General features: G+C 49.5%; 3 protein-coding genes across 7 annotated transcripts; 2 read left to right on the plus strand and 1 right to left on the minus strand.

Annotated features, from left to right (window-relative positions):
* Window positions 1–4,899: 4,899 nt before the first annotated feature.
* DNAH1 (dynein axonemal heavy chain 1) lies at window positions 4,900–86,381 on the plus strand. 3 transcript variants are annotated; one of them, XM_036030867.1, is made up of 77 exons: window positions 4,907–5,363; window positions 6,394–6,466; window positions 8,564–8,738; window positions 9,180–9,336; window positions 10,243–10,375; window positions 16,366–16,527; window positions 17,108–17,360; window positions 34,923–35,080; window positions 35,878–36,089; window positions 36,734–37,032; window positions 38,432–38,582; window positions 39,350–39,543; window positions 39,651–39,876; window positions 40,442–40,561; window positions 41,008–41,090; window positions 42,135–42,276; window positions 42,669–42,824; window positions 43,220–43,418; window positions 43,498–43,751; window positions 44,321–44,533; window positions 46,040–46,204; window positions 46,698–46,819; window positions 46,980–47,085; window positions 47,697–47,876; window positions 48,535–48,675; window positions 49,232–49,395; window positions 49,636–49,749; window positions 50,482–50,670; window positions 50,959–51,064; window positions 51,745–51,858; window positions 52,577–52,726; window positions 54,236–54,322; window positions 54,433–54,619; window positions 56,678–56,769; window positions 56,963–57,117; window positions 58,209–58,386; window positions 59,224–59,418; window positions 59,507–59,626; window positions 59,892–60,050; window positions 60,204–60,308; window positions 61,412–61,552; window positions 61,672–61,832; window positions 62,276–62,433; window positions 62,761–62,934; window positions 63,717–63,755; window positions 66,357–66,535; window positions 67,644–67,874; window positions 68,560–68,756; window positions 69,224–69,359; window positions 70,260–70,468; window positions 70,688–70,859; window positions 71,824–72,015; window positions 72,374–72,484; window positions 73,209–73,394; window positions 73,811–74,002; window positions 75,209–75,376; window positions 75,467–75,658; window positions 75,842–75,973; window positions 76,753–76,878; window positions 77,499–77,618; window positions 77,737–77,886; window positions 78,005–78,165; window positions 78,968–79,193; window positions 79,315–79,510; window positions 79,834–79,985; window positions 80,408–80,604; window positions 80,813–80,957; window positions 81,167–81,325; window positions 81,400–81,531; window positions 81,875–82,045; window positions 82,126–82,305; window positions 82,374–82,550; window positions 83,060–83,230; window positions 83,379–83,509; window positions 83,864–84,215; window positions 84,528–84,762; window positions 85,257–86,381. In XM_036030867.1, the coding sequence occupies exons 1-77, from the start codon at window positions 5,025–5,027 to the stop codon at window positions 85,403–85,405; spliced, it is 12,828 nt and encodes a 4,275-aa protein (XP_035886760.1). In that variant the 5' UTR covers window positions 4,907–5,024; the 3' UTR covers window positions 85,406–86,381. The 3 variants fall into 3 exon arrangements, with proteins under 3 accessions (XP_035886762.1, XP_035886760.1, XP_035886761.1); XM_036030868.1 differs by lacking the exon at window positions 51,745–51,858; XM_036030869.1 differs by lacking the exons at window positions 80,813–80,957; window positions 81,875–82,045; window positions 82,126–82,305; ... (4 more) ...; window positions 84,528–84,762; window positions 85,257–86,381 and having other exon boundaries at window positions 4,900–5,363.
* Window positions 85,968–94,834, minus strand: BAP1 (BRCA1 associated protein 1). 3 transcript variants are annotated; one of them, XM_028518243.2, is made up of 17 exons: window positions 94,623–94,834; window positions 94,497–94,526; window positions 94,333–94,387; window positions 93,207–93,339; window positions 92,723–92,842; window positions 92,194–92,255; window positions 91,977–92,119; window positions 91,628–91,706; window positions 91,078–91,201; window positions 90,648–90,795; window positions 89,991–90,181; window positions 89,392–89,525; window positions 88,350–88,828; window positions 88,071–88,231; window positions 87,745–87,837; window positions 87,544–87,616; window positions 85,968–87,331 (listed from the first exon to the last, which is right to left on the minus strand). In XM_028518243.2, the coding sequence occupies exons 1-17, from the start codon at window positions 94,657–94,659 to the stop codon at window positions 87,198–87,200; spliced, it is 2,196 nt and encodes a 731-aa protein (XP_028374044.1). In that variant the 5' UTR covers window positions 94,660–94,834; the 3' UTR covers window positions 85,968–87,197. The 3 variants fall into 3 exon arrangements, with proteins under 3 accessions (XP_028374044.1, XP_035886763.1, XP_035886764.1); XM_036030870.1 differs by having other exon boundaries at window positions 87,745–87,906; window positions 94,623–94,779; XM_036030871.1 differs by lacking the exons at window positions 92,194–92,255; window positions 93,207–93,339; window positions 94,333–94,387; window positions 94,497–94,526; window positions 94,623–94,834 and having other exon boundaries at window positions 87,745–87,906; window positions 92,723–92,810.
* A 91-nt stretch (window positions 94,835–94,925) lies between these two features.
* Window positions 94,926–106,984, plus strand: PHF7 (PHD finger protein 7). The gene is given in 12 exon segments (XM_028518248.2): window positions 94,926–97,232; window positions 97,946–97,998; window positions 98,402–98,493; window positions 103,222–103,323; window positions 103,693–103,817; window positions 104,287–104,446; window positions 105,009–105,115; window positions 105,542–105,658; window positions 106,064–106,181; window positions 106,399–106,443; window positions 106,445–106,583; window positions 106,586–106,984. Coding segments are annotated over 12 exon segments (1,143 nt in total). The 5' UTR covers window positions 94,926–97,188; the 3' UTR covers window positions 106,627–106,984.
* The last annotated feature ends 12,829 nt before the right edge of the window (window positions 106,985–119,813 follow it).

Below are 119,813 nucleotides of genomic sequence, written 5' to 3' on the forward strand. Positions count from 1 at the left end.
GTTGGCCAGGAGTAGGAGTTGGTGGAGAGCGACGCTCTGGAGGGAGGAAGCAGAAGCCTGTGCAAAGGCTGAATCACCATCTCCCTCTGAGTTCCTGAGGCCTGGCCTTTCTGGCTTTCCAACTGAACAGACATTTTATGGTAGGGGCAGGGTCCAGTTCAAATCTGGATACCTAGTGCCCAGCACAGGCCTGGCACCAAGCCAGCATTACTAAAATGTCAAATAAAATAGGACATTTATGTGAAGAGTGAGATCCTACTACCTCCTCTAATACCAACCTGTCTTACCAAGCCTCAGTTTCCCCACCTATAAAATGGTGGGGAAACCATTTCTGAGAATGTTCTGGGCAGGGGGTCTCAGGTTAAGGTGGGGTGATTTTTTAATTTTCTTTTGGTTTGTAACCCACCTCTTTTCCTTACAGAGAAATTGAAAGACTGGTAGGGGGGACATCTGTGAACCTTCAGATCCCCTAATTGTTAGCATTGGACCACTTTTGCTTTATCTCCTAACTATACTTTTTAAAAATTTTTATTGATTTGAGAGAGAGAGAGAGATACACTGATTTATTGTTCCACTTTATGCATTCATTGATTAATTCTTGTATGTGCCCTGACCAGGAAGGGATCAAACCCCCAACCTTGGCATATCTGGATGATGCTGTCACCAGGTGAGTTACCTGGCCAGGACCCACCTATACTTACCTATATATCAATTTTGCAGAATGAACTGCTTGAAAGGGAAGTCGCAACAGAAGACATCGTGACATTTGTCCTGAAAATTTTCAGTTCTCATCAGCTGAGACAAGGACAGTCTCCTGTATAACCACAATACCATTATCACATCTCTAAGAAAATTAAATATAATTTAATATCCAGGACAGGCAGGAGGATAAAAGCCTGAACCTATGCGAGGTCACTGGAGCAATGGGATGCCTGAAACTAGGGAGGGGGCCCAGATGCACCCACTTTGAAGAGGTGCAGGAGGAGGAGTTGCCACCGGTGGCAGTTCTGCTGAGCTCCTGGAGAGAACCAGAAGCAACCCTTTCAGCAATAACCTGACCACTGGCCCTGCAGCTGTGGCTTAAACACAAACTTCCAGTTTATAAATTTCACCCTATTATTCTCCCCAAATTATTTACATAGCTTTAAAAAAAAAAAAAAAACAGGATTCACTCAAACTTCTCTCACTGCATTTGGCTGTATTGTCTCTTATTCTAAAAGAGTCTGGGAGGGAAGAGGGACTGTGGGACCTGGATCTGGGAGCCTAGAGGGCTGACACTTTCCCACCGCTCAGTGGCGGCCCACGTCCGGGGAAGGAGGAAGTCAGGGAAGGAGGAACCAAGTCGAGGTGGGGGGGGGGGGGGGGAGACCGGTGCAGACTTGGGGAGGTTCCGACGGAAGTTCCTGCCCCACGAAGACTGATGGTCCGGCCCCTTAGCAACGGGCCCAACCTCCCTCCCTAGAGACAGGCCGCTGGACGACGCCACGTTTGGTGCAGCGGGTAGGTCTGTGGGGCAGAGGTTTGGCAGGGCGAGCACGGGCAGGGGGACCCCATAAGGCGCAGAGGGCGGATAGGCACGACAGTAAGGAGGACGTCCTCCCAGCGCAGGGTCCACATTCCTGCCCCTGAATCTGAGCACAGTTTCCTGAGCCTTGGCAAGTGAGAAAGGAGTGGGCGCATTTTTAAACAGCCTTGTAGATAAAGTACTCACCAGACCAGTTTTGGGGACCCTGCTCCTCGCCCCGCTCCTCGCCGAGATTCTGGTCCTCATTAGCCAGTCACCCGCTCCCTCTCCTGATCCTGACCACATCCAGTCTCCTTAGTCCTCGGTGTCTCCATCTCTAAATTGGCAGAGTATTATGGTACCTATCTCACAAGTTGTTACAGAGATCAACCACCTCCCTTTACTCACTTCATTCATTCAATAATTAGGCAAACACTTTCCAGGCACCTATTCTACATATATGAAGGCTGTGTCGGTTCCGTGCTAAGTACAAAGGTTCTAAAGACCAATGTTACTGGAAAATTTCTGCATTTTCAGCCCTCATGCTCAGCAGGCAGGTGAGACAGATGTTTGCATTTATAATAAGGGGAGATGTTCACCGGAGGGAGGAGCCTCAGACAGCTGTGGGAACACAGATCAGGTCACATCAGGTGAGTGCTCCAAAAAGATGGAGAGAGCCCAAGTCTGTGGGGTTATTAGTATCCACAGTATCGTGTGCCAGGTGACCCCACAAGGACAGAGACTTTCAAAAACCCTTAAGCCACAGATTCACTTGTCAAATGAAATCCTACACAGGACCCTGGTACGTGAAACATGAAGGAACAGGGTCCGTGTTGAATAAGGGATGGGTGGCTTAGAGGCCCTCCTGCTTAGGCCCTTCTCCCTACAGGTACACACTTTGCAGAACCTCAGAGTTCCTTGGTACACAGTTCAAGAACCACTGTATAGTGGTGGTAGGGACATGGACCTTTATGTCAGCCAGAGAGGGAAATTTCTGTTTCCATACTGGTTGTGTGTCCTTTGTAAGTTTTACTTCTCTAAACCTTAGTTTCCTTGCTTGTGGACTGGTGATAAAAAAAATACCTGTTGTGAGGATCAAATACCCTTGTTCATCATGTCCATCCAGTGCAGTTCCTGGCAGGTGGTTGGCAACATGGGGTTGAATGTCAGTGAATCCAACCTAAAACTTCCTCTAGCTCCAGACAATAGGCCTCCCAGTTGATCTGACTGGTGGAAAAAATAACTTGGTTTCAAATTCCAACTGTTCCTCCTGCTGGTTGTGTGACCTTGCATAAGTTACTTAACCTCTCTGAGCCTTGTTTTTCCCACCTCTGAGCAATGAAGACAGTCTCAGTTTCTACCTCAGAGGTTTAAATGAGATGATGCATGAACTACATCCAAGCCTCTTAATAACATTTACCATTCCCAACACTGGATCACCCATGGCATCTTACTGGCCAGCTCCCTCACACAAATGGTCTGGATGGGAACCCTCTTGCCAGCCACACTCATTCCCATGCAGAAGCTGCCATCACCCATGGGGCTGTGATAGAAGAGAGAGGTGTTTCTGTCTGTCTACCTGTCTGTGTGCCACAGGTCCTGTGCACACTGACAATGTACAAGTGCCCAGAGCTGGGGGAGGGAGACTAGAAGGCAGCTGTCAATCCTTGTGAAGGACTGAGGGACAGAGAGGAAACAGGACTCTGGGTTTGCAGCTGACATTTCCACCTTCCTTCTTGGGACCTGCCTGGACACTGCCCAGCTGCTCAGAGGGAAATGTTTCAAAGGGGCAGCACATCCCCCCCCCATCACAGACTCCTTTTGCCATCACTAACACTGGTTTCCTGGACATTTCTGCATTTATCTCTGTCAATCCTTGTAACATACCAGTGAAGCAGCTGAGCATATTCAAGCTTATTTGGGAGCTGGGGAAACGGAAATGGAACACTTTTCTGTGGAGCTGGGACCCTCGTCTCTCCAAGGCCTGCTCTATTTGTTAAAAAATGAGGCAGACATCTGTAGGTTTGCAGCCATGATGGGGCTGATCCCCAGGGGCTCCTCTGTTCTTCAGGGTGCCCTGGGAAGGGCTAGTGATTGTCAGACAGGTGGACCAAACTTAGCATTGTTTTCAGCACCTGCCTTAGGAAGCAGCTGGCCACCAGGGAGTGAATTAAGAGAGCAGAGTTCTGGTGGGATATGGCTGAGTGGGTAGAAGCCAGAGCCCCATCTGCCCTTCACAGTCCCTCAAGTGGTCTTGCCAACTCACCACCCCCTTCTTAGAAATGGACTCAGCAGCTGCAGGCTGCTTCAGCATTTCTGGGGAGCTTGCTCCAGACATTCCCAGCTGCCCACCCACTTTTCAGGTCAGTCCAGGCAAGACACCCCTGCCATGACCCAACAGGAGACCTACACCAGCCAGTCCTAATGATAGCTAAAATGGACGTGACAGAGCATGGAACACCAAGCCCAAAGAGCAGCCTGTACTGCAAGCTCCTGGATGCCTCCTCCTCATATGCAGGGGGTGGGAAATGGAATGGGAGAGGAGGGGGTGTTACTTGGACCAGGTCCCTATTTCTTTTTGTTAAGATGCTCCCCTTATTTAGTTGAAATTTTTATTGAGATAATTGTTGACTCACCCAATTTGGTTTTGCATCAGTATTATATGAAAACCTCTCCTCCCCCATACCCTTGTCCCATTTCTTGTAATGCTCCTCTGACCAGGGAGTTCCCCCCGTGATGCATTTTGAAGTAGCCGAAAGCAACAGAGGCTTGGCAAGGGCTTGTTCACCCCACATGAAAACTCTGCACACCTTGACCTTAGGATGGTGGATGATTATGTAACCCAGTGGTACATTTGCTACTCCTTTTGGGGAGAGAGGAGGGTATATGCTTCCTAAATGGACATGACCCTGAGCAAAGTTTCTGGCAGTGGGATCTGTGGCCCATGGAGGGTCAGGGTCCCTCTGTGGAGGCCATTTAGTACTCTAGATCCTGGGGTATGATTGGGGGGCAGGAATGGATGGGGGAGGGAGGGCATGGCCCCATCCCCATGTGGGGAGAGGCAGGGCAACCAGCAGGGCTGGGCTGAGGACACTGGGGCTGCTGTGGGTAAAAGTCATCTGGGGGAAAACTAAACAGGGCCCTTCTTTGAGTGAGTAAGCTCTGGGCTGTCCTTTTTGCCCCCCCTTGTGAGAAGCCAGGCCTTGCTCTGTAACGTGGGGGAAAGGGAGTGGGCAAGTGCAGAAGGATGCACTGGGGTAGGGACATTTGCAGAGCTTCCCAGACTCTCCTCACTCAGCCCTGACTGTGTCTCGTTTCTCACATGAAGCATGCAGGGAAGGCCTGTCTCCTGGTGGGAACTTCCCTGCACTGTGTGCCTTTCCAGATCAGGCAGAGACCACTCCCTCCATGCTCCCTCTTCTCTTTCCATGCATAAGAGGATGGGCTTGATTCAGGTGGCAAGCAAGGCATCCTGTGTTGTGATGTGCCTAGGGATTGACAAGAGGCTAGCAAAGGCCCAATGATGCCAATATGTTCTCTTAGGATCTCTGGCTGGGCCATCGTCCTGAGAAACAGCATGGAACAGCCTAACATAGGAGGCTGCAGCCCTGGAAGGACCCCTCAGGACCCAGAATGCAGCAGTATTCCTGACAGCCAAAAGTATAGTCCGAGGAGGAATGATGCAGGCCTAGAACATAACCTGGCACCAGATTCTGGGTCAGAGAAACCTTCTCCAAGCCCTTACTCCAATACCCCAGCTTTACCCTCCTCGAAAAGCACTGAAAAGAAGTATCCACTGATGAAGCAGCGTGGATTCTACTCTGATATCCTCAGCCCTGGAACCTTGGATCAACTTGGGGTGAGTGTGGCAACTGTCCCCTACCAAGCCTGAGTCCCCCCTTATGGGCTCCATTTGCTCATCCTTTCATCCATCCATCTACCCATCTATTCATCAGTTCATTTGTTCATTTATCTATCCATTCATCTATCTATCCATCTGTCAATTTGTCCATCATCTACCCACCCATCCATCCACCACCCTTTCATTCATCCTTCTGTTCACCTATCCATCTGTTCACTCATTCAACAATTCATTACTGAGCACCTACTGTGTGACAGGCCCTGAACTGAGCACTGGAGACAGTGAAGATGAGATATCCATGTCTCTATTGTCATGGGGCAATGGCTTTAGTGAGGAGTTACCTCCCTCGCCCAGCTCTGGTTTGGGAGGGGTCCTTGCAGAGGTGGCATACTGCTGATATCTAAGAGAGGGTAAGAAAGCAGCTGGGAGGTAGTGTCCAGGCAGAAGGTATAGAAGGTACAAAGGCTTGGTGTCCCTGACAGAGCCAATGGCCATGTGGGGGAGGAGGGCATGCTGTAAGGGGAGAGATAGAGGCTTGGGGCAGGGACAGAACAGAGAGGGGGTGGCTAGAGAAGAGTTCATGGAGCCCCACAGGCATCAGCGTTAGGCAGGTTTTAGGCAGGGGAGAGGGACTAAGAGAGATAGGACAAGGACCCACTGATACCAACACTGCCTGGGGTGCCAGAGTAGACCTTGAGAGGTGAGGTCCACACAGAGACCCCTGCTGGCCACACAGTACCTCTGTCCTGTGACTCAGTTCCTGAACACACACCAATAGTGTTCTCAGAGTGGGCAGTACAGGACCAGAACAAGGTAGGGCCAGGGGTGTCCCAGGTGGTGACAGCTTGTGGTCCACTGTAGCGTCTGAATGAGGAATTGTACAAACTCACCGTTTCTGCCCTACCCTCATACCCCCATGGTGCTCCCCAGTGGACTTGGGGAAGACAGCTGGCCTTGGGGTGCCTCCCAGGTCCCGCCTGTCCCCAGGATGCTCATTCCCCCTTGGGGTTCTGGGGTTTGGTTCTAGGAAGTATGCCGTGGCCCCTGCATGAACCAGAACCTCCTACGGCAGGCCGACCTTGACAAGTTCTCCCCAAGAGGTCAGTGCCCTGGAGAGCTGGGTGAGGAGGTACAGTTAGAAGCAGGGCTTCTAGCCTCAGGCTGAAAGTCTCAGTTTCCTCAAATGTAAAATGAGGATGACAAGAGATGAGGTGCTTTGCAAGGGCCCAGCTCACTGAACTGGGAGCTCAATGAGTGCTTTCCTCTTAGCAGAGCTGTGACATGGGCCCTGGGGAACTGGGGTTGCTGAGGGCCATGGCTCCAGTTCCCTCCACCCAGCTGGGGGTGGGGGTAGGGCATTTACATGTATATTTTCTACCTTCCCTGGAATGGGTCTTGGAGAAGGCCAAGACTGTGTCTGAGCTGTTCCCTGCTAGGGCCCCAGCCTCTAGAAGAGGGCCTGACACAGGAATGTGTCCTGGAGATGTTTCCTGGAGGAAAAGAGGACTCTTCTGTCCCTGTGATGAGTTTTGTAAGGACTGGGACAGGTCTGCCAGGAGTGGGGAGTGGCAGTCCCCCTTGGCAAAGGGAGGAGTAGGGTGGATCCAGGAGAGACAACAAGCAAGGTTGGGCTCTGAGTGACAGTCAGGAATTAGGTGGGGCCCTCCCACCTGGCTGGCAGACAGGATGCCTGCCCCCTTAGATCAGGCACAGATGCCCCATGGTCCCAGCTGTCTGCCAGTCCTCTCCAACCCTAGCAGAGGCCTAGCTCCTTCCTGGCACTACCCAGATTAGTGCTGTCGGGGCCCATGGGCCTCATGGGGTTTGTGACCCCCCCCCCGCCAAAGTGGCACAGGAGACGTCACATGCATGAGCATTCGTGCTGTGATCTGAGGATCCAGTCTCACAAGTGTATGTGGCCCAGAAAATTATTACAAACCACAGGTGTAAGAGCTGCAGGGTTACTGGCAATAGGGAATGTTGCTTCTACCATCCATGGCAGGGGTAAGGTGGGTGTGGTCAGCAGCTCTGCGACCCCAACCATGTAATGAAAAGGGGAATGTTGAAGAAGCCTGCCTCAGGCTCATGGATGCAGCAGGGACCAGAGGCCATGCTTCGTTCTCCTCACCCTGGATCCTTCTTGGCTCCTGAGATTCAGGGCCAGGAGCCGATGGTTCTGGGAGTGGAATGGTCTCATAGACCCACAGGCTCAAGAGCAGGTGGTTGGGGGTCTGAAAACAGCCCTCTTGACCGGGACTTTTTGGTGCTGTGAGGCAGTGAGGTTTCCCCAAGTACTTGACAGCTCTGGTGAAAAATGGACTTCAGCTGAAGGCAGGTGGCCTCTGCTGAGCCTCAGAAATGATAAGGCCCAAGGAGGGTCACGAGGGCCTCCCAGGAGAGTGGAGGGGAGTCATCACCTAGCTGTTCTGGACCCAACCAGCTCCTAGAGAAGGTGGCTTATCTCCTGAAGCATATTCCAATACCTCATTTCCCATCTCCATAGTCTCAGTTTTTCTGGAACTTTCTGCTTAACAGCCTGAATCCTGAATAACACCTCAGTCCCAGGCAAACTGGAATGCTCACCCTATTAGTAGGCCTGTGTCCACCAGCTCCCCTCCCCTGAGACCTAGAATGAAAGCCTCTGCCTATCCTGGTTGTCTAAGTAGGGGTGTCCACTTTGTGACTTGAAGGTCCTCCAGGGCCCAGGTGGAGGTGTCCCTACTCTATACTATCCAGGATGCCCGGAGTCAACAAGTGGTCCCAGGGAGTGAGTAGTGTTCAGACTCATATGCTTTGGGGGGCCTCTAGGGCAGGGGTAGCAGGAACAGGTCCCAAATATGCAGGGAGCTATCACTTAGCCTTCCTGTCTAGTTGTAATCCTCATCTGTGGTTTGATTTAGCATCTGGCTTGAGCAGTGGCAACTAGTGCTGGGGCCATGGTCAGCGTGATGGCTCTGAGCTTAGAACAGGACCTAACAGACCTTCTGGAGGCCCTTGTCCCTCAGGCTTGCACTCCCTTGGGTGCCTGGTGCTATGTCTGGCTTCTCCCACCACTGCTTGACCATAGGCTAGCTCTGAGACTTCCATGCCCCAAAGTAGTGTGTATGCCTAATCCCTGCCTAGTACTTTGTCTTAGAGCAGGGGTATTGGGCCCCAGTCTGAGTCTCTGCAGCTCATGCCCCTTCCTCTGCCTATAGTCAGAACCTTTGAGGTTCCTGAGGACTTCGAGGAGCGCCTGGAGCGGCAGCGTATCGGGCCCACCACCCAGTTGCTCACCCAGGCTGACTTCCCACTGCAGGCCTATGAGCCCAAGGTGCAGGTGCCCTTCCTGGTGCTGCCTGGCCAGTGCCCCCGCAAGACTGAGATTGAGAGGTATGGCTGGGTGGGCTGGGGGAGGGCCTGTCCTCAGGAGGCTGTGTCTGCCCAACTCAAGGCAAGGGATAGCAGGCAATTCAGTGACCATTCCCACACCAGAGGTCACTAAAATGAGCCTATGTGCAAGTGTTCAAATCAAACCCCCTAGTTCTTTGGTCTCTTGATATGAACAAATTGCTTTTCATGCTGTGGAATTGGGGAGGGTGATATTTGGGTCAATGTGGTAGAACTGCCAGGCAGGACAGAAGGGCACTTGGAGCCCAGAATACCAGTTCCAGCCATCACACCACTCCCTGATGAGTCCCAGAGTCACAAGTTGCCCTGAAGGGGTCCCTGGGCCACATCCTTACCATTTCAACCCCATGGGCTTTTGCTAACACCCACTGAGCCAGCTGCCTCACACAAGCAGTCACGAGATTCCCTGTCTTCCTCCACCAGGAGGAAGCGGCTGTACCTGAGCCTGGACATTGAGCAGCTGCTGGCCAGAGAGGGCATCGACTCCAACAAGCTCATGCCCAGGCACCCAGACCCCCACCAGCCCCAGACCATCGAGCAGGGCAATGACCCACTCTTCCCCATTTATCTCCCACTGAAGGTGAGCACAGCTTCCACAGAGGGGTGGTGGTCAGGGGGGGTACATGATCTCGGCTGAGGGGCCAAACCAGAAAGGGGACCCCATGGCAATCACAAGTGCTTACTTGCCAAATACAGCAACTGCATAATTGGAGCCCTATAGGGGTCTCAAACATCTTAGCCTGAGACAGAGAGGCCCCAGGACCCATGGGATGCTGATTCTCCACTGCTTCCCTGGGAACCTTGGTAGCCTATATGCTCCCTCCCCCACCTAATCCACAGGTATCAAGAAGCAGCCCAGTTGGACTGTGGAATATGTGCAGGGCTCCCTGACCACTGCTCTGGGCTCACCAAGATAGAGAGACCAGGAGTGGAGGAAGGCATCATTGCAGCCCCTTTTGGGTACTGACAGGCACACTGAATCCTGGGAGGAGGAAGGAGGAGGATAGCCTGCTCTGGGTTTTATGGCCCCATTTGTGGCCCTGAGTGTGTCTTGCAGGGAGGTAGAACTGAATCCAGATACACATCAGCCTGCTGAAGGTGGTCTCCTGACAACCCTGAATCTCCATCATTTCCAAGTCTGGGTAGGGTGTTTGGGAAAATCCAAGGGTCATCTCTTACCTTGGACCTGAGCTGGATGACTTGGGGCAGTGGGAAAGAGAGCCCATATCCCACTATGTGTCCCCAGGTATCCTTCTGACTGAACCTTACAGTGGCTTGGCTGGACAAGGATCCTGGGTTTCATAGATCCAGAACTCACGGGCACCTGTGAACAGCAGAGGAGGCGCTCAGCTCTCTGGTTCCCAGTCTGCAGCACCTGCACCTGGGGAGGAGCCTATGTAGGCACCTCCATACGCTAGCATGCCCAGACTACTCAGGCCCCACTGGGTTGGTCTGCCTCCCCCTGATGGCTGCTGCTTTCTTTCAGGTGTTCGACAATGAGGAGTTTGACTGCCGGACTCCCAGTGAATGGCTCAACATGGGTTTGGAGCCAGGGTCTCAGGACAGGAAACCAGTCCCAGGAAAAGCCCTTCTGCCCACCAATGACTTCCTGGGGCATGGTGAGCAGGACCAGCCTGGTTAGGGGGCCAGGATGCTCGTTTGTACCCTTCCATCCTAGCGGTAGCTCTGCCAGGGATTCCTGGGCTGCCCTGGGGCTTAGCAGCCCTGGGACATGAGGGCCCCACCTTTTAAGACATCCCAGCTAGGATCTTGGCCAAGGGGCTGATGATACAGAGGCAAGAAATGCATGGGCCAGGGATGACATTAGTGGGAGGGCTGGGGAAGGGACAGCCGGATGGTGTCTAGTGTCAAAAACAATGCAAAACAACTTTGACTTATTGGTAATAAAAAACATACACATGCCTAAGGGGCACAGTTCAAGCCCTTCCGTCTCACCACTGAGAAATCACTATTGCTCCAGCTCTAACTGGGGCCTACCACCTCTCTGTGGCAACACACACACTCGCAAACACAGAGACACACTATCACACATGTTCACAAGCATGCTCACTGTTACATACCCCATCCCACACACTCACAAACACATGCAGGCACATTCATATGCACATTTTTACCAACTCACCTACCATCATCCATTTGCATCCACTGTCAAACCCACACACACATACCCACACTGGTGCCCAGGTTTGCTCTACCTTGTATGTATTGGCCCCTCCATTGGCCCTGGGTCTGCCTTGTGGGCAGTGGTGGCTCTCTCCAGCTAGCTGCTATTGGAAGCAGTGCCAGGGTAAGCTTCCACAGCCTCTGCCCTGGCCTGTGTGGCTGGTTCTATGTAGGCATCCTAGAAAGACCTGGGTCATGGGCTTGGAAGTTGGAGGTAGTCATGCCCACGTGCAGGGCTGAGGGCTGCTCTGTTTCCTGCCAATAGGTAGACAAGCCACTATAGAGCAAAGAGTGGGCCTGGTGGCAGGTAGGAGTGTAAGAGCCATGTTGGTTTTAAGACTGCTCAGCATCCAGGAGGCCCTCAATGAGTCCATTGAGCATGCTGTTAACTTTATGTTTTGATTTAAAATCAGGTTAATGCTGGAATCAATTTCTCTGAACTAGACAAGAAGCCCAGAATGTTCCCTTTATTTTTACTTAATTACAAAAATAATTTAACTCAGTTGTACCCAGATCACCATTTCCTGGTGATAAAACCAGAATGTTTGGGGCTGCATTAACCTTAAAGCACCTAGTATGTGCTTCCCCAGAGTGCTTCTGTTTGCACCCCTTCACATGGTTCCTGGCCTTTGAAGCAAGACGAGGGGCTTGCAGGGAGCAATTCTGCAGAGAACTCTCGTTTTCTGCTGAGGGTTTCTTATGACATTTTTTCCTTTAAGCTAAGCCAAGACAAAGTCAGTATTTTCAAAAAGGAAACTTACTAGGAAGGGAAGGGAAAGCAAAAACAGAACCAAAGCCAGTGAGGTATACCACAGCAACCTCCTTTACTCATCTATCCAGCATCAACATCCAGGGAGTGTTTTCTGGGAATTCAGCCCTTCTTCCTTCCTTGGTTCACTCTGTATTGCCCACATTTACTTTTTAATTATATTTTATTGATTATGCTATTACAGTTGTCCCAATTCTTCTCCCTATGTCCTCCTCCACCCAGCACTCCCCACTCTCTCAGGCAATTCCCATACCATTGTTCATGTCCATGGGTCATGCATAGTTTCTTTGGCTACCCCATCCATTTCCTATACTGTACTTTACATCCCCATAGCTATTCTGTAACTACCTATTTGTAGCTCTTTTTTTTTTTAATTTATTTATTTTTTAAATTTTGTTAATGATGTAATTTTTTTTAATATATTTTATTGATTATGCTATTACATTTGTCCCATTTCCCCCCTTCTCTCCCCTCCACCCTGTACCCCCCTCCCACCCACATTTCCCCCTTTAGTTCATGTCCATGTGTCATACTTATGAGTTCTTTAGTTTCTACATTTCCCGTACTATTCTTGCCCTCCCCCTATCTATTTTCAACCTACATTCTATGCTACTTATTCTCTATACCTTTTCCGCCTCTCTCCTCCTCCCACCCCCCTGCTGCTAACCCTCCATGTGCCCTCCATTTCTGTGGTTCTGTTCCTGTTCTAATTGTTTACTTAGTTTCTTTTGGTTTTGCTTTAGGTGTGGTTGTTAATATTTGTGAGTTTGCTGTCCTTTTACTATACATGTCTTTTCTTTATCTTCTTTTCTTAGATAAGTCCCTTTAGCATTTCATAAAATAAGGGCTTGGTGATGATGAACTCCTTTAACTTGACCTTATCTGAGAAGCACTTTATCTGCCCTTCCATTCTAAATGAAAGCTTTGCTGGGTAGAGCAATCTGGGATATAGGTCCTTGTCTTTCATGACTTGGAATATTTCTTTCCAGCCCCTTCTTGCCTGTAAGGTCTCTTTGGAGAAATCAGCTGACAGTCTGATGGGAACTCCTTTGTAGGTGACTGTCCCCTTACCTCTTGCTGCTTCTAGGATTCTCTCCTTCGTTTTTACCTTGGCTAATGTAATTATGATGTGCCTTGGTGTGTTTCTTCTTGGGTCCAACTTCTTTGGGGCTCTCTGAGCTTCTTGGATTTCTTGGAAGACTGTTCCCTTTGCCAGCTTGGGGAAGTTCTCCTTTATTATTTGTTCAAATACGTGCTCAATCTGTTGCTTTTCCCCTTCCAATTCTGGTACCCCTATAATTCGGATATTGGAACGTTTAAAGGTGTCTTGGATGCTCTTAAGCTTTTCCTCAATTTTTTGAATTCTTATTTCATCATGCTTTCCTGCTTGGTTGATTCTATCTTCCTTCTGGTCCACTGTATTGTTTTGAGACTCATATTCCTTCCTTTCACTATTGGCTCTCCTCCGCGTGTCTTCCTGCATCTGTTTTATGGTAATCTGCATTCTTTCATCTAAATTTCGACCAAAATCAACCAGTTCCGTGAGCTTTCTGATCACCAGTGTTTTGAACTGCGCATCTGATAGACTGGCTAATTCTTGGTCGCTCAAAAGGATGAGTCCTGGGGGACTGATCTGCTCTGTTGAAAACATGGTTTTTTTTCCCCCTTGTCTCTCCTTTTTTTTTCCGGTCTGGTTGCTCTAGTTACGGTGGGGGGCGGAGCCTTAGGTGCTCACCGGGGCTGGGCACCCCAGTCGCTAGATTGTGACGTTATATGTGGGGGCGGCGCGGGGCGGGAGAAAATAATGGCGGTAGTTCCGTTCCTCTGGGCTCAGACCCTTGTCTGGGCTTCTGGGCCGCGAGCTCTGCCCTGGTCCACAATCGCTACCCTCTGGGTCTGCCAGCCGCAGCTTGCGTACTCAGGGATCACTGCTGCCTTCTTGCGCGCCGGATGGCTTTTGCGCCGATTTCGCGCCAAACCTTCCCCCGACCTCCGCGCGCCGTCGACCCGAGCCAGCCCCGCGCCTGCCAGGCTCGTCTTTTCCTACCAGTCCGGATGAACGCGTCTACTTCAACTTCTTGGCTGCCCGACTTCCATTCAGATAAATCCTCTGCCAGATCTGGGTGTTATTCTGATAGTAAATTATTGTTGTAAATTATTGGTTTTCTAATCTTGGTTGTGCGAGGAGGTACGGTGCATCCACCTATTCCTCCATCTTGCCAGAAGTCTCTATTTGTAGCTCTTAATCCCCTCACCTCTTCATCCATTCCCCTACACCCCCCTCCCATCTGGCAGCCATCAAGACACACTCCATATCCATGATTCTGCTTGTTGTTGTTTGCTAAGTTTGTTTTTTAGAGTCAATTGTTGATAGATTTGTATTTATTGCCATTTTATTGGTCATAGTTTTGATCTTCTTTTGCTTAAATAAGTCCCTTTAGCACTTCATATAATAATGGCTCGGTGATGATGAACCCCTTTAGTGTTTTCTTGTCTGGGAAGCTCTTTATATGTCCTTCGATTCTAAATGATCGCTTTGCTGGGGAGAGCAGTCTTGGCTGTAGGTCCTGCTTTTCATGGCTTTGAATATTTTTGCCAGTCCCTTCTAGCCTGCAAAGTTTCTGTTGAGAAATCAGCTAACAGTCTTATGGGAATTCCCCTGTAGGTGCTTTTCTCTTGCTGTTTTTAAGATTCTCTCTTTAACCTGTGGCATTTTAATTATGATGTGCCTTGGAGTGGGCCTCTTTGCACCCATATTGTTTGGGACTCTCTCTTCTTCCTGGACTTACATGTCTGTTTCCTTCGCCAAATCAGGGAATTACTTTTTCATTCTTTTTTCAAATAGATTTCCAATTTCTTGTTCTCTCTCTTCTCCTTCTGGCACCGCTATGATGTGAATTTTGGACCTCTTGAAGTTGTCCCAGAAGCTGCTTACACTATCCTCATTTTTTGGATTCTTCTTTCTTCTTGTTGTTCTAATTGGGGGTTTTTGTTTTTGTTTTTGTTTTTTGCTTCCTTATGTCCCATATCACAGATTTGACTCTCAGCTTCACCCACTCTATTGTTGTTTCCTGTAAATGATTCTTTATTTCAATTAGTGTATCCTTCGTTTCTGACTGGATGTTTTTGATGCTGTTGAGGTCCTCACTTAGTTCTTTGAGCATCCTTGTAACCAGTGTTTTGAGCTCTGCATCTGATAGATTGCTTATCTCCATTTTGTTTGGTTCTTTCTCTGGAGTTTTGGTCTGTTATTTCATTTGATCCAAGTTTCTTTGTCTCCTCCTGGTGGCAGCCTCCCTGTGTTTGTTTCTATGTATAAGGTAGAACTGCTATGACTCCATGTCTTGGTAGTGTGGTCTAATGTAGTAGGTGTTCTGTAGGGTCCAGTGACACAGCCTCCTCTATCACCCAAGTTAGGTAATCAAGGTGCGCTCTTCCTGTGAGTTGAGTGTGCTCTCTTTTTGTAGTTGAGCCTTGGTTGTTGTTGGCAGGTCAGTGGGAGGGGTTTACCCAGGCCAGTCAGCTGCAAGGACTGGCTGTGATCACTGACCACCAACCTCAGCCCTCTGTGGAGGATCAGCTGTGTGGGGGCCGGGTGCCCACATTTGTTTTAAGCCACTACATATTGAGGCTTCTCTGCCTGGCACTGTGCCATATGTATGTAACATCTACAAAAGTTTATTGAGCACCTACTACACATACCAGTTTGCATTCTAGGGACAGGGATGCATCTGTGGTCAAGATGGGACAAAGTCACTCTTGCCCTTGGGAAACTGACATTAGTGTGAGAAGGCTGACCAGGACCAGGAGAGGATAAATACACAATATGACTTAAGCTCTTTGAGGGACACAAGCAGGGTAATGGGTCAGAGAGTACCTGGAGCAAAGATACTACTTTAGGCAGAGGTGATTCTACATTGAGAAACCACTTGAGCAGGGAAGAAACAATTAATGAGGTGGCTTGAGTGAAGACTATTCCAGGCAGGGGGCACAGCCAAAGCAAATGCAAAAGCAAGCTCCAAAGTCTCAAGAATAGCCAGACATCCAGTGTAGCTGGAGAGAAATAGTATGGGGTGCAATGGCAGTAGGTGAGCTGAAGAAGTAGATTTTCAGTGGTGGGAGGCCCATCCAGACCAAACAGGCACTAAGGCCCCCTTGGAGGTCATTGCAGGACAGCAGTCTTCTTCCCTGCCCTAACCTGCCCTGATAAGAGGGGCCAAGGGGCTCAACTGCCACAGACAGCCTATGGGAAGGGTATAAGTCACCCTGGACTTGATCAATTTGAAGGGGTCTAGCTCAGACACGATGACCTTTACAACTCGATAGGTCTCTGCTTGCTTGGGGCTTTCCTGCCTCCTCTCCCAGTCCTGCTACCTTCTCTCCCCCCGCCCCCTCCCCATGGGGTCATGCAGAGTACAAGGGCAGAGAGGGCTACTCCTTGTGACTCCTCCTGCTACCAGGGCCTCCCCAGAGTCCAGCTCAGAGTCCTAGGAGAAAGCAGGGCCCCCACTCTGCTGTAGCCAGAGGTTGCCCTCCTGGTGGGAGTAAAGCTAGACTAGTAACCTCGGAGACCCATTCCCAGCACCTGCTGCCCACATTGAGAGGCCCCACTCACCCTATGACAGGAAATACTGGTGGGTTTCCCTTCTGTTTCAGAGGACCCCAAAAGTCGGGAGCTAAAGTATCAATGGTTCAATGTTGGTGTCCTGGACTACGACGAGGAGAAGAAGCTGTACCTGGTGCACAAGACAGACAAGAAGGGCTTGGTGCGAGATGACATGGGGAAGCCCATCCTGAATGGAGGGGTCACTGCTGAAGGTACAAGCTTTCTGCCCCCATTTCAGGCAGACCCCCAGCTCAGGCTGGACCTGGCCTGTAACTGAAGCCAACCCCTCACTTAGGGCACAGCCTGCTCATTTGGAATTTTCCCTTGTTCTGTTTGTCCTGTGGCTATCTGTCCCTAACCAGTGAGAACCAGAGGACCCACCCCAGAGACCTCAGAGTCGTTATTTGATATACCAACTCTGAGCAGCTGGTATTGGTATACCAACTCAGCATGATGGTGAGAAGGAGCCTGAGGCCCATTAATTAGGGATGTCCACTTTGGCGTGGCATCAAGGAATGGGAATGTAAACAGCCACCCCTGTATAGCTCCTTGTTTATGCAAAGCTCTTAACAGTTTTCAGAGCACTCTCACATCTATCCATGACAACCTGTGAGGTGGGCAGGGCAGGGAATACAAACATACCAATTTCACAGATGTGATGGGGGTCAGAAAAGGGAAATCCCTTGCTCAGGGCTACCATGAATCAGCAGCACAGCCAGGCTGCAACCCAGTGCTCCAACCCAGAGAGCCCGACTGACTATTCCCTTCTCTCTCACACTTGCCTGGCACCAGGAAGGCCACCCCTCCTGACCTGCCAATACTGGGTGCCACGGATCCAGCTTCTCTTCTGTGCTGAGGACCCACGTGTGTTCACACAGCGTGTGGTCCAGGCCAATGCCCTGCGCAAGAACACAGAGGCACTGCTGCTGTACAACCTCTATGTGGACTGCATGCCCTCTGAGGGCCAGCGGCTCCTCAATGAGCAAAGCCTAAGCAAAATCAAGCAGTGGGCCATGAGCACGCCCCGGATGCGCAAAGGGCCCTTGTGAGTACCTGCCAGACCTTTCCCCATGCCCAAACATTACAACTTCCAGGAAGCACTCCCATGGGGAAGTAGTGCTGCCCAGGGGTAGAGCTACCTTTATGCTTGTCTGTTTGTGGCTGTCTTGCCTATTGCACTATGGACTTCTTGGACTTCAAATAATTTCTTGTTCACCTCTAGATCTTTCATTATTGATATGGACTGATGGGTTCTTACTTTATTCAAAGGGCTATAATCTGTTGCTACCATTTTTTATTTTGGTGTTCAAATTGTCCCAGATTTGGCCAGTAGGACCCCCTTCAAGGTGGTTCCTCTGTCCTTCTGATGTGTTCCTATTGTTCTTTGAGCATGTTTTTACTTCCTGGCACAGCAAGAAATTCTGGGCTCGTCTTGTACTTTCCCAGACCTAGCCCTGAAATCAGCTATTTCTCCAAGGAGCCCTGGTTCCATTTAGTGGGCAATAGTATTTAGAAGCCAAGATCTAGGCATTAGATATGCTCATTGCTGTTGGGAAATTATTGTTTTGAGGCACTTAAACCAGAAAAATCTGGGAAATATATATGTATATTATCACATTATTACATTTCATTACATTATATATATATAGTCTCCACACACATTTCTGTCTTTATATCCGTCTATTGCTCTCTTAAAAACCATGGAATTCTTCCACAGATTGGAAGAATTAACATTATCAAAATGTCCATATTACCCAAAGCAATTTATAGATTCAATGCAATCCCTATTAAAATACCAATAACATATTTCACAGATATAGAACAAACATTTCAAAAATTTATATGGAACCATAAACAACCCCAAATAGCTGCAGGGATTCTGAGAGAGAAGAACAAAGCAGGAAGGATCACAATACCTGATATCAAAATGTATTACAAGGCCACTGTAATTAAAACAACCTGGTACTGGCATAAAAACAGGCACATAGACCAATGGAACAAAACAGAGAGCACAGAAATAAACCCAAGTCTCTATGGTCAATTAATATTTGACAAAGGGGGCAGAAGCATAAAATGGAGCAAAAATAGCCTCTTCAACAAATGGTGTTGGGAGATCTGGACAGCTACATGCAAAAAAATGAAACTCAATCACCAACTTACACCATACACAAAGATAAATTCAAGGTGGATAAAAGACTTAAATATAAGTCATAACACCATAAAAGTCCTAGAGGCAAACATTGGCAGGAAAATCTCAGACATTCCACACAGCAACATCTTCATGGATATGTCCCCTAAAGCAAGGGACATAAAGGAAAGAATAAACAAATGAGACCTCATCAAATTAAAAAGCTTCTGCATGGCTAAAGAAAACAGCATTAAAATGAAAAGAGAGCCAACCGTATGGGAAAACATTTGCCAATGACACCTCGGACCAGGGCTTGATCTCCAAAATATACAAAGAACTCACACGACTCCAATCCAGCAAAACAAAAAACTCAATTAAAAATGGGCAAAAGACTTGGACACTTCTTCAAGGAGGACATACAGAGGGCCCAGAGACACATGAAAAGATGCTCAGCCATCACTAGCCATCAGAGAGATGCAAATTAAAATCACAATCAGATACCACCTCACACAAAATCAACAAACAAGTGTTGGAGTGGATGCAGAGAAAAGGGAACCCAAGTGCACTGTTGGTGGGAATGCAGTCTGGTGCAGCCACTGTGGAAAACAGTATGAAATTTCCTCAGAAAACTAAAAATGGAACTGCTTTTTGACCTGGCAATTCTGCTGCTGGGATTATACCCAAAAGCCCTGAAACACCAATCCAAAAGAACCTATGCACTCCAGTGTTCATAGCAGCACAATTTACAATAGCCAAGTGCTGGAAGCAACCTAGATGCCCATCAGTAAATGAGTAGATTAAAAAACTATGATACGTTTACACAATGGAATTCTACGCAACAGAGAGAAAGTAGGAGTTTATACCCTTTGTGACAGTGTGGATGGAACTGGAGAGCATTATGCTAAGTGAAATAAGCCAGGCAGTAAGGGACAAATACCATATGAGCTCACCTTTAACTGGAACATAATCAACAAAAGAAAAAAACAAACAAAATATGACCAGAGTCATTGAAATTAAGAACAATCTAAAAATAGCCAGAGGGGAAGGGGGAGGGGACAGTGGGGAGAAGCTTTTTCAGGAACTACTATAAAGCACACATGGACAAAACTGAGGGAAGGGTGGAAGCAAAGGAAGGAGGTGGGTTTGGAGGGGTGGGGAGAAAATACAGACAACTGCAATTGAACAATAAAATAATTTAAATAAAAAATAAAAATAAATTTTAAAAAACCATGAGTTCATACTGATACCTTAAAATTCACCCCAGTACCACAGGGCTCATTCTCATTTGTACATATCTATTACTTATTTCTTCTGGAGAAAAATGGCTCCTTTTGTTCATAATGTATTTCCTTATTTGCGCAGTCCTAGAATACACACAAAGTATTTTCAAATTGCTAATCCTTATCCTTTAGAAGAAAACCCCTACTAAGTCGACTTTGAAGTTTATTCAGTGTTTTTCTCTTTAGCCTGGGAGCATATAGTATAAATACTGTGTTCAAAAGTTACTTGGTTTAAGCCCTGGCTGGCTTAGCTCAGTGGATGGAGTGCGGGCTGGGAACCAAAGTGTCCCAGGTTTGATTCCCAGCCAGGGTACACGCATGGGTTGCAGGCCATAACCCCCAGCAACCGCACATTGATGTTTCTCTCTCTCTATCTCTCTCCCTTCCCTCTCTAAAAATAAATTTTAAAAAATTATTTTAAAAAAATCTTTTAAAAAAAAAGTTACTTGGTTTAGTTCTCCCCATTCCCTTTAGTAGGATTTGTTCCTGTAATGAAATATAGCTTGGTCCATTGTGTGTATGTATATACACACATATACACACATATATCCAGGTACGTACACATATATAGTGGGAGAATTTTTTTTCATTTTATTTTAGTTATTGTTCAAGTACAATTTTCTGTCTTTTACTCCCATCCCAGCCCACCCACCAGCCCTCCCCTCCTCCCTCCCTATATTCTATATAATGCATATATTTTAGTATATACCTCTGTGTGTGTATATATAGATGTGTGTGTGTGTGTATGTATATAAAAGGTACACTCAGAGATTTGTCACTCTCCACCCCTATTCATTATATCCTATTCACATCTCCTTTATTTTCCACCCTGTTCCTACCACATGTTCATAGGTAATGATATCACTATTTTCTGATTTATCCTTTCTGTATTTCTTTTTGCACAAATGAGCAGACATGTATATTTTCTTATACCCCCTTTCTTCTTACATGAAGAGTAGCACACTATAGATGTTCTTTTACACCTTGCCTTTTTCACTTACAGTATATCCTAGGAATCAATCCTTATCAGTTCATTGAAATGTCTTTCATTCTTTTTTACAGTTGCTTAGTAATCTATTGTGCATATGTACCATGTGCCATGGTTTATTCATCCATGCTCTAGTATACAGGCATTTAGATAATTTCCAGTATTTTGCAATTACAAAAAATACTCCAATGAATAACCTTGTATATTTGTATGTTAATATCGATGTGATGTGTGCTGTAGGGTAAACTGTGAGAAGTGGGATTGCTAGGTCAAGGGATAAGTATCGATAAATAAGTAGTTTTGTTAGATATCGCCAAATTTCCCTCCATAATTGTTGTGCCATTTTGCATGCCAACTAACAATGTGTGAGAGTGCTTGTTTCTCCAGAGCTTTGCTGAGAGTATATTGTTATGCTATTTAATTTTTTGCCAGTCCGAAGGAAAGGTAAATAAGTCTGTAAGTATTAGAAGTGAGGTTGAACATCTTTTCCATGATTGTCATATGATTAAGGGTAATTTTTATATAGTTTTGTGACTCTTCTATTCATGTCTTTTGCCATTTCTTTTTCTCATAAATTTTTGGGCTTTTTTTCTCCCCTCTAATATTAAGACTTCTGTGTATATTATGGATATTGAACCTTTATCTGTAATATAGTTATAAATATTTTCTCCTGCTTTTTCAGTGGTATTTTGACTTTGCTTATGGTAATTTTTGCAATATGACTTTAAAATACTCATGTAAACAGTTTCATTAATAATTTCTTCTGTTGCATCAGATTTTGAGTCATAGTTAGAAAGCTTTTCCCTATATTGAGGTTTTCTCCTAATACTTACATGGTTTTATGCCTTTGCTTTTTAATTCCTTGGTTCATCCTTATGTATGGTGTGTGATATGGATCTAATATTATTTTTTTCCCAAAGGAGTAACTAGCATTCATTAAATGCTGATCAGCATTTATTGAAACCTCCATCTTTGATGCAGTGACCTGAGATGCCACCTTTATCATATGCTAATTTCCATATTTACTTGGGTCTATTTCTAGACTTTCTATTCTATTCTATTGTTCTGTTTGTCTGTTTATGCACTTTACTTAGGTTTTTTCCTTTTCTGTTAAATTTATTGAGGTGACAATGGTTGATAAAATTATATAGGTTTCAAGTGTATTACAGTTTTGCCCCCCTCCAGACAGCAACCTCCACTCCCTCAGGCAATTCCCACACCATTGTTCATGTCTGTAGATCATGTGTGTAAGTCATTTGGCTACTTCATTTCCTGTACTGTACTTTACATCCCCGTGGCTATGCTGTAACTACCTATTTGTACCTCTTAATACCCTCACCTCTGCACCCATTCCCCCATACTCCCTCTCCCAATTGGCAACCATCAAAAAGCTCTCTGTATCTATGATTCTGTCTCTGTTCTTCTTGTTTGCTTAGTTTATTTTTTAGAGTCAGTTGTTGATAGATTTGTATTTATTGCCATTTTATTGGTCATAGTTTTGATCTTCTTTTGCTTAAATAAGTCCCTTTAGTACTTCATATAATAATGGCTCGGTGATGATGAACCCCTTTAGTGTTTTCTTGTCTGGGAAGCTCTTTATATGTCCTTCGATTCTAAATGATCGCTTTGCTGGGGAGAGCAGTCTTGGCTGTAGGTCCTGCTTTTCATGGCTTTGAATATTTTTGCCAGTCCCTTCTAGCCTGCAAAGTTTCTGTTGAGAAATCAGCTAACAGTCTTATGGGAATTCCCCTGTAGGTGCTTTTCTCTTGCTGTTTTTAAGATTCTCTCTTTAACCTGTGGCATTTTAATTATGATGTGCCTTGGAGTGGGCCTCTTTGCACCCATATTGTTTGGGACTCTCTCTTCTTCCTGGACTTACATGTCTGTTTCCTTCGCCAAATCAGGGAATTACTTTTTCATTCTTTTTTCAAATAGATTTCCAATTTCTTGTTCTCTCTCTTCTCCTTCTGGCACCGCTATGATGTGAATTTTGGACCTCTTGAAGTTGTCCCAGAAGCTGCTTACACTATCCTCATTTTTTGGATTCTTCTTTCTTCTTGTTGTTCTAATTGGGGGTTTTTGTTTTTGTTTTTGTTTTTTGCTTCCTTATGTCCCATATCACAGATTTGACTCTCAGCTTCACCCACTCTATTGTTGTTTCCTGTAAATGATTCTTTATTTCAATTAGTGTATCCTTCGTTTCTGACTGGATGTTTTTGATGCTGTTGAGGTCCTCACTTAGTTCTTTGAGCATCCTTGTAACCAGTGTTTTGAGCTCTGCATCTGATAGATTGCTTATCTCCATTTTGTTTGGTTCTTTCTCTGGAGTTTTGGTCTGTTATTTCATTTGATCCAAGTTTCTTTGTCTCCTCCTGGTGGCAGCCTCCCTGTGTTTGTTTCTATGTATAAGGTAGAACTGCTATGACTCCATGTCTTGGTAGTGTGGTCTAATGTAGTAGGTGTTCTGTAGGGTCCAGTGACACAGCCTCCTCTATCACCCAAGTTAGGTAATCAAGGTGCGCTCTTCCTGTGAGTTGAGTGTGCTCTCTTTTTGTAGTTGAGCCTTGGTTGTTGTTGGCAGGTCAGTGGGAGGGGTTTACCCAGGCCAGTCAGCTGCAAGGACTGGCTGTGATCACTGACCACCAACCTCAGCCCTCTGCAGAGGATCACCTCTGCAGGGTCAGGGTGGTGGTTTTCTGATGTGATTTGTAGCTGTCCACTGGGTACACTGACCCTGTGGTCTGCCTGATGGTGCAGGCCAAGGTCAGCGCCCCCTCTGTGTTTTGCCTTGGACCACCCTCTCTGAGCTATAAAGCAACTGAGATGGCTGCTACCTGTCCTGGGCTTGGAGATTCTCAGGGGAAGCCAAGCTGTGAATGTAGCCTGGCTGCTGCTAGTGAGCCCCAGTGGGCCTGGGGCTCACTGAGGCCAGCAGCTGGTGCTTCTTTGAGAGGATTTAGGAAATCAAAGCATGAACCAAACCAGCCATTCACATGGAAAAGCAGCTTAGGTTAGCCATAGGTTATGTGGTGAGTAGACTCTGGACATCTCCAAGGGCGGTCACACAATGTTAGCCAGGTTGATGAAGTCTTAGATATGGCACCAACTTGCCAGCTCTGTCAGGGGAGGTTTTAGGAAAGGGACAATGGCCTCTGCTGGCCTTGATTCCAGACCCCTCAGTTTCTCCCTGTATATCACTAGTGCCTTTCAAGCCGCTACCCTGATGCCAGAGCTCAAAGGGAGTGAGTCTGAGTAGATGAGTCCATGTGTGTATTCTTTAAGAGGAGCTGCTTGGGACTCTAGAAGTTTCTTGCACTGACTCAATCTCTGCTGGGTTTTACAGCCAGAGTTGTAAGGACTTATCTTCCTGGCACTTGAACCCTGAGCTGTGGGGCCTGGTGTGGGGTGGGGACTCCTCACTCCCAAGATATCCCTCTCTTTTGATCCACCACATATAGGTTAGGGACCAGCCCATTTTGCATCTGCACCTATCCTATGAGTGTGGGTGGATGTGGTTTCTTTAATTCCATAATTGTTAGACTCCTATTCAACTTGATTTTTGACAGTCCTGAGTGATGGTTGTTCTGTATTTTAGTTGTAACTTTGACATGGTTGTGCAAAGAGGAGAGCCATGTCTGCCTATGCTGCCACCTTGACTATTTATTACAGTTTTAATTATAGATATTTTATAGTATGTTCTAATTTCTTATAGGACCAGTCCTCCTTTGTAGCTTTTTCCTTTCAGTTAAAGCTAAATGTAGCTTTAACTTCATTCCTAGCTATTCTTAGCTAGGAATGCTTTAATTTTTTATTTTTTAAAATTGTGGTAAAATATACATAGCATAAAGCTTACCATTTTAATCATTTTTAAATTTATATCTCACTGGTAGTAAATGCATTCACATTGTTGTGCACCATCACCAGCATCCATCCACAGAACTTTGTTCATCCTACAAAGTATAACTCAGTATCAGTTATACAATAACCCCCCATTCCCTTCTCCTTCCAGCCCTTGGCAAACACTATTCTACTTTCTTTGTCTGTGAATTTGACTACTCTTAACACCCTATGTGAGTAGAATCATACAGTGTTTGTCCTTTTGTGACTGGCTTATTTCGCATAGCATAATATCTTCCAGCATGTGTCAAAATTTCCTTCTTTTTTAAGGCTGACTAATATTCCAATGTATGTATAGACCGCATTTTGTTTATTCACTTATCTGTCAATGGGCACTTGAGTTGCATCTACCTTCTGGCTATTTTGTATAATGCTGCTGTGAACATGGGTGTACAAATGTCTCCTCATATTACTGTTTTCTATTCTTTTGGCTATGTATAAACCCAGAAGTGGAACTGCTAGATCACATGATAATTGTATTTGTTGTTTATTGAGTTTTATTATTATCGTAAAGTTAATTGTGCTGTCCAGCTAGTCTTAGAGGGGGATATAGAAAATGTGGAGCTGAAAGAATGGCAGCAAGAGCATAAGTATTGGGTTGGCCAAAAAATCCATTATGTTTTTTCTGTATGATGGCTGTAGTAGTCTTTAGTTGTCTTTAACTTCATTTGAAACAATTTTTTTGAGTTGTATTGTGACAGCTGTCACAGCATGCATTTAAAAAAAGCTCATCAAAATTGGTGATTTTTTTTTTTGCCCCGGCTGGTGTAGCTCAGTGGACTGAGTGTGGAACTGCAAACTAAAGGGTAACCAGTTCAATTCCCAGATAGGGCACATGCCTGGGTTGCAGTCCTGGTCCCCCATTGGGAGATGGATGAGAAGCAACCACACATTGATGTTTCTCTTCTTCTCTTTCTCCCTCCCTTCCCTTCTCTCTAAAAATAAATAAATAACATCTTTTTAAAAATTGGTGAATTTTAGTGCAGCCATTTTAATATTGAAGATGGAAGAAAATACACAGCATTTTCAATATATTATGCTTTATTTCAAGAAAAGTAAAAATGTAACCGAAACATATCAAAAAGACTTATTCAGTATATGGAGAAGGTGTTATGACTGAATGAACATGTTGAAAGTTTTTTGTGAAGTTTCTTGGTACTATTCACATTTTGGCCAAATAATTCTCTGCTATGGGGCTGTGTTATGCACTGGAAAATGTTTAGCAGCATCCCTGGCCTCTACCCACTAGGAACCAATAGCAGGAAATACCCTGTCATACTCAAAATGTCCAAATTAATAAAGTTATTGATGAACATGGAAAATATGTCTATCATTTTATGGAAAAAACATGACAGATTTATGCCAACCCAATATTATAGGCTATTATAAGCAGATGGGAAAAGAAATGCTTTGGTGGTTAAGAAAATTTATTGGGAGTTCTGACCAAGATGGAGGCATAGATAGAAACCATTGGCTTCTTCTAACAACCAAAAGGAGGATAACAACCAATCTAAAATCAATAAACAAATGGAAGTGCCAGAAAATCAAACTGCATGGAACTCCAGCAACCATGGAATTAAAGAAACAGTCAAACAGAACAACCAGACCGGTAAGATGGTAAACGGAGAGAACCCGAGGCGAAGCCTTGGGCTGCGTGGGTGAGGCTGGCTGAACGGGAAATGGAGACTCAGAGCTGGCTGTGGACTAGGCAGTGGCTGCCATGAGAGAAACTCCCAGTCTCACATGAGAGTCCGAGAGTTTGTTGGAAAGTGGGCTAGAGGTGAGGAGGGGAGCTACATTGTTCCTTCTCTGGCCCCTCCTCCACAAGCAGTGCCCAAGCACAGTAAGGAGGGTTGCCCTGCACAGGTGAATACCTAAGGCCCTGCCCCCTTATAACTTAACAGGTGCCCCAAACAAAGAAATAGGGCCAAAATGAAAGAATAGAGCAAAACTTCAGAAAGAGAGCTAAGCAATGAGGAAATAGCCAACCTATCTGATGGAGAATTTAAAACCCTGGTAATCAAAATGCTCACAGAACTGGTTGACCTTGGTCAAAAAATGAAAGATACCCAAAATGAAATAAAGCAAAATATTCAGGGAACCAACAGTGACAGGAAGGAAACCAGGACTCAAATCAATGATTTGAAACAAAAGAAAGAAATAAACATCCAACTGGAACAGAATGAAGAAACAAGAATTCAAAAAAATTAAGAGAGGCTGAGGAACCTCAGGGACAACTTGAAACATTCCAATATCCAAATTATAGGAATGCCAGAAGGAGAAGAACAACAGCAAGAAATTGAAAACTTATTTGAACAAATAATGAAGGAAAACTTCCCCAATCTGGCAAAGGAAGTAGACTTCCAGGTAGTCCAGGAAGCCCAGAGAGTCCTAAAGAAGTTGGACCCAAAGAGGAACACAGAAAACCACATCATCATTAAGTTACCCAAGGTTAAGTATAAAGAGAGAACCCTAAAAGAAGAAAGAGGAAAGAAAAGAGTTACCTACAAAGGAGTGCCCATAAGGCTATCAGCTGATTTCTCAAAAGAAACTTTATAGGCAAGAAGGGGCTGGAAAGAAGTATTTGAAGTCATGAAAGGCAAGGACCTACACCCAAGATTGCTCTATCCAGCAAAGCTCTCATTTAAAATGGAAGGGCAGATAAGGGCTTCCCAGATAAGGTCAGGTTAAAGGAGGTCATCATCACCAAGCCCTTATTATTTAAAATGCTATAGGGATTTATCTAAGAAAAAGAAGATGATCAAAAATATGAACAGTAAAATGACAACAAACTCATAACTATCAAAAATTGAACCTAAAAACACAAACAAACTAAGCAAACAACTAGAACAGTAATAGAACCACAGAAACGGAAATCACAGGGAGGGTTTCAGAGGGAAGGGGAAGGGGGGGAAATGGGAGGAAAGGTACAGGGAATAAGAAGCATAAATGGTAGGTACAAAATAGACAGGAGGAGGTTAAGAATAGTATAGGAAATGGAGAAGCCAAAGAACTTATATTTACAACCCATGAACATAACTTAGAAGGGGGGGATGGTAGTGGGAGGGGGGGTTGCAGGGCAGAGGGGAATAAAGGAGAGAGAAAAATGGGACAACTATAATGGCATAATCAATCAAATATACTTAAAAAATAAAAGTTTCATATATACATATGTTCCATAAAATTTACCTTACTGATTATATTATTTATATCTTCTATATCCTCACTTTTGTCCAGTCAGAATAGTGTTGGAATTGCAGATTTTAGCATAAAAAGTGTCCTTGATGAAGTCTAATGCTTTTTACTTGAATTTTACTTTGTTTGTTATCAGAATTATAACCTAGCTTTTTTGTTGTTTCCATCTTCCTGATTCTTCTTTGGCCATCCTCTATTTTCAGTCTTTCTGAATTACTTTGTTTTAAATAGGTTTCTTGTTATCAGCATATTGTGTCTTTGTGAGTCAAATTGAAAATCTTTTGTAGTAAGTGATAGAGCTGATACATTTGATCTCAATTTTGTTAGATTGTTTCATGTTATAATTAATAATTATAATTAATACATGTTATAATAATACAATGCAGTGTTTCTCTACATGATGTATTCTATTTGTTCTTTTACTTTTTAAATTTATCGTGGTGTTTAGGAAGCCTTGTGCCTTTATCTTAGTTGTTTCTTTTGTGTTTACCTCTTTATAATGCTCATAATTCTCTGCTTTCCTATTTAAGCTTTTAACATCTGATTTGTCAGTTTTTAATGAATCTTCTAACTCCCTTTTATTTCCTATGCAATGACCCTCAATTTCATTCTATTTTTCTCATTCCTTTGTCCTCCCATTTTTAGTTGCTTTTTTTCTACTTAGTAGTTTAACATGATATATTTTGAAACTATTTTATTTATTTTTAGGGAGTGGGGAAGGGAAGGAGAAAAAGAGGAAACGAAATACCAACATGAGAGAGAAACATCAATCCGTTACCTGTCACATGTGCCCAGACCTGGGACCCAGGCCTGCAACCCAGGCATGTGCCTTGACCCAGAATCAAACCAGCCTCTCACTTTGTGGGACAACAGTCAGGGATAACATGATATTTTTTTCACTCTCATCTCTATCTTTGTTTTAGCATTAAATCTACAATTAAATAAATATATTAGTCTCTTTTTTCCTGAAGTTTTCCTGAAGTATCTCTATCATCTTGTAGGGGAGGAACAAAGTCATTTTTCCTTATGCCCTTCTGGGTTCTTGACGGAGGCTCTGTGATAAGAGACAGATTAACAAGAGAAGAGCATACAAATTTATTTAATATGTTTTAGTTCACATGGTACCCTTCATAAGGAAATGAAAGCCTGAAGAGGTTAAACCTGAGCATTTTTATGCTAGGTTTGTTGAGGAGGAGAAAGATGTAGGACAATGTAATAAAACAAGCAGATAGGAGCTAAGGGTAGTAAACTGGGGAAAACTTATCAAAGCCTGTTCCTTTAGATTCCTCTTGGTGTAGCCCCAATCTTGGAGCTAAGGATGCCCATTTCCTCCAAGGTATAGGGAGAGCACCTCTCATGAGAGGGTCTTGTGACCTGGTTCAGGGAAAGGTCAGAGGGTCCTTCTTGCAGCTGCCATTTCTCAAGTGCTCTTCAGCTCAAGTAATTCAATATGCCAACATGCCATATTTTGGTGTAATGTGTCTGGAACCCCCATCAGTCTCTTGCTTGGATGAAGCTCCTCTTCTAGTATGTTCCCTATAACAGGCTTAAGGGTATAGTGTTCCTAGAGTTCTTGTACATTCAAAACTTAAAGGGCAACTTGCCTGGATATAAAATTCTTGGTTCACACTTATTCCCAGAGGCCTAGAGGGTTGTTTTGTTGTTGTTGTTGTTGTTGTTGTTGTTGTTTGTTTTTGATGCTACTCTTGTTGCCTTGCTTTGCATGTTGCTTTTGAAGAATCATGCCAATCCACCTAGCTGGTGTAGCTCAGTGGCTTGAGCACGGGCTGTGAACAAAAGGATCACTGGTTCAGTTCCTAGTCAGGGCACATGCCTGGGTTTCAGGCCAGGTCCCCAGTAGGGGGCACATGAGAGGCAACCATACACTGATGTTTCTATCCCTCTCTTTCTCCTTCCCTTCTCTCTCTAGAAAACAAATAAATAAAATTTAAAAAAAAAAAAAAAAAAAAGGAATCATGCCAATCCAATGCTCTGTCCCTTGTAAATTGTTTGATTTTTTTGTTTGTTTGTTTTGAGTCATTGGGGATTTTTTTTTCATCTTTAAAGACCAATCATTTTACTAAAGTATGCCTCAGAGTTTGTCATTCTGGGTCAGTTTTCCCAAATACACAATTGGCCTTCTCAATATAGAGATTCAGATATTCTTTCATTTCTGGAAGTTTTTTAATTATAGGGGTTTTTTTTTCAGAGCAGGAAGCTTTTTCTTTATACCTTTTAAACAAAGAATACATTTGTGAAGGCTAGAGAGACAGGGAATAGGGGTGGGTAGTCCATGGTGAAGAAGTAACTGGGAAGATAGGGGCTAGTTTGACAAGGTTTGTTGGTATGTCTGGACAGATGACTCAGTAGCCCCCAATTCTCTAGCTGCCTTCCCACTGTATACTCCTTTCCCCTGATTTATAGTTTTAAATATTAGTTCTGTTCCATGGTTTTATTTTTCTTCATCAGAGATTCCATTATATATCTATATCTGTTTGTCTGTCTGTCTATCTATCTTGCTTCTTCCTTGCCAGTTTCTAATTCAATAATTTTATGACCCTTTTAGTTCTTTATTTTTATCATCATTCTCTTGGTTATATTCCTGTCTTTCTTCAATGTACTTTATTACATTTTTTATTTGACTCTATTCTTCCTTGGGCACCTTGTAATTTAGCCTTCCTTCCTGAGATAATTTTGTTTTTTTCCATTTTTTTCTGAGTTCAATCAAATATCTTTTCTTCCTATTTTCCTATTTCTGTGTTTTATTTTTGATTTTCTGATTCAAGGTGTTTTTTTTTTCCATATGTCCAATTACTTATTTGAAGATGTTTAGTTTCATTTGAAGTGTGTTAGTTTTCTCCTGTTTTGTCTTTCTTTTTGAGGGATAGATGAGACTTTTCATCAGTTAAAGTGTTCTCTCTCTTTTTCTTATAGTAGTTTTATATAAATATATTTACTTCCACCTATTCATTTCATGGATTTGTGTTTTTTAAAAATATATATATTTTATTGATTATGCTATTATAGTTGTCCCATTTCCCCCCTTCACTCCCCTCCACCCTGCATACCTTCTCCCACCCACATTACCCCCCTTTAGTTCATGTCCATGTGTAATACTTATAAATTCTTTAGCTTCTACATTTCCCGTACTATTCTTACCCTCCCCCTGTTTATTTCCTACCTACCATCTATGCTACTTATTCTCTGTACCTTTTCCCTCTCTCTCCTCCTCCCACTCCCCTGTTGCTAACCCTCCATGTGATCTCCATTTCTGTGGTTCTGTTCCTGTTCTAGTTGTTTGCTTAGTTTGTTTTTGGTTTTGTTTTAGGTATGGTTGTCAGTAGTTGTGAGTTTGCTGTCATTATACTATACATGTTTTTTATCTTCTTTTTCTTAGATAAGTCCCTTTAACATTTCATAAAATAAGGGCTTGGTGATGCTGAACTCCTCTAACTTGACCTTATCTGAGAAGCACTTTATCTGCCCTTCCATTCTAAATGAAAGCTTTGCTGGATAGAGCAATCTTGGATGTAGGTCCTTGCCTTTCATGACTTGGTATACTTCTTTCCAGCCCCTTCTTGCCTGCAAGATCTCTTTTGAGAAATCAGCTGACAATCTGATGGGAATTCCTTTGTAGGTAACTCTGTCCTTTTCTCTTGCTGCTTTTAAGATTCTCTCCTTCTCTTTAATCTTGGCTAATGTAATTATGATGTTCCTTGGTGTGGTCCTGCTTGGGTCCAACTTCTTTGGGACTCTCTGAGCTTCCTGGACTTCCTCAAAATCTATTTCCTTTATTAAAATGGAGAAGTTCTCCTTTATTATTTGTTCAGATATCTTTTCCACTTGTTGCTCTTCCTCTTCTCCTTCTGGTACCCCTATAATTCAGATGTTGGAACATTTAAGATGTCCTGGAGGTTCCTAAGCCTCCTCTCATTTTTTTGAAATCTTGTTTCTTAATTCTTTTCTGGTTGGGTGTTTCTTTTTTCCTTCTGGTCCACTTCATTGATTTGAGTCCCAGTTTCTTTCCCATCACTATTGATTCCCTGTACATTTTCCTTTATTTCACTTAGCATAGCCTCCATTTTTTTCATCTAATTTGCAACCAAATTCATCCAATTCTGTGAGCATCCTGATTACCAGTGTTTTGAACTGTGCATCTGATAGGTTGGCTGTCTCTTCATTACTTAGTTGTATTCTTTCTGGAGCTTCGATCTATTATTTCATTTGGGCCACTTTTTTGTCTTGATGTACTTGTTACGTATGAGGAGTGGAGCCTTAGGTGTTCACCAGGGCAGGGCAACCCAGTCACTGGGTTGTGATGCTGTCTGTGGGGCAGGGGTCCGAGAGGAAACAATGGCACTCGTTCTGCCCTCTGCTGGATTTCAGTCACTTCCCCAGCTTCCCTCAAGCAAATTGGGCCCTTCTAGTGCTGATTTCTGTGTGGGGGGGGCTTGTGTATGTTTTGGGACCCTGTGGGTCTCTCCATTGAATTCTACTGTGAGGCTGGGGGTTTCTCCCAGCACCTCAACCCCCACAGGTTATTTCAATTGGTGTTTAGAGGCTTTATTTCCCTGTGCTGGAACCCTGGGCTGTGCAGTCTGTCTCTCTCCCCAGTTTCACCTGGTTTATCTGCAAGTGAATGTGGGACCGTGTGGTCCAATAGCCACCTTGTGCGCCACACCCCTCCACAATCCGCCACCTCACTGAGTCCACCAGCTGCTGCCTTGCATGCCCGGGGTCTGCCAGCCACCGCTTTGCTGTGACCCCTCTCTGCCTGGCTGCCCGACTCCACCCCTCCAACCAGTCTGTATGAATGTGTCTACTTTAACTCTTTGGTTGTCAGACTTCTGTACAGTTCAGTTTTCTGTCATTACAGCAGTTATTTGTTTCTAAATTTTTGTTGTCCTTATTTTGGTTGTGCAAGGAGGCACAGTGTGTCTACCTATGCCTCCACCTTGGCCAGGAGTTTTGTTTTGTTTTTTTTACAAGATTCCTAGTTCACAGGGTACCCTCCTCTATTAGTGTAACAAACTAGTTTTGTTTTGTTTTCTTTTTTAATGGATGACTCTGTGTGTGTGTGTGTGTGTGTGTGTGTGTTCGCAAAAAGAATTGTGTCCTCTGAGTTTTTTGTTTTATCTTTTAGGACTCTCATTTTCCCTTTTACTTCTTTTCCAATCACCTTCTAATCCCCAAATGACTTCTTTTTCCTGTTACCTTTCCCTTCATAAGCCATACTTTTCAAAGAAGCTACCTTGACTGTGTGCACATTGGTTTCTCCCTTATAGTTAGTGCTCTGATTTGACAGCACTCTTGTTCAATATTTCTGCAGGTGAGATAGACTTGTTCTTTCTGGCAGGACTTTAGATCAGTCTTAGGGCTACCACCCTTCCCTCTTTGCAGTTTTTCTCAGTCTTCCCTTGTTGTCTATGAAGGCTTGCAGCAGGAGTGTGAGCACTACCTCACTGGGGTTTGATATTTATTTTTCTACTTAAAGATAATGTAAAGTTTGAGCATTCTTTCTATTCTAGTTGTGCTAAAGGTGCTTTTTATACTTGTATGTATGTATGTGTGTATGTATTTTTGAGAGTGTGCCAGGAGAATTGAATTGGTGTAGCCACCATTACCTTGGTTGCCCAGAGTTCCATTTCTTGAGTGTTAGATTATTTAGAACACTTTTGGCTTCACATATCTAAGTTGCTGGGCTCAGATTGGCTTAGACATCAGGGAAATATGCACTACTTTATGTGTAACAAGAAATCTGATGCAGGATGGCTTCAGGATTGATATGTTGGGGCCCAGTGTGTCTCCAGTGTATGCTGGCTTCATCTTCAGACAGGGTGGCAGCAGCAGTTTCAGAAGCACAGGTTCAGGGTTCATAACTCTTACCATAGGTCAAATTCCCTAGAAGCAAAGTATGATTTGGGGATTCTTGTATAAGTGATTGATTTATTGATGAAGTCCTCTCAGGAGAAATCTGTAATGGAGAGAAAGAGGCAAGATATGGTGGAGGAAGCAACTAGGCAAAGATGTGGATTTAGAAGGAGTCTAGCCTCCGATTCCTTGGGGAATTCTGGAGAACAGATGACACCACAGAGTTTATCGTGAGGGAGACAGGACAAGGAGGCTTGATTTTATATGTTTGCATCAGTTATTGATCATTGGAGGAAGCAGCACTTGAGCTTAGCCTGCTGGGTTGGGAAGCAAAGAAGCACAGAGAGCTGCAGGCCAGGGACTAGGTGAAGGATGTCCCTGAACAAGAGGAGGGTTCCTGGATGTCATGGGCCACCTCCCACCTGAGCCTTTACTGCATGTCACATGGGGCTCTAAGCCATACACATGCTTTCATTCATTTCTTTATGTGTGTACTCAACACCTGTATACTAGGAACTCTGAGAATGTCAGGCCCCATTCAAGGCTCTGCAGAAATGACCATGAGCTCGATATAGCCCCATGCACATACTGTCCTTCACCCTCTGCTCACTGTCCAGAGGGAATCAGGAGTGTCAAGATAGGGGATATGCTTTGGGAGCATAAATGGGGCCAGCCCTAATACAGAGAGGGCAAATATACTCAGGATAGAAACCCTAAGGGACAAGGAAAGCTGGTCAGGCAGAGTTGGCGCTGAGTTGATCAGGCTTGGCTGCCAGAGGGAACTGTGTACAGAGGCTCTGAGGTGCAGGAGAGCTCGATGCCTCCAGGAACTCAGAGGGGCTGCCTGTGGCTGGACTGGGTAGGAACAGAGAAAGTGTCCTGAAAGGAAGGGGGGACAGAACTAGCTAGAAGGGCCTCTTAGGTTCCAGAAAGAGGTTTGGCCTTATCCTAGGATCCAGGGGACCTAGGGATGGATTTTAAGTAATGTGATCAGATTTGAGTTTTGTGGGGAGTAGACTGGAATGTGCATGGGGTGGGAATGAGGCAGCCAGGCAGGGAGGGTGGTCTGCACTGGATGACATTGAGAAGTAAGAAGCAAAATGGGCAGAGTCAGGGCCTGATATGGGGGGCAGGGTGGCATGAAAGCGACAGCTGACAAGGGTGATGGAGGTCGGTGGCCCAGGGTCCAGGCGGGAGTAACAGGGTGTGGAGCCCCCTGACTCCCGTCTCTCTGGTCCCCATGCACAGGGTTCTGGAGCAGCTCAGCACTCTCTCCAGAGAAGTGAATCTAGACTATGAGCGAAGCATGAACAAGATCAACTTTGACCATATTGTCTCCTCCAAGCCTGACACGTTCTCCTACGTGACCCTGCCTAAGAAGGAGGAGGAGAAAGTCCCCAAACAAGGTGAAGGTGTTGGGTAAAAGTGGGCTACCCATTCAGCCAGAGCCCCTCCTACCCCTCCCTCTAGGATCTCTAGAAACCCAACACTCACAGGCACTTATCCTGTCCCCAGCATTCATCTCCCTCCTCTTCCTAACTGCCTGGAGAGTTGAGGGTGTTTTTAAAATAGTAGTCTGAATAGTGCAGAAATAGCGAGGTGAATGTGTACTAGGAAAAACAATCATTCAGAAGTGGATAAAAAGGGCTGTGGTGTTCTGATCTAGGGACATATGTCCCTTTCTTCCTCCAGTAGCAAGAGTAGGTTAGCATTGCTGGGGCCCCACTGGACAGGTGGCAGACTGAGTCAAAGAGTAGGATGCCAGATGCCCCTAAGCCCTCCTTGCTTTGAACTTTCCAATCCCTGCTCATTTCTTTCTTGGACCCAGCTTCTGCATGTGTAAAGTACTCAGGAAGCTGGGTCAGGCGTGGACAGGGGGCATTCTGAGGATCCCAGATGATCATCAGGGACTGTTTGCAGAATGAGCAAGAATGGATGGGGAGAGGGTTTGCAGTTCTCACCCACTTCAAAGGGGTCTGTGACCTAGAGGGGCCTGAAGGAAATTCATTTACTCACCTCAGAGCAGGCACCTCACTGTGGGGCCTTAGGGCCACTCTGACAGGCCGTGAAAAAAGAGGTTTTAGGACATGTGTGTCTCTTCCAGAGAGGAAGCAGGAGAGAAGCTGTGTCCCTCTCAGTCCATCTTGACCCCTGGTATGTCCTAGGCCCATCTGACACTGGCCCTTGGCCCCCAACCCCACAGGACTGGTGAGTGTCCCCAAGTACCCTTTCCGGGAGCAGAAGGAGGACTTCACCTTCGTGTCCCTGCTCACACGGCCAGAGGTCATCACAGCCCTCAGCAAGGTACGGGCTGAGTGCAACAAGGTGACCACCATGTCCCTGTTCCATTCAAGCCTCTCTAAGTACAGCCGCCTGGAAGAGTTCGAGCAGATCCAGTCACAGACCTTCTCCCAGGTACGTGTGCACAGAGTGGTGGCATGCAGGCACAGACCAGGGGCTCCCAGAGAAGCCTGGGGTTGATGGATCAGTGGTGAGGCTATGAGCCCCTGCTCTCCTTAAAACCAGGCCTCGCCTCTTCCTAGACCTGTGGGAGGCTGGGGTGTGGCTCACTTTGGAGAGAAAAGGAAAACCCGTCACTTTCTATCCCAACCCTGGTGGCCTCTGAAGCAGAAGCAGGAACCCTATGCACCTCTGCCTGTGTATCTCCCTGAGGTCTGGGTATGAGAGAGAAGGGGTTCAGCCTCATGGGAGACAGCTGCCAGATGGCCTAGGAGAAAAGGTCCCCCTCTCTGCCTCTCTGCTCCATTCTGTGTCTCTTTCTGCCTCATACCTAGTATCTCTCTCCCTTGGCTATAAGGAAAGCCCTGCTTTATTTCCCCTTTCTCCCTCCTTCCCCCAGAGCAGCCCTGGTTCCTGGGGTCACAGGAGGGTGTTGGTTGGCAGAGATTAACAGTAAGTTGGGGTTGGAGGAGATTCCTCTATAGTCATCTGAGTCCTAAAGCTGCCCAAGCACCCTAGTGCCTAGAGTCTCTGAGTATGGCAGCTGTGGACAGCGATTCCCGGGGGCGGCCGAGTGATGCTGTCTGTGGCCACTCCAGGTGCAGATGTTCCTCAAGGACAGCTGGATCAGTACGCTCAAGGTGGCCATGCGCAGCAGCCTGCGGGACATGAGCAAGGGCTGGTACAATCTCTACGAGACCAACTGGGAGGTGTATCTCATGTCAAAGCTGCGCAAGCTGATGGAGCTGATCAAGTATATGCTGCAGGACACACTGCGCTTCCTGGTGCAGGACTCGCTGGCCAGCTTCTCACAGTTCATCAGTGACGCCTGCTGCAGTGTGATCGACTGCACTGATGACATGGTCTGGGGCGAAGATCTCATAAACAGCCCCTACAGGTGGGGCCTGGCTGGGCTGAGGCACCTGTTGACACCAGAACTCTTCCTTGCCAGGCCCCAGTGGCTATGGTGGTGTGGGGCGGGGGGCGGGGACCAGGGTGGCCAGGGTCAGGGTACCCATCACTGCCAGGTCCTGGACAGCAGGAAGAGCCTGGCTCCCACCTTGGTTTCTAGAGAACATCCCCCCAGCCCTGGCTTGCACTTCTTCTGTGACTTTCATTCTCTCAGTCAGTTACTGAGCTACTCATTTGAGAAATATTCTTTGAGCCATGAACCAGGCAGGGCTTTGGAGGAACAAAAGAGGCATGGCCTTGTTCTCATAAGGGGGACAGACAACAGGAAAATTAATAGACATAGTCATTGCCGATCTTGGCAGGGACTGTGATGGACCCTGGGGAGAAAGGGGCTTTGCCCGGGGTCAGGTAGGAAGTTACAACTGTACCGAGACTTGAGGCTGTGAGGAGCCATCTGTGAGATGTGGAGCAGATAGAGGGATCAACACATGCAGAAGCACAGAGGGGAAAAAGAACTTGGACAGTCAAGGAAGGAAGGACCAGCAGCTATGGCTGGTATGGGGAAGGCAGAGAAGGCTAGTCAGGTGGCAAGGACCAGGCCAGACCACACAGAGCCTCCTGGGGCCATGGTCAGGGGCTGGGTTTATTCTAAGTGTGGTCAGCAGCTATCAGAGAGGAAAAATGATCTGATTTACATTCCAAAATGATGCTCTGGACTTGTGGGGACAACTGAGACAGAAAGAGAAGTCATACCAAGGCCTTTGCCATTGTCTAGACAAGGGGTGACAGAGCTAGGACTTGGTGGGACCGATTTGGGGCAGTGAGTGCCTGGGCAGCAGTGTTGTGGGCCTGGCTGCAGCAGGATGCACAGGGGGAGAAGGTGGGGAGGAGACAAGGCTCTCTGGGGTTTACCCCTAGGACCAAACCCTGGGGGTAACTGGTAGGAGTCAGGGAACACAGGATGTTTGAGATGGCATTAGAGGCCCAGGTGGGTGGGTGACAATCCAGAGTGCAGAGGGGAGGCCCAGCTAGGATCCAGGTTTGAGGGTTGTTGTCATGTAGTGGGTATCTGAAGAGAAGGATAGTGGGCTCCCAGGGATAGTGGGGAGTCAAAAGTGCCCAGGGTCTGGCAACCTGTCCTGATGACTTCAAGACCACATGGTAGGGGAGTCTCCCTTTCCCTGGTGCCCATGGAACTCTGGGCAAGTGGCAGGAATAGCAGAGCTTGTTTGGCTGGCCTGGGTCTTTCCCTCTAGTAACTTGGAGGTTTCTGGGAGGAGCATGGAGGGAAGTCTCAAGCATGGAAAGCTCAAGACCCATCATGATAGCAGTAGGGACAGAGGGCTGGGCCACTGCCCATGATCAGCCTAGTCATTATCCCACAGGCCCCGGAAGAATCCCCTATTCATTATGGACCTGGTGCTGGACAGCTCAGGGGTGCATTACAGCACACCACTGGAGCAGTTCGAGACATCTCTGCTCAGTCTCTTCGACAAGGGCATCCTGGCCACCCATGCAGTGCCCCAGCTGGAGAAGGTACCCATAACCCACAACTCAAGGCCCAGGACACCTGTTGCCCTGCTGCTAGGGGCTACCATAGCCTTAGGGTGCTGCCCTGAGTATTAGAGCAGTTCAACTTTATCTTGAGCCTCCCACTTGGCTGCAGTATGCTCACCCTTTAATTCTTGAGTAGCTCATTTCATCCTCACCATAGGCTGAACTGGGAACCATCAATATCCACATTTTGTCATGAGACTCAGAGAAGTTTAGCCTCAGGTCATATAGCTGCTAAATATCAGACCCGAGATGCCAGCTGGGCTTACTCATCCACTCCTGCCACAGCCATGCCTGACCTAGATCCCACTCTCTTGATCCCACCCAGCTCCTGACCTCTGTCTTCAGCTAAGACATGGACACAGACCAACCTCCACACTCGAGTCAAAAGTCCCCATTTCATTACCAGATCTTTGCAGAGCCCACACCCTTGGTCCTCTGTAACTCCGGTCCCCTCTTGTCTTCCTTGCTGGTCAGCCAGAGCCATCAGTGACCTGGTTTTCCTATCTGTTTCTTTCTGCGGCAATGAGCTGTGTCAGGCATAGACAGAAGAAGTCACTGCCCCTTGATGGATCCCATGGGCTTCTAGCCTTGTATTGGTCCACAGCCCCAACCCTGCCCCCACCCCCACCATGCTGTCTGTGCTAGGCCATACTGCTGCCCACTCAATCTTTGGATCACATTTCCAACTCCTCTGCCTACCTGCCTCATTGCTCATCCAGTTCTATGCCCCTCCCCCTACTCCACAGCTGGTGATGGAGGACATCTTTATCAGCGGTGATCCCCTGCTAGAGTCCGTGGGGCTTCATGAGCCCCTGGTGGAGGAGCTGAGGGCCACCATGGTCAATGCTGTGCAGAAGGCCATGATCCCATTGCAGGCCTATGCCAAGGAGTATAGAAAGTACCTGGAGCTGAACAACAGTGACGTCGCTACATTCCTCAAGTGTGTTTGTGTGTCTAAGTCCGTCTGTGTGTCTGTGTGATTGACACCCACACCCTCACCACCCTTTGCCCGCCCCCCCCCCCCCCCCCCGTGCCTGCCATCCACAGAGCCTACCAGGAGCACTGCCCATCAGCTGAGGAGGTACGGAAGGTGGTGCTTACCCACCTACAAGAGAAAGAGATTCTGGACAACTCACTGCCCAGCAGCATCATCATTGGGCCCTTCTACATCAATGTGGACAATGTCAAGCAGAGCCTGTCCAAGAAGCGCAAGGCCCTGGCCACTTCCATGCTGGATATCCTGGCCAAGAACCTTCACAACGAGGTGAACGATGTAAGTGCCCACCTGCCCAGCCCCAGTGACCACAGTAGCACATTATCCTTGTGTAGATAGTAAACTCACACGAGCAAGATGTCCCCAGGCAAGGTCAGGGGTGTCTGCAGACACCCAGGCCAGTGAAAAGATCTGAAAGTAATCCTGCCTTGACCCTGCCTGTCTGCAGGGAGCTGTCCTGTATGGAGGGGTCCCAGGAAAGGGCTGTTGCTATCTCCTTCTCTAGACTTACAGAGGCCTGAAAATCCCTCATAAGGACATTCTGAGGTGGACCATTTCACAGGGCTGAGGATGTGCAGGTTCAGGCCTCAGAAATGCTGTGTGTGTGTGTGTGCATGTGTGTGTATATGTGTGTTTTGGCACAGGAGGCTAAGGAAGGTGAAATGTGCTCAGTGACACCCTTGTCCCACCACAAGGCCTCAGCTCCCCAGGGAACCGACTGCAGGATGTGGTAGGGTGGGGGCAATTACCTGCCTGTAGACACGGGATCAAGAAGGAGGTGCAGGTCCTGCAGAAGGCAAGGGAGAGGCACTTGGCCTCCCTGGTGTCCTCTTCCCACTGCCAGATCTGTGAGGAGTTTCGCAGCATCAGCCGCAAGATCTATGAGAAGCCCAACAGCATAGAGGAGCTGGCTGAGCTTCGAGAGTGGATGAAGGGCATCCCTGAAAAGCTGGTGGGGCTGGAGGTGAGGTGCATGAATGGGAGCCAGGGAGTGGGGGCTGGTGTCCTGGATCAAGATCCTAGAAGTCAGGTGGCACCCTGGACACTGGGGAGCTGGAAGGTCAGGAACCAGGAGGCCAGAGGCAAGGTAGATACAGAGGATGGGTGGGGCCCAGGGGAGCTGTGAGGTTGGGTGCACAATGGAGGTTCAGAGCTATGCTGTCTGGGAGGTCAGAAGGATGAAATATATGGGTCAGGGGCTGAAGGTTGGAGGTATGGTGGCCATGGCCCTTGAAGCTCTTATCTCAATGCTAGCATTGCACCCCACACCTCCTTCCCCACCCTGGGCCTCCTCTCTCTGGAAGAGAGCAGTCTCTCCCCAGCACCTAACCACCTTGGGGAGCCCTCTTTCACCAGTGGCAACCCCCCAACCAGGCACACATGCATTCTCACCACCACCTGTCACTGCAGGAGCGGATTGTGAAGGTCATGGATGACTACCAGATCATGGATGAATTCCTTTACAACCTCAGCACAGATGACTTCAATGACAAGTGAGTGGGAACTTGGTCCCCACCCTAGGAGGGTGGTAGACAGAAGGAGATAGAGGAGGAGGTGCCAAACTGCAGTGGCTCTCAAATATCCTGTGGCCACAGCTGTGCAGTCACACCACAAATGCCCTGCTGAGATGCCAGAGGCAATGGCTCCACATGGTCTGGGACCAGAGCCAGGGTCAGGTGGTCAATGGGGCAGAAGGAAATTATTTGAGCCTCTTGGCCTAGGGACCTTGCTGCCCCCAACCCTGTCTCCATTCTCTATCCCATCAGCAGGGCCTCATGTTTATAGTTGGAGCCCTTTGGGTTCTTGGGGAAAGGAGGCTAAACCCTTTTTCCAAGGGTTTTCCCAAGGTGGGCATTCCTTGGGGAAGAGCACTTGTCCCCACCCAGCTCATGGGAAATGGCCTCAGGCTGGAACTTCCTTACTGAGGTCCCTAGAGACCCCTTGCCCACCCTGCCTCACAGACTGGGGGTCCCTCCAGGACCTTGGGAGTTAGGGGAGATTGACATTCTCTCCTGGGAGCCCTGCCAAGGAGCTTCAAGACTCCAACTTTATAGGACATCCTGGTGCACAGGATGGGCCTCCCCAGGGTCAACACCTCTAGGCCAGCTGCAGGCAGAGTCCCTGAATCCATGTCAGGCAGGCAAAGAGAGTTGGTCTAATATGAAGAAAGCTGGCCTGGTGGCCCTGGTTGGTCCCCAAGGAAATGCAGGCTAGAGGCTGTTACTTTGACACTATTCCCACCCCCTTGCCCCATCACTGCACTGGGCACATTGGATCTGCTTCTCCCTGGATGCTGACCACAGCTCCCAGACCACAGCCCCAGGGCAAGGACTGCTTCCCCTGCCTGGCAGATGCATACCCCACAAAATGGCTACCTCCCACCTCACTTCTACTTCCCAGTTGTACAGCCCTGTCTAGCTTCAACTGCCACCTGGATTCCCCATTCTCCCCTTCCCCCTGGGTGCCCCTGCCTGGCCTGCCCACCCCATCATTTCAGCTGTGACATCCCCCCCAATCTCTACCCCTGCCTCATCCAGATGGGCAGCCAACAACTGGCCTTCTAAGATCCTCGGACAGATAGAGATAGTGCGGCAGCAGCACATTGAAGATGAAGAGAAGTTCCACAAAATCCAGGTTATGGATCAGAACAACTTCCAGGAGAAGCTGGAAGGGCTGCAGGTAGGGCTTGGCTGAGGCTCTACTGGGACTGGCTCCGAACACACACACACACACACACGTACACCCCTTCTCCAGGGCCAGGCCAAATGAACTGAAAAGCCAGAGGGATGCCTGGGCAGCAAGCTCCAGAAGAATTCAGGGTAGCGAAGAGCCCCGACTCCTCTGTTTTGTCCCAGTGGGCAGTGCTCAGGGCACTGGGTTCTTCTCTGATTTTGCTATGTTACCACAGGGTGGTCAGCTGCCTGTAATGGGCCAGGAATCTGCTTACTCCCAGAGAAGAAAGTGCCCTCAGAACTGGGAGATGCTGATGCCTGGGGACCTTGGGCTCTCTGGATGCATGTGGGCATGGTGGGGCCACAGAGACCTCTGATTCCTTGCTCCTTGGCCCACAGCTGGTGGTAGCTGGCTTCTCCACCCATGTGGAGATTGCACGAGCGCATGAGATTGCCAATGAGGTGCGGCGGGTCAAGAAGCAGCTGAAGGACTGCCAGCAGCTGGCCATGCTCTACAACAACCGCGAACGCATCTTTGGCTTGCCCATCACCAACGTAGGCCTCCTGCAGCCACCCCATCCCTTAATCCCCAGGGTTTGAGCCATGTGTTTGTGGCCTAATCAGAACCCAGCTGCCAGCTGGCAGGGCGGGCATTTGGAGGGCAGGACCAAGCAGGCCGCAGAAAGGAGATAATCCACACCTGGCCCTCAGGGCAAGGAGACTGGCTAGAACCAGGCAAGGCCTGAGGGTCAGTGCAGGCCTTGCTCAGCTGCTCAGAGCCCAGAGCCTTAGGGGGACAGGAAATAGGGAGGACAGGGCCAAGTCCACAGGGACAGGATTAGGATGGCAGCCAGGAGCAAATATGGGAAGAAGACCTAGCTCAAGAATGAGCAGAATGGAGAGAGACTTAGGAGCACCCCAAGGCAGCCCCGGTTCTTCTGCCCCTACAGTATGACAAACTGTCCAGGATGGTGAAGGATTTCCAGCCCTATCTGGACCTCTGGACCACAGCCTCTGACTGGCTGCGCTGGTCCGAGAGCTGGATGAATGACCCCCTGTCAGCCATCGATGCTGAGCAACTGGAGAAGAATGTCATTGAGTCCTTTAAGACCATGCACAAGTGTGTGAAGCAGTTCAAGGACATCCCAGGTAGGTGACCAAGCCAGCCCATCTACTGCTTCCTTGCCTGTGCTGACTGCTTCTCACACCCACCCTCCCTGCCTGGCAGCCTGCCAGGAGGTGGCCTTGGACATCCGGACCCGCATCGAGGAGTTCAAGCCATACATCCCATTGATCCAGGGGCTGCGAAACCCTGGCATGAGGCCCCGGCACTGGGAGGTTCTGTCCAATGAGATCAACATTAATGTCAGGCCCAAAGCCAACCTGACCTTTGCCCGCTGCCTTGAGATGAACCTACAGGACCACATCGAGAGCATCAGCAAGGTGGCTGAGGTGGCCGGCAAGGAGTATGCCATTGAGCAGGTGGGCAGCCAGCAGGCTCACCCTGCCCCACCCAAGGTCCTGCCCAATGGCGTAGGAGGATGACAGTACTGGGCCCCATCCCTGGGCTCCTTTACCAGGCCCAGGGGTTGAGGTGTATTCCATTAAGTGAGTTAATAATGTATGTGAAGAACTTGGCACAGGGTCCACCATCCTGGTTATTGCTCAGTTGATCTTCTCAAATTACTTCTTCTCCCAGGATTGAGTTGATAGCATTACCCTCAGTTAACAGATGGAAATTAGGACTCAGAGAGTTTCAGCAAGTGGTTAGGGTGACATAGCCAGTAAGGGCTATAACTGGGACCAAAACTCCTAACTAGCACCTAAACTGTCTCTCAACATGCATGTACATGCATATTGTACACATATAACACATGTATGAGAGCCAGTTGGCCTTGAATTCTGATGAGGGCCCCTGGGGAATTTGGTGACCGGGGGGCCTAAGTGAAGGTCATGGTCAGGCAGATCCTGCTCTTCCCTGCCCAGTGCTGGTCACAGAGAATGTGGGCCAGGTCCTTCCTAGGACCCAGCCTGACTTGCACCCATCCCAGGCACTGGACAAGATGGAGAAGGAGTGGTCAACCATCCTGTTCAACGTGATGCCCTACAAGGAAACAGACACCTACATTCTCAAGAGTCCAGATGAGGCATCACAGCTGCTCGACGACCATATTGTCATGACCCAGAGCATGTCCTTCTCACCCTACAAGAAGCCCTTCGAGCAACGCATCAACTCCTGGGAGACCAAGTTGAAGCTGACTCAGGTGGGCCCTCCATGACCTTCCTTTATTCATCTCCCACCCTCACAGCCCCCTGTCTCCTAAGTGGCTCACTATGGTGTCTGGGTGGGGTTTGAAGCAGTGAGGAGCCTTGCCCAGGTTTGCTTAGCCCCTGGCTCTCTGACAGGACCCTCATGCAGAGGAGAGTAACTACAATGGGGCTCTCCATCTCTGAGGTGCATCTGCTGAAGAAGACAATTCAGGATATAGGAGTGGGCCACAGGAGCTGTGGCTGGGTAGGGCATGACAGCTGCCAGCAGAGCTCTGAAGGACTGCCTGGACTTGGGGCAGCTAGGACCTCCAGTCTTGGAACTTTCTGGACTGGACACCACGAGGCCCTGAGGTTCCTCAGTGACCTTTCTCAGTCTATCTTAAGCCTCCTATTCCTGTCTCATTTGGAGCTTGGTTGGGTTGAGGTCACGAGGGCACTGGGGAGTGTCCTTCTTCAGAGCTTTCAGGCCAGAGGCAGGAGCTGTGTACAAAGCCCTGGAGGACTGTCCTGAGGTCAGTTCCACCTGTGTGATTCCAAAAGTCCCTTCCCTGGAGCCTCCTTGAAGCTGTTCAGAAACCTCCAGTGAAGGCCAGAATCTAAGAGAGGAGGGATTATCTGTGTACTCCTTGAACTATCCAGAGATTCCTGAGGTGGTCATCATAATCCCTAGGTCTCCCCTACACCTGCAGTTCCATCCCTATCATCCATCTACAAGGCAGCCCTCACTGATTCCCCCACACCTGCCTGCAAGGTGTTCCCACCACAGCATTGGTCAATACCTGTTAGAGACCATCATTCATGCCAGTCTCTTGGGGATTCAAAGACAGAACTGGCTGTTTAGTGAACTGTGGGCTCCTTGAGGGCAGGGACCACATCCTGTTCCTCTGTGTCTCCTGGTGCCCTTGTGGGCCTCGCACAGAGCTGGCCATAGCACACATCTCAAGAGGAAGATAATGAATGAAAAAATGGGTGAATGAATGAATGAGTTTTCATTGATAGAAAAAGACAAGAGATAAATCGTGAAAGGGAAATTTGGAGGCAGAATTTGGAGAAAAGTAGCCTATTTTGAAGAAATCTCATTCTTGGACTGATGTTTCAGAGTATTTTAGAGATCTTAAGTTCAACTCCCAATATACCTCAGAGAATTCTGGATTCTTGGACCCTGGGTCTGACCAGGCAAGGAGGCTGGTTTGGACTTTCACACCCTGGGGCTTTTTACTCTGTTACTTCAGAGTTTGCTGGTTTGGAAGTAGTTCCCTTCTTGGGAAGGGTGGCTCGCCAGCTCTGTTAGAAGTGTAGACATCCTGTGGGGGACTTGGGGTTTCTCTGGAGAGCAGGCATAGTACTGTGGCTGACAGCACCATCTAGAAACTTCCCCACAGACAATGGCTCTGATGTCCCACCTCTGTCCAGCACTCTGGTATGGAGAAAATATCTAGGTCATGGGGACAGAACCCCTAACTTGGACTCTGGGTTCTAACAGTCTATGCCTTGCCCAGGAAGTGCTGGAGGAGTGGCTGAACTGTCAGCGGTCCTGGCTCTACCTGGAGCCCATCTTTACCTCTGAGGATATCAACCGGCAGTTGCCCGTGGAGAGCAAGCGCTACCAGACAATGGAACGGATCTGGAGGAAGATCATGAAGAACGCCTATGAGAACCGGGAGGCAAGCTCACACAGGGATGCGATGGGGAAGCAGGGACCACCAATGGCCCTAGTCACGCTTTTGGGAGCCTCCTGGTCTCATCTCTCCCTGAACAAGAAAGGTTATAGAGCAAGTCCAAAGCTTTGGTCTGTGCCTGTGTTCCAAAGTGAGCTCTCCAACCATAAGAGACACTCCTTGGAAACACAAGAGTTGATGATTTTCTTTGCAGAAATTTGCAGTTTGCATTAGCATTTTAAAGGCTCTGATAAGTCCTGCAGCAAATCAAACACCCTGGCTTTGTTTAACCCTAATTTTTTTGACCATGGATTTTTTTTGGGGGGGACTGACAGGAATGATGGTTGCAACCCTTAGCTCAGGGTTATTTTCCTGCCCCTGTTCCTTCCCAGGCCCCACTGAGAGTCTCTTTCCCATGTGTGTCCTCTTTGAACCCACCTTGTTCCCTCCCAATTGGGCCATGCTCACTTCCAGTTTCTCTTTGGCACGGGTCATGCAGGTGATCAATGTGTGCTCTGACCAGAGGCTGCTAGACAGCCTGCGAGATTGTAACAAGCTGCTAGACACTGTCCAAAAGGGCCTCAGTGAATACTTGGAGACCAAGAGGAGCGCCTTCCCCAGGTAGGCACCACCTGGTCCGTGCCCACTCTGTCAGTGCCTGCCCATGAGGCTGGGGCACCCAGGACCCCACCTAGGCTGGGCGCAGGAGTGTCAGTGGTACTGGGGCGGCTGGACCCCAAGGGATCTCTGACCCACTCCTTTACCCTTGTTACCTTGGCAGATTCTATTTCCTGTCAGATGATGAACTACTTGAGATCTTGTCCCAGACAAAGGACCCCACTGCAGTGCAGCCCCACCTGCGCAAGTGCTTCGAGAACATTGCCCGGGTGGGTGACTGGGCCTGGGGTACAGGGACTGGGGCTCAAGACTAGGAGCACTGGGGATCCTTCCATAGGAGAACAGCTTTTCTCTAGTCCCAAGTCCTTCTAGAAGGAAATGAGGTGGCAAGTAAGATTCCTGGCCCTTAGAGAAGCACCTGAAGCCTGTGGGAGGAAGGTCAGCTGAAAACCCCCCAGCTCAGGGACTGGCAGTGGGAGGCTGGCTCTCAGTTCATCCAGGGGGAGCCCTGTCCCCACAATACACTGAGGTGCTGGCTGGGTTGAGAAACCCATGAGTCCAGGGGCTCCTGTCTCTCCTTGTCCTTATTCTTGCCTAAAAGGTAGGCTGCGCAGGCCTGTACAGAATGGAGAGTCACAAACAGAGTTAGCCTCTTTTACCAAGTGGGTTGGCTGGGCCACAGCCAGGGACAAGGCAGACCCATCCTGCCTAAATACACAGTCAGAGAAGTTCCAGCCAGATAGATGTTCAGGTGGTGCCCCATGATGCAGGACTCTCTTCTGAAGGTGAAGAGTACAGGCGGGTCATCCCTGGGGCTGTGGAGGGTGGAGCCTCTGGGCACACTTAGTATAACCCCCACTCTTGCCCACCCTTCCCACAGCTGCTATTCCAAGAGGACCTGGAGATCACACACATGTACTCGGCAGAGGGTGAGGAGGTACAATTGTCCTTCTCCATCTACCCATCCAGCAATGTAGAGGACTGGCTGCGGGAGGTGGAACGCAGCATGAAGACCAGCATACGAGACATCATCGAGAGGGCCATCAAGGCCTACCCCACCGTGAGTCATGCCTCCCACCCCGGCATAGCCTCTCAGCCTAGTCCTCCTTCCGTTTGCTCCTTTCTCAGTGCTCTTTGCCCGAGCATGGTAGCTGGGCTGCCTGCCTGCCTCATCCTCAAGCTCCAGCCTTAACTGATGCTGCTCTCAGTCAACCAGGGGATCTCCAGGGACAGGGGGTCCTTGAGGCCTGCCCAGGGAGGAATCTGAAAATACGCTGCAGAAAACGAGACTTACTCCTAATAATAGTCACTGTTATGATTCAAGTGCTCAGTGTGTGCCAGGCCTGAGCTGGGACTTTACCCACATTAACCCTCCCAGACCCACAGTCAATAGTAGGTCTGGAGGTTAACCCTCATCCTACACAGTCAGTTCAGAGATATTTTATACCCATAGGCATGAGCCATGGTTTGAACCCAAGGCTGTATGTGTCTGATCCTGGGCTCCCAACCCTCTGCTTCAAGATCTTGTCTGAGGAAGTGATGACTCTTCCCACTCCAGAGAGGCCCAGAGCTTAATGGCTTCTCTGCTTTTGAGGCGGCATTAACAACTTGAGCCCAGAGTTCAAAAGGCCAAAGCACAGACCATGTTTAATGGAAAAAGTATGCAGGGTCAGGGCTGGCAGCTGCCTGGGTCAGCCCAGCCTGTGTGATCTTCCCAGATGCCCAGGACCCAGTGGGTCCTGAGCTGGCCTGGCCAGGTGACTATTGCTGGGTGCCAGACCTACTGGACTATGGAAGTGGAGGAAGCCCTGGAGGCCAGCAACATCAGGAGCAAGCTGTTCCCCCAGCTTGCCCAGCAGGTGAGAGTTCAGGGGTTGTCTTTACTCCACACACACACCCACCACACCCAGGAAAGCCCAGTTTCTGCAGGAGCTTTTCCCTGTATTTCCCTGAGAGAAGCCTTGGTTGGATCCAAAGAGCAGAAGGTCAGACATCCCAGAAATGAGTGTCTCATGACCAGCCACCAGTAGGAGGAGAGCCTGGGGCCAGACAGGTGCCCCTCTCCTGCTAGTCACTGAGGGAGCCACATCCTGCACCATCCCAGCCCTGTGCACTGGCTCCTCACCACACTCCTTCCTGGAGCTCCTCACCAGGCTCCACCACCTGGCCACTGAAGGCTCAGGTGACACTGTACACTGCAGGAAGACAGATGCCATGTGCATACATCCATTCTTATTTACTTCCCTGCCAGACTTCTCATGTGACCAGTGCCCTCCCTATGCCCCTCCCATCCAGGACTATCAGAAGCACCCAGGATAGAGGGGTTGTACCTGGCCAAAGCCCACCCTCTGTGCAAAGGAGAAAGAGCTTACCCCTAGCATGACTGTGCCTGACAATGTCCCCCAACTTCTGCAGCTCAGTGACCTGGTGGCTCTGGTTCGGGGGAAGCTGTCCCGTATGCAGCGGACAGTGCTCTCAGCACTAATCGTCATTGAGGTCCATGCCAAGGATGTGGTGGCCAAGCTGATCCAGGAGAACGTGGTCAGTGTGAATGACTTTGAATGGATCTCACAGCTGAGGTGAGGAGAGAGGGCCCCTGGCCCAGCCACCCTCAGGGTCAGAGCAGCTGCAGACTGGGGTCAGGGGCAGGTAGAGAGTCAATCAATAATTGCTATTCCTGGCCCTCAAGGCCCTGGGACAAACTGGGCAGAGGCACCTGATGCCCTTTTTCACCAAAAGAATCACTTCTCCTCAGCCGCATACTCTGCCTGGGGGCTTATGGTCCCCTGGGCCAGGAACCCATCACCCTGCAATTCCAGGTACTACTGGACGAATAACAACCTGTACATTCGAGCTGTAAATGCCGAGTTCATCTATGGCTACGAGTACCTAGGCAACAGTGGGAGGCTGGTGATCACACCCCTCACAGACAGGTAAGAGTCCCCTTTCCCACATGCCCACTGCCACTGGGACTCTTCCTCCAGCTCTGGCTGGCCCAGAAGAACAAGGACCAAAGGCAGAGCCAGTCTCTCAGAGCACACGGGGTTTAGAAGATGGGCTTCGGGTTTAAAACCAGCTCTGACTGTCACAAGCTGAGTGACCTTGGACAGGTGCCTCAACCCCTCTATGCCTTAGTTTTCTCTCTGCCTTCCTCAGGGTGGTTATGAGAATTTCATGAGCTCATACATAAAGCTCATAGCTCAGGAAATATTAATGGGTATGAGCTTTATAAATTTTTTTCAGTCAAATCCTCCTTTCGATGTGCCAGAAGAATTGATCTTAAGAAAAATAATGGGCAAGTTCCTTTATAAAGTGAACAATTCTCTTCTAAAGCAATCAGTCATTTCCTCTTGACAACTATATTTACTAGCAGATTTTCAAGTTGGGTTTTGAGTAAGGAAATTGAAGTGTGGCCCCAGATCAGGCCTCTCAATGGGTTTCTGAGGAGGGCTCTGCATGGCCACAGGGTGGGGTGGAGAAGCACTGGGCAAAGGCTGCAATTTTGACCCCAGTAGCCAGGACTGAGACTACCTGGAGCCCTGAGAGGAAGGAGGAACAAGAGCCGCTCTTCACTGGAAACAAGATAGGGAGGCTCTCTGTCCTGGTGCCTGTGGGAATCCTGAAGAAGTTGCATGGCCCATGCATACTTCCTCTCACTCCTGCAGGTGCTATCTGACCCTGACTGGTGCCTTGCATCTCAAGTTTGGGGGCGCACCAGCTGGCCCAGCTGGCACAGGGAAAACAGAAACTACCAAAGACCTGGGCAAGGCCTTGGCCATCCAGACTGTTGTGTTCAACTGCTCTGATCAGCTCGACTTCATGGCCATGGGCAAGTTCTTCAAGGGCCTGGCCAGGTGAGGCTGGGTATGAGGGTGACACAGGACAGGGCAGGAAGGCTGAGCTCTCCTGGGAACACTGCATGAGAGGAGCCTCACAGGATGGTGGAAGGGGCAGGAGGGGATAACGGGAGTCAAAGGCAGTGCCCCTGTGGGCAATGGGGAGGGGTGGTGGGCAGCTGGGGTTGTGACTAAGTTGGTAGAGATTACTATTGACTGCTTCCTCCCTAGTGAAGTCAGAGAGGCCCCTGGAGGTGCCAGCTGGGCTCTGAACTCACATCCACCTTGTATTCTCACCCCATTTAGTTCTGGGGCCTGGGCCTGCTTTGACGAGTTCAATCGCATCGACATTGAGGTGCTGTCTGTGGTGGCGCAGCAGATCACCACCATCCAGAAGGCTCAGCAACAGCGGGTAAGCCATCCCCCTCTATGCTTCCCCAACTCACCACCTCATCTCTTCATCTATACCCACCATACCCATGCCTTCATGTGACTCCGCACCCTGCAGTGTGAACAGCCAGGCACTGAGCCTCCCTGAGGCCAACCTCTCTCATCTTACAGGGCACTGGGCACTTCTTCCTCCCCCATTTAGGAGCTCCCCTGGGGGCTTTTGTAGCCAGTCAGGGAGCCCCACACCCCTATTACACTCTGGGGCTGGCTCCCAGCCCAAGCTACACTGGATGAAGGGGTCCCTCCCACAGGAAGGACATCTGTCCTTCTTTTAGCCTCATTCAGAGTGGCCAACAGTCTCCTGGGAACAAGAGCTGGGAGGCTGGCAGATGCCCCAAAGCCACTTAAGTAGGGGGCCCTGGTCCCAGACAAAGCCAAGTTTGCTCAACTTTGAAGAAAATCAGTATAAGGAACTGGGCATGGGAGATAGCAGATTCATAAAGACTTCAGGCAGCCAGGACATAGGAAGCCATGGGTAGCCACTGGGACCAAAAGCCTTAGGCCAGATCCTGAGAGAGGGGCCAGATCATGATCAGGGATCCATTCTGGGCTGACTGGCTATAGTCAGGATAGGGGCATCAGCAGGGGATGAGGGGCCCATCCAGAGGAGGGGCAGGTGAGTCAACCCCTGCCACCCTGTAGGTGGAACGCTTCATGTTTGAGGGTGTCGAGATCCCACTTGTGCCGTCCTGTGCGGTGTTCATCACTATGAACCCAGGATATGCTGGCCGCACCGAGCTGCCCGATAACCTGAAGGTGGGTTCAGGCCTGGAAGGCCACCCAGGGCACTGGGAGACACTGGAGCATGTGGCCTAGGCTCAGAGATGCTAAAGAACTCACACAAGGTGCCCTGGCTGGTGTGGCTCAGTTGGTTGGAGCATCCTCCTGTAAATCAAAAGGTCTTGGGTTCGTTTCCTGGTCAGGGCACACGCCTAGGCTGCGGATTTGGTCCGTGGCTGGGACATGAGCAAGAGGCAACTGATCGATGTTTCTCTCGTACATTGATATCTCTCTCTCCCTCTCCCTCTCCCTCTCCCTCTCTCTCTCTCTCTCTCTCCCTCTGCCCCCTTCCCCAGTCTAAACATGTCCTTGAGTGGATAAAAATTTAAAAAAAATGAACTCATTCAAGGCACACAGCTGCTGGTTGTCAGGGGATGTGATTCCCTATGGCATCCCTCCTGCCCAAGGGTCATGAGGCCCATCCCCAGCCATGGAAAGGAGGCCCCAGTCCTGTCCCCAAGCTTGCGGGCAAGTTCAGGTCAACACAAAAGACCAGTTTCTAATAGGTAGAGTGGTCCAGTCACAGGGGAATATAAGACAACTATGGCGGGCATGCTACAGAGAGGGATCCAAGAATCCGAGAGGGAAAAAGGCGGTGAAGCTGCCTCCTAAGGACTAGACAGCCCAATAAAGGGGATAGTGCTCTATGGGCGGAGGTCTGCCTCTCAGTTCACATGTGCACCATGGACCCCAGGCACTCTTCCGGCCTGTGGCCATGATGGTTCCAGATTACGCCATGATTGCTGAGATCTCCCTCTACTCCTTTGGCTTCAACGAAGCCAGTGTACTGGCCAAGAAGATCACAACCACCTTTAAGCTGTCCTCTGAGCAGCTCAGCTCCCAGGTAAGGGCCTGCCCCAACCAGGTTCCATGGTCTAACGACCACTGCTGCCCCCAGAACTCCTATCTCATGTAATCCCATGAGATAGGAATTACATCCCCATTTCTCATCTGAGGACACTGAGACCCTAAGCAACTAATTGGCCGGGCTCACAGCAGTACACAGGGGAGCTGGAACAGGAGCCAGGAACAGATGCCCAGTCCAGCTAGTTCAGATGCAGAGGAGGGTCAACCATTAGGAGGTCAAGAGCTACAAAACCCAAGTCTGTAGATCAAGTACACTTGGGTCTTATGCAGACAGTATAGCATAGCCAGCCCCCCACCTGAGCCTCCCAGCCTCCCACCTGAGCCTCCCAGCCATGGGAGCATACTGAGCCCAGGTTCCAGCCTTGGTCCAGGCACCAGCACTGGTAGACAAGCTTTCCTGTTTGACTCCATTCTCAGTCAGCCCTGCCATCCCCACCCCCTTGCCCTTTGCAGTGGCAGAGATGAGCCTCAGCTCTGCCTGGGCCCCCATGCTAGCAACTTAGTTTCCCTTTCCTAATAGTTCCAGATAATGCTCCTGGTATCACCCTAATGGGCACTCTCTGGGTGGCCTACTCATGCATGAACACTAATCACTATGGCTAAGGGGAAGCCATACTGCCTTTGGTCAGGTGGGACCCAAAAAACCCATGGGCTAGAGGAGATGCAGTCTGTTACTGGGAAAAAAAAACTGCCCACCACAGTGCATTTTGGGTGCCCACACCTCCACATACCCTTCCTTTTAACCACTCACTTTCAAAAGTGCTTTCCTCTTTATTAGAGCAGCTATTCCCACATGGTTCTGTAAATAACCTCACCCCTTCTCAAATGACAGTGACCCAAAGTCAATCCCAGTCTTTTCACCCAGGTCCAAAATTTCTGGGAAATGCACTGCTCTCTGGGCCCAGGTGTATTTTCAGGATCTGGCATCATGGGGAAGTGTGATAAATTTATTCCCAATACCTGCTCTACAATAGAGAAACAGGACCAGTGGGGGAAAGCCATGATGGTGTGACCGAAGAGGTAGGTCTGGAGCGATGTTACAAGAGAATCTCAGGAGAAAGCTCAAAGACCATGAGGCCAGCTCATCCATTACACATGTGGGAAACTCCTTCGTTCACTCTGTGAATCAAACTTGAGTGCCTCCCTTCCCTTGGCACCATGCTGGGACTGCAGGAATTTAGCTGCAACCAAGGCAGAGTCCTTACCCTCAGGGCCAAGAGTCAAGCAGGGCACACCTAATAAGTAACCTGGTAAAAGGAGAGGGCTGCTGGGATGATGAAGTAGAAGGTGGCAGAAGGGCCCAGTGGAGGGCACCTGGCCCAGACTGGGGTGTGCAGGTGGTCATAGATGACCTGCAGGGGTAGTGACATTTTAGCTACCAGCTGGGCAATAGGCCAGGTACAAGGTGGGAGACAAGAGTGTTCCAGGCAGAAGCCCCAAAGGGAATAGATGCCCACGTACCCTTCCTCCTGTTTGGCGGCAACAGGATCACTATGACTTTGGGATGAGAGCTGTGAAAACTGTGATCTCAGCGGCTGGGAACCTCAAGCGAGAGAACCCCAGCATGAACGAGGTAAGTGCCATCCAGAGGGGTGCCTGGGTGAGGGCTCTGGGAGGGCTCCAGAGAGGCCAGAGGGGCATCTGGCCTGGGCTACCCTAAAGGCTCCTCGGCCTCTGCTACAGGAGCTGATCTGCCTCCGGGCCATCCGTGATGTGAATGTGCCCAAGTTCCTGCAGGAGGACCTCAAGCTCTTCTCTGGGATTGTGTCTGATCTGTTCCCAACCATCAAGGAGGAGGACACTGACTATGGCATCCTGGACATGGCTATCCGCAGGGCCTGTGAGAAGGAGAACCTCAAGGACGTGGATGGTGAGCCCCTGGCCCCTGGGTGTCTGAGGAAGTGTTGGCTCCAGCCTCCCTGGGATCCCAAGCAGGGGAACAGAGACAGGCAGTCAGCCTCAGGCTCCCTCACACCTGGCCAAGTGTGCTGAGGGCTGGGGCTCTCTGTCAAGCAGTCCATGGGGCAGGCCAGGGCCCCTAGCCCTGGCTCTGCTGGACCCTTCAGGCGGTAGCTATCTAGAAGAAAACGCTTCACTCTCACACTATACTTCTAATACCAGATGTGTGGGATTTTCCTATACCAACCAATTCCAACACCAGCTAGATATCTTAAAATTCAATTCTGACACTCATCAGAGTTAGCATAGGCTCCACAGGTTAAGGTCTCAGCTCCCAAGACTGTCCCCACTTCAGGCACCACTTGCATGTAGTGGGTCCCCAAATTGCCCAAGTCTGTCTGACTTGGCTACAAATCAGAGGTTCCCATGACCCTTCCTCAAGTTTGATCATTGGCTAGAACAGCTCACAGAACTCAGGGAAACACTTACTCAAGTTTACTGGTTCATTATATAATAAAGGATATGATAAAGGATACGGATGAGGAAATACTTAGGGTGAGATCTGACCCCACAGAGTTGGGGTGTGTCACCTTCAGCATGTGGGTATGTTCACTAACCTGGAACTCCCCAAACCCTGTATTTTAGGGATTTTTAGGGAGACTTCATCATGTAGTCATGATCAATTATTAACTCCATTTCCAGCTCCTCTCCCCTTTCTGGAGAATGGGGGTGGGCATGTAAGTCCCAAGTTTCTAATCAAGGCTTGGTTGTTCTGGTGACCAGCCCCTTCCCAGGAGCTTGGCACTGAGTTGCCTCATTAGACCAAGAGTTTCCAGCACTCAGGAAATGACAAAGGTCTAGGAGCTCCATGTCAGGAACCAGGGTCAAAGACTAACCATTATAAAAGAAGATTCCTAGAAAAGGACTCCTTCCACAAGCAAAGCGTGTTGCTCCCACCTGCGGGACTCACTCACTTTCATTGTGGAACTATAGCCCTGGCATCATAGGAGCGCTTGGGCGCTTCTGACCTGGCTTGCTACAAAGGCCACAGTGCAGCTGGAAGGGCTGGGGGGCATGCCACCTCAGTTAGACTTCCTGTGACCCAAACACCCTTTCCTGATAGAAACTGGGGGCCTCAGCCCTGCTAGCATGTGGGCATACAGCTCTTGTCCCCACAGCCCCAAACTTGGAAGCCCTCTCCTCCTCACAGACCCTCCCAGAAAGAATGATGCTCCTCCAGGAAATCACACCGGCCACCATGAGCATGCGTGACCCTCCTGTATGGCCTGATATGCTCATGTAACCCTCCTGCCCTCCATTGTGCCTTCCACAGGTGGCTCTGACACCTCCTGCTCTCCAGGCCCCAGCAGGCTCCTTGAATGAATGAAGCCTTAAGCTCTTCTCTCTGTGATGGTCTTGGGTCAGCTTTGCCATCACTGAATAATGAGCCCTTGTCCTTTTGGCGAGGATGCCCAACCTGCAGTGCCACAGCTCTCCCCACATACCCACTCTTGGGCCCAAGCGATGTTCTCATTTCCTACCTGAGTGTGTCTGGCCTTCCATCTACAGTCGGCAGCTGTTTCTATGGCCCTGGGTTTGTCATTTAAAGCTCCCGACTGACCCTGGGATTTTGCCTTGTATTGGCCAGGGCTTACTCTGGGCAATGCTCTCAGCAGGCCAGCTGGGCAGTAGTTCTAGGGCTGGAATTGATTGTGGGCCTGTGACAGCTGACACTGGGCAGGCCCACGTGGTCTGCCCCCTGAGCAGTGGATGTTAGGGAGCAATAGTTTCAGTGGAAAGCATGACTGGCAGAGAGTTCCTGCTGTCTGCCAGTCTCATGCTTAGGGCTTTACCACCCTTGCCCATGAGAACTATGGGGCCTCATTTTACAGATGAGGAAACTGAGGCTCAGGGAGTGAGGTGACCATCTGAGGGCACACAGCAAGCTATCGGCAGAGACAGGACCTATTCTCTGTCAGAGAATAAGTCTATTCTCTGACCCCTGGGTTCCTCTTCCATGTCCCCCCAGGCTTCTTGACCAAGTGCATCCAACTCTACGAGACCACAGTGGTGCGACACGGCCTCATGCTCGTTGGGCCCACGGGCTCCGGCAAGAGTCAAGTAAGTACAGCAAAGCCAGGCAGCCCAGTGCCCAGGCAATGGGCCTGAGGGCAGTGCAACCTCAACAGGATCTTGGTCCCCATTTATACGTCTTGGTTTTTAGAATACCTCCTGTCTCCTGGGGTCTGCAGCCCACTCCAGCCCTGCTCTCCGGGGGACCAAGAGGCTCACTCTTGGGTGCTTGTCTTTCCAGTGTTACAGAATCCTAGCAGCTGCCATGACATCACTGAAAGGGCAGCCATCCATCAGTGGGGGTGTATATGAGGCTGTCAATTATTATGTGCTCAACCCCAAGTCCATCACGATGGGCCAGCTGTACGGGGAGTTTGACCTGCTCACCCATGAGTGGTGAGTGACTCCTGACCCCCACTCCAGTGACAGTCCTGCTCCCAGATCTCTGGAGGCTGTGGGCAGTGGGCCCCTCTTTTTCTCCTAGTCCAGTGGAAGGTCTGTAGCTCAGGCCAGGGACTCTACCCACCACTGTACTTCCTGGCTGAGTGACTTTCCTGGCCTCCTGGGCCTTGGTGTCCTCACCTGCAAAGTGAAGGTAAAAATGGCACCATTATTGTGGTAAGGAGAAAGTGAGTTTTAACACATAAAAGATGCCCAGATGTTGTGGCATACACCAGATTCTATCCTTGCCCCAAGGGAGGCTGGGGTCCCTCCCAGGCAGAGGTGTGCATTTTAGGGGAAGTGTGCTGAGCTGGGGAAAGGGCAACTGGGCTGAGACCCTCCAAACATCAGCTCCTAAGGGTCTTTTCTCTGGGGTAATTCTGTATCTCCACAGAAGCCTCCAGTCTCCTGCTGAGGTGTTGCCTGGCTCCAGTGCTATGGGAACGCAGTGGGGGTTGGGCACTGGAGAGGGAGTCACCTGTCTTTCTGAATACAGACCTGTCCTGCTTCCCTTATTTCCAGTGAAGGGTCTCATCCACACCCGCTCCAGGCTTCTGTGTGGGTGGATGGGGGAGCCTGGGGAATCAGACCAGAAAATGTCCCCCTAAACCCCTCCCAGGGCACCTGGTGCCTCTGCACTGAGCCTTCCTTGTTCTAAGATACGTCTCACAACACATCGCCTGCTTTCTCTGCTTAGTCATTTCCCCCTTCCCTATCTCTTTCCACCCTCCAGAACTGTGTGGGCCTCCATTTCTGCTGTTGCCTCTCTCTTACTTCCTTTTTCTTTTATGGATATCATCTTTAATCTTCCTTTAATACAACTGTACTGGGGATTCAGTGGAGGGAATATAAGCACACATTTTTGTTACACCAAAAAGTCCTATTTTTCCTATTAAATTTTTTAAATGAATGAAGATATTGAAGAATGAAGAACAAAAGACCAGCAGAGCAGGGTCAGCCTAGCAGCCAGGTTGCCTTGGGAGCCAGCTGTGCTTTTGGCCTTGTCTCTTTGGCACCTACAACCCTCCCCTCCCTGGTGGCTGCAGGACAGATGGGATTTTCTCCTCCCTAATCCGGGTGGGGGCCACTGCCTCCAACACCAACAAGAAGTGGTACATGTTTGACGGGCCAGTGGATGCTGTCTGGATTGAGAACATGAACACGGTGCTAGATGACAACAAAAAGCTGTGCCTCAGCTCTGGAGAGATCATCAAGCTCACAGAGGTGTGTCCACCGTCCCCTCACCTGCTCTCCTCTGCAGCTGCGTGGACCTGGAGGCCATACTATGCTGGCCAAACTTTGTCCCCTACCCCTCCCTCTCGGGCCACAGCTGCACCTCAGGCAATCACCACAACCCACTGAGGCCTCAGCTCCTCGCACCCTCCCAGTCCCCGAGCTGCTGCCCCTCAGCCATGTCCTGCACAGCTGCTCAGTGCTGCCCTTTCAGCAGACCCACTTTCTGTGATGCTCTGAGCCCAGGGCCAGGACAGCCACACACCACTCCCAGCTGCTGCTGCCTTATGCCTCCCAGGCCTTCTTTCAACTATATTGGCCAAGTCCAGGTCACCATTCTAGCAGCATGTCCAGAGGCTTGGGTACAGACCTGACCATAGGGATACCCCTCTGGTATGTGAGGTGCATCACCTAGGAGTAAAAGCAGTTCACTATATCTACACTGAGCCAATCTTTGAGCCCTCTGAAAACACCTAGAGGTCAGTGTGAATGCATGTCCATGTACACAGGTATAGGCTCTATAGCAGAGCACACGGCTCCTATTAGATTTCCTCAGGGCTCCAAGGATCCCCAAATGCCCTGACCCCAAGTTCCCAGAGAGCTCCCAGGAGAGGCCTCATGTTCCTCCTCAGGGCTCAAGGGAGGGCCACATTATCAGCTGAGGACCAAAGGGTTCCTGCAGCAGCTCCAGCCCTAGAACTGTTCCTGGCCCACAGCTGGCCCCATGCCATGGCTACAGGATGAGCACCCCTCCCCATGGTCCTGCAGCCCTTTCCTGGCCCTGGGGACTGCCACCTGGCCCACTCACACAGATCATCTTTGTTCCAGGAGATGACCATGATGTTTGAGGTGCAGGACCTGGCAGTGGCTTCACCAGCCACAGTGTCCCGCTGTGGCATGGTATACCTGGAGCCTAGCATCCTGGGGCTCATGCCCTATGTCGAGTGCTGGATGAAGAACCTCCCTCCCTTATTCAAGCCCTACCAGGAGCACTTCAAGGCCCTCTTTGTTGCCTTCCTGGAGGTAGGTGAAGCCACAGTGTGCCAGGCCCAAGTGTGGCAGGAGGGCGCAGTGTCCACCAGCCACAGGAGCTAGGTGTCATCTCCTGCAGGATACCATCACTTTTGTCCGGTCTTCAGTGAAGGAGGTGATCACCTCAACCAATGGCAACCTAACCACAAGCCTCCTCAAGCTGCTGGACTGCTTCTTCAAGCCCTTTGTGCCTAAAGAGGTGTGGCTGTGAGCAGCAGGCTGCGTGCCTGCTTGCCAGGACCCTGTCCTTTTCACCGGAGCTGCCTGAGGGCCCTAATTCCCAAGTCCAGCTTCCTGAAAGAGAAAACTGGATTGGCTCTCCTGGGTCACGGGAATGCCCAGTCCATTCTGCTGTAGACACGAAACTGTGCAGCGGAGACCAAGGGATGTCCCCCACCGCCACCTTCCTCAGGTCACTCAGTACTGTTTCTGTTGTAGCCTGATGCTGTTCCCTCTGTCCCCAGGGCCTCAAGAAAATACCCCCTGAAAAGCTGAGTCGCATCCCAGAGCTGATTCAGCCATGGTTCATCTTCTCCCTGGTCTGGAGTGTGGGTGCCACAGGGGACAGTGTCAGCCGCAGCAACTTCAGCCACTGGTTCAGGATCAAGATGACAGTAGAAAATGTAAGACGTGGCAGCCCCCAGGATGGGCTCCCAGGCGTGGGACACATGTGCTGAATGCTAGGTGTTCGGGGGCTGTCCCCCAGGCCCAGGCCCCCAGTGACAAGTAGCCACACAAACTACTAGGCCTCACAGGTTTTCCTCCTGGTTCCACAGCTTACCATGCACTTCCCAGAGGAGGGGCTGGTGTTCGATTACAGGCTGGATGACGCTGGCATCAGCAATATCAATGATGAGGATGAAGAAGAGGAGGGCAAGCAGGTGACTGCAGGCCTTCCCTGAGGGAACAGGACAGGGAGGGTCCCGTTGGGTGGGTGGCTATGCCCCCGGATAAATAATGAGTAGAGAGAGCAGACCGTGTTGACAGCCATAGGTCTCAGGCTGGAGATAGGTATATATCATCTCAGACCCATGGTGTAGTTATTTCCCAAACAAGAAGGCTAAGGCTCAGAACAGTCATACCCAGCTAGTCATTGCAGAGGGGGACTTCAATCTGGATCTAGAAGAGGTTAGAGCACCTCCCTTCTCAACCATACACACTGTCTCCTCCATGTTGATGTTGAGCCTAGAGACTGGCTGCTTCCATTTTACTTAAAAGCCCCATTTGTCCAGGGCCTGGGCTCCCTAAGAGAGGGAAAGCAAGTCCCCATGGCCTGCCTCAGTGTTCCCATCCCTCCTATAAACCAGTGAGGACTCAGTGAGCCTTCTTACCTCATTCCAGCATTAGGACCCCAGCCCAGAGGGAGGAAGGGCACAGAGGCATCTGTAGAGATGGTCACAGGGCAGAGTCCTACTGGGAACCTCACAGGGCACATTTGGATCTAACAGTCAGAACTGTCCCCAGTGTGACATGTTGGTTTGACCATAGCAAACACCCCCATCAAGGGAAGTCTGCAAGCTGGATCAGGGCTGTGGGTGAAGGGATTAACGCAGGTGAGAGTGGTGGAGGAGACTGGGCCAGGTGACCTCTGAGTGTTCAAGTGATGCCAGAGCCCATGGTTCTGGCCTCCACACTCTTGGAAAGGCTGAAACTAAATAACAAAGACCTTTTCATTCTGGGTTGTCCAATTCCCAGAGTACCTCCTTCATGTAGAGACCTAGGGACTAGCAGTCTCCAGGGAACCTACCCCTGGAGGCAGCTATATGCAGAGCCCCCACCCCTGCCATTCCTGGTGATTAGTTCTGGAAGTCCCCTACCTAGGCAGAGGTGGGGCATGGGGCTTCCAATTTCTGTGAGAAGCAGCCCCTCACTAGGCCTTCTTGCCAAGGCCCTACAGTATAGCTCCTGGCCCTCCTGGTACACTCGGCTAGGGGTGAGGTAGGGAGGAGTTGGAGGCCCACCCCTGAGCCACCTGTGGTTCCAGGTTGCCTGGGTGAAGTGGATGGACTCTTCAGCTCCATTCACCATGATGCCAGACACCAACTACTGCAATATCATTGTGCCCACCATGGACACCGTGCAGATGTCCTACTTGCTGGGCATGCTACTCACCAACCACAAGCCTGTGAGTGCCCTGTCATACCTTGTCTCACCCCACACCAAGGCCCAGGTCAGGGTGGCTCACTCCTCCTGTGCACTGGGCCCTATGAGAGAGCTCTGTGTACATGACCCCCACTCTCCCAGGTGCTGTGCATTGGACCAACAGGCACAGGAAAGACCCTCACCATAGCTGACAAGCTCCTGAAGAACCTGCCACTGGAGTATATCAGCCACTTCCTCACCTTCTCAGCCCGCACTTCAGCCAACCAAACTCAGGACCTCATTGACAGCAAGCTGGACAAGAGGTGGGCACCCGTCAGTCCTTTTTAGGCTCCAGTGCCCCCCTTAATCTGGCTGAACCAACCTCCCCACCAGATAATGCTTCTGAGTTTGCCAGAAACCTTCCCCGGGGGTGGGCAGGTGTGGGCTGGGCTCCCTTGAAGACTGTTCTGGAGCTTTCTTCCATCAGGAATTCCTACTGAGCCCTTCCATGGGTGCTTGCCCTGGGCTGGGCACTTGGTTAAGGCCTGTTATCCACACGTCTGGGAGGCAAGACACCCTGAGGGGGACCAGACTTAGCACAGCCAATGTAATGATCTAGGACACTCGGGATGGGACAAGGGACTGCTCAAGAGGTCCAGCAATCTAGATGAGGCTGGAGTTAGTGAGGGCTTCCCAGAGGCTGCCCCTGGATTCCCAGAGGACCTGGTGCCCATGAGTTCTGGGCTCACATAGCCCCTCCGTATAGGCGGAAGGGTGTGTTTGGACCGCCCCTGGGGCGTAACTTCATCTTCTTCATCGATGACCTGAACATGCCAGCCTTGGAAACATACGGTGCCCAGCCGCCTATCGAGCTATTGCGCCAGTGGATGGACCATGGTGGCTGGTATGACCGCAAGATCATCGGTGCGTGCTAGTTGGCTGGGCAGGGCAGGGCAGTCCTCCACTGGGCAGTGTAGGCACAGGGCCTAGGGCCCATGACACGATACTTTTAGAGGTCCTCAGAAATGTTTTAATTTATTTTAAAACTAGGGGGGAAATGAACTTTTAGCTCAAAGAAAAATTTAATGTATATTAATATGTCTGTCTTTATACTGATACTGCTGTAAATTATAATTTTAAATATTTTTTAATGGAGGGGGAAGCCCATAAAGATAAAAATTCCCAGGGCCCACGGAAGTCATACTGCAGCCCTGGGCAGGGCCCCCTCCTGACTTCCTACCCCCACTCCAGGAGCCTTCAAGAAACTGGTGGACATCAACTTTGTCTGTGCCATGGGCCCCCCAGGTGGAGGCAGGAATGCCATCACTCCTCGGCTAACACGCCACTTCAATTACTTGTCCTTTGTTGAGATGGATGAGGTCAGCAAGAAGCGCATCTTCTCCACCATCCTGAGAAGTTGGATGGGTGAGCATTGGGCAGCAGTGGGGAAACACATGGCAAAGGCAGAAACCCAGCCCAGGTAAGCTACACCAAGGACATCTGGGCAGCCACTGGAAAGGGTGGAGTGCTGAACCACTGACCTGTCTCCACCCCTTACTCGGCTGTGTTACCTTTGTCAAATTCATGAACCTCTCTGAGCCTCAGTTTCTTCTTCTGTAAAATGGGCGATAATATTAGTGTCCACCACCCCAAGTCCTGAAGGTTAAGTAATACATTGCATGTAGGGCATCTAACATGAAGCCTGGCCAGTGGTGACTGCTGAATATAATATATACATATGTATACATATGCATTTACCTGTATAAGTACCCACGTATCTATTAGTACCTGCCCAGAAACTCTGGTGGAAGGATGTTATCTTTGGAACTGAGGAAAAGCCATGAAGATAGAACAGACAAAATTGCCCCGATCCTTCATGGGGCTTGGGGGAAAGTCCACCCCAGGATGGAATTTTCCCCCACCATCCCCTCTTCCACCTAACACATACTCTGACCTGTGAATTCTACTTGGCTCTGTGCCAGGTTATGCAGATGGGAGTCAAGACTTCCTCAGGCCTTCCCTCCAATGGCCTTGCCTACTCTGCACCCAGGTGCTACAGGCCAGATGTGCCTACGTGCCCAGCTTAGAGATGGGGACCATATTGCTTACACTGGGGGTCAGTGAGCTATTCTGGGAACAGTTAGCCAGGGTGGGTAGCAAGGGGGTCACCTAACTCTGTGCCCCATATCTCTCCCTCAAACCTCCAGATGGACTCCTCGGAGAAAAAAGTTACCGGGATCCCGTGCGTAAGTACAGGCCTAGATGGGAAAGGGCTCTGGTTCCAGGGTAGCCCTGGGTTCCAGTTGGCTGTGGCTGAGGCTGGGGACTGGGGCCACAGTGAACCATCCTCAGGACCATGTGGGAACCTTGGGCCTTGCTAGAGCAAAGATTAGCACCATAGTTGACTGCCTTCCTAAGCTCATTCATCCCTTCGTCTACCCATCAGTCCTTCAGTGCCTGACACTGGGTTAGCATCTGGCCCATAGTAGAAGCCAAGTGAATGTGAGTTGAATGAGGGAATAAAGAAATCCAACAATCTTCCACCCTGTGTGAAGAAGACAAGGCTCTGAAGAGACCTGGCTTCTCCAAGGAGCCAGCATGACCTTGAGAGCCAGGGGTGATCTGCAGCTGGAATCTGGCAGCCCTCATGAGGTAGCCTCACACAGGGCAGGTCTGTTGGTCATTGCAGCATGGCCATGGACACTCCAGAACTCTGTCCCCATCTCATGTCCCACCTCTTCACCCCCCTCAGCTAAAATAGGCCATCAGAAGACAGAGCCCTCTCTAGTCCTCCACATCCACTGCTTACCTGCACTCAGGCTTCCCTTGGTATCCTCTCCTGCATTCTCACCTGCTTTATGGAATATACTTCCCTGCTTCCCATTAAGGGCAAGAAGCCCTCCTCTTAGGCCTGAATCTCATCCCCCATTGTCTGCTTGAGGATGTGGCCCCACCCCCACCCCAACACCAGCAGTCCCTCAGGCAAGCATGTCTCAATTTCTCCCATCTTAACAACGAAACACAAATCACCTCCCTTGGCCCCTTCCCACTTACCAAGGGCCATCGATACTCCATTCCTCTGCTTGCCTTGACTACAAAACTCCTGAAAAGCGTCTCCTCCTGCTGGCACTAGCCCTCTCCTCCTACTTCCCTTGAGCCCCACCACTCCCCCAAGGAGTGCTCTTGTCACCAGGGGCCTCGTGTGGCCACCTCTCAGTCCTCACCTACCCTTGTAGCCGGCAGTGTTGACCAAACATGTCCCACCCATCTCTCAGTCCCCCTTCTCACACCTACCCCTTCCTAGATTGACTGGGGCTGACTCCCCAGCCTCTCCCTCTAACCACACTCTCCCCAGGCAATCTCAGCCTGCCCCAGCAAGAAAGCCCATCCGAGTGCTAAGGACACCCAAGCGTGCATCTTCAGTCCAGACCTCACTCCCGAACCCCTGAGCCCACGTCTTCTCTCACATACCCACTGGGCATTTTTAAGTTATGGCAGCTCTGTCCTTTCAGTCATTCAGGACAAGAGCCTTAGCACTATCCAGACTCATCTCTCTGTAACACACACATCTGTCAGGGCGTCCTGCCGAGTCTCCCTCCAGAAGCACCCCCTAGCCACTGCCCATCCTCACTCACCCAGCCCTAGCAGCAGCCCCACCCTGGTGTCCCTGCTCCTGCCTTCACACCCTGCATCCATTCATCTGTCTTCTATTTGTCCATCCTCCATCGGCAGTCAGAGGGACCTATTCAAACATTAAATCAGATCACATTCTCCTCTCCCGTCTCCCCACCCACCCCCATGCAGGCAAGCCCCAAGCCCCAACAGCAGCAGGCAAAGCTGCCCCAATTGGCCCCTGTGCGCTCACCTCCTCCTGTGGGTCCTTAACACCCCAGCTGTGCCCACCTCAGGGCCCCCACCCTGGTAATCCTGCCTCTGGAACACTCTCTGGGCCTGTCTCTAGTTCTGGGCCTGCCTACACCTCACTTCTTCACGTTTCTGCTCGAGTGCCCTCCTCATTGAGGCCTTATGTCAGAATCCCCAACCCTGGCTCTCCCTAACCTCTCTCCTGTTACCAGTCTCTCCCCAGCACTTTCTGTCACCTGTTTCCTGTCCACGTTGCTTGTGGGTGTCATAGTCTCTTGCCCCACAAGCATGTTCTCTTGTTGAGGTGAGGAGTGTCTATGCCCAAGACCAGAAGCAACGCCTGCATGTGCGGAAGAGCTGCCTTCAGAGCTCAGGAGCCCTCCTGCCCTTCTTGACATTTTCCCACTTCTAGGCACTCCCTCTGCCCCAGGGTCCTGCTGACAGAATTATGGTTCCTAGCAAAGAATTACATAGTTTTCAAAAAAACAACCAAATACATGTTAGTAGTGAAGAGGCAGGCTGGGGCAGTACAGAAGCTCCAAGGTGAGCCTGAGGGTCACGGCTGAGCTCCAACCCCACTACATTCGCTGTGAAGTCCTGAGTCCATGGGGACCATGCGACCCTCCCCGTGCATGCCTCAGAGCTGGCATGTTCCAAGTCTGGGACACAGCCCCATAAAGTGAGAGAGTAATGGCCCATGCAGCACAGAATGTGTTCCAGTGCCCCGTGCATGAACAGTCTATGTCAATAATAAGGATGTAAAAGGCAGAAGCTCAGAGCAGGAGATTCCTCACTCTGAGGTGGGGGCATCAGGAAGTCCTGGTGGAGGACAGGGGCTGAAGGGTAGGTAGAACCCAAGCATGCTGCCTGGAGAAGGGGTGTCTGGGGGAGAACACAGCACCAGCAAGGACAGGGGCTAGGATCTTCAGAGGCTGCACAGGAGCTCCAGCCTATGTGACCCAGACTCCCTCCTATTTCCATAGCTGGGGCCCCCAACATTGCCCACTTCACGGATCCCCTCGTGGAAGCTACCATCATGGTGTACTCCATCATCACCTCCCAGCTGCTGCCCACCCCAGCCAAGTCCCACTACACCTTCAACCTGAGGGACCTCTCCAAGGTCTTCCAGGGCATGCTCATGGCTGACCCAGCCAAGGTTGAGGTGAGAATCTGGCAGACCCCTCCCCAGTGTCCAGTAGAGAAGTGCCCACTCTGCCCTCACTATCCTCCCTGGCCCCCATTTTCAGGTCTCCCTGCCCCAACTCCCCAGTCTTGATGTGGCCAGGCCTAGAGGGAGCTGGGGACATGGTGAGTGCCAGGCCGCCAGGAGCCCTGCCTTCCTGCAGCTGAGCTCCATCTCACAAGTGAAGCCCATGCCTAGAATGGCAGCTGTGATGAGGCCACACAGAAGAGGGAGCCAGAGCAAGGCCAGGGAGAAACAGGGCTCCTGGTGGAGGCCCTGGGTGTGAGAAGATTTGCGGGGAGAGTGAGAGGGATGCTTCCAGGAATGAAAGGCACCTAGGTGGAGGGAGCAGGAAGTACAGTGGGGAGCCAGGTGTCATGTGTGCTGGGCAGGCTTAGGCACACCCTGTGAGCTGCCAGGGGGAACAGCACCCAAAGGAGATGGGGAGCCAGGGGGTGGGTAGGAATCTGCATATGGAGAATTGACTGGTCAGTGTGTGTGGACCAGAATTGACTGGTCAGGAGAGAAAGTGAACAAGACAGAAGCTGCCCTGACCTTGCCAAGCTACAACCAAAGCTGTTGAGAGAAGAGGCTAGGGACTCCCTGAGGGTGGTCTAGTCACCCAGAGGGAGGTGGGGAAGCAGGGATAGAAGTGGCAGCAGTGATGGAGATGGGGGCAGAACCAGAGGGGCTTTGAGGGTCACATCAGTGAAATGTGCTGAGTGGTTAGGTGCAGGGTACTGGGAAGGTGTAAAAAGAATCAGGCATTCCTCCCAGGCTTAGAGTTGGGGGAGCCATGGGAGCCATTAGAGGGGAGAAGCAATGACCAGCTAATGGCACTTGGCGCCCAGCAGGCACTGGGCACCCAGCAGGCACTTGGCCAACTGGGCCTGGAGCTGGGAGTGGAGATGCCCAGGCAGTACTCTGCAGGGCTCAGTCCTCAGTCAGCAGATGCGCCTCCAAGCAGCTCCTGGAAATGGCCGGGCCAGAGAGCTGTGGCTCCCACTCACCCTCCGACTCCTGGTAGTTTGAAAGGTGGCTGAGGGCCCAGGGCTGAGGGTGGGCACTGATGCTGGGATGGCCACAGGACAAAGTGCAGCTGCTGCGACTGTGGTACCACGAGAACTGCCGTGTGTTCCGTGACCGCCTGGTGAATGAGGAGGACCGCAGCTGGTTCGACAAGCTTCTAGAAAGCCACATGGAGAAATGGGAGGTAGCCTTCAGTGAGGTCTGCCCCTTCCAACCCATCCTTTATGGAGACTTCATGTCACCAGGCTCTGACGTCAAGTCCTACGAGCTCATCACCAGCGAGAAGAAGGTAAAGGGGCCCGGCTGATGCCCTGTCCCTGGTGAGGGCCTCTTCACTCTCCACCCTGGGGACCTGAGCCCTCTGCAGCCACTGATAACAGACTGAGCATCAAGATACTGGGTTAGAAGGTCAGCTCTGGGACTGCAGGCCCACATTTACTTCTCTGAGTCCCATTTCCTCACCTGTCAAATGGGTACAGCTGCTCCTGCTTGACCCATCTCTGAGAACAAGTCTTTGTGGTTCAACCAAGACAGGCTCTGTGAACAGGGACATGCTCTCCCTGTTTTGAGGGCTCTTGTCCCACTCACAGAGGGCCAACAGAACCCCAAGATCACAAGTCTGAGTCAGGACCCCAGGGAGAGAGAAGAGGCCTGGGTCAGGGTCATGGAGCTGTGTGGCTGGAGAGAGCCTCCTGATGGTTTCTTTCCACACATCCTCCTTGCTCCCAGGAGCTCCCCCCAGGTCAGTACATCCTGGTGAGCCCCAGAGGAAGAAGGCAGGGCTCTGACCCTAACCCTCAGGACTCAATATGTCCAACAGGTCAAGTGTCATTCAAGGCAGACCTGGCTTCTTAAAGCCCAGCACCCTTCCAAGCACAGAGGAACAGAGCAGGCCATGGGCAGGGGTATGCCTCCCATTAGGGGTCCAGGTGTACAGGGACAGAGGGAGGACCCAGTTCTCCCCCTCCCCCCAGATGATGAGGGTGATCGAGGAGTACATGGAAGACTACAACCAGATCAATACAGCCAAGCTAAAGCTGGTCCTCTTCATGGACGCTCTGAGCCACATTTGCCGCATCAGCCGCACCCTGCGCCAGGCACTGGGCAACGCACTCCTGCTGGGCGTCGGTGGCAGTGGCCGCAGCTCCCTCACACGGCTCACCTCGCACATGTGAGGGGCCCAGGCATGGTGGGCAGGGGGCAGTTGGTGGTATCCATGTTGCTTCCATCCATGTTATTCCACAGTGCTGGGAACATAGGGCAGCTCTGAGCCAGACCCTCCCAGCCCATAGGTTTCTGGGAACAGGACCCGGGGTCTAAGAAGAGGCAGCAACAGTGCCCTATACTGCTGTGGAAAGGGGGTGTACATGCAGTCATCCAGCAGGGATCCCTGGAGGTGGTGGCCATGGGCTTGATCTCAGAACCAGAGCTGGGAGGATGGAAGGGAAGGGCATTTGGGTCAAGGGAATAGCTCATACAAAGGTCTGGAGGTCAGAGAGTAGGCCAGGGCCTAGAGAGTCTGTAGATGTGTCCAGGATGGGAGCAACATTCTAAATGGCTAGGGTGGGGTGTGGGCACCTATGAGCACCTCAGCATCAGCCTCAAGTGTTGTCACACCCCTTCTCAACTCATCTCCAGGGCTGAGTACGAATGCTTCCAGATTGAGCTCTCCAAGAACTATGGCATGACTGAGTGGCGAGAAGATATTAAGAAAGTCTTGTTCAAGGCTGGCCTGCACAGCCTGCCCATCACCTTCCTGTTCTCAGACACCCAGGTGCCACCACCATGGGCAGTGGGCAGGGTCCAGGGTGGGCTGGATATAACCCCATTCAGTATGGCATCCTGAAAGGTGGTCAGTCCTTCATGCCCAGGTCACTGTCAGTGGGGTAGATCCTAGGAGGGATAGTCGGGACATGGGGGGAGCTGCCAATGGATAGGTCAGGAGCATGAGGCATAAATCATTATTGTGCCCCAAGTATGCAGAGGCTGACCACAAGCAGCACACACTCACTGGCCAACACTTCCCACCTCAAGGACCACTCAACTTGTGCCCAAATCACTGTGCCCCTGGCTGCCCTCTTGGGGGCTGCTCCCTCTGGAACTCCCTGTGTGTGAGGCCTCTCCCATGACTCTGAGAGAAGGTGAGGTTGTTGTTTTGGGGCCTCGAGGCAAATGGAGCAGAGATTAAATCTGGCTGGTGGTCAAGGTTGGGCCGTGGCTGCAGGCCCAGGATGTGACCCAACCTGGCAAGGGCCCCTCTGCTCCTACCCCTGGGCTCTATGCACAGAGTCAGCCAAGGGAGAGTGTGCTCTGGCACTGGCCAGGCCCTGCCCATATGAGTTGGGCAAGGACCCATTTCTACCTGTAGCCTGGTTTCTTCCTGTAAGTAAACAGAGGCATGGAGAGGCCAGAAAAGTAAAGAGGAAGCTGCCATAACTCCCACCCAGGATTCAGGGCCCTTCCACCACACACTGGTGATGTTCAGGGTCTCTGCCGTAGGGCAGGCCTGGATGCCAGTCCTAAACCATGACTTGTGACTCTGGGCTTCTCTGAGACTTGGTGCCATGGCCTGTAAAATGGGGCTACTATGAAGGTCCAGTGAGACCACAACTGTGGAGTCTAACATCCAGGAACCATCTCCAAGGCTCAGCCCCGTCACCCCATCCCTCCCCAGATCAAGAACGAGTCCTTCCTGGAGGATATTAACAACGTCCTGAACTCAGGTGACATTCCCAACCTCTATGCCCCGGATGAGCAGGACCAGATTATCACCAGCATGCGGCCCTATGTCCAGGAGCAGGGTCTTCAGCCCACCAAGGCCAACCTCATGGCTGCCTATACTGGGCGCGTGCGCAACAACATCCACATGGTGCTATGTATGAGGTACAGGGAGCCATCACAGCCACACAGGGACAGCAGGGCTGGGTGGGGGTGCACTTGGGCCAGCTGTGAGGAGAAATGGCCTGGGCCTTGCCACCATGCCATTGGGTCCAGACTATTGTGTGTTGCATCCTAGCTGCCATGCCATAGGACTATGCCAGGGCCCTGGGTTCCTGGGAATGTCAGTGTCTTAGGACCTCATTTGGACTCCTGGCCCTCCAGCCCCATTGGAGAGGTCTTCCGAGCTCGTCTGAGGCAATTCCCTTCCCTGGTCAACTGCTGTACCATTGACTGGTTTAATGAGTGGCCGGAAGAGGCCCTGGAGTCTGTGGCCACCATATTCCTGAATGAAATCCCAGAACTGGAAGCTGCCCCTGAAGTAATTGAAGGACTGGTAAGTGTCTTGATTAGAAACAAACAATCAGGGGGAACTGTTTAGGTTTGGGCTTGGGGTCATCGAAGCCTGGATAAGAGTCTCAGGCCCACCACTGACAGTAAACCTTTAGGTAAACAGCTTTACCTGCCTAAGCCTCAGTTTCTTCATCTCTATAATGGGAGTGCCATGAAGTCATCACAATGATGTAGGAGGTTGAGCACACAGTTATAGTTACTGTTTATCTTATTCCCTGAGGGCTTTGTGGCAGTTTTCTTCAAAGAACTCTCTGTCATAACCCAGAGGCCACAGATGGGGGGCTAGAATTGTCTGGTCCAACCTGAAAGAGTAATGGCCACCTGAGGGCCAAGACCTAGGATGAGGCCATTTCCCATTTCCCCTCAGCCTTGGGCCCTCCCTTAGCTCAGATCTAACTTAAAGTGGTGGGTCCTCACCTCAGGGCCCTTAAAGAAAGGCACACAGGTCATGGGGGCTATGGCTGGGCCAAGAGCTGGGAGATGCCTGGGTCCACATTCAAAGCCAGCTCTGCTTTGAACAAGCCTCTTAACTTCTCTGAGTCATGGGTTTTTCATCTGCAGAATAAATGGCCTTGTCCTTGAAGCTGTAAGGTCATAGAAGAGAGTGAGTGTGAGGGGCATCGAGGTTCCTGCACATGGGTCCCTTCTCAGGACCAGGCTATAGCAGCGGCATCCAACCTTTGTGGTCTCTGGGCCACACTGGAAGAGGAAGGATTGTGTTGGGACGCACATTAAATACCTTGTGACACATAATCACAAAAAAAATTTCACAATGTTTTAAGTAAATTTACTATTTTGTGTTGGGCCTCATTCATAGCCATCTTGAGCTGCATGCGGCCCACAGGCAGCAAGTTGGACACCCCTGAGAGTGGTTTTCAGGGCACCCTGGTACCCTCTCTTTGCTGGGGGCTCTACAAGGCTGCCATCAGTGGTCTCCCATCCCACAGATCCAGGTTTGTGTGCATATCCACCAGTCGGTGGCCAGGAAGTGTGTTGAGTACCTGGCCGAGCTGTCCCGCCACAACTACGTGACACCTAAGAGCTACCTGGAGCTGCTCAATATTTTCTCCATACTCATTGGACAGAAGAAACAGGAGCTTAAAACGGCCAAGAACCGCATGAAGAGTGGCCTCGACAAGGTGAGCTGGGGTGGGGCATGGTTCTGCCTGCTCTCCCCTTAGCCCTGATCCTGGTAGCCCAGCCTAGCCTTTCGGTCAGCAGCCCACAGCGTTTAAATGGGCAGCTTCCTCTCTCATCAAAAGAGCAAGAGCTGCCAGGCAAAAGGCAAGGCCAAAGCAGATTACTCCACAGATTCTCAGGGGACAGCTCCCTTCTTCTGAGTCCACTGGGTAACCTGGGGGCCACTGAAGCTGCTGGCCACAGCCTCTCACTCATAGTGAGGGCAGCCCTGCAGGGCCCTCTCGCCAGCCCACTGTAGGCTTTCTGTCTGGCCACCCATCACACCTGTTTTCCTCTTTGTTCACCCCCCATCCCCAGCTGCTCCGAACTTCTGAGGATGTGGCCAGGATGCAGGAGGAACTGGAGAGTATGCGCCCTCTTCTGGAGGAGGCTGCCAAGGACACCGTGCTCACCATGGAGCAGATCAAGGTGGGGGACCTGTTCTCAGTCAGTCCCTGATTGATGTCTGACCACATCTTAGTATGCTCAGTATCCCCATGAAACCACAAGATTACTAGAAGTCAGGACTTCTTCAGCTTGATTAACTTGTCTGTGCCATTTCCTCATTCAGTAGTCAGGCACTGCCCTGGGCAGGGGATACAGTGAAGAGCAAGACAAGTCTGAACCCCAATAAACACAACATGGAGTAAGTGGCAGAGCTGCCACAGGCAGCTGTGCAGAATCTCCCTAGTCTGTCTCTGAGAGCCTCTGAGCCCCACCTCCTGCAGGCATCACAGATTTGCATTTTCATTATGACAGCTTCCTGGCAGAAGTAGTTCTCTACAAAGTCAGTGTATTAAAACTTTTTCCAGCAGATGGAAAGACAGGGAATTTGGGGAGGAGCACCTTTCTCTGTCTTATGTGGAGGTGCCCTGTGGGCTTAGGGGACCCTGCCCAATAGGGCGATTATGCTTAAGTGCGTAAAGCAAGAGCCCCATGCCAGGCCTATAGTGAGCACTCAGGAGTGGAAGGGGCTCTTAGCATTCCAGATCTCCATGGTTTATCACAGCCAAGAGGGCTCCTGGAGAACAAGGCATTCCAACCCTCATTTCCTTCCACCTGAGGAGACTGAGAGACAAAGAGAGAAGGGAGGAGGGCACACCTATCCCTCACGCTGGCCACCAGCTGGGCCCTCCCTGACTCTGGTCCCCAGGTGGACACAAACATTGCCGAGGAGACCCGGAAATCAGTGCAGGCAGAGGAGATCAAGGCCAACGAGAAGGCCAGGAAGGCACAAATTATCGCCGATGATGCCCAGAAGGATCTAGATGAGGCACTGCCTGCCTTGGATGCAGCCCTGGCCAGCCTGCGCAATCTCAACAAAAATGACGTGACTGAGGTGGGTGGCCAGGCATCTCCCAGAGCTCCCCCTGGCCTTTCTTTCTGGCTGCTCGGGTCCTGGCACCCAGGCTCTCCCTCTACACATCCCTTGGGGATCCTGTGCCAAAAGGTAAGGGTAAAAATAGGGCTTGAACCCAGCTACCTGCCCTTAACTCCTTGTACCAGCCCCAGGGCCCAGGCAAGTACAAGAGAGGGCTCTGGGACCCCGAGAGGTGAGCATCCAGGACTTTGTGGCTAGGCGTGGGTACACGGGGAGCAGTGGGTTGAGAGCATGCTCGAGTTCTCTGGGCATGCCCTTTGTCTGTGGTGGTGGAGACTTAGTTGGTGGGTCCCACCCTGTCTGGCAGCTGTCCCTACCCAGAGGTGCCCACACAGTGATGGATTTCCCTTTTTCACTCTTGACCTGGCGCATAGGTACGCGCTATGCAACGGCCACCCCCAGGCGTGAAGCTGGTCATAGAAGCTGTGTGTATCCTGAAGGGAATCAAGCCCAAGAAGGTTCCTGGAGAGAAGCCTGGCACCAAGGTGGATGACTACTGGGAGCCTGGCAAGGGGCTGCTGCAGGACCCTGGCCGCTTCCTCGAGAGCCTCTTCAAGTTTGACAAGGTGAGCATGCCAGGCACCTGGCCAGCCAGTGAGTGAGGACCACCTAGCTGGACAGGAAAGTGGGAGAGGAGTCTGCCCCAGCATAGTACTGGAATCTCTGTCCTGTCTCCCTCCACCTGCAGACACACAGTCCTGTGGCCACAGAGCTGACAGGAACCAGATCCTGGCCTGGAAGGACTCTTTGACTAGGTGGGGTGACAGACATACTCACCAACAGATGGGTATTAAGGAAATCAGGATGCAGACAGTCTCCTGTGCCCATAGGATGTCACCCTCAGTTACTCCAAGGCTCTGCAGCCTGGAGATTCTCATGCCCTTTCCACCCTGTGATTCCCATGGCCATGGCCCAGACCTTCACCATTTGCTTGACCATTGCCTCTCCCTCAGCCTCAGCACCTGAGATTAAGCTTCCCCTGTTTGTCTTTGCATTTCTCTCCCTATCTGGGCCTCTCATTATCTATGGGCATATGCTCTCTTAGGAGCTATTTCAAGGTTAAGTCAGCCTAGAGCCCACAGCCCTTCTGGAGGGCCCCTCTTCAGCCTAGAATTTGGCTAGGGGGCAACTGTCTGTCCCATGAGGGCCACCCACTACCAGCTTGTGTTGATGTTGGGACTGCAGGCACTTTCCCAGGCTGCACTGGAAGGTAGCTGGACCCCCTGTGAGCTCCCCATCTCTCCTCCTCCTTTCCTATCAGACTGGAAACCAGAGGCCCCACAGGCCTAATTAAGCCCCAGTGAGGAGTGCTCAGGGCCAGTGCTCAGGCTCCCCTGGTCCCAAGCTCTGAGTTCTGGGAGCTTGTGAACAATGCATCTTCCTGGGCCCATCCAGAACGACAGGATTGGAGTCTCCCAGGGATGTGGTCAGCTCTTGGGGTGGGGATTATTATCCTTAATATGATTTGTCTCCACACCTGCGAGGAAGCAGCCCTTATCTCTAAGCGAACTTTAAATGGAGCCTATGTATTATCAGATCTTGGGGCTACATCATTTCTCAAGAAATCTCCAATCACATTATCTGAAATCCTGGAACACAGAAGTTTCTCTTCTGGCTAGTCTTTTTGGGTCATGTTTATTCCCTAAGGAGGACACCTCTGCTGAGGTCTGCACAGGGCATGGGACATAGAATAGAATCACAGTATCCTTTATCCCCACTACCCTATCTTCCCTGAGAAGTAGTCCCTTGAACCCCATTGTTCCCATGTCCAGGACAACATTGGGGAGGCAGTGATCAAAGCCATTCAGCCGTACATTGACAATGAAGAGTTCCAGCCAGCCGCCATTGCCAAGGTGTCCAAAGCCTGCACCTCCATCTGCCAGTGGGTGCGCGCCATGCACAAGTACCACTTCGTGGCCAAGGCCGTGGAGCCCAAGAGGGTGAGGGCTTGGTATAGCTGAAGGGCGAGGGAGAGGGGCGAGGGCTCCCCAGGGCACTCAACAAGCTGGCCCTGCCTCCTTTGCCTGCAGCAAGCCCTGCGGGAGGCCCAGGATGACCTGGAGGTGACACAGAAGATCCTGGATGAGGCAAAGCAGCGCCTGCAGGAGGTGGAGGATGGCATCGCTGTGATGCAGGCCAGGTACCGAGAATGCATCGCCAAGAAGGAGGAGCTGGAGCTGAAGTGTGAGCAGTGTGAGCATCGGCTGGGCCGAGCTGACAAGGTACACACACACCTCCGGGGAGGCCCTGTGGGCATGGCCTGCCCCAGACAGGGGCTAGAAGGGTCTGGGTGGTGGTGGGGTCCTGGGATGGCTATCTACAACCCATCCCTGGGAGCCTGGGGACTGAACCAGGCAGGGACACCCAGGCATCCCAGAGCCCACCCCACAGGGCTTCCTCTGCAGCTCATCAGTGGTCTGTCGGATGAGAGGGTGCGTTGGCAGGAGACAGTGGAGAACCTGGAGCACATGCTTGAAAACATCTCTGGTGACGTGCTAGTGGCTGCTGGCTTCGTGGCCTACCTGGGTCCCTTCACGGTAAGGAGCCCCCAGCCCTGTCTGGGACAACCTCACTTCACAAAGGGGCCCTGCCTTAAGGCCTCACCTCCTGAGGAGCAGCCTGTGGGGTGGCTCTTCCCTCACTCATTCATTTAACAAGCACTTAACAGGGCTGGCCAGTGTGTCTGGGTTGGTGGAGTGGCATCCTGTACACTGAAAAGTTGTGGGTTCAATTCCCGGTCAAGGCACTATCAGGCCACTATGTAAATTTCGGGTTCAATCCCTGGTTGGGGTGTGTACAGGAGGCAACCGACTGGTTTCTCTCTCACATTGACATTTTTCCCCTTCTCCCTCTCTCTCCCCTCCTCTCTCTCTAAAAGCAATGAAAAAAATGTGCTAGGGTGAGGAACTAAATAAATAAAATAACAAGCACTTACCAGGCACCCTGTCTGAGCCAGGTGCTGTCCAAGGCACAGGGGTGCAGCAGTGCATCAAACAGTCAGAAAACCCACCCTGGTGGGCTGGCCTTCTAGTGGGAAATGTGACCTCACACTTCCAGGCTTGCTGTGTGCACGTCATTCAGTTCTCACAGATGCCCTGACAGGTGGGCATTGTTATGATTACCCGTTTCACAGGTGAGGCACTGAGGTTTACGAAAGCCAAGGAAGTCACCCAAAGTGGGATGAGAGCACAGGTGTCCAGCTCCATGTCTGAGCTCTGACCTCTGTGTACAACTGCCAAGTGATGGGGTTCAGAGGGAGGTGGGAGGGTGTCACAGGTGTTGTGTTGGGGTGGACCTGAGTCTGGCGTCTCCCCAGGGCCAGTACCGCACAGTGCTCTACAGCCACTGGGTCAAGCAGCTCATGATCCACCACGTCCCACATACCTCCGAGCCCACACTAATCGGGACGCTGGGGAACCCCGTGAAGATCCGCTCTTGGCAGGTGCCTACACTGGGGGGTTGGAACAACTGGCCTGGGCCTGTGGCATCGTGCAAGCTGCACCAAGATCCCCTCTCTCCCACCCTCTTTCCTGCATGTGCTCGGTGATGTCTCCCCTGAACCCACCCAGACCCATCAAGACAGTTGTGGGTAGGAGGAGAAAGCTGAGCACAGTGTGGCTCAGACATTAACTAACTGTGGGCAGAGAATTCAAGGGGTGCTTGAAGAGTGGGGGTGAAGCTGGGGAAGCAGTATTCAGAGGGAAGGTTAAGAAAGGTTCCTAAAAGAAGTTGTGCTTCAGCTAGACCCTGAAGGACAGGTAGAGTTGATACAAGAAGAGAACCAAGAGGCAGTAGGCAAAAGTGAAAGGTGCACAGAGTCTGGGAGGGCTGATGGACTGTGGGCCCTGTGGAGATGGTCTAACTGAGTGAGGACTTAGTAGGACAAAGGACAGAGAAGCCCAGTGAAGGGGAGTGTTGGGAGCTAGCCCATGAGCACACTGTAGCTTGTCCCCTAACTCCAAGAGGACACAACAGAGAGAGGACAGACACAGCCAAAGCATGAGGTCGGGAGTAACTGATGCCACAGCTAACACTGTTCATGTGGTGTCTGGTGCCCCACAGATTGCTGGCCTCCCCAATGACACACTGTCAGTGGAAAATGGGGTCATCAACCAGTTCTCCCAGCGCTGGACCCACTTCATTGACCCTCAGGGCCAGGCCAACAAATGGATCAAGAACATGGTAAGCCCACCTGCCAGGTGCCACCACCCCACCCAGCAGGCTTAGGAAGCACAAGAGGAGTACCTGAGTCTCAGGGTGGCTCTCAGCCCCCACCCCATATCTGCCCCTACTCCCACAGGAGAAGGAAAATGGGCTGGATGTGCTCAAGCTGAGTGATCGTGACTTCCTGCGCAGCATGGAGAATGCCATTCGCTTTGGCAAGCCCTGTCTTCTGGAAAATGTGGGTGAGGAGCTAGATCCAGCTCTGGAGCCCGTGCTGCTCAAGCAGGTAAGCCTGCAGCCATGGGTGTATGGGGAGTGGACTGTCGGCCTGGACAGGGAAAAGGAGAGCCTCTCTCCCTTGCCACACTGGAGGGCACAGTGCTTGACCATCCCACCCACCACAGACATACAAGCAGCAGGGGAACACGGTGCTGAAGCTAGGGGACACGGTGATCCCCTACCACGAGGACTTCAGGATGTATATAACTACCAAGCTGCCCAACCCACACTACACACCCGAGGTCTCCACCAAACTCACACTCATCAACTTCACCCTGTCGCCCAGGTAAGCCCCTAACCCCCAGCCCCCAGGATTCCAAGTATCAGCTCTGCCTTGGCCTGTCCAGCTGCCCCTCTCCTACCCCCAGGCCAGGACTCATGGGTCTTCCCCCGACTCAGAGGCTCTGCCAGCTTCCTCCCACTCATATTGCCACCTTCTGGCCCTTCCACCAGCTTCCCATTACTTGCACTATTTCCACCTAAAACCCCTATCCCCAACTCATCTCTATCCCTGGTCAAATCCCCTCCCCTGCCCCAGCCTCCCTTGAGAGCATTAGCCCCACCTTGTCCCTTCCCCTGCATGTTGGCCCTTTCCAAGCCCTCGTGCACTCACCCTCAGAGCTTTCCTGGAGCCCTGAGTCGGATGCACTCTGGGGCACTGCTCCCCAGCCCTGTTTCCCACCCTTGCTGCTGTGAACCCAGGCTTTCGCTGACCATCCACAGATTCCAGAGGCCTGCTCCATGCCAGTGGCCACTATGAACCTCTCCACAGAACAGGGGGTGGACCATCCTTAAGGCCTGTCCCTCCCTGTTACCCACAGCTCCCTCTTGCTGAGAGGGAGTTTTTCAGAGACCCCAGAAGCTCACACATCCAACTGCCTGTCCCTAACTGGGATTCCAGGCTGCTACCCAAGGTCTCACTGAGAACCAATCACTCTGAAAGCAGGCTCTGCATTACCCCTGCAATTTGAGATAGGCAGGCCTCCCAGGCCGATACCCACAGGAGCCCCAGGAGCACAGGTAATTGGAGGGGCTGGCCCTTGGGGCCCACCAGGTATTACAGACAGGGTGTTCCCTACCCCTGGCAGTGGCCTAGAGGACCAGCTGCTAGGCCAGGTGGTGGCTGAGGAACGGCCTGACCTGGAGGAAGCCAAAAACCAGCTGATTATCAGTAATGCTAAGATGCGCCAGGAGCTAAAGGACATTGAAGACCAGATCCTGTACCGGCTCAGCTCCTCGGAGGGCAACCCTGTGGATGACATGGAACTCATCAAAGTGCTGGAGGCTTCCAAAATGAAGGCTGCGGAGATCCAGGTCAGCAACTTCCTGCCTCTCCCCACCCCCCCCAGGCCTGCCCCCTGCCCCACCCATTTCTACCTGCTGCTCTTTGCCAGCCTACCTAGGCCTGACCACTTCCCCTCCACTGCACCCCCAGGCCAAGGTCAGGATTGCAGAGCAAACGGAGAAGGACATTGACCTCACGCGCATGGAGTACATACCTGTGGCCGTCCGTACCCAGATCCTATTCTTCTGTGTGTCAGACCTGGCCAACGTGGACCCCATGTACCAGTACTCTCTCGAGTGGTTTCTCAACATCTTCCTCTCAGGCATCACCAACTCAGAGAGGGCAGGTAGCCCTGGCACACATGCACATGTGGGCACAAGTGCCAGGCTCCCAGCCTGGCACAGATGGGACAAGTGAACATGTTTTCATGTGGGCACGTGCACAAACTGACACCCATAGTCACTTGCACATGCTCTCATCACAGATACACTCTACATAAGAACACACACCCTTCCCTATCTTCCTCAGAGCCCTTTTACTGGGAACTCCAGAAGGCCCATGGGGAGGCCCAGCCCTCCTGTGGCTGCTGAGGGGACTGGCTGGGCTGGACCCCAGGGCTCTTGCTTTCTCCCCCTCTCCCCATGTGCTGCATCATCTCTCTGCCTGCAGACAATCTGAAGAAGCGCATCGCCAACATCAATCGCTACCTGACCTACAGCCTTTACAGTAACGTCTGCCGCAGCCTCTTTGAGAAGCACAAGCTGATGTTTGCCTTCCTGCTGTGTGCCCGCATCATGATGAATGAGGACAAGATCAACCAGGTGCATGAATAGAGAGGCAGCCAGGTGGGACAGTGGTCCAAGACAGACTGCCGCAGGAGTTGTCCTGTTGCAGGGCCTGGGAGAACAGGGAGGAAGGAAAGGCCAGGCAAGACACAGCAAGAGCAAAAGGGCAGAGGCCTAAGGAAACACAGTTCCTTGCTTAAAAACAGCCAGGAGACCCTGGGTTAGTAGTAACCCAAGCAGTCCTATGAGTACAGGCCTTCTCAGAAGCTTGAGTGTGTTGGTGAGCAGAGAGGCTGGACTGAGCCTCCCAGCTCACATTCTCATGAGCCCCAACTATTTCATAGTGTGTTGGAAAGCACTGCCAAGGTAGCAAGAGTGACAGCCACCACCTCACTGTGTACTGGGTGGGCTCGCAGGTACATAGGGCCTGGCACTAGCCTCCTTCTGTCCCCCACTAGAGCGAGTGGCGCTACCTCCTGTCTGGGGGCTCCATCCAGGTGATAACTGAGAACCCTGCAGTAGACTGGCTGTCAGACCGGGCCTGGCGAGACATCCTGGCACTCTCAAACCTGCCAGCCTTCTACTCCTTCGCTACTGACTTTGTGAAACACCTCTCAGAATTCCGGGCTATCTTTGACAGTCCCGAGCCCCACCGGTGAGCTGGGCCCCAAGGCGTGTCAGAGTGGGTACATTGAGGGGGTAAAACCCAGACACAGGAGCCTTCTGAGAGGCCACATCTCTTCCATGTCCCCAGCCACACATCTCCAGACACCCCACTCTCCTTTGTCATCCAGCCAGCAGAGTCCCTGTGGTGAATGCCTTCCCATAGGTCAGCTTTCAGGGAGACATGGGCACTATTACAGGGAACCCTTGCCTGGCATCTGGGATCAGTACCTGGACCAGTTCCAGAAGCTGCTGGTCTTGCGCTGCCTACGTGGAGACAAGGTTACCAATGCCATGCAAGACTTTGTGGCCGCCAACCTGGAGCCACGCTTCATTGAACCCCAGGCAAGTGCTGCTAGCCAGTGCCACCTGCTAATCCCCATGTGGGTGCCAAGGGCCTGACTGCACCTGGACAGACCACTTTGCAGCTTTCATCAGGCCAGGACTCCTAGCCCACCCCTCAAAGGCTCTAGGAGCCCCCAGATTGCTGCCCCTTGCCCAGGTCCCTGTGCCTCCTCAACCCCACATGGCCCTGGCATGTCTCTGCCCTGCAGACAGCCAACTTGTCAGTGGTGTTTAAAGACTCCAACTCCACGACACCTCTCATCTTTGTGCTGTCACCGGGCACTGACCCCGCTGCTGACCTGTACAAGTTTGCTGAAGAGATGAAGTTCTCCAAGAAGCTCTCTGCCATTTCCCTGGGCCAGGGCCAGGTAAGGGTGGGGCCAGGAGGGTGATGGCCAGTCAGACCAGCTGGTCCCACCACTCCACACTTGCATCCCCACAGGGCCCACGGGCAGAAGCCATGATGCGCAGCTCCATAGAGAGGGGCAAGTGGGTCTTCTTCCAGAACTGCCACCTGGCCCCAAGCTGGATGCCAGCCCTAGAGCACCTCATTGAGCACATCAATCCCGACAAGGTGCACCACCACCTTCCTCTGCCAAGGGGAGTACTAATGTGTCCACCCAGGACTATGAGCTAAACAAGATGGTCCTGCAAAGTGCTTAGCCCAGCCCAGCACACAGGGAGTGCTCAGGAACTTGCTTTGACTACATTAATCTTCTCAGTGCACCCAAGTTACATTACCACACCAGTCAGAGTGCAAAGCTCATATCCTTAATCAGTGGTCCATGCAGCCTGGTTGGGGCCCCCCAGGGAGAGTCAGGCTGAGGGTGGCCCAGGGTCCCTGGGTAGGAGGGAGCCTAGTGATGGGGAGGCCACCAGGTATGGGTCCCGATGCTCACATGGAACATGGCCACCAGGTGCACCGTGACTTCCGCCTGTGGCTCACCAGCCTGCCCAGCAACAAGTTCCCAGTGTCCATCCTGCAGAATGGCTCCAAGATGACCATTGAGCCACCACGTGGCGTCAAGGCCAACCTACTCAAGTCCTACAGCAGCCTCAGCGATGACTTCCTCAACTCCTGTCGCAAGGTGAGGTACACTTGGTAGTACCCTGCCCCACTTGCCCCCCGTCCTTGCCCCTCATGTCTCCTGTCCCTCACCTCTCACAGGTGACGGAGTTCAAGTCCCTGCTGCTATCTCTGTGCCTGTTCCATGGGAATGCACTGGAGCGCCGAAAGTTTGGGCCCCTGGGCTTCAACATCCCCTATGAGTTCACAGATGGGGACCTGCGCATCTGTATCAGCCAGCTCAAGATGTTCCTGGATGAGTATGATGACATCCCCTACAAGGTGGGCTGGGGACAGGCTGAGGGTGGGGAGCTAGGCACTTGTGGGGCCCTTACCCACCCACCACACAGGTCCTCAAGTACACGGCAGGGGAGATCAACTATGGGGGCCGTGTCACTGATGACTGGGACCGCCGCTGCATCATGAACATCCTGGAGGACTTCTACAGCCCCGAAGTGCTCTTCCCTGAGCACAGCTACAGCACTTCAGGCATCTACCACCAGATCCAACCCACCTATGATCTCAATGTGAGCACAGCCTGGGTTCTGGAGTACTGAGCACCACTTGGGTACTGGGTGAAAGGAGACGTGGCTCCTGCCTTGCAGTAGCTCCTTCTCATTGATTAATCCACCCCACAAAGACAGTCACTGCTGCCTGAGGGCACTCAGTGAGGCAGGAGTAAGTAAGGCAGGAGCAACCGAACACACCCCACAGTCAGGGGTCCTCCCTGAAGAAGCTCTGCTTCAGCTAAGATGTGTGAGGAGCAGTGAGGGGCTGGGTCAGGCATTCCAGAGTGTGGAAACAAGGGAGTGTGGCAGGTTTGAGCAGCCCAATGAAGGAGCAGGGAGCTGGATGGCAGTAAGGGGGCTGGGAGGGAGGCAGAAGCCACCCCCTTCATGCCTCAGAGGCCAGGGAGTCCCAAGAACAATTGTGTTACAACTAGGGTGATGGGTGGGGGATGTGCTCAATTGGAAGGCCACCCACAGGCTGGGGGAAGAGCCAGGCAGAGGCTTCAGCTGCGCCTCCCTACCCACAGGGCTACCTCTCCTACATCAAGGGCCTCCCACTCAACGACATGCCTGAGATCTTTGGTTTGCACGACAACGCCAACATCACCTTCGCCCAGAATGAGACTTACACTCTGTTCAATGCTATAATACAGCTGCAACCGAAATCGTCCTCTGTGGGCGGCCACAGCAGGGAGGAGGTGGGCGCAACAGGGGGAAGGGTTGGTCAGGGCTGATCTCCCACCCAACTATCCTACCTGCTCCCTTGTAGGAAGAAACTCTGTGCATGAGATACTATGAGGGTTGTTGGGGCCAGCCCTGACCCCCAGTATCCCTTTGCGCCTACAGATAGTGGAAGGTGTGGCCCACAACATTCTGCTCCAGGTACCTGAGCCCGTCAACTTGCAGGTGGTGATGAGCAAGTACCCCGTGCTATATGAGGAGTCAATGAACACAGTGCTCGTACAGGAGGTCATTCGGTAATCCCCCTACCCCAGACACCCCTCACCACCACCAGCCCGGAGTCAACAAACCAGAGCTGTAGAGAAATGATAGCAAAAGGTACTATGGTCCAGGTGCCATGCCAGGTGCTAAAATCCATCCTCTAAATTCAGCCACATTTTTATTATTCCCATTTTACAGATGGGTAAACCAGGGCCCAAAAAGATTAAGTGAACTAAGGTCACACATTTGCTAAGAACCAGAGCTGGGATTGGTGCCCAGGCTGTCCAAGCAGCTCTATGTTCTGGCCCCTCCCTGTTAGACCACTGTTTTCTTGTCTGTGGCCTACAACCGCAGAGTGTAGGTACTGCTACACAGCCCTGGCCCCACAGGTACAACCGGCTGCTGCAGGTGATCACACAGATGCTGCAAGACCTGCTCAAGGCGCTCAAGGGGCTGGTGGTGATGTCCTCACAGTTGGAGCTGATGGCTGCCAGTCTGTACAACAACGCTGTGCCTGAGCTCTGGAACGCCAAGGCCTACCCATCGCTTAAGCCACTGTCCTCTTGGGTCATGGATCTGCTGCAACGCCTGAACTTCGTGCAGACCTGGATCAAAGAGGGCATCCCAGCTGTTTTCTGGATCAGTGGATTCTTCTTCCCCCAGGCTTTCCTGACAGGCACCCTGCAGAACTTTGCCCGCAAGTCTGTCATCTCCATTGACACCATCTCCTTTGATTTCAAGGTCTGGGCACAGCCAGGGGCAGGTCAGGTGATAGGCTGGGGTACAGCCTGATCACTTATTTCTGAGGCCACACCTGTCTAGCAGTCAGGGGACCCTTGAGCAGGGGTGGGGGGAAAGGAGAGCCAGGCCAGAAGAGGCCATGAGCCTCATGGAAATCCCGAGGGCAGGACATAGACTGCAGGCTACCAGCTAAAATAATGAGTGATGGGCAGGCAGGCAGAACTCTCAGAAGGAAGTTTGTGCTTCAGAACCAAAACTCTAACCCAGATTCTGGGTACTGACGCGTGTGGGGCATGTCTGTGCCCACCACAGGTGATGAACCAGTCAGTGTCGGAGCTCAAGAAAAGGCCTGAAGAGGGGTGCTACATCCACGGGCTGTTCCTGGAAGGTGCCCGCTGGGACCCCATGGCCTTCCAGCTGGCCGAGTCTCGGCCCAAGGAGCTTTACACAGAAATGGCTGTTATCTGGCTCCTGCCAACACCAAACCGCAGGATTCAGGACCAGGCCTTCTACCTGTGTCCCATCTATAAAACGCTGACCCGCTCTGGTATGACGCCCAGGGCAGGGAGCCTACACCACAGATGGGGGCCCAGGACTGGGCCAGCCCAGGCCAGATAGGCCTGAACAAGATGGCCAACAGAGGTCGGTCAGTAGTCCTTGGACAGATCTTGGCGGCAGCAGCCAGGACTCATCTATGGAGTGGTCCCTGAACTCACCACCTTGCTGCCCACCTCAGCAGATCTACCTTGGGTCCTAGGAGCCCCAGCCTGATAATGCTCACAGGGGTGACTGAGGTCTAGAGACGGGGTGGGCCTGGTCTGGGTCCAACAGGAAATGAGAGGTGCAGCTCTCCCACTGCTGCCTGTCCTCAGTCAGTGCATTAACCTTGGGCAGGCCTGAGCCTTGGCCAGACCCATTCACCAAGCGAGCTTCCCCTTTGGTCAAGACTCCCTCCTTGTCCCCAAGTCTGCCAAATCCATTGCCTTTACACTGTCCTCTAGTTGTGGCAACTTAACCCTCTCCATTTGTTGCTTGTTCCAGGGACACTATCAACCACAGGACACTCCACCAACTACGTCATTGCTGTGGAGATCCCCTCTGACCAGCCCCAGCGACACTGGATAAAGCGCGGTGTGGCCCTCATCTGTGCCTGGACTACTAGACTTGGACAGAAAGGACGGAGCCATTAAAGTTGAGTTTTCTAAGCAGCCCAGCTGAGCCTTACCTGCTTACATAAAGCTGCTTCCATACAATGCACTGCAAGGAAACAGTGAGAGTAAGGGGCTACAGCGGCCCCAAGAGAAAATGTGGCTAGTGAGGGGGAAGAGGTGACAGGTAGCAGCTTTAACCTGCTGGACCTGTGCAGATACAAGAGGAGAGGTGAACCCTCCAAGGTCCCAGTGCCCCTCGAGAGAAAGGACACCAAGCAGGACTAGAGGCAGCCCTGCCTCAACACAGAGCCTCAGCATTGCTCCAGGTTGCAAAGCTATCAAATCTGATGAAAGCCATGGCCCTCTCCTCCCAAACTGCACCTTGCACACAACTCTTCAGAATCCACAGCCCACCTAAAGCCCCTCAGCTCAGGTCTAAATCCCAGGCTTAGGGTCCCAAGAATCTCTTCCCCAGAAGGCTGAATACTCAAGAATGCATACTTCTCATTTCTGGTCATTGGGCCTTGGGCCCAGGCCTGGTTAGGTCCTCACTCCCATCTCAGCCTAGAGTATAAACCTCAGGCCAGCAACAACAGGAGTGTTCATTTTTTTAGGAGAGTTTTATTCACTTATCGATCCAATATTTACAGCGGGTCGAAGAGTCAGGCTGTGCTCCGTGCAGAGGCAACTGCCATGCCTGCCAGCTGTCCCCCAACCCCCTCCCAGGTCACTATGTACAGATAAGGGGCCTCCTTGGATCTCCTTCAAAGCCATCTGGCAGAGGCCATAGGGCTATATTTGGGGGCTGAGCTCCAAAGGCAGTGCTAGGCCCATTACTCCTTGGCATCAGGCCCTCTGGGAACATGGGGTCTCCAACTGGTCATCTTGGTCCTGCTGTCCCCCACCCTGAGTGCCTTGCAGAGGCTGAGGAAGCTGGCATGGCAGGGAGAGCTGAGTGGTGCCAGTTTCCTACAAGCAGCCCTGTCTCTGCTACCCTAAGGGAAGGGAGACATGGTAATACTGAGGGGATGGGCAGAGGCTCCTCTGAGTCCCAGGCTCCAGGGACAGAGTCCAGGACCCCGAGGCAAGCCCACTGCCAGGGCCACAACACTGAAGGCAAAGAGCCCCAGAGCCTTGCTCAAGGGGAAAGCAGGCTTGACAAGCCCGACTGGAGTCAGCAAGGGAGTTTACAAGCCAACAAGCAGCTCAAACACTCCTCTCTGCTCAAGCCTGGGACTATAGCAGGTTGCTCACCCCACCCTCACTGGGACCCCCCACTCCCAATCCAGCCCAGAATCCAGGTCCCTGAGTTTGGAGCTCTCCCAGGAGGAACAAAGAGCAGACCTGGCTTCCTCACAACAGAGACATTGGTGGCTGGGGCTACAGCAACAGGCCCATGCCCACCCAGGTCCCACCAGAACAACAACTGTTAAAGAGAGAACGCATAGTCAGGAAGCCGGCTATGTCAACACAGTGGTGGCAAGATGGGCCAGAGCCCAGAAAAATAGACGTCTCTGTAGGTAAAATATATATTCTGCTACTCAGGCAGAAAGGCCAAGTCCTGCAGATCCACAGCCAGCTGTGGAGGAAGCTGCAGCACCTTATTGTGCCCTAGCTCCAGCTGCTGCTTCCTGAGCACTATGGGCTTGACCTGCCCTACCAGACCCCAGGGGCACAACGCAGGAAATCCTGGTCTGGCTTCCGTTTCCAGGGTCTGAGCTCTCTGGCTAGAACTATTCGGTAATACTGGGAAGTGGGGAGTAGGGCAGGGAAGGGGCCCTGGTGAGGGCTACAAGGCAAGAGCAGGCTGCAGAATCAGGGCCAGTAGTCCTCACTGACGCTTGGCCTTGTAGGGACGTGAGCGTTTCCGCCGATCAGGCTTCCGCTGCTTGTGGAGCCGGCCAATGCTGACCCCTTGGCGCCGCCGCACTGAGATGTTCTGCTCCACCAGGTTGGCCAGCATGCCTGCAGAGAGGCAGAGGCTCTTGAGCAGGTAGCTGGAAGCTAGCAGCCACCTGCTCAATAGGCCACAGACTCAGGCCAAGAGCTGAGGGTCTCCCAGTCCTCCCTGAGCTCCACAGTCTGTTCAATCCCTAGCAGAGGCCTGACAGAGCAGGAACCTGAGGAGCATGGCCCTCAGGCAGGTATGCTAGGTAACACGCAGTGAGTACTCTCACCTTCCTGAGCCAGCATGGAGATAAACGTGCAGATGAACTCATCATAGTTGTGGGTCCTTCTCTGATCGTCAATCTGTGGAAAAAAGGGATGAGGGCACTGCAGCCAATCTTCAGAGAGCTGCCACCAGCTGACCTCAAGAGGTCGCACCTCTGGGATGGCAGTCATGGACAGAGAACGAGACAGTGGGAGAGATAACCCACCTTGAATTTCTTCCTCTTCTCAACCTCTTCCTTGAGGCAGGCCTCATAGTTTGCAATCTCAGCCTCCACACACTTCAATAGTGCCAAAAGCTCCTGCCAAAACCCAGTGTTGTACCCATGAGGGGGACCGGCCAGCACCAAAGCCATACTACCAGGAAGCAGCAAGAGGCAAAGATAAGCAGCCAGAGTGCCTGGAGCTTACTGAGGCCTCTTCCACTACCCAACCCAGACAGGCTTCATAGTCACCAACCTTCCCACCAAAATTCCAATCAAGAACCCAGTCCTTCCCCCTGCTAGGATGAGACAAGAAACCCACAGGAGCTCACCTTGGGTGAGTACTTCTCCCCACTCAAGGGCTCATTGGGCCTGACCAGCCCAGACTTCTCTCTGCCATCTACAGCTTCCACCACTTCCTTCTCCTCTGGGCTGCCAGCCCCCTGGCTGCCCAGGCTTGGTCTGATTGAGGGCGAGGAACCCTTCCCACCCTCTGGGAAAAGAAGGCAGGAGAAGACCCATCAGAGTGCAGGACACTTGGTGGTCACTTGGTTACCTCCCTCCTCCATCCTTGGTACACCAAGTGGCCAGTGAGGCAGCCCAAGGCCCACCTGTCAGTGCCACGGGACTCAGCACACCATCCTCAGCCAAGTGCAGCAGGCCTGTGCTGATGACAGGACCCAGGTCACGTACAGCACGATTGTAGCGTATACAGTCAACACGTAGCAGGCTTTCATCCTCTCCAAAAAGCACCTTGGAGATGTGGGAGGTGACAGGGCTGGAGGGCCGTGTGGGGTTGGCTGAGCGGATGGGCGAGCGCAGTGGTGAGTTGAAAGCGCTGCCAATCTCAGAGGCTGTGTCTGTGCTCTCATTGCTGGGGGTAGGCGAGGGCTGCGAGTGCGTTGGTACTGCCACTGCCGGACTCCCAGCACCACTGCTAGTCTTGATGGACAGGGGAATCGAGAGGTCTTTCTGGGACTCTTTGAGCTTCTCAGCCAAGACGTTGATAGTGTTGGGCTGCAGCACCGACAGCTTCCCATCCCCAGAGCCACTCAATGGCACTGGCTTCCCTGGCCCCTTTCGCTTGTACCTGTGGGGCCCAAGAAGAGGTGAGCCAAAGGAATGGGCAAGATGACCACACACCCAGCAATGCCTAGAACTGTCTAAACACACCCTGACATCCAGGGACGGACCCTACAGCTCCTCTCTCAGTCCAGCAGCCTGACCCAGCCATGCCAAGCCTGGCACCCTAAGCTCTGACAGCTACAGACAGGTGTCCTCAAAAGACACCTCTATTCCAGCTGCTAGCCTTTTGCCAATGCCATGTCTTCTAGCAAAGTACACCCCTGCCCTATCTCCTCCTTCCCTGCTTCATCCAATTCTTACAAGGCCTAGCCAAAAGGCAACCTCCCAACAGGACATGTTTTAATGTCTGGTTAAATGTACTCAGCCCCCTCCCCACCCACCCCAGCCCTCTAAAAGTTTCTTGGGACCTGGAGTCAGCCTCCTTCATGCCAACCTCCCCCAGGGCCCTGTACTCAGCAGGTGCTCAGCACTGTCTATCTGCTGAAGGGTACTCTCAGACACAAGTTGGAATATTCAAGATAGGGTCCGTAGCACTCAGAGCTTCCAGCCTTACAGAGCTAGGCTGACCTGATGGCAGAGTTGGTGTTCTGCACATCGTCTTCCTCGTCATCCTCATAGTCGTCCTCATCGTCTGAGTACTGCTGGGGTGGCCGGACTGGAACTCGGCTGCGGCCCACACCTGCTGCCAAGTCTTCTTCCTCCTGGGGCAGAAACCCAGGGCAGTCCATCAGCAGGGGTCAGTCAGCCCAGGCTGGACAAAGCAATCACAGCCAGATAGGAAGCCAACACAGCTCTCAGGTCAAGTCCACAGAACCCTCTAGGTATTCCAGAGCCCACCCTTGGCTCGTAGAAAAGCTACTGCCTACTCACACCACCGGCCCACACAGGGCTTCTGAGAGAAACAGAGGGCGCTGAAACATGTGCCTTCATTTGGCAAGCAGAATCCAACCCATAGAGTTGTACCAAGGAGCACGACCTCAACATTTAGGCCCATAGCCATGTAGCTGGACTTAAAGTCAAAGGAGCTCTCTCTGCCTCCCTAAGCCCCCTGCCTTGTCAGGTGCTTTTGACTATCAGAGGAACCAGGATGATGAACATCAAGAACCACCTGAGGAAAATGCCCGTGGCAGCCTTTCAAGAGAATTCTGGGGGCACTCCCAGCTCACCTGCATGGGGGACTTAGCATAGTTGTGATTGTCCAGAAAAGCAGGCAGCCGCTGGACGATGGGAGTGGGGTTGGGGGGAACACCATTGAGGCTGCTCCCTGAAGGTTTCACCAACAGCTTGGGTTTGCTGGGAGGACTGTGGGTCAGAGCTTGTGGGCATGTACCTCCTCCAGCCACCTCCTCCACACCATCTGAGAGAAGGAGCACAAGCAGGACTTTCAGCCAGCTCCTCAAGAAAAGCTGTCCCCAGCCCACTGTCTCCCCACTCCTGTGACACTGCACTGTTCCCCCTCCCTTCCCAGGGGACAGCCAAGCAAGCTGGTAGAATGGAAGTCATTCATGGATCCACAACAAGACAGAAGAGTAAACTGGAAAAAGAGAGGGAAGCAGAAAGAAAAGAAAGCCTCTAAGAAAACCAGAAAGGGATATGCATTACAGAAAAGGCTCAGGGGCCTTTGGTAATGGCAGCCCTTTACAGTTGCATTTCTTTAGGGAAAAATTGCTCTCCCTCCATGTTTGGAAGGGAGAGGTATACAAGCATTGAGGCTTTAGGCCTCCTGTAGTATGCCCACGTGCCTCCATAGGAAAAGACTTGCTCTGTTTGGGTCTCCCAGGTCAAGCGATAAGGCACACAAGAGGCCCTAAGACCCTGAGTACCTGTATGGGTGCCCTCAGTGGCCACTGGGGCCCTGCTTGCCTCCAGGGCCACAGGGGACTTGCCACTGACTGGTTTGGTCTCCTCAGGCAGCTGTGACTCTTGTGACTTGTGAGTCTGAATCAGCTCTGGCTGTGTGACCCTGATCAACTGAAAATAGAATCCAAGGCTCAGAGGAGAGAAGGCAGCCCCAGCCTCTACCTCAGAGAGCTAAGAGCCTTGGTTCTACCCACCCCCTTGCAAAGAAATAGAACAGTGAAACCCAAACCTCCTTTAGAAAATGACTTTCCTTCCCCATCCCAAGTCCCACCTTTCCCAAAAATGGTACAAAAGTAGTGGTTGGTTGAAGCCCAGATCCACAAAGGTGATTTGGAGAAACAGAGGCCCTGGTGAGAAGATGGCTGGGAAGGGACCAAGCAGGAGGGTACCCACCTGCTGCAGAGCCTCCAGTACTGTCTGACGATTCACCTTCAGTACATGCAGCCTAGCCTCATACTTGATCCTGCGGTCAGGCACCACCGCCATCAGGTTGAAGCGGATATCATGGTAGGGCTCCCTGCAGTCATAGCTGCAGCTGTGAGAGCAGCTCCCGCCCAAGCCCCACCATCAGGTTGAGGCAGATATCCTGTCAGGGCTTCCTGAAGTCACTCCTACAGCCATATAGGCACAGGACCCATGACAGCTCACCATGCACACCAGCCTCCTGAGCTGGTAACTTCCAATGAACTGTGTAAGGGGCCTGGCAAGAAGTGAGCCAGCATACCTGGGCCACCCAGGGCTCCACCAAGGTTTCCCCCTCCCCAAAGCAGGCCACAGGCAGCCAGGGCAATGAGTTGGGAGCCAAGATCTAAGTCTGACCTTTTCAGATTAGCCACATGGCCTTGCACAAGTCACCTGGCTTTTCTCTGCCTTGGTTCTCTTTTCTGTATCCCTCCCAATGGGGACCCAGGTCCAGAGGATAGGGGAGGCACAGAGCCCTTACCCTGCAGTAGCAAGGCCAATGCGCTCCATGATGACCCGCCGGGCCTTGTCTGTCCACTCCTCATCCTCCCCCCAGGGCCCTAAGGAACACCAAGATGAGGAGTCAGCAAGTGGGATGCTCTGAGTTTGAACAAACCAGGAGTGGGCGTGGGGATGGAGAGTAGTTGAGCCAGGGACTCAGAGGCTAGTCAGGCAATGCAGTGCAGGGTGCCATCTGGCCAAAGCCAGATATCCTAAACACCCATCACCCACCCCCAACCACTGAGTCCCAAGCACCTGAGGACACTGGACCTCAGCTCTTTAGGAGTTAAGTAGAGAAACCCAAAGGGTCCCCAGCTCACAGTGCCTACCATGGTCAATGGGGTAGACCTTGAGCCCATCCAGCTCAAAAAGCCGGCCTGTGATAGGCACATAGCTGACAAAGTGGAATGCCTCCATGGTCCGCACTGCACTAAGGCCATTCTGCTTCTCCGGAAGGTGGCGTGGCTCGGGCCTGGGGAAGGACAGAGTCAGGATCCAGAATGGGACAGCCCTTCCTTACCCCCACCCCCATCAGCTCCCACACACCTGGCATGGCTATTATGTGCCTTGGCCAACTCGGGGGCATTGCCAATCGCATATCCTTTGCTCTAGAGGGAAGAAAATAAGCCAGATCAGAACAACTTCTCAGGTGAGAAACAAAGCTCAGGAGAGCAGGCCTGGAGGTGTTCCAGGAACCTACAGAAGCACAGGTAGACTCTCCTAAAGGTAGAAGAGAGCTCTGGAGCCCCAAATAAATGAGCTATAATGTCCTTGCACAGTAATCAGCGGACACAGGGAGCAATGTGGCCTGTAAACTGCTAACAAAGTCCTAAAATGATATCGATTAAGTAATGTTCCTTCCTTCCCTAGGTTTGTCTCTTTTTCTTAAAATTGGGTCTAGAACCAATTGCCTTACACAATTAATTTAAGTGTCAATGTAACGTAACGTAATATAAATGTTTGCATGAAAAATGAAAAGCCTCATAGTGCCAAATGTCATATGGCAGCATCAGTGGCCCTGGAGGCCAGATCCACCCAGCCAGCTATGACCCAGGATCAAGGCACTGTGGCCTACCTCAGGGCTGAAGCCTTTGGTGAAGTCCTTCATACGACTCAGGGTGGGCCCCAGGTCCACATTGCTGCAGTTCAGGAGCACACTCAGCAGGGCATGAGTGGCGCAAGAGTTGGGTATCAGCTGTGAAACCAAGAACAATCACCCATACACAGCATCCTCAACTGAAGCCCACATTCGCCAGGAATGGGGACACAGAGAGAAACAGTCATATCTGGACAACCACCCTCATCTTTGCCCAATATTTGTTCATTTAATTAAATATCCAGTGTCTGGGGACATGGAAAGTGGATTCAGACCCCACACTGCTCTAAAGAGTCTCCCTTTTTCAATGAATAAAAGCTCAATTCCTTCTGCCAAGGGACTTCTACAATCACCATCCTTGGTATCTGCCTATCTCCTCTTCCTGCCTTCTCCCACTTCCACTTCCCAAGCAAAGAAAATGGCAGCACCCCACCCTCCAGACAGAACACAAAGCCCAGCAGACCTGGTGGGCAAAGAACATATTATTCACAATATCGTCATCAATCACAGATGTATCATCCACCAAGGTAGAGACCTTGCGACGGGACCGGCGCTCTTCGATCCATTTGAACAGGAAAATGAATCCATACACGGGGCTGAGGAAAGCAAGAAACAGAGCTAAACCAGCCAAGTTGGGGAAGGCAACCAGTATTCCCTTTTTTTCCTCCCCCTATTCCTCTGTACCGAGTTACCACTCAGGTGCTCTTCCTGTAATCCCAGCTCTCCCCTGGTTTCTGCCCAACACTGACCAAAGCGGCCCTGAGCCCAGACACCCCGAAGCCTGCCACAAGCTGTCTAAACATCAGCTTCTGGCTGTGGTTCTCCAGGCGTCCGCCCAGTATCCTTATGAAGTACATGGTTCTGGGATAAGAGAAGAAAATCTGAAACCAATGGCCCAGGACAAGGTAGGAAGAGAAGGTAAGGTGAGAACAAAAAAAATCTGATGAGGAATTTAAACACTAATTCTCACTTGGGGACCCCAAAGCCTAAGCCCCAATGCAGCCAAGGAAGAAAACTGAATACCCATATCAGCCCCTTCTTTCCTGGGAAATAAAAGGAGACTCTCAGTTCAGTCACTGCAGCAGTTCTCCACACCTCTATTCTGCAGGACCACCAAAGCAAGACCCTGCGGTTGGGGTCCAGGAGGGGCCTTGTAGATGTTACACACAAACCAATCAATACAAGACCCTTGTGTAGACATTAAAGGCACTTGCGCAGCGGCACACTAAAGCAGTAATTAATAAATTACTGCTACACAAAAGGCACCATGTGGTCTGCGTATAGAGAAGAGCCTGGCTTCCTGCTCAAAGACCAGAAAAAGCAGCTGAACTGTATTCCAAAGGATGGTTAGAATTTGTGTGGGGGGTGGGGTGGGGGGAGGTGCTACTACATAAATGGAAGTGCTGAGGGAAGACTGGGAGAAAATAAAGTAATTTCATCAGGAAAACACCCAAAGAGGAGGGACGCTTCCTTACATAAGCTTTTACAACTTAGGGCTCCTGATACTATCCCCCTTGAAAGGAACTCTTCCCCAGACCCTTCCCGAGCCCTCGAGGTGTAAAGGGAGGTCCTGCCGCCAAGCCACTCACCCCTGGCACTTGCTCTGAAGGTCATAGATCTCCTCCACTTGCACCCCTTTGACACCTGCGATCAGGGAAGGAAAGAAGTCGGGAAAGGCAGCTCCTGGCCGTGCGGCGAGGGCGCAGGCGTGGGCCCCCAAAGCCCAGGTCCAGCGGGTAGCAGAGACTCTTACCGAAATCTTCCACCAGGAGGGTGAAGAGGCCTGGTGGGGCGACAAGAGGAGCAGGTAGTGGTCAGGGAGGCGCCTCCCGGGCCCACCCGGCCTCCCCAGAGCCCGGCCGGCCGGCCCTCTCCTCACCAGGGTCGCTCTCCAACTCCAGCCAGCCCTTATTCATCTTCCCACGGGGCGGCCCCTCAGCGCCATGTCCAGGCCCTCCCGACCCACCGCCGCCCCCGCCGGGAGCCCCCGACGCCCCCGGGGCCCCTAGCCCCACACACAGACAACGGGCCCCTTTGCGTCACCCCCAGCGCCGGTGGCACACGTCACAATAGAGCGACGGGCTCCGCCCCGCCTTTGGGTTCGTCTTCCGCGGGTTTGACTCCACCAGCCAGCGCGCAGGTCCGAAGCGAGGTAGGGGGCGTGGCCAGAGGAAAGGCGGGACGAGCAGTGTCAACGCCCAAGGCGCGAGAGAAGGTTTAGAAGTGTAACAGAGGGCAGGTGCGCGGTCGTTAGCGCTCGGCCGTTAGCGGTTCCGCTCTGGCAACGGTCCGCGTAGCCTTAGTCCTCGGGGCCGCAATCTCCCTGGGTCGTAGTCCGCATGACCCGGCCCCCGTTTGCGCGCTCGCCCCCTTCGCCGGCGCAGTCACCGCGCGGGGCGGCCGCCCGTGAAGCAGATACAACGAATAAAGCTCCGGGACAGAGGCGCCCTCGACCACAACTGAGCTGGCGGCCCCGGCTGGGAGCGGCGGCCCGTGTGGTACCGTGAGGAGTGAGCGGAGGAGGCGACCTCCGACCCGGCCCCGCACCAGCCTCCCCGCAGGCGCGACATGATCCTGGTCTGGCCTCCGCGGGATGCTCCTTGAGCCCTTTCGCCGGCTGTTACCTCCTGGGGACGGTTGTGGCCACACCAACACGTATTTTCCAAACCAATCATTGTTTATTATTGTGGCGGCGGGGCCGAACACGCTTATCTATTTTTAATTTTCTCAACAAGCTCTTACCCAGCCCTTAACCAGCGGGAACAACTCGGTAACCGTTTCAAAGAAGCATCGGGCAGATAGGAAATCTCGGACTGAGCCGCTTGTGTAAACGCCTCCTTGCAACGACCCTTCTTCAGTGCTTTGAAGATTGTTGCGTCTTCCCGTAACTACCAGTGTGCACAGAACCCTATTCCAGAAACGTCTTGGTCCAGTGATGCAAAGAACTGAAGTTTCAAGGTTTTATTTCTATTCCTAGACAATCGGGGTCTCTCCCCACAACTCGGAACCGTTCAGTAGTCACCTTACGTGGATCCCCTAGTGCACGCCCTTCTCTCCTCTTCCAGCCTGTCCAAGTGCTTTCGTTGAGTAAGAAGCCATCCAAAATCATTGCTTCTGCAGGTGCAACTCATGGGTTAGAAGAGGAGATGGAGCAAACCCAAAGAGAGGAAAGGCGTTGTAACCTTAGTAGTTGCCTTACTGGTTGTATTCTACAGGCAGTTGACAGTCCTTGAAGATGTTCACGGCTCCCCAGCTGTGCAGTGAGGACGTGGGTACTGGAGTATGTGTCCCTGGAGTGACTTGATTTACTCAGTTCTCCTAGGAAATGCGGTCCTCTTCTCCCCTGACTAAATAGGTCTTCCTTCATAGAAGTGGATTTTACTTATTTTCTCCACCTTCCCTTTCAGGGATTCCCCCTGGCTAATGAAAACTCAATTTGCAGTTGGTTGACATTGGTGGGGGGAGTAGTGGCAGGTGTCTTCTCCACAGTTAGGCATTTTACTCTTGGCTCAGAGGTGGACAAAGGTTGAGAACAGGCCAAATCTCAATGGCCATCTGAGCCTGGTGAAAAGTGTCAGGAGCCAAAGGGTAGTTTGTCAGTGCAATCTCTGGTCTCTCACTAGAGGGAGTTGTCGCTTTAGGCAGATGAAATCCCACAAGCTCTCCTGGGAAAGAACTAGCTAACCTATCTTTTACTGGGCAAAATTAAGGCATCCATACTTGGGGACAAGTGGAGCCTTTTTTTCCTGCATGCTACCTCATGGATTTAGTCGGCACAAAGAAAACAACCATTTAGCCAGTTCAAGCAGTGGTTCCAAGTTCATATACTGCTGTGTGAGGGCAGTACCTCTGACCACAGGCAAATAAGTGCCTCTGTGACCTCTGTGCTTCAGTCTCCTCATCTTGAAAATGGGGATAATAATGGCACCTGTTGCATGGGAGTTTTGTGAGTTAACACATGTAAAATGTCTGGAACATCCCTCACTAGCGTGGCTCAGTGGGTTGGGCATCTTCCCACAAAGTGAAAGTTTGCCAGTTTGATTCCTGGTAGGGCACATGCCTGGGCTGTGGGTCAGGTTCCAGGTTAGGCGAGGGGTGTGAGAGGCAACCCATCGAGAGCACATTGATGTTTCTTTCCCTCTCTTTCTCCTTCCCATCCTCTGTTTCTAGAAATAAATAAATTCTTTTTTAAATGTCTAGAACAGATCTTGGCACAATTTAATAATTATTGGCTATTACTAGCATTGACACTGGGTGAGTTCCTTATATTCTGTTGTGTAGGTTGGGAGGTGAAGTGCACTGTTGCTTTGACCCTGTGGATCTTGATAACCAACTGTAGCATAAAATTGCTGACCAAGCACTGTTTATTTTTATAGCTAGAAGAACCTGTATTGTCCTCATAATAATATAGAAGAATTTAAGATAGGAGAGAGAGGCTGCAGCGAATGAAGACTATAAAAGAAAAGAAGAAGGAATGTCAAAGATTGAGGTAGAGTAGGTGACATAAGGGAGTTTGGGATAAATTATTCAATGGCCTGTGGTATATGCTATACTTTTTCCCTCCTTTGCATGGTGTTGGGGGCTAGGGTTGGGTAGTGTGCAAGCACACACCACTGATAGTCTGGAAGCTCCCCAGTAACCTATCCTCCCAGGACTTTCCCTAGTAGCAAAGTGCTGGCTCTTGAGCCCTACTTCCTAGGTTCATATCCTGGGTGTAACATTTGCTAACAAGTGACCTGAGAAAGGTTACTTCATTTCTTTATGCTTCTGTTTCCTCATCTGGAAAATAGGCATAATAATAGCACCTACTTTTTAAAACATTCTGTAGATTCACTGAGCTAACACATGTAAAGAGCCAAGAATAATGCCTATCAATATGAAATTCTTAATTTTAGTATCATTTTATTATGCTTCGTGAATGTGATAGCACCTGAGATTCAGAGCAGATGACAAGAGAAATAGTAAAAGGATGTTTGCTCCTGCATTCATTCAGTCAACATAGGCACCAGGAACAGAAAGATGGTTACTATCTTACATAATTAAAACAATTCAGTAGGTATGCTTTGTACTTTCAAAAATATAAAACAGGAAAACTGATATGTTAGCCTTTAAACGTTCTGGTACTTCATCCGACCCATGGATGGCATTTGGAGGGAAATGTTACAAGGGCTATTGACAGGATCCTTCTTCCTTCCCATATAGAAAATCTTCCAAGACGAGGGGGGTGACCCAGAGGAAGCCATCTTCAGGGCCTGGTAAGAAAGATTGGAGATTTTGTTCAGCTTCTGCCTCCCAACCACAGCGAAGATGACCTGCATAGGGCAGCAAACATGCTCCTCTCACTGCCAGTTCTACTTCCCAGATTCTCTTAAGATTCTGAAGAACTCAGGATCTATAATTTTTTTAATATCACATCCAAAGTTGAAGAAGCAAGTTAATTAAGTCCACTTAAGACAAAAAAAAAAAATATGAAGTGAGTAGTTGTAGCCAACTCTTTCAAAGGTGACCAAAATTAAACAAAGACCTAACTGATATCAAATAACACTTCAACCCAACCTTCCTCATCAAAATGACCCTGTTTCCAGTACTCTACTCCTCCTGGTACTTAAGAGAGATGGTTACATTCCAAAAGTGAATTCTTAACATTCTCTATTCCAGTATGCCTGCTATGCCTTCAAGAACCTGGGGATCCTGAAAAATTAGGGGAATTTCTTCAAAAAGACAATCTCAGCATGCACTATTTCTGTCTTGTGAGTACAAGTTCCCCTTTGAATGTCTCATGGCTTTTGCTCTACAGTCTGTTCTCTGTTTTTGCATCCAGCCTCAGATCCATAACCCTGTTTGTTTTCCTTAATAGCTTTTTTCTTTTAAAATCTAATTTTTAAATAGCAATAGACATACCAGGTATAAAACCCTAACAGTATAAAGTATATACAATTAAAAGTCTCGTCCCAAAACAGTATGTTTCATTTTTCTCTTGCCAGAAGCAAATGCTAGCAACAGTCCTTTAAGTGATTTTTTCCCAAATTTTTTCATTAGATATAACTTACATACTATAGAAAGCACTCATGTTATATATAATGTATATCTCCATGTAAATACTGTCTGAATGAAAATAAATATTCCCATCACCCTAGACAGTTCCCTCCTGCCCTCTTCCAGTCAGTCCCCTCAGAGATAATCACTGATCTATTGATTACTTTTGCCTATTCATATACTTCATATAAATGGGATCATACAGTTTGTACTCTTTTATGTCTCACTTCTTTTAGTCTATGCAGTGAAGAGTTTTGGAGATTGATTCAGGTTGTTAAATGCATTAGTAGCTTGTGCCTTTTCATTCCCAGGTAATGTTCTGTGGTATGCATATATTTCAATTTGCTTATTCACCTGTTGAGGAACATTTGCATTGTTTCATTTGGGGGCTATTATCAATAAAGCTGCTGTGAACATCCATGCACAAGTCTTTTTGTGAACACATTTTCACTTTTCTTGGGCAAATACCTAGGAGTGGAATTGCTGATTATATGCCAACTATTTGTTTAACTTTTTGTGAAGTTGCCAAATCACTTTCCAAAGTGATATCAGTTTACACTCTACCAGTTATATACCAGTTATACCACTAGCAATTTATGAAGTCCCAGTTGCACAATATTTTTGCTAGAACTTCATATTGTCAGTCTTTTTGTTTTGTTTTGTTTTTTTAAGATTTTATTTATTTCTAGGGAGAGGGGAAGGGAGGGGCAAAGAGAGGGAGAGAAACAGCAATATGTGGTTGCCTCTCTCTCGCCCCCAATTGGGGACCTGATGGGTGACCCAGGCACGTGCCCTGATTGGGAATTGAACTGGCAACCCTTTGGTTCACAGGTGGGCACTCAATCCACTGACCACACCAGCCGGGGCATATTTTCAGACTTTTTAATTTTAGCCATTCTATTAGGTGTGTAGTGGTATTGCACTGTAGTTTTAAATTGCATTTCTCTGATGTCTTAAGATGCTGAGCTTCTTTTCATGTGCCTATTGGCCATTTACATATTTTCTTTTATGAAGTGTCTGTTTCTCTTTTTAATTTTACTTACTTATTTTTAGAGAGGGGGAAAGGAAGGAGAAAGAGAGAGAGACATTGATGTGTGAGATAAACATCAATCATTTGCCTCCTGCAGGTCCCCAACCAGGGACCTGGTCCACAACCCAAGCAGGTGCCCTGACCAGGAATCAAACCCACAACCTTCAGGTCCACGGAGCGATGCCTAGCCTACCAACCCACACCAGTCAGGGTGGTTTGTCCATTTTAAAAGCTGGGTTCTTTTGACTGAATTAATTGTAAGAGTTCTTTGTGTATATTCTGTATACAAATCTCTTTTCAGATATGTATATTGTGACTATTTTCTCCCTGTTGGGTTGTCTTTTCATTTTTTTAATGATGTTTTTCAAAGAAAAAAGTTTTCAATATTGAAGTCCAGTTTATCAATTTTTTCTTTTATCATTAGTTTTTTTGGTGTCTCCCAAGAAATCTTTACCTACCCATTGAATTATCTCGGTGCCTTTTTCAAAATTAATTGACCATACATATATCTGTTCATCTAAATTACCTATTTTATGTTATTGATCTATTACTCCTTATACCAGTACAACACTGTCTTGATTTTTATGGCATTATAGTGTCTTCAAATTAAGGATTTTGTAAGTTTTGCAGTATTTTCCAAGATTGCTTTGACCCTTAGGTCCTTTTCTTTTCCATATGAATTTTATAGTTAACTTTTAATTTTTCTTTAAATTAAAAAAAAGAAAGGTTTTTGGGATTGTGGTGGAGGTTGAGATGGGGAATGCACTAAAGAATGAACAAACAATATTGAGTCTCCCAATCCATGGACATGATACAGTTCAACGTTTATTTGGGCCCTTTAAAATGTATCTTAGCAATGTTTGTTTGTTTGTTTGTTTTTACTGAAGAACACTTGCACATCTTATAAATATATTCCTAAATATTTTGTGATTTTAAGCTATTTTAAAATTTCATTTTCAGGTTTGTTGTTGGTATATAGAAATGGAGTTTATGTTTGTACATTGATTTTATATCCTGCAGTCTCGTTAAATTCACATACTAATTCAGTAGTTTTTTTTGTTTTTCTTTTGTAAATGCCTTAGGGTTCCCTGTGTACACAACTATGTTATGTGTGAATAAAGACAGTTCTACTACTTCCTTTCCAACCTTTATGTCTTTTCTTTTTTTAATATGCTAGTGTATTGTTTTCTACTCTTTCTCTTTTTTTCTTTTTTTTTTTTAGATTTATTTTTAGAGAGGGAAGGGAGGGAGAAAGAGAGAGAGAGAGAAACATCAATGTGTGGTTGCTGGGGGCCGTGGCCTGCAACCCAGGCATGTGCCCTGACTGGGAATCAAACCTGCAATGCTTTGGTTCGCAGCCCGCGCTCAATCCACTGAGCTACGCCAGCCAGGGCATGTCTTTTATTTCTTGTTGACTTTCTGTACTAGCTAGGACCTTCAGTCTAGTGTTCAGCAGAAGTTATATGATGAATGTCCTTGTCTTGTGTTCAACATCAGAGGGCAGTATCCAATTTTTCACCATTAAAGTATGTTAACTGTAGGTTTTTCATGGGTTCTTTTCATTAGATTCGAGAGGTTCCCTTTTATATTTAGTTTGCTGGAAGGTATTATGAATGTATATTGAATTTTGTCAAATACTTTTTCTGCATCTGTTGAGATGATCATTTTTTCCCCTAATTTGTTAATGTGACTTGTTACATCAATTAAATTCTTTAATGTTAAACTAACTTTGCATTTGTGGTATAAACTCTACTTGGTCGTGATGTTTTATCCCTTTTATATGGTGCCGAATTCAATTTATTAATATTTTGTTTCATTTTTACATCTATGTTCATGAGAAATATTGGTCTGTGATTTTCCTCTCTTGTAAGTCCTGTCTGGTTTTGGTGTCAGGACTTGATTAATTTCAATGCATGTATAAGCGTATACATTTTCAACTTAAAAATAAACACACTATACACAGTGTTTTTATTTGTATATTGCTTTTTTAATGGCCATTTCATATACAACATATCTATCTAATTTTTCTCTTTTTTTTAAGATTTTATTTATTTATTTCTAGAGAGGGAAGGGAGGAGGAAGATAGAGAGAGAGAGAGAGAGGAACATCAATGTGTGGTCGCTGGGGGTCATGGCCTGCAACCCAGGCATGTACCCTGACTGGGAATCAAACCTGCAACACTTTGGTTCTCAGCCCGCGCTCAATCCACTGAGCTACACCAGCCAGGGCTTAGTTTTTTCTTTTTAATAGCTAATTAGTATTTCATGGTACGGGTATACCAAAAAGTATTAAAACAAATCCCTTTTAAAGGACATTTAGATTGTTGCTAATCTTTCACTATTAATTTTTCTGTGTATAGAAATAATATATGCTCACTGTAGAAAACAATAATACTTAAAAATTTAAATAAAAGAGAAATCCTCATGTAGTCCTAAAGCCCTGAGATAATTAGTTTTAAAATAAATGAGAGTTTTAACCCTAATTAGGAACATATGTTTATAATCCAAGTGCCCTCAAGTTATTGAACCTTGCAGGGTCACCTTCTCTATCATGTTAAAATAAAATAACCTGAGTCCCCTTTCACATTACATGTAATTACTGCAGGAAGTTGAGCACTCTCCCCAGTATTTTTGGAAGATTCTTGGAGTGGGGCTGGGGTGCTGACATTCTTCCAACTGCGTTAGGGTGGTCAGAGCTAAAACGTGTTTTTAAAAAGTTCAGTTTCTCTCCTTTCACTCTAAGGCAGAATGTCTACAGTCAAAATATTTTAGAGCCTTGTTTCCCTTCCTGTAGAGAACACACTCTGAGAAGAGTATTTATTCTATGCCACGGGGGCAGTCCAGCAGAAGGGGTAAGAGTGCGGGTTCTGGGGGCCTGTGAATGTGCCTGTGACTGTGCCTGTGAGCTCTGCTGCCTCCTTGCTGTGTGACCCCAGCCATGCTTACCGTGCTGCAGTTCAGTGGCCTCCTCTGTAAGATGAGGATCACAATAGCATCTGTATCACAAGGTCATGGTGAACGTAAAATGAGGTCATACACAGGGAGTGTTTCCCCAAACTGCTCAAAAGTAGTCCTCAGTAAATGAGGCAGCAGAGCACAAAGGCGGTTAAGAGCCGAGGTTCTGCATTTCTGCAGGCTTGAGCAGGTCACATAATGTCTCCTACAAAATGAGGATGATGATAGTACCTATATCTTAAGGTTGTTATAAGGATTAAATGAGTTCATATTTGAAAAGGACTTAAGAGCATCCATCATACAGTTAATTCTATGTAAGCCTTTGTTAAGTAAATTACCATATAAATGCATATATATTCCAACAAGCTCTATTTCTACCCTGTCCTCTCCACCCCACTGCACTTTTAAACCCATCATCAATGTTGACAGCCTGGTTCTGTGCACACCCCTCCCCCCAGATTCTGTCTAGCAAGCTGCCTCAGCGGGGCCAGTCTAACAGAGGTTTCCATGGATTCCTGCCTGAAGACATCAAAAAGGAGGCAGCCCGGGCTTCTAGGAAGGTTAGAATCCCCCTGGAATGGGGGCCTCTGGTGAGGCTTCCTTTCATACTTCCCTGGTCGTCCCTGCTTCCATTCTTTTCCCTAGTTGCTAATTTAGAAGTCAAAGGACTCCTGGATTTGCCAGCTGCTCCTTCTCTTAAGTTCCATGCTTCTCTAAGGTGTAGGTAGTATTCTAAGTGAGGAGAGGGAATAACATCCTGGGAAAACAAAAAAGAATTCAGTGCTTCTTGAAGGCGCAGAGGTTTCGGGTCCCCTGAGCAAAGGGAAAGGCTGTTGCTTCACAACATTTCCATTCCACAGAACGATGTGCCACAGAATGCTGTTTGTCTTTTCGCGGGTCCTAAGCACTGCCTGGGATCTCATTTGCAGATCTGCTTTGTGTGCAAGAAAAAGGGAGCTGCCATCAACTGCCAGAAGGATCATTGCGTCAGAAACTTCCACCTTCCTTGTGGCCAAGAAAGGGGTTGCCTTTCACAATTTTTTGGAGAGTACAAGTGGGTGATGAAGGGAAAAAGTTGGGTTGCCCTTTTGTAACTTGCTACTAATTAGCCATTAGTCAAATCAGAGTTCAGCTCCCACCGGCCTGTTTTGATTCACCAGCAAATCTGTCCCTTCGTTCAATAATGAGTGTCTTGACTTGGCAGTTTCACGAGGGTTACTTCTTGCTTCCTGTCCCCTTCTTAAATTACAAACAGCTGAGGTTCTTAGACAGCTGCTCAGAACGAAATGGGGCTTTCAGGAACGAGAAAGGCTGTCGAGATAGTCCCAGGAGCTTTGCTGAGTGGGAGAGCAGCTGTGAGAAAGCTGTTTTTCACCCTTCTCCTCCCCCTCCCCTCCTCCCACCCCCACAGCACTGAGGTTCGCTGGGCACCAGCCTGGGCAGTTGATTTCCCTCCCTAGGCCAGGCAGCTGGAAAATTCCATCAATGATAAATCAAAACCAAGTCTATTTACTCTGTCACAGATCATTTTGTGAAAAACATCGCCCAACACAGGACATCCAATGGGGGAATGTTGGGGAGGAAGGCTGCGTCCTGTGTTGTGAAGACTTATCCCACGCAAGTGTTGAAAACATCCAGAGTCCATGTTGTAGTCAAACTATCTACCACCGCAAGTGCATACAGGTGGGGCTCCCTCAGCCGTGGGGACCTTCCACAATTGCCCTAGTTCGAGCACCCTGGGAATGCTCAGGCAATCTTGCCTGGAGGCCTGTACACAGGGCTGGTCCCAGGGAGTCAGAGGAAAGTCAGCCCAGTCCCAGGTCACCCTTGACCTGTAGGACCTTATTGACAGATAAGACTTAGACTGTGCAAAATCCTCAGGATAGCTAGAGCAAATGAGCTCATCCTAGAATAAGTTAAGTAGCCTCCTAATCAGCATTGCTTCCTTGGATGGAAGGAAAGGGAAACATGTATCCAGGTACCAGAGTCTTACTGGGTCAGCACTGCCAAGCCCCATGGCCAGAGGTGACAACTAAGGTATTTCTGGGAACTCTCTTGAGCTTTTGGTCCCTGGTGTGGCATGGGAATTTGCAGCCCTCACCTTAACCCACCCAAACTCCTTTCCCTGGAAGCCCTAGTCAAGCTTTCTTAGCAACATCCTCTTTGTGAGATGAAGGTGAAGTGGAAATGAGGTGATCAAAGAGTATTTCTACAAACAGAAAGTTTTTCCATGTTTCTCTTACAGAAATATGCCCACACATCAGCAAAGCATTTCTTCAAATGTCCGCATTGTAACAATCGAGAAGAGTTTCCTCAAGAAATGCTAAGAATGGGAATTCATATTCCAGACAGGTAGGGGAAATTCTAAAGCAAGAATTGAGCCATGAGTGGTTGCCTAGATTTCCAGAGGAAGTGAGTACATGGTGAAGAGGGAAGGGGTGGAAGGAGAGCTTTCCAAGTATCAAAAGAATAGGAGGGGGGTAGTGAGGGTTGGGGGATAGGCGTGTCTCTGAAAAGGGTGCTTTAGACATCAGAATTCCATGAGTCGAGGGGTAGGTTCTTGAATTCCACTGTGAAACTAAGGAGCCCCGTGTTCCAGTCATCCTGCTTCATCCCTCTCCCACTGCCAGGCCACCGCCCAGCCTTGCTGAAATTATTCAGGCAGCCTGTTGACTCTTGCTGTGCTAGTTTGAGTTCTTCCTGGTTCCTCCCAGGTGGATAATGGTTTCACCCACCAGTTTACGTGTCCCTTACTCACTGTTTCTTCTCTCACTGCAGAGATGCTGCCTGGGAACTCGAGCCAGGGGCTTTCTCAGACTTGTATCAGCGCTATCAGCACTGTGATGCCCCCATCTGTTTGTATGAACAAGGCAGAGACATCTTTGAAGATGAAGGGTAGGGAAAAGTTTCTGGCTTGAAAGACCTCTCATTAGTGCCATCTCAGAGTTACACCTTGGCACAGTTATTAAGAGCAAAAAACCCATTTTTGTCTGCAGACCTCAGGATGAACACAACTGCTAAGTCCCATTCTTGAGCAGCCTAGGACTCACTCACACACATGTGAACAGGTCTCTCTGCAGGATCTGCTTCTCCCTGTACCCAGTGGAGAGGCACTGAGGGTCAGTTCCTCTCCAAATGCACCCTTCCTGAATCAGCACACAGCCACATGTCCATCGTGGGTAAAATGTACAATAAAAAATGCCTGGCAATCCTCAGCAAAGGCCTGGCCTCTGGTGAACATCCCAAGAGTGGTAGTTAGTGTTGTGTGTGTGCCCACAACCCTTCCTTGTCTTCCTGTAGGAGGTGGAGCCTCATTCTGTGTGCTACATGCGGATCCCAGGGAACCCATAGGGATTGCTCCTCTCTTAGATCCAACAGTAAGAAATGGGAGTGTGAGGAGTGTGCACCTTCCCCTGAAGTTACAGGTGAGACTGAGTGATGGTCTGGTCTAAGAACTGGGGATGGGGTGGAGGAACCATGGTGCCTGGGAAAGGAGGAGAGTGCACCACCAGATGGGGACTTCGCAGTGGTACCTCCAGTTTGGGCTATTAAAGTGGCTATGGTGGAGCTTAAGAACCAGTGCCTGGGAAAGACAGAGGGTTGAGTTGTCCTCTCCCATTTTTTTTTCACCACAGACTGAAAACTCAGGTGACATCCCCTGCTGCAGCAGCACCTTCTACTTGGCGGGGGGTGGGTGGGGGGGGGTATTACTACAGAGACATCAACCTGGAAGAGAATCTGGGCCCTTCTTGGACTAATTCTCCAGGACCTTCATTATTAAAGAAATCAGAGTCCTCTGGCAGCAGGAGGGGCCACTTCTGGTGGGTGTCAAAATAACTAAAAGCTGCAAAAAGTACAAATAGTGGCTTCTAAGTAGTTGCTACCAAGCACATTTGGGTACAAAACTGTTCCTCCAACAAGTTTGGGGAGGGACCACTTTAGGACTGTGTGGCCAGGAAAGGGGGCCAGCAGTGAAACTACGGACCAAGGAAAGAGAAGTCCCAGAGGCGTGAGGACTGCGCAGTCCCGAGGCCAGCCATGGCCCATGTATATGGCTACATGTATGTGGCTACAACAGCTGGCGCCTCTGCTCTTTTGGCCCAATTCCCAGAGGGCCCTTTTTCTCTTCTTCCCCCCAAGGTTCTTCCACTCTAACATGGTTCTCATGTGCCTCTTCTTACATCACCCATGTTTGTAATCCAAATAAAGGCTTTCTCTCCATCAATGTCTCCTTAGAAATTCACTCTGGACTTTATCTAGCACAGTAAGGAATCCGGAGGGTGGAGTGAAGGAACAGAAAAACTATAAAATTCAGTGACTTAAATGTAGAACTTCCCATTTAGAATATAGATATATTGCTTTGGAGGGAAGCAGTTTGCAGGGAAATCAACTTTACAGGGACAGAGATTTCATTATTGTGCAAATAAACACCGGTTCTTATTAGGGAGATAAGCCAGCAGAGAAGTCCACAATGGACTGAGAAGGGGCCACTGTTGTAAGGCTTGGGGCCCCAGACTCAAACAAGCCAGGGACTGCCACAATCATGGGAAGTGGAAGGGACTCCACTAACCTCCACAGCAAGAGTGAAGACACACCTCCACACAAACCCTCTCAGCCTAGTGGCTCAGGCATTTCTGGCAGGTAAGGGGGTCCAGCCAGGGCAGTTACCTTAAGTAAGGCAGCTAGGGTGAGAATCAGCTGAAGACCTTGGGAGAAATTGAATACAACCTATCTCACATGTGGGGGTTTTTCCACCATGATTTTGTGGGACTTGGATTAGTGGGACAAACTCAGGACTATTGCCAGAAACTGAGTTCTCAGGGTCTCACTGGGTCATGACCACTAATGGCAGAGGACAGGGTTCTTAATTCAAATATTACTGACCCCTGGAGACTTATATCAACTTGTGTGTGACGCTTGCCTTCAGATTTGACTGCTTTCACTTAGAATCACACAGCAGGAGTGAGGGGTTATAAATAGTGTCTTTTTGTATTAAAGTACATAGGCAAAGTGATACAGACTTTTAAAAAATCTTAAGAAGCACTGAAAGAATTATAATGAAAAAGTCTCTTAACTTACCCCTCCTTACTCCCAGTCCTACTCCTTAAAGACAAAAACTTGTCCCTTTTTTAAAGCCATGTCTTGATTTATTAATCTTAGACATTATTGACTTCCTATTACATAAAGATTAGGGAACACTTTTAAGCCTTCTCACTTTTATTCTCTTTTAAAAATTACATCACAATTTCTAAGCCAGGCAGTATACCACAATTATTTTTTCTCTCCTGTACATCTTTAAATATATTTTATTGATTAAGGTATTATAGTTAGCTTAATACAGTTAGCCAATTTTCCCCCTTTGCCCCCCTCTGCCTGGTACCCTCCGTCCCTCCAGCAATCCCCCCTTAATTCATGCCCATTGTCCATGCATATAAGTTCTTTGGCTACTCCATTTCCTGTACTGTTCTTAATATCCCCCTGTCTATTTTATACCTACCAATTAGTACTTCTTAATTCCTGAACCTTTCCCCCCATTCTCCCCCTTACCCCTCAAAGCTGATAAACCTCCAAATTATCTCCATATCTATTATTCTGTCCCTGTTCTGCTTGTTTGATTCATTTGTTTTTTAGATTCAGTTGCTGATAGTTGTGTATTTGTTGCCATTTTAATGTTCATAATTTTGATCTTCTTTTTTCTTATATAATTCCATTTAACATTTCATATAATAATGGCTTGGTGATGATGACTCCTTTAGTTTTATCTTGTCTGAGGATAACTTTATCTGCCCTTCCATTCTGAATGATAGTTTTGCTGGATAGAGTAATCGAGGTTGTAGGTGCTTGCTTTTCATCACTTTGAATACTTCTTGCCAATCCCTTCCTGCCTGCAAAGTACTTGAGAAATCAGCTGACAGTCTTATGGGACTCCCCTATAGGTAACTCCTACTTTTCTCTTTCTGCTTTTAAGATTCTCTCTTTATCTTTAATCTTTGGAATTTTCATTATGATGTGTCTTGATATGTTCCTCTTCGTGTCCAACTTGTTTGGGACTCTCTGTGCTTCCTGGACTTGCATGTCTATTTCCTTCACCAAATTAGGAAAGTTTTCTTTCATTATTTTTTCAAATAAGTTTTCAATTTCTCGCTCTTTCTCTTCTACTTCTGGCACCTCTATGATTTGGATGTTGGTATGTTTGGAGATGTCCCAGAGGCTCCTTATTCTATTCTTTTTTTTTTTTTCCACTCTTTTTTCTTCTTGTTGTTCTGATTGAATGCTTATTTCTTCCTTATCCTCCAAATCGTTGATCTGAATCTTGGCTTCATCCCCTCTACTCTAGGTTCCCTATGGATTTTTCTTTATTTCACTTAATGCAACCTTCATTTCTGCCTGGGTCTTTTTTATGCTGTTGCAATACCCAATGATTTCTTTGAGCATCCTGATAACCAGTGTTTTGAACTCTGCATCTGATAGGTTGTTTATCTCCATTCATTTAGTTCTTTTCCTGAAGTTTTGTTCTGTTTTTATTTGGGCCATATTTTCTTGTTTCTTCAATATTTGGCAGCCTCCCTGTGTTTCTTTAGGTAGTGCTGGTTTGACTCCCTGTCTTAGTAACATGGCCTATTATAGAAAATGTACCTATAAATTATGTGGGGCAGAGCCTTAGGTAGTCGCCAGGGTGGGGCAACCCATATCACCACTTTGTGGCTCTGTGTGGAGGAAGGTTCAAAGAAGGGACAAGGCTGCTGCCTAGCCTCTGGAGATTGCCAGAGAGGAAGCTGTCTCCCTGGTACTCGCCCTCTTACCAATCACTTTACTTTCTCCCCTCTCCCTGTATGACACTTGTGCCCTTACAACTGTTGCCCTGGTGCTAAATCCAAGTGGTAGATGGGTATACATGAGTCCTAAGTCTGTTGAGGGCCCTTTAAGGGAGAGAATCCTGCAGTTTCTTCTGCCTCCCTAACCCTGCATACTGGTGTATGCAGCCAGAAGTATAAGGGAACTATCTTCCTGGAGCTGGAAACCTGGGCTGCATGGGTGATCTGGGATCCCTCACTCCTGAAATCCAGACATGTGCCCTTAATGGGAATTGAACTGGTGACCCTTTGGTTCACATGCCAGCACTAAACCCACTGAGCCGCAGTGGGCTATCCCTCCTGATTTTTATCCACCATACTTGAATGTGGCATCGCTTATTCCACCTCCTCTCCACTCCTCTCTGTGCCTCTGCCTCTGCCTCTCCTACCCATCTGGATAAATGTGGCTTCTTTAAATCCTTGGTTGTCAGACTTCCATACAGCTTAATTTTCTGACAAATCTGGGTGTAATTTTCGCTGTGGTTGTGTGCAGAGGTGAAGCATGTTTACCTATTGCTCCATCTTGGCCGGAAGTCTCTCCTGTACAATATTTTAAATAAAATGAATACTTGCTGTTTTTTATTTGCTATATAACAGGGGTGTCAAACTCATTTTCACTGCAGGCCACATCACCTCATGGTTGCCTTCAAAGGGCCAAAATAATTTTAGGACTATATAAATGTAACTATTCCCTAACTAATAAGGAGTTGAAATTACATTCGGCCCTTTGAAGGCAACCTGAGGCTGATGTGGCCTCCGGTGAAAATGAGTTTGACACCCCTGCTATATAACAATGAATAATTCTTCCCAAATGTTCCATATGATCAATTCCTTCAAAGTACAAGCATCAATCAGATCACCATCAGCTCTACTTCTTTCCTGGAAGATCTACCTGCAAGAGCTTACTCCTCCTGAGCTGGCTGCTTCCTGGGCCTACCACACAAATATCATCCTAGGCCTCCCCATGATTATGCCTTTGTTCTTTTCTTAAAAATACATTTTATTGATTATGCTATTATAGTTGTCCCATTTTCCCCCCTTCACTCCCCTCCACCCTGCACACCCTCTCCCACTCACATTCCCCCCCCTTTAGTTCATGTCCATGTGTCACAAGTTTTTCAGCTTCTCCATTTCCCATACTACTCTTGCCCTCCCCCTGTCTATTTTCTACCTACAATCTATGCTACTTATTCTCTGTACCTTTTCCCTCTCTCTCCTCTTCCCACTCCCCTGTTGCTAACCCTCCATGTGATCTCCATTTCTGTGGTTCTATTCCTGTTCTAGTTGATTGCTTAGTTTGTTTTTGTTTTTGTTTTATGTGTGGTTGTTAATAGTTGTGAGTTTGCTGTCATTTTACTGTACATGTTTTTTATCTTCTTTTTCTTAGATAAGTCCCTTTAACATTTCATAAAATAAGGGCTTGGTGATGCTGAACTCCTTTAACTTGACCTCATCTGAGAAGCACTTTATCTGCCCTTCCATTCTAAATGAAAGCTTTGCTGGATAGAGCAATCTTGGATGTAGGTCCTTGTCTTTCATGACTTGGAATACTTCTTTCTAGCCCCTTCTTGCCTGTAAGGTCTCTTTTGAGAAGTCAGCTGACAGTCTGATGGGAACTCCTTTGTAGGTTACTGTCTCCTTATCTCTTGACACTTCTAGGATTCTCTCCTTCATTTTCTTGTCTAATGTAATTATGATGTGCCTTGGTATGTTCCTTTTTGGGTCCAACTTCTTTGCGACTCTCTGAGCTTCCTGAAAGTCTATTTCCTTTGCCAGAATGGGAAAGTTCTCCTTTATTATTTGTTCAAATAACTTTTCCACTTGTTGCCCTTCCTCTTCTCCTTCTGGTACCCCTATAGTTCAGATGTTGGAACGTTGAAAGATGTCCTGGAGGTTTCTAAGCCTCTCCTCACTTTTTTTGAATTCTTGTTTCTTCATTCTTTTCTGTTTGGTTGTTTCTTTCTTCCTTCTGGTCCACTCTATTGTTCTGAGTCCCAGTTTCCTTCCCATCACTATTGGTTCCCTATGCATTTTCCTTCATTTCTCTTATGGTAGCCTTCATTTGTTCATCTAATTTGCAACCAAATTCAGCCAATTCTGTGAGCATCCTGATCACCAGTGCTTTGAACTGTGCATCTGATAGGTTAGCTATCTCTAGGTTGCTTAAAAGTATTGGCTCTGTAGCTTTGATTTGTACTTCTGTTTGAGCCATTTTTGGGGAAGGGTCTGGTTGTGCCTGTTACGTAGTAAGGGGCGGAGCCCTAGGTCTTCTCTAGGGCGGGGCAACCCAGTCGCTGGGTTGTGACGTTGTATGTGGGGGTGGTGTCTGAGAGGAAACAATGGCACTTGCTCCTCTCTCCATGGGATTTCAGTCCCTTCCGCCACTTCCCCCAAGCAAACTGGGCCTTTCTGGTCCTAATTCCCCTATGGGTGGGCTTGTGTACGTTCTAGGACCCCGTGGGTCTCTCCAACACACTCTCCTGTGAGGCTGGGAGTCTCTTCCTGCACCTCAACTCCCACAGGTGTTTTCAATCAGTGCCCTGAGGTTCTATTTCTTGCACTGAGACCCTGGGTTGCTCAGTCTGTCTCACTGCCCTTTTGCATGGTTTATCTGCATGCAAATGTGACCCAGACAGCCAGGAGCCTTGCACGCAGTGCCTCGCTTCACAGTCCCTGCCTCACTGGGTCTGCCAGCCGCCTGTGTGCCCAGGGTTCACCCACTGCAGTCTTGCACTTGGGACACCTTATGCACCCGGGATGCGTTACTCATCTGGTGCCACCACTTTTTGTGCCGTGACCCCTCTCCACCCCTCCTACCGTTCTGGATGAATGTGTATATTTTAACTCCTTGGTTGTCAGACTTCCATACAGTTCAATTTTCTGTCAGATCTGGTTGTTATCTTGTTTCTAAATTGTTGCTGACCTTATTTTGGTTGTGCGAGGAGGCACAGTGTGTCTACCTACACCTCCATCTTGGCCAGAAGTCTGACCCCTTTGTTCTTAATATTCTCTCTCTTGAGTTTGATGACTCAGTGCTATGCTTCCTAACCTGGGCATCCAAGGACACTTTGTCAAAGTTCTGCAAGTGATGATGGCTTTTTCTTACAGTTTTTTTAAAAGTATATTTTATTGATTATGCTATTACAGTTGTTCCAATTTTTTTCTCCCCTTTATCCCCCTCCTCCCAGCACCCCCCACCCTCTCACATTCCCCCCTCCTTCACACTTCCTTCATGTCCATGGGTCCTACATATAAGTTCTTTGGCTTCTACATTTTCTGTACTATTCTTAACCTCCCCCTGTCTGTTTTGTACCTACCATTTATGCTTCTTATTCCCTGTACCTTTTCCACCCATTCTCCCCTTCCCCCCATAACCCTCCATGTGATCTCTATTTCTGTGATTCTGTTCCTGTTCTAGTTGTTTGCTAAGGTTTTGTTTTTGTTTTTTAGGTTCAGTTGTTGATAACTATGAATTTGTTGTCATTTTACTGTTTGTATTTTTTATCTTCTTCTTTTTCTTAGATAAGTCCCTTTAATGTTTCATATAATGAGGGCTTGGTGATGATGAACTCCTTTAACTTGACCTTATCTGAGAAGCACTTTATCTGCCCTTCCATTCTAAATGAAAGCTTTTCTGGATTGAGTAATCTCGGATGTAGGTCCTTGCCTTTCACGACTTGGGATACTTCTTTCTAGCCCCTTCTTGCTCTCTAAGGTTCCTTTTGAGAAATCAGCTGACAGTCTTATGGGCAATCCTTTGTAGGTAACTGTCTCTTTTTCTCTTGCTGCTTTCAAGATTCTGTCCTTATCTTTAATCTTGGGTAATTTAATTATGATGTGCCTTGGTGTTTTCTTCATTGGGTCCAATTTCTTAGGGACTCTCTAGGCTTCCTGGATTTCCTAGAAGTCTGTTTCCTTTGCCAGACTGGGGAAGTTCTCCTTCATTATGTTTTCAATTTCTTGCTCTTCTTCTTCTCCTTCTGGCACTCCTATGATTCAGATGTTGGAAAGTTTAAAGTTGTCCCAGAGGTTCTTAAGCTTTTCTTCATTTTTTTTTTTTTGGCTTCGTGTTTCTTCATTCTATTCTGGTTGAATGTTTATTTCTTCCTTTTGTTCCACATTGTTGATCTGAGTCCTGGTTTCCTTTCTTTCACCATCGGTTCTCTATGCATTTTCCTTTATTTCATTTTTTTCCCCTTCACCTTTTCCTTCATTTTGCAACCCGGCTCAATCATTTCTGTGAGCATCCTGATTACCAGTGTTTTGAACTCTGTATCTGATAGGTAGTCTATCCCCTTGTCCCTTAGTTCTTTTTCTAGAGCAAAGGTGTCAACCTCATTTTCACTGGGGGCCACATCAACCTTGCAGTTGTCTTCAAAGGATCGAATGTAACTTTAGGACTCTTTAAATGCAACTACTCTTCAACTAGGGGCAAGGAGCTCAGCACTGCCACCAGGTAGAAACAAGGTGCTGGGTCAGATAAAACAAGGTGAAGGGCTGGATTTGGCCTGCAGGCCTTGTGTTTGCCACCTGTGTTCTAGAGTTTTGATCTATTCTTTCAATTGGGCCATATTTCTTTGTCTTGGCACACCTGTTACATTGTAAGGGGCAGAGCCTTAGGTATTCACTAGAGCGGGGCAACCCATGTGGCTGTGTTGTGATACTGTCTATGGGATAGGGGTCAGAGAGGGAAAATGCTGCTTGCTCTGGTCTCGCCTAACTTTCTGTCATTTCCCCTGCTTTCCACAAGTGGATTGTGTCCTTTCAGGTGCTGATTCCCAGGTGGGTGGGTTTGTGTACATTCTAGGATTCTGTGGGTCTCTCCAATGGACTCTCTGGTGAGAACTGGGAGTTTTTCCTACTGCTGCAATCCCTACAGATATTTACAGCCAGAAGTTTTGAATCTTTAGTTCTCTACTCTGGAACCCTGGGTTTTGCGCTCTGTCTCACTCCCCATTTGTTCTTCCCAGCTTACCTGTGCATGAATGTGGGAATATCCAGTCTGCCTCCTTGCCTTGCTTTGTGTCCTGACCCCATCTCTGCCCCTCCTACCAGTCTGGGTAAATGTTTCTTTAACTCCTTGGTTGTTGGACTCCCTTTGGTTTTCTGGAAGTTCTGGGTTTTTGTTTTTTTTTTTAAGATTTTATTTATTTATTTTTAGAGAGGGAAGGGAGGAAGACAGAGAGAGAGAGAAACATCAATGTGCAGTTGCTGGGGGTTATGGCCTGCAACCCAGGCATGTACCCTGGCTGGGAATCGAACCTGTGATGCTTTTGTTCGCAGCCTGCACTCAATCCACTGAGCTACGCCAGCCAGCGCTCTGTTTTTTGTTTTAAAATTCATTGTTATCCTTCTTTTGGTTGTGCAAGGAAGCAAAGTGTTTCTACCTATGCCTCCATCTTGGCCAGAACTCTGATAGGGTTTTTTCTAAAGATTTTATTTATTTATTTTTAGAGAGAGGGGAAGGGAGGGAGAAAGAGAGGAAAAGAAATATCAATGTGCAAGAGATACATCAATTGGTTGCCTCTCACACACACCCCACTGGGGACCTGGTCCACCACTCAGGCATGTGCCCTGATTAGGAATCTAATTGGTGACCTTTGGGTTCACAGGCTGACACTCAGTCCATTCAGCCACACCTGCCAGGGCTGATTTTTTTTTATATTTTATTTATTTATTTTTAGAGAGGGAAGGGAGGGAGGGAGGGGGAGAGAGAGAGAGAGAGAGAGAGAGAGAAAGGGAGAGAAACATCAATGTGTGGTTGCTGGGGGTTATGGCCTGCAACCCAGGAATGTACCCTGGCTGGGAATCGAGCCTGGGACACTTTGGTTCCCAGCCCGTGCTCAATCCACTGAGCTATGCCAGCCAGGGCTCTGGGCTGATAGTTTTTAATTGTGGATTTTCATTTCACAAACTGTATTTCATTTATCCTAAAGAAACAACTGTTGTAGTAATTATTTACAACTGAAAGACATTTTCAATATTAAGGCTTTACTTTCTTTTTTTAATTTTTAAAAATATTTTATTTATTTATTTTTAGAGAGAAGGGAAGGGAGGGAAAGATCAATGTGTGGTTGCCTCTCACGCACCCCCTGCTGGAAACGTGGCCTGCAACCCAGGCATGTGCCCTGACTGGGAATCGAACCAGCAACCCTTTGGTTTGTAGGCCGGCATTCAATCCACTGAGTCACATCAGGCAGGGCAGGCTTTAGTTTCTTAATTTAGAGTTTCTATAACTTGGGTCTCCAGGCACATTCTCAGACACCTGGGGCAGTATCTTTTCCTTTTAAAAGAGTTTTTGGGTATATTGAAGTGTGAGAAATATCATCTTAACTGAAAGTGATAGTCTCCTAGCAGTTTGTTCTGGACTCCAGCTGCAGTGGGTAGGAGATGGAGTTTGCGGCAGGAGTACTGGGAATAAGAGATGCTTTTTGTTACCCAGACATGTAGCTGACCAACCTCCATGCACATTTGATTCACATAGACACCTGCACACACCTACTAACTACAGGGTCCAGCACAAATAATGTCCTCTTTTATTACAAAATCTTTTATTACAAAATCATAAGCATGTAATTCTGTAGTATAACAATATCACACTCAAGCACACCACATGACATTTTAGGTGAAATGTTCAAATTAAAACTATAAATTATTACACCTATAATATTACCCTACCAACTACACTCAAGCAGGCATTACTTCTGCCAGACCCTGGTATTTCTTAATCTTACACCATTACTCTCCATTGATGTTAATGGCCAACCTCATTTTTATAGGCTAGAAAATCCAACTTTGAAATGCTCTGTTCTTCATCTAGGTCTAAGTATAACCAATCATTCTCTATTAAATCCTTGGGCTTTTTTTTCTGAAAAAAAACTTTTAATTTGGGATAGTTTTAGATTTACAGAAAAAAATGTGAAAATAGTACAGTGGATCCCTATATATCCCAAGCCCAGTTTCCCCTATTAGTAACATCTTATATTAGTGTGGAACATTTGTCACAATCAATGACTAATATTGATACATTGTTTTTAACTAAAGCCCATATTTTATTCAGATTTCCTCAGTTTTTACCCAATGCCCTTCTTCTGTTCTAGTATCCCATCCAGGACACCACACCGAGTTCAGCTGTTATATCTCCTTAGGTTCCTCTTGGCTCTAACAGTCTGTCAGGTTTTCCTGGGTTTCGATGACCTTGACAGTTACGAGGAGTACCGGTCAGCTATTTTGTAAAGTGCCTCTCAGTTGTATTTGATGTTTTTCTTATGATTAGACTCAGGTAATGGTTTGGGGAAGGAAGACCACATGGTAAAGTGCTGTTTTCATCACATCATATTGAAGTTACACACTAGCAACATGACTTGTGGTCATTGATGCTGATCTTGATCATCTGGCCGGAGCAGTGTTTGTGAGGTTTCCCCCCTATGACGTTGCTCCGCTCCCCACTTCCATACTGTGCGTTTTGGGAGCAAGCTACTCTACGTAACCCACAATGAATGAATTCCCCTTCCTTCCTCAAGGGCAGAGTATCTACATAAATTATTTGGAATTCTTCTGCATAAGAGATTTACCTAGTCTGTCCCAGTTATTTAATTTTTTAATCATTTGTTTATATCAGTATGGACTCATGGATGTGTATAACATACTTTGAGTTATAATTCAATACTACTTTTTTTCTATTTTATTGCTCAAATTGTTCTATCATTGACCATTGGGAGTTCACATGTCCTTTCCACATATTCTCATTATTATGCATTTGGTTTTGTTTTTTGAGTACTTCTTTACTTTTTTGGCACTTTAGGGTGCCCCAGGCTCATCTTGTATATTTTAAATACCTGTTTTCACAAATGATGTACCTATTAGAATGAATTACTGTTTTCTAACTTAAGACCTAAAACAAATAGTTCACTTGGGGAAAGAAATAGATGTTAATAAAAATTTTCTGAAGTACCTGTTCTTCTTTCTCTAATTCTTACCTTTGTAGGAACCATAAACTAGGGCCAGAAACCTCAGAATCTCCTTCTGCTTCCTTTTATGCTCAGCCACCCTCTTTCTTGTCAATTTGACTGTTTTTCGAATGTCTGCCTGCTTCTCCATTCTGTTGCCAGTGCTCAGCTCAGATGCCTGCGCCTCACAGGACGGCAGCAAAGGCCTTCTGTCTGCATGGTTGGCTGCCTATGTCCACTCGCGTTGCTGACACACCCACCCCTTTCCCTTATGCTAATTGTCATAAAACATCTGTTAGTGCTTCACTTAGGATGGCCCCTGCTGAGATTGGCATCCAAGGCCTTTCACAGATGTGGTTCCATACAGCTGCATCTCCCAGGACACCCCACCCCTGGGCACTCTGCCCTGGCTACCCGGGAGTACAGGGCCCTCAGCATGGGGTGCACAGTCTGAAGAGCCCTAACTTCTGTCCTCAGCCTTCTGAACCCACCATAAGGACCACTTCTTCATTCCTAGGTATTCTCATTGGACTCTGCTTACAGTCCATTCTCCATCTGGTCCTACAGTTGTGGATACGTCTCTCCCATTGATTGGAAGCCCCTTATGGGCAGGGCCCTGTTTGTCTTATTAAACTTCCTTCCCCTCATGGTGTCTGGCTCAGGACACCACATTCATAGGTAGTTTAACATCTGCTGACTTGTTGGGTGTGTTTGTACCCAGTGTATTCATATGCCTGTTGTTTTGCTCTCAAACACCAGAGGGCACTGTTAGCATGTTGAGGAGGAAGATTATAATCCCTTAGACCTGGAAGGTTGAGAACTGCTAATGAAAAGCTTGGTTCTATTTTGAGATGCACAGGATTTACTGCTCTTCATTTGTTCTAAGCACATCCGATTGAGTTTATTCATGAGTTGTGCTCCTGTTGGGTTTAGAGATTAGTATGAGATTTACTAATGACATTTCCATCACAGGTCAGATCCTCAGACAGGATTGCCTTCATGATCTCTCCATACCCAAAGCAGCCCTCCCAATCCCAGTTGCCCTCCTCCTACCCCAAAACTGGGACCGCCGGTCCCGAGGGGTATGGGTGATATGGTGCCATTGCTCTTCTGCCCAGCCCTCCTACCACACACACACACACACACACATACACACTGACACTGCTGCCACTGGGGGATGGGTTGTTTGTTGGTTGGTTGGTTTAGCGAGAGAGAGGGAAAAACTCATTGATTTGTTGTTCCACTCATTTATGCATTCATTGGTTGATTCTTGTAGGTGCCCACACCAGGGATCAAACCCGCAACCTTGGCATTTCGAGACAACACCAGGGCTGGGTGGTGGTTTAAAAGCTTTAATGGTCTGTGAGCAGGATGGGAGGCTGTTAAGAGAAACAGCACCTACATTGGCCCCAGGGCCACTGCAGCAGCTCCCTGTGTGTTCCCAGGCTGGCTGAAGGTGAGTTGCAACACCATGGGCCCCCAAGTTGTGAGAAGGGTTCATAAGCCAGGGAGCTCCATTCCAGAGAAGTTAGTCAGCTATTTGCAAATGTCTCGTGCCTTGTACATCTTTTTCCCAAAAAGCAACGTGGAAATTTGAAGTCATAAAGCAAAGACTTGATGTTTTCAAGAAATTTAAAAAACTTGCCCTCCCTTTTCCCTAGCAAACCTCCCTCCAGCCTTGGGGTCCCTGAGCAATGGGACAGCATGAGGCCCAGATGGACAGAGTAAGGCCCCGGAACTCCTCCCCTTATCTGTGGTAAAACATGTGCCTTGATCCTGCCCTGCATGTCTGCCTGACAAACAGGAAGGTATCGCGCCATCGGCATCCATCCCTCTCAGAGCATCTGAGACCTATCTGGGCCATCAAAGCCATCCCCAGCTTCCAGAAGCATTCTGAAGGGGACTCCAGCCTCACCAAAAACAATTCCCCATTGTGTTTCCCTCTTGGAAATCATGGATTTGTAAACAGTCCCTTACATTTAGATAGGTCCTGCCCTGGCTTTGTGCTGGTGTGTTATTTTTTTTCTTTCTTGAACAATGTCCTTTCCAGTAGGGCCAGCCGTTCACACAATTGTCTGAGACCCTTGGACTACAGGAAACAGCACCAGATTCTTATCAGCTGGTGGAGGGGGGTGGTGGGCAAGCAGATTGAACAGATGAGGTCATGTCCATAAAGCAAGCTGCTGGTCTGCCATGTCATTCTACTATACCTTTATCTGTGAGAGCAGAGCCCATCCCCCTTGTCCT

The sequence above is a fragment of the Phyllostomus discolor genome, chromosome 7 (genome assembly GCF_004126475.2).
Source record: "Phyllostomus discolor isolate MPI-MPIP mPhyDis1 chromosome 7, mPhyDis1.pri.v3, whole genome shotgun sequence".
NCBI lineage: Eukaryota > Metazoa > Chordata > Mammalia > Chiroptera > Phyllostomidae > Phyllostomus > Phyllostomus discolor.

What these genes read in the sequence shown, in the direction of transcription:
- BAP1 (XM_036030870.1), bottom strand. Translation starts at nt 94,659, where the DNA reads ATGAATAAGGGCTGGCTGGAGTTGGAGAGCGACCCTG. An exon ending in GCACATAATAGCCATGCCAG is followed by an intron (nt 92,120 to 92,193) that starts GTGTGTGGGAGC and finishes GTCCTTCCCCAG; the next exon opens with GCCCGAGCCACGCCACCTTC. An exon ending in CACTGAGGGCACCCATACAG is followed by an intron (nt 90,182 to 90,647) that starts GTACTCAGGGTC and finishes TCCTTCTCTCAG; the next exon opens with ATGGTGTGGAGGAGGTGGCT.
- DNAH1 (XM_036030867.1), top strand. Translation starts at nt 5,025, where the DNA reads ATGATGCCAATATGTTCTCTTAGGATCTCTGGCTGGGCCATCGTCCTG. An exon ending in CATCCTGAGAAGTTGGATGG is followed by an intron (nt 62,935 to 63,716) that starts GTGAGCATTGGG and finishes TCAAACCTCCAG; the next exon opens with ATGGACTCCTCGGAGAAAAA. An exon ending in GCCTCTTCAAGTTTGACAAG is followed by an intron (nt 74,003 to 75,208) that starts GTGAGCATGCCA and finishes TCCCATGTCCAG; the next exon opens with GACAACATTGGGGAGGCAGT.